We start from the raw sequence: 130,125 nt of genomic DNA, 5'->3' as shown, positions 1-130,125 counted from the left end.
CTCTAAATGAATTCGCAACTCCAACGAACTATAGGGGGCACTGCAGTCACTGTCTAATGGCGGAATTGAAAACTAAAACAAACGCATGTGGTAACGAAGAAAATGCTAAAAGTGTTGTGATTTTTGTTCGTATGCATGATTTTTTCGCTTTATTCATTTGAAAAGATTTTTCAAAGTCTTTTGGTTATTCTGACCCATATAGAAAGAGATTAGAAACCAAAAAGTATTACGAAAGTAAACAATTAATGCAGAACACACAGTAAGTTGTTCTGAAGCAGCCATTTTCACGATGTTGAATTCGGAATTCATAAATTTTTGGTTCGCTTCGAACGGCATTTTCATTTTGTACCGTTTTTTCTATACATTAGTACATATTAAGTTCAGTTTCGTGACATTTCCAGCATTTGTTGACATTTTTGTCACATAGTGCACATACGTGGCAGACTGTCAAGAGTAACGTTTAACACTAGATAATTTATTTCTATGACTATATGATTGGATATCCAAAGAAATCATGCATTTAATTCATTCGTCATGGAAATGATTTACCTGATATGCGAAATCTTGTCAAGATACATTATTCTTTCACATAATTTTAAAACCATAAGCCTATAAACAGATTTTTGGCGAACTTTTATTTTTTATTGTTCAAATTCTTAACGTTCTTTCTGGATTTTTCAATCTGTTCTGCGATAAATATTTTCAAGAAAATTTATTTGCATACTGTCTATTTCAGTAGGATACTGTAGTAACAAAGGTTATTTAAATCATTTATGTGGAATTAGGTTAAGGAAAAGTGTCCAGTCAATGTTGTTAAGTTCGTTTTTTTTCCATCGAATTGAAAAACTGATTCAAATTCACTCAGAACAAAATAAATAAAATGTGTACTCACAGTTTATATATGGTGGTAGTTTTCTTTTCAGTTGATTGACCATTATTTCTTTTTGCTTATCGAATTCTGTAATCTTACTATCATTTTATTCCACTCATGATAAAAATTAAAAATGGTTTAACTAAAAATGCGAAAACTCGCCAAGGCTACTTTGCTTGCACAATACTAAAACTACTATAACCCTAAACAAATTTGGCGAAACCTTTCAGCTGAGAATAAAAGGAATAAAGTAAATTCTTTCTCGGTTAAACATTTTTCATTTTGTTCTACGATAATAAATTCAAGAAAATATTTTGCATACTGTCCATTCCAACTAAATGCTGCTGTAAAATATGATTAGTTAAATTAATTTAAGATTAAAAAAAACTCATATTCTTACAAATTCATACAAAACAATAAAAAATTTTACCTGGTATTACGTTATCCAATTTTGTTAATCCAGACTTTTCTTGTTTACGCTTCCACCATTTAATACTTTTTTGAAATAAATAAGAAAAACTAACATTATTTTGAGAAGCTCGAGAATACTAATAAGTGACGAATTAATTTCTGTAGCTGAAAGCAAACTAAGACACATCGATTGCGTTAATAAATACTCAGAACAAACTGCCTGTGTTCACGTCAACAGACACACGTGATGCGCAACGTGGCAATGTTTTAGGTGCAGACGCAGTTTCATAAATCACCGCAAGGTAGCGTATTCGAGCGCTGGAGTTCCGAATAGATTTAAACACATTTTCATAAGAAATGTCTATGAAGACTGCACGATTGACATTTTTAGGGAAAGGGGTGTTTTAAGGGGTATTTTTCTCCGTTTAGGGGGGGGGGGGAGATCCCGCGCTCCCGAGGAGGATGCCCCCCTGATTCCACTATAACCATTTAAAGTAATGGGTCGTTCCGTCTTGACGAACGTCGTAACATTCAGAAACTTTTTCACAACAAAATAGTAATTTGCATTCACTTGTAGTTTTGCTCAATTTGTGAAAGTTAACAGTTTATTTCTAAGGGAAGATTAATTTTTCTCTATTTTCCTACTTTTCCCAAAATAATTTCAAAATTTCATCCAGTAATTTCTTCGAGTCAATTTTCAAATTATTGTTAATAAAGTTTTACATTATGTTAACTGGACATGAAAATTTAAAAAAGAGAATTGAAATTTGAAAATGAAATATTATGGTCTCGCTTCATTACTTGATCCAGGGGCGGAATATAGGGGTGGGGGGGCGTTCGAACCCCCAAAAGTTTCGAGCAGAATCATAAAATCGGTAAATTCAATTTAAGTAAATCGCATTTCATTTCAAAAAATCTCACTTTTTCTCATTAATCGTTGATGAAACTCGACATATTTACAGAGAAGTACAAGTGTTTTCCGTTATTTGGATAGTGACTTAGAAACTCATCAAGTATTTTCCAGGCTTTTCACAGCAAAAAAATAAAAAAAGAAAAATAAGTTATCAATCATGGTTATTTTAACTAAAGATGTAACTTCTTCAAAAAGGTTAAATACTTCATACTTGTATGCTTAGTGTAACAATGGTACAGTCGCACCCCGATTTAACGAACCTCTATTCCGAATTTCGCGATTTAGCGGATTGTTCTTTTTCCCCCGACTAAAATGAAGGCAAAAATCCCCTATTTACCGCATAATAAACGCAAAATAACAAACTATTTTAACAGCCAACTTTTTTGTTGTGAATTTGAATCAGGAAATATTGGATCGTTTTAAAAATGTTACGTCCATATTGTCCGAAGTAGAAAAAAACTTCTTGAAATCAGCGATTTTTAGATAGGGAGCGTGGGCAATAGGGTGGTCACAAAAAATCGATTTTCGAATTTCTTCCGCGGCACGCCCCTAAAATGTGCCAATGGACTAGAAAACATGATTTGCAAAGTATCAGCTCGATCCGATAATATTAACACGTGCCGCAAAGAGGCTAAAGTTACAAAAAACAGTGATTTTAAGCAAAAAATTGTAGTTTTTCTTTTTTAAAACCAAAACTTTTCATCCTAGAAACTTCGTTCTGGTCTCGTTTTATAGGAAAATTTATTCTCGTGATGAGTTATCTTATTCATTTTTTAAACAAAATTTATAGAATGGTACTTGGCATTTTTCAGGTCAGGTCGTGGAAGATATCATCAATAAGGAATTTTCATGCAAATACCTAAAAGCATTACAATATTCAATTACATTTATTTGCTCTTTGTTGATTTTAATCTATCCATTAAAAAAGCTTCAGTTGGAAGTACTTTAAAAATTAAATGCAACAAATTGCTGATTTAAAATAAAAGAACTTAGTAGTTCAGAAGAGAAAACTGTTAAAATTACAAAAAAGAAAAGAAAAAATCGAATGCATTTTATTGCTTACAATGTTAAAATTATACATCATTATGTTATAACTTTTCATTGAGAAGTTAAAGTGGTAATGGCTTCGATATGATAGATTTTGATAAATGGAAAAATGTGCCTGCATTCGGACATAACTTGTAACAGAAACTGTCTTTAAGTATAAATTAGTTTTACACCTGTTTCAGCTGTGCCATTGACAACCCTTAAACTGTTTACTATCTTTTTTAGCTTCAATATAACATTGGTTTCACACTATTCATCAAGATCAGTATTTAAAATCTTTGTATCGATTTCAAATCTCTTTAAAAAATTGTATATCTTAAAAAGTTTGAGGAGAAATTAAAAAATCTACTTCTTTGTCCAATAAACTAAGCTATCAGATTGAGCTGTGCTTTTGCATCCCTATCATCACAACCATCTTCATTATCTCCTACTTCAGATTTTAATTTTGCAGCCTTCTTTGTTTTGATCTTTTTTTTTCTTCCTAAAGTATCATCAAAAAAGGGAAATGCAACCTTTTCTCAGTTCAGGGACCACAAATGGTTAATTATTTTAGACAGTTCTATGCCTACATCATCTTCATAAATACTCTTGCATTGAACAAAAGATTTTACTAACTGTAGATCTTGGTTGGGGGCCAAAGCTGGATCGCAGACTTTAAACTGTACTTTTCCGTAAATATTGTTGATAAACAACCAAATATCTTCAATACCTTTTATCTTTAAATCGATTAAAGAAAGCTCATCCCTGAGAAGATTTATTTTTAAACAGTAAATGAGGCAGTGAGAAGCAAAGGAATGTAATTGCCAAAACTAAAATTTTCGAGATAATCAGTACAAATAATAGCTCTGGTAGGGGCTGTTATATAGCATGATTTAGAAAAATAGCTCAATGAAAGTCTACCTAGGATCTGCACTTTAAACGCATTTTATAAGGAACTTTAAAAAGTCCACTTACATCCCTTTGCTTTTCACTACGTCATACGTCCTTTGCCATCCATCTTGTGTGATGAATAGCACCAGGTACTCGAAAAGTAAAATTGTTTGGAAAAAGAGTCTTAAAATAAGATAAGCAAAGTGGAATGAACTTCTTATAGGCATCCCTGAGCTGCTACTGTTTTTATTTCTCAAAAAGGAAGCTTGGAATTTCACCTTGATTGCTTATTTTGTTTTTAACCTTCTATACTTGCTTTGAATTGCTTCTTATCTATATCATTCATCCTGAAATTCTTCAAAAATATCTGGTTGAGGACTAGTGAACGTACTTACTTTGCAAATCAAAATTCCTTTCAAACCAACTTCTAAGATGTGGTAGTAACAAGCTAAATACAAAAAAATTTTCTGCAACTAACTATTCACAAAACGCAGGTTTGTACTGCAGAAAGGAGCCATAAACTGACTGTCATTTTTACGAAAGCCCTAACAAGTCCTCGTCTAAGAACACAGGCTACTATCCTGGGAATCCTAGTTTTTCCTTTCTCTGGGAGGGGGGGGGGTTGAAAACCCTTACAAAACTGGGATTTTTAAGCTAGTGTTTAGCGCTGATCACCGAGGAGGGAAGCAACGTTCCGTATTTATGGCCTCTACAGTTAATTCCATAAGTTTTACATGCAGTTGTTTGTTTTAGCTTTGCGTTTTAGAGATATAACTATAGTACAGTGAAATCCTGTTACAAAGAACTTCAAATTACCAGAAAATTTCTTCGTTGTAATGAGGTTTTAGTAGTAATGAAATTCAAGCAACGTAATGGAAATCAAATCGGAGCTGAAAATTTCTTTCGCTGAAAGAGATATTTCGTTGTATCGGTATTCGTTGTAACGGGATTTCACTGTATATATTTTTGATAATATTGCTATTTTGGCTCTGATAGCTTAACATTGTAAGGGAGTTACAACCATTAACTAAAAGAAGCAATACAATTTATATTATAATGATTCGTTCTTTTTAAGCGATTTTGAGGATATTAGCTACGACCTGACATGAAAAATCCTGAATGATGTTCAATAAATTTTTACAAGAATTTCGAGGAAATTAGACTTAAAGAGAATGAAATTCCCTGTAAAATGAGATCAGAACGAAGTTTCGAGAATGAATAGTTTCGGTTTTACAGCTGAAAAACTGCGATTTTTTGTTAAAAATTGCCATTTTTCGTAACTTTAGCCTCTTTGCAGCACGTGTTAATATCATCGAAATGACTTGAAACTTTGCTAATCACATTTTCTAGTCTATTGGCACATTTAAGGGCGGTGCCGCAAAAGATTAGTTGAAAAAAGTTTTTCCCCATGTACCTTGTGACCACCCTAGTGGGCAACCAACGAATAGTGATTCTGATGCTAAAAGCGATAGTGAAACTCCAATTAAAACTTACTTCTTCATGGCCTGGAAAATGTAAAAACATATCTCATGCGGCAGGCTGCAAAAGACACATTATTTTCTTCGCTCCATAAAGTCGAAAGAGAACTATGGTATCAAGGAAATTGTCCAAATATCTATTACTCAGTAATTTAAAATTTCAAATGAACAAGCATGTAATAAGTCGTGGAATGCTGAATAAAAATTGTAAACTTTCTAATTTTAACTATTTTGCTTATTATGGGTTTTAGATAAGGTAAGTGCATTTTTTGTAAAAAAAAATTTCACACCTAGATATTACGAATAATCTCGATTTAACGTATAAAAGTTTTATTCCCAGTGAATTCGTTCAATCGGGTCCGACTGTATAGCCAATATGAGAGAGGCCCGTGCAAGTGGTGAGGCTGCACGATTTTCACAAGAAATTCCTTCGTGACGTGTTTTACATCCATTGTTACGCTTATAATTTAAGTTTAAGTTTGTTTAATGAGAGTACATTGCTTTCTCTTTGCTATTTTTGAAAAAAGTATGGAACGTCATCTGTAATACTTTTTTTTTGGGGGGGGGGAGGGGCTCTTTATTAACTATGCAATCTCAGAGTGACACAAGATAACTCTTAACCATAAGTAACCATTTTAGCAAACACAACCTTCTTCTAAATATATTGTATGTACAATTCTAAATCATAATAAGGTAAGAACAAGGTTTCTTACCTATTAGGCGCGTTCGCTGGTGTTCTTCGCTAAAGAATTACTAAATTACGTGGGTGTTGAATGATATGGACGAACAGAAATATCCCTGTCACGGAAGACAGCACATGTATTTTAATGATCACACAAAACTACAGTGGCGTATATTACAGTTTGACATTGAAAATGCAACACCATGAAGAAGTGTTGTGAAATTTATGCAAATTTTAGAGTAGACGTACATCACTGAGTTATGTAAATTATGTGAAATGCTCAGCTCTCCGACGCACGTGAAGTAAGATATAAGGGAAGGAACTTGCAAAATGGGCAATATTCGTGTCATTATTTCTTACTGGAGAATTATCGAAGAAATTTTGTTTTTGTCTTGGAGGATACATATAACACGAGAGAATGCCAGGCCGCCGTCCAACCAAGGCACTTCCAGCAGATAGACGATTTTACGAGAGGTAAGGTGATCGGACTGCGAAGGGGAGGTTGTTCCGTACGTCAAATCACAGCTGATACCCACATGGATGCGAGCACGGTGCATCGGCTGTGCCGAAGATGGTTGGAACAACGAAAGGTGGCAAGACTGAGGGGTGCAAGGGCAGCCAGAGTGATGTCAGAACGCGTGGATCGACGCATTCACCGACAAGCTGTAGCAGACCCACAAGTCAGAGTCACTTGTTCCTCGATTCTGCAGCAGGTGCAACATACCCTCTGAATGTTCCCGTGTCAACCAGAACCATTTCCCGTCGTTCGGTCGCACGTGTTCTGCAATCACGGCGTCCCGCTAAGGGGACTGCCATTGACCACACAACAAAGACAGCAACGTTTAGTATGGTGCCGGACTAGAGCGACGTGGATGACAGAATGGCGAAATGTCGTGTTCTCAGATGAATCCCGCTTCTGTTTATCCAGTGATAGTCGCCGCATGCGTGTAGGGCGTCGACGTGGAGACAAATCTAATCCGGCAGTAATTGTGGAAGGTCCCACCGCACGACAACGTGGCGTACTGGTTTGGGGCGCAATTGCGTACAATTCAATATAACCTCCAGTTCGTATTCAGGACACTATGACGTCCCAACGATATTTGGATAATGTGCTGCGGCCGGTGGCAATCCCTTACCTTCAAGGGCTACCTAATGCAATTTTTCAGCAGGATAACGCCCGACCACACAGTGCTTGCATTTTCCAACATGCTCTCCAAGGCACATAGATGCTTCCCTGGCCACCATACTCTCCTGACCTATTACCAATCGAACATGTGTGGGATGTGATTGGACGCCGTTTGCAGACCCTGTCCCTGCCTCGTTCAGAAGACGACCTGTGGTAAATGGTGGAAAGGGAATGGAAAGCCATCCCTCTGGACATCATCCGCACCATTATTGACTCTATGCCCAGCCGTGTTTCTTCGTGTATCGCTGTCCGCGGAGGTCCTACATCCTACTGAGCCGACGCCGATCTTGCTCTGTATTCTGCCTATCATTTTGAAATTAAGATCCTTTATTATTCCTTGCTGTCTCCGTCTTTTTTCCAAATTTCATCACTTTCTGACCACTCCATCTTTGTGTTGCATTTTCAATTTCGAGCAGTAAATATGTTTCTATTTTGGAGGGGGGCCATTTAACCAAGATTAGCTCCCCCTCCCACCGCACTTTTTTTTGAGGGAGGGGGGAGGGAGCAACTGTGCACCGAACTTCTCATTTTTTTCCGAGGTGGGGCAAGGACTTAATACTGTCCCCCCCCCCCCCCCAGTAGAGCAATGTCGCTTCTGGGAGTGGAGGTGGTAGGGTCCGGGGGTACTCCCTCGGATATTTTTTGAAATTGTAGTCCTAAGAACACAGTTTTAGATTGTCTCTGGTGATGCTACGAAGAAGAAAAATTCGGGTGGCCTTCTGCAAAAATTTTTAGGAATTAAAATCTTAAAAAAAACCAAGGCTATTTTTTTTGACGTTAGGGTAATGAAAAGAATGGGATTTTTTGAAGTCGCCCGAGATTGATTCTTTTTAAAAATAAAGGTAAATTGATCACCCCTCCGTCCAATTCCTCGAAATTGAAGTTCTAAAAACGCAATTTCACACTAATTTCGATAATGTTAAGGGCATGGCGGCTCTGGGGCTCTCACCAAAAACTATTTCGAAATTGAAGAAAAAACGAAGTTTTAAAGAGATATTCAGTGATACAAGGTCGAGAGATTCAAACGCTCTTCACTTAAATTGTAGGTTTTTCATTTTCAGATTTCATACGGGAGCAACCGTATCCCTCGTCCGAAATTTTTTCGTAATTGGAATCTTAAAAGAAGCGTGACGGGTGGACCATTTTTGGCAACGCTAGGGGTTCGGCCATTTTTACTTTCTTCTATATCTAATATATAGAAGAAAGTATTGGATTCGCGCAAATTTTCGAATTTCGAATTTTGACGGATTCAAACGTTTTGAGGTGTGCTGAGTCCATTTCGACTATTTTTGGAAAGTGTCTGTCTGTCTGTGTGTGTGTATGTGTGTATGCAGTGGCAGATCCAGCCGATTGTCTTGGGAGGGGCCATCCGAAATTTTTGAACAAACTACCCAGGGCTGAATTTAGCTCCATGCCGCCCCTAGGCAAATTTGAAATCTGACGCCCCCCCCCCTAAAAGAAGCAAAATATCCTTGACGCAAAAAAATAAACGTAAAAAAGTGTTCCCCAGATTCAAACTGTCAAACTTATGAAGAAATGATGGCGTTTCACATTCTGAGGCGCCCCGATGAAATGATCACCGTGATCTCCCACAAAATTTTTTATTCGGCAAATTTTGCTGACGATTCTGCAAATACCATGATTTAAAAACATTTGGCTTTCATAAGATGTGTGAAAGTAATCATTATTAAATTACAAAAAAAAAAAAATTGTCTGTGTGGAAAATAAAAGAATGCTATTATTTTGCGTTCAAGAACAACAATTTAATTCAAAAAATGTGTATTATAATAGCAAATTTGCCGCACCTGAAAAGTTTACCGCCCTAGGCAGCTGCCTACTCTGCCCATTGGGAAATTGGGTCCTATAACTCCCCAGAAATTTTATTAAAATGAAGTTTTAAAAACTCAATTTTCGGAGTAACGAGACATTAGGTGAGGGGATGGGTTTAGGAATCTCCCTCAAAAATGTTTCAAAATTTAAATTTCCGAGTCATTTTTGAAAATTATGAAACTAAAAACGCATTTTGTCTATTTTTGATGAAGTTCGAAGAAAGGTCAGGTTTCGGGCTCCGGCCCCAAAAATGTTTTGAAAATAAAGCTTAGAAACCAAAATATTCTGTCATTTTACATTGAGAAGTTAGAAGAGGAAGGCTGCTCTTCTAACTCTTCAGCTGTCCAGCCTAAAAATGCACCTTTAGTTAATGTTTGCTTACATTAAAGGAAGTGTGAAGGTGCTTAGAATCCTTCCTTCCTGGAAATATTTTGCCTTTGAGGCTCTAAAAATTCGATTTTTAACTATATTTATACATATTTTAAAAAGGAATGGAAGATTCGTAAGCTCCTCCAAAAAACCTCCTTTTAAAGCTATTATCACGATATAAACTAGGGAGGGAGAGGGTCCTATCAAAACTCGTTTGTAATTGAAGTCCCAAAAAAAAAAAAAAAAAAAAAAAAAACATTTAAGTTGCTTTTAAGCAAGTTAAATGATAAGGGCTGGATAAGCTAGTTTCCGTTGACATTTTTTTCGAATAAAAGACTTAAAAGGAGGTTCTCCTCCTAGTTTGGAAATTAAAGCCATAAAAACGAAAATTTAGGCTCTCTTTGGTCTTGTGAACAATAGGTATGCTCTGAGAACCGCAGCATTTAGAGATCGTCCAAGTGTCTGTAGTTGGAATTAAGAAATGATGTAAAAGATGGAGAAAAATTTTGGAAAAAAAAGTTTTGTTTTGAGGATAGGGATATAATTTATTGCCCAATTAAGGCCTATACTTCTTTTTCAGTAAAATACATGTGTTAAATTTTGTTATCTTCTCATAATATTTTTTTCTTTTTTTTCCTTAAGACAATTCCTACAATCACAAGGCTTTGGGAGGGGTCATGGCCCCCATGGCCCCCCTCTAGATCCGCCCCTGTGTGTATGTACGTGTGTGTGTGTGTGTGTGTGTGTGTGTGTGTGTGTGTGTGTCACGTCTGTGTGTGACCAGTTTTTTGTGGTCGCTCTACAGCAAAAACTACCGCATGAAATCGAACGAAATTTGGTACACATATGTGCCCCTATGTGAACTTGTGCCCATTGGCTTTTGGCGCGAATTTCTCCAAGGGGGGTGGAGCAATGGGATGTTTTTTGAGTTACGCGTGCTTGCTATTCCTCAGAAGTAACTGGCGGAATCAAACAAAATTTGGTCCATATGCTGCCATTAACAGGAACGGGTGCTGATTCAATTTTGGTGTCAATAACTCAAACGGGGGTTGAGCTATAGAACGTTTTTTTGTTGTCAATTGTGACTGCTGTATCTCAAGAAATAAAGAACAGAATCAAAGAAAAATTTATCGACAAGTAGCCCTTAGAGGGTATAAGTGCTGACTCTATTTTGCAGTATCTGACAGTATGCATGATGGACATTATGCATTTACAGTTTAGCAACAAATAACAAACTGGAAGAAGTTAAGCCCTCTATTGACTAAAACAAAAGAGAATTGCCTCATAGGGGTATTTTCGTTTGTTTCGGATTAATTGCGTTACTTAAAGAAATTCCTTTCTCTGTTGAAGGAAGAAGCGAGATTTTCATTTTGTACTAAATGTCATATGTTTTTAAAATTTAATTATTTTATTTTCGGGGGAACGGGGACTTTGAGGAACAACTGTTGTTATTATCTTAGGAATTTTATTTATCATACGGATTACCTCTTGGATCTCGAGTTAAAGACTGTGTATGCGTTTTAATGAGAGAAAACAATTTTATTACTTCAAGCAAAGAGATATTTTAATTAATTGAAAAGATTTATTTTTAAATTTTTAGTACAGTTATCGCCGTGTGGGTTAGTTTGTAACTTAAGTTGCTTAAGTGTTTGACATACATAAATCCGATTTTATTTTTAAAAAAACCATATATTTTGATTTAAAAAAAATTTTTTTTTTTTTACTTTTAAAATTTTTAGTTGCAAATAACAATAAAAGCCGATCTTTAAGCGGTTCAGCTAATAATAAGGGCTATAGCTACTATAGCCAGTAACACATGAGTGGAAAACCACACGCCAACAGTTAATTACGGAAGAAAATTTTTCAGTGAAGTTTACACGCGTGCAGGAACGCATCCAGTGCGGAAAAACATGCAGTTCGGTGCGGAAAAACATGCAGTGCGGAGAAACACGCAGATCGGTGTAAAAAAACACGCAGTGCGGAGAAACACGCAGTTCGTTGCGGGAAAAACACGCAGTTTGGTGCGGAAAAACACGCTGTGTTTTAAACCGTTGTAGGGTTCTATAGCAGGGGTTCTTAACCTTTTCGGCTCTGCGCCCCATTTGCACATTGATGTGAGGGCAAGCCCCCCTCCCCCACATCCAATACTACCATATGAAGTCAACAGAAGTACTATACTCGGAAAACTGGAATTTGAAACTAAGGCTGACTAGGATAGTTGAAGCAGGTTACTAAATAAAAATATACGCATTCTCATCATTCAGAATATTCATAGCTTACATAATAGATAAAAAATAAATAAAATTAAAGTACTTTTCAAGGAGTTTCAGACTTATTTCATTATTATCCAGTGTTCTATCACGGTTGAAATTATTTAAAGCACTTAATTTGCCATTCCAGTTTCTGGTATTTTAAAACTTGATTGTATAGTTTCACAGAGTTGTTCTGACTTTGTAAGAAAGAAACTCTTTCAAATTCAAAAAAATATATATACACTATTAAATTTCTCATTGCAACAATTTTCTTTCAGCTACAAGTAGTACAGAAAACGAAAAAAACAGCCACTGCTACATTTTTTTTCTCGTGCTAAGCAAGTGGACATTATCCAGTAGAAGTCAGATAAAGCAAGCAGAAACAGAACAGCTTTCAAAATACTGAATTCGTTAACAAATAAATAGCAAGATATGGAATATGTGAGTCACAAATATTTATTTCACGCAGTATGTTACAGAAACGTCAGAACCATGATTTTAACATGTTGATGTCGGAAGAAGTTGGATTCGGTGCATTTGACCCCCCCCCCCCATTCGTTAAAATATTGAAAATTTAAACAAAACTATATTTTTCCAAATTTTCAAGCATTTTAAAATGAAATTAATTTTTTTAAGTACTATATTTTAGGAAACTTATCATGCAATGTTTAGCTTGTTTAACTTTTCGGAAAATCCAACACTGATGTTAATGTAGCAGGAATTAAAAATAAAGTGGTGTTCGGGAAAACTTGTTCGAGATAAACGTGAGAGAAAAACGTTGAATTTGTGCTATAAATAAATGCAGGGAACTTAAAAAATTTTGACGCAGAGTGGTCTTTGAGATAGGTAAGTTCAAGATAACAAGTTCGACTTGATTTTTAACTAAAGTTGCTGAAGTCTTTTGAAAATGTAGAACAGTATTCGATTTCAATTAAAAAAAAAATAATAATAAAAAATATTTTGATTTTTTTTTAACTAAAAATGCTTATTATTAAGTATCAATTAAAAGAGAAATATATGTGCCGATCTAATGCCATTCAGCTAATAAAAAGAGCAATTTATAGCCACTAAATTTAATGGAATGAAAATAATTGAGAAATGAGGACGTTAAAATAAAGCAGAAAAAAAAAGCATGTGTTTATCGCCCGCAGCAAATGCCCGTTGGTGTGTCAGCTATCGAAATTTCGTAGCCTCTACAGTGCTTTTTCTTCTCCGCGCTGCATGTGTTCCCGCACGCGCGGAGAAGGGAAACTCTGCGGGCCCAAAGTGTCCGCACAGCGCCCGCACTGATTTGCGGGTCGTGTGTTACCCCTGGCAATTTTACAGCCTTCGCTGTACTTCCCCTTCTCCGCATGCGGGAAGACACGCAGCGGGCACCCGCTCGTGTGTTACTACCCTAATAGTAAGAATGAATAGATAGTTAGAGTTTGATTTGGCTTTCAATTTGTCGAAAGACTTCACATTGAAAAAAAGTGCTCATTTATATTCTATACGGATATTCAAATGTCGAATCATATATACGTACGTATTAATATGTTGCTCTGGATTAAAATTTTGAACGTTTATGAAACGATTTTATTTTACCATGATTGCAATATAATTGAGTATTTATTGTTCGTGTAAATGATTTATAAATAGTAACTATGCTTTTCATTTTTGGTACGATCGTGCTGCAGTAAATGTCAATAATATATTAAAATTACTGAGCAATCCAAGTGGATGTACGAAAATTAGTGCACGAACATACAAATTAAAGTCATGAACAAAACACTTCTAATGTTCGAAAGTTGAAATGCCTTAAAGTACAAGTTTTAATCATTTTCAGAACTATTCTATGTGGAAAATGCACACAACACCGGGGGGGGGGGGGGGGGGGGTCAGCAACAGGAAACAGAAAGGGTGCCAATGTTCTGCCATATATAGGGTTCCATTTTTCACCGCGGTGCATGCTGGATTAAGGGTGCCAGTTTTTCACCCGTGTTAAGGGTGCAATTTCAGCACCGTATAAAGTGCCGCTGGTTGAACAAGCTTTTCACCCTTGAAAGGTGCCAAATGCAACCTGTAGTTTTAACAGTGTAACACCTACGGACCTACACTTGATGACACTGAGGTTTCTCAAATTGAGAGAAGATTCAGGAGTTCTCAAATTTTTGACAACAAGACTTTAAAAACGCCGATACAAATTTTCTTTCGGTGAGTTATTATGGGAAGGAGAATGAAATTTAGGAGTTTTCCGTTCTTAAAACACATTCTTATGTTCACTTTGGCATCGTTAAACAAGGAAAAGAGGTTCCCCAGGGAAAATTGTTTGCAATCAAAGTCCAAAAAATATGATTTTCTATTTTATTTGGTACGACAGCATAAAGAGCGGATAAGTGGCTGCTGTCCTCCCGTAAAGATTCGAAATCAAAGTTCTGAAAGTGCTTCTTTTGTGATATTAGGGAGGATAGCAGGGATCGGAGACTCTGACCCGAAAAGTTTTCAAAATCAAGGCCCTAAAACCGCAATTTTGAACTCTTTATGGTTTTGTCAAAGGAGTTAAAACCCTCTTTTGGATCACCAGTAAGTGTTTTTATTGCAACACTTAAACTCTCAGTCAGAAGTTGCTGCCGCGGCATAATCCAACTCTCAGAGTCATTCTGAAGTCGAAAAACTAATGGGAAGTACATGAAATTGAAGACCTCTTTCTTACTGCAATTGTTATGTCCCTAATTATGTTAATAAAATAAATTCAGGGGTTCGCCAACGAAATTTTTTAAATTGTAGCTCTAAAAACGCAGTTTTGGAAGATTTTTGGTGATGTTAGGGAGAGGCGAGATTTAAGGGCCCAACCTCAGAAAATTTCTTGACTTGTACTTTTAAAAATGCATTTTAGACAATTTTTAGTAATGTAGAGGGGAAGGGGGGGAGGTTCAAGGGCGCTCCCCTGATCCTTATTTGAACTTAAATCTTTTAAAATGAAATTGTCTATTATGACCTATTATGCTGTGTGGAAAAGGGGAATTTGGGGGCTCTTCCCCGAAATTTTTTGAAATTACAGTTGCGAAAAAAACGTAGTTTTCGACTGTCTTTGGGTAATGTTTGAGGGAAAAGAGATTGGGATTAATTCCTGGGATTTTTTTGAAATTGAAGTCTTCGAAACACGATTGTGATACCATCTTTGGTAACGTTATGGGGTCTGGCAGTCTTTACGGAATACTTTTATCTCTTAATCTAAAAACGTAATTTTGGTTGACGTTCAATGATGTTAGGGGAAAGAGTTTTTGCAAACTCCTCTCCAGAAAATTTTCAAAATTTAAGAACTGAAAACTAAATTTAAAACAATCGTTAATGATGTTGAGGAGAGAGGGGGGCGGCGGAAAGACATTCCGTCGACAAATTTTGAAGTTAGCTTTTAAAAAGGCAGATTTTAGAAGATCTTCTGTAATGTTTGTGGAAGGAGAGATTTGAGGGTCATTTTTCGGTAATTTTCGGCGGCACTTCCCCGGAATTTTTTTTAGAATTTAAGCCTTAAAAACGAAAGTTTGAACGATCTGTGGCAATATTGAGAGGGGGGGGGGGTCGGAGACAACTCGAATTTTCCGAGTTGAAGTCCGAAAACGAAATTTTTGACCTTTTTTTATGCCTGTGATGAGCATGAAAAATTGGGGGGGGGGAGGGGTTGTCTGACCCATGCCCCCCTCCCCGCTGGGTACGGCCTTAACGTGGAGCTAAGGTCCAACTCTTCGCAGTTGGACTTAAGCAGCTTGAACTTTTTTTTATTGGTGGTCTTATTCTTTCTTAGTCGTCCAAATCAATTTTTTCAGGGTCTCATAAAAAAAGCCATTTTACATTCATTCCCTTTCTTTTTTTTACGATAAGGAAAAGGATTTTCTCTCTCAATTTGTTCTTACTGTGTTCCACTTTTTCTTACTAAGAATCATTTAGTTTGTCGAAGCATTTTTGCATCCATTTTCTTGTAGTTATCATTTCAGTTTGTATCAGCGCTTGTACAAGGATGTTTTCGATTTACAGTTCCAGTAAACTCTTTAAGGCCAGTAAAATTTTTCAGAAATTCGATTTTTTAACTGAGGATCAAAAAATCATTTGAGTGATAATTACTAACTTTAAATACAAGTAAAAAAAGACAAAAAAATCATTTGTAAATATTTCATTATCAGAAAATATTACTGATCAATATTTTAGCCTAATTAAAATCTTTAAGGTCAATAGAAAAGAACACGGGAAGAAAAAAAATACAAACTTTACTAAAACTTGTGAAGGGGCCATTTCTTTGAATTATGTATTTCAAATATACTTGTTTTCATGGAAGAAATAGTTTCGACAAAGTTTGAGATCTGTTTTATACCATTGCTCTCAGAAAGTAGATTTTAGCTCATTTGATGAAGTAAAATGTCTCGCATTTGCATAAACTCTTCTTGCTAAATCACCCCATAAGTTATCGATTGGGTTGCGATATGGAGACTTTTCTGGACATTTCAAAGTTTCAACATTGTTGACTTAGCAACCATCATTTTGTACTGTTATTCGAAAAGATAGGTGCATTGTCTTGCTGACATTTCCAGTTTTCTCCCGAAATAAACTCACAAAGTGGTAAAAGATGACTTGTGAGGGTATTTTGATATGCTTTTGAATTCATTTTACCTCAAACGAACATAACTAAGCTAACACCATTGTGCGCAATTGGTGCTTGCTAAACATCTACACATATTTTTAGAAAAAAGAAAGAAATCATACATACAATAAAACAGAGATCTCCAACCTTTTACTAAAGGATCACATTGAACATTTTTGCAGACGTTATCTGACAGTAATCCAACAATATTTCAGTTCAGAAGCTCCCTTTCCTAATGCACCTATGACTTTGTTTTTAATTAAAAGCTCAGTGATAGTTTTTGAGATTTTCTGACCTCACTTCTGTTAAAAAAATACTTACAAGGATGTACGAGTATATACTATCAAATCCCGTTACGATGAAATTCAAGGGATCGCAACTTTTTTTCGAACGGGAATTTTCTTGCAATGGAGTTTGGAATTCATGCAAAGTGGCAATTAAATCAGGACTGAACATTTATTTGTTGAAAAGAATATTTCTTCGCATTGGTGTGGTATTTTCTGTAATAAGATTTTGCTGAATTATCCAATTGAAAAACCTTTTTATTTATTTATTTATTTAATTATTTTTTTATTTTTTAGTTTGCAAGCTTTTTGCGGGTCGGACAAAATCTGTTCGCGTTCCATAGGTTGGCGGCGATCCCTGCTCTAGATGTATCGCTACTTTTGTATCTTTCCAGGGGCATGCACAGGGGGGAAGGACGAAGGAACACCTGTTGTCACGGGCCCGAGCCTGAAGGAGGCCCGAGATTTTTAAAATGAAGGGTGAAATATATGCAAGGACGTTGGGGTTAACAATGTGGAGGAGGCCCGTAAAAGTCATTTGTGATGGGCCCCACAATTTCTGTGCTCACCCCTGATCTTTACTCTGTAATTTTGACAAAGCAACCTCTGATTGTAATAATGAAATTGTGCTTTTTGTATGGATGTGAAACTTCAAAAAATTTCAAAGCGGTGAGGAAAATTAAAAAATCCCCATTTTTTTGAAAAATTGAAAAAAATAGATCTTTCTATTAATTAAAATGTATTGAATAGCTGTATTTTATTAGAAAATTTTAAAAAAAGGTAAATATTTTAAGGTGTAATTATTTATTCCATGTTATTTTTCCTTTTAGAAATCCACATTGTTTTTCCTTTTTAACAAAAATATGTACAGTGGCTCCCAAAAGTGTTCGTACACCTTCGACTTTCAATGAAATAGGCCATTATCCATTGGTTAGAATTAATATTTCGGAATAGGTATTTTATTGTAAGATCTATGATCTATTCTTAACAAAACTACATGAAAATTTTTAATAAAACATTAAAACATAATTTTTAAAAAATCAAAAACCAAAAATTGCCGGAAATTTTATCTCACAAAAGTCTTCGTACACTTTGGAAAAATGTCAAAAAAAAAAAGTAAATAATCTAACTTTTTACAAAGTTATTATTTAGTAGAATATCATACAGTATCAACAACAGCTTTTAAACGTATGTGAATAGATTTCATTGTTTTTTTCTTTCTTTTTTTGTGTAATTTCTGAGTAAGTGTTCAGACGTACTTCGAGTCTTACTGTTTCTAGTTCGCTTTTCGTTTCAATGGTGTATTTTCGTAATCCAGCTACCAGATCTCTCCAAATATGTTCCATTAAGTTCAAATTTGGCGATCGAGGAGATATTTCGAAGTTTAAGGACAATTTTTGAGGCACCAAACGCAAACGCGTGCTTCTTGTCGTTATCTTGATAAAAAACAAAGTTGTTTCCGATTACCAAATTTTGGGCTAATAGTTTAAAATTGTTTTTAAAATATTTAAATAAGCAGAATGATTCATTATTTCATCAAAAAATTCCAAATTTCCAAGTCCGAATGCTGTAATGCACCCTTACACTAGAACACCTTCACCGTCCTGATTAACTGATCCAACTAAGTTCCTAAGTTTAAATTCCTCATTTTTTCTTCTATTTACAATTATACAACAATTTAACCCAAAGTGTTGAATTTATTTTCATCTATAAGTAAGACGTTGTTCCAAAACGTTTTGAGCTTATTTATCATTGATATTACGACGAAAAGCGTAAGCTTACTGTTTTTCGCACGAACAAGAAAATTTCTGTGCGATGAGGTCCCATTTAATCCAGCTAATCAGAGAACTTGGCGAACAATTTTAGGTGAAAATTAAACGTAAAATGTTTCATTCAATTCTGCAGAAACTTTTTCAGCACTCAAATGTGTATTTTTCTTAATTTTTTTAACTGTAAACCTCCGATCACGCATTGTTAACTTTGCCAGTTGACCTTTTCTTACCTTGTTTTCGATCCGATTCCTTTCTTTAAAGCATTTTATCAAGCACTTTACTATAGAATGGAATAAATTAACTAATTTAGAGACATTTCAAACCAATTTACCGCTATTGTGGCGAAAAAATTCAACTTTCGAATGGTGTTTGTGGTTCTTTTCGAATACCAGCCATTTTAAAGTAATAAGCAAAATATTAAGGAATAAATACACAAAAAATTAAAGCCAAATGACCTTTAAGAGTCAACATAATGCAAAAATAATAAAAAAACGACATGTGATAACTTTAATCATGAATTTATTCGGAAATATTTCAGTGTACGACGACTTTTGTGGTGTATTTTTTCTCTGTCTCATCGTTTTTTGACAAATTTCAAAAATAAAATCTGTCAATATTAAAAAAAAAAACTACTGGGATTTATTCAGAATGGCATAGGAATGGTGTGGAAAAAAAATTGGACTTCATATTCGAATTCAGTTTTGCGTTATTTTGGTTTTACTACAAAATTTCAAGGTGTACGAACACTTTTGGGAGCCACTGTATAAAACCTTTACCATCTAAAAAGTTGCCCCGTAGGTTTCTCTGTTCAATGCACTATAAGTTATTTAAATGCTAAATAAGTCAGATCATCAATCAACCATTAGTTTTGAGTCAGATGTGATAATTTTCAAATTGTAAATAAAATTTTTTGTCAGTTCTTTTCTTTCTTTTTTTTAACTGTTAAGTTTGTTACATGCATTGATATAGGGGTCGGGTGGGGTGGAATCGGTATAAAAACAGGTATTTTTGAAATGATTATTAAACTATTCAAATTTGATATATAACAATTAAAAAACCTTCACCGAGTTTTTACATTTCAACAATACACTTTACGTATCCATAGTTATTATTACTGAAACAATTTAATTATTTAGTGAAAAAGCTATTATTTCAAAATCTGTTTTTATACCCATTCCACCCCACGGGGTGGGGTGAAATGGGTACTACTGTTTTAAATTAAATTTCAGAGTGAAAACATAAATTCATTTGTTATTTTTTTAACAAAAATAAATTAAATAATAAATCTATTAGTCTGTAATTTCACTGCAATTAAAGGTATGATGTTCACGATTATTGATGATTGGCTGACTTAGGTTTTGATGATCTGTTCTTCTTCAATCTGCATTTTCACTTTATTGGGGAAGGTGAAAGAAATTTCCATCAAAGACTTCTTAAGATTTTTTACAACATAAGCACAAGTATATAAAGGTCCTAGAACTAGAGCAATAAAATACTTTTTAAATTTCTTAACACTGTATTTAACTAGCACCCAATCTACTATAGATATTGTACTTCAACATAAGCTTAGTGGAATGGAAGTTCGATCAGACTGGTTTTCAATTCATTTAGTCAGCTCTGGCGTTGTCTAGTGGTTGCATGGTATGACTCTTATTAGGCAGTAGGCAAATAATAATTTCATCATCGATAGCATGCTTTACAGTTTTATAGGTCAGCTGGCTTGCATGTCTTTTCAGATGCTTTGTGAAAAGTTTGAACTATTCTTTAAAGATTGTGTCTTCCATCCAACCATAAGCAACTCCATAACATAAGGATTTCAGAATATAAAACTTCAGATAAAATGAACAACTTACTTCAGAGAATAACTTTTAATGAGAAAAAATGTTAATTCCACAGCCTATGTCATTAAGCCTAATATTATGCCCATTCCACCCCACTCAAAAAAATTTAACATATTTCTTAAAATCTATGAAATTTCTCTTTTCTGATTTTTTCAGTTGACGAAGGAGACTTCCTTTAATGAAAATAACAGCAATAGAATGTTATCTAAATAGAAACAAAATCCTGAAAACAAAGTTTTAACGATATCAGTTAGTTTTGATTTTTACAATATAACTTACAAGAAGGCTGCCACTAAAATGAGTGTTTCCATTCAGTTTTTTTCTTGAACCAAAATAAAGTCAAACTATTGTAAATAACATGAGTGCTTTCATTTTTGAAAAAAAATTACTTTTCTTTTCTGTAACTCGAAAGATTAATAAACTACCCATTCCACCCCAACTGACCCTATAGGTGTGTACACATATACACGCACGTTAAATGAAACTACATTAAAATTTTACTTAAACACTTCCACTAATCGATATTGTTGACATACTAATTTTGATCTGTGTATACATTCAGTGTTAATGAGAAAAGTAGCAAATACTACTTTGGTGTGCAGAAAAGTTAATTTATCTTTCAGCTTGCATTACTGAATATTTAAAATAATAATAATAATGATAATAAATAGCATTGGAATGTTAGTGTTATAAACTTCTGTACATAATTTTATATTAGAAATGTCAAAATTTTCAAATTTTCCAGAACTAAAATTAACATCCTTTTTTTTCTCCAAAAATTTCTCTTTTTTTCGACCATTCTTATCTCCAGTTATATGCAATGCAAAAGGAATAAATGATCATTTTGTTCCAAATTGTACTTCATTCAGAAACAAAGAAAGAATCTGAAAATTGATGGTGAAATAAAATCTTTAACATTTCTGTGCTACGTTTAAGTTGCAAAAGTGTAGCACGGATGACGGGAGAACAGTTTCAAATGAACCCTGTTAATTACTTTCACATGCTCTTCGTTTAATCCATTACGTTACGCAAATTGATGAATTCCTTCCTCTTAGGACTCCTCCACTTCAGTCATACTGCGCAGGCCCAGTCTTTGCGCATGCGTGTTTCAGCTGACTAGCTATCGACAGAAGCGAGACGAGCGCCTGTCATGGCGGCTGGTCCATGGCTTCGAACATTTTTCCCGCCTCTGCTTAGCACGGAAAAACTAGTTGAATGAGGGTGAGTAGAAGTACAGTTATTCTTTACTATTTTACAATGGCACACCGACAATTTGGACTTTCTTTCTAAATAGTATAACTAATATGGAAAGGGTTGACATTTTGAAATTCATCTGAACTATGGAGTTTTAATAATAGGGAAGAATTTTTCTTTTAATTTAAGTAAGTGTAATGGAACCATTATATCTAAATGTCACGAAAAATAATTAAAAATCAAAACTGATCGCAGTTTTTTTTTTATTTAAGAAAAATTTTTTGCCGCAAATTTATAGTTATCATTTTTTTTTCAAACTATATTTTTTCTAACTTTTCTCGAACTGAAAAAACCCCTGAGAAATGCAGTTTTGGTACCAGTTTTATGCACATAAAGTTGTTACTTAATTTTTGCTTGTCATTTGTTCAAAACAACTTATATGTACGAATGCGGTAAAAAAATGCTGACTTATAGAAATCTATTGCTAGTTAAAAAAGAGAAAGAAATCATGTATGACAAATATGAAACAAATACCATATCAAACAAAATTTTCTCATACATGATTACACAAATTAAATGACACATATTTTTAAGTCCAGAAAATTATTAAACCGACATTTCATGATGATTAATTATTTTAATGAAAGTTACATGTTATATAAGCATTGACATGAAAGTATGTAAAAGTACATCGGATGAACAATAAACATCAATTATAGACAAAAAAGAGTAATTTATGCAGGATTTAATTAATTAACGTCGCGTCATTATAATTTTATTCAAAGTTCTTTTCCGATCGCATTTTCATTTATCATTGTAATTATTTATATTGTAATTATTTATTTTGGTATTTAAAATATTTTGCTTTTTAAAAATGTATGCAAACATTTTCGGGCGCATATTTGCTTGATTTCTTATAATAGTAACCATTTACTAATTAAAAAACCTAAGCATGTATCGTATGCGACAACACATACACACAAAAAGTATATTTACATATAGAGATAAGTTTTTTTTCTTAAAGTGTGAAAATACTGCTTGAAATTTTGGAGGAGCTAAATATTTCAAAAGCAGTGAATATCATAATTGTGGGTAACTCAATATAGAAATTAACAGAAAAACAACAACAACTTTCTTAGAGTTGAATGTAAGATGTCAAGGAAAGATGAAATGTATATTTTTCTTTCACATTTAGAATGTTTGATGCTTTGTGTTAAAAATAAAATAAACAAAATACTCAAATGTAATACTTTAACAATTCAAGTTGTATCTCCCCCCCCCCCTTTAAATGTTCAGTCAACTCTCGGTAACGCGAAGCCCTAAGGGAACGGCTAAAAGGTTCGAGTTATTGTTAGTTCGGGTTATGGGAAGTTTCCACAACAGTCTAAGAGTTTGGAACCCAATGACAACTTTGAGAAAAAGGAATGTTTGAGTTATAAGCGTCGAGTTATCGAGATTCGACTATATATTGTATGTCCGTTTGCGAAAAATGATAACTTACGAAAAGTAGAAACGTTCGGAATATTCCTCCTAAAGTTTACCTAGATGTTGGCTTTTTTACATTAGCTATGCATTTGCAGAAAGGACACTTTTACGGGTTTGGAGGAACCGGATTTTTCTCCACGTACTGAAGTTAGCATCTACTGTTACAGAAGGTTCAGATCACTGGCTCCCAACTTACGGTCCGCGGACCATATGTGGCCGCGCAGGAAGCTAATCCGTGTGGCGCACTGTTATGTTCAACGCTACGCACCGAAAAAAATAATTTAGAGCCTTACAAAACAATCGATCATTTTAATTGGGTATTACGAAAGATTGTTGCTACATTGAAATCAAATAAACATTAATTGTTTTTTATACAAACAGACCTAAGATTCATATCATTAAAATAAGCATCAAATAATGACAATAACAGAATTTTTTTAAAAATACTAAGCACTTTTCATTATGCACTCAAAAGGACAAAATACCTTTTCTGGGTCAGAAAGGACAATATTTAAGTATTTCTGTTGTTTTCAATTGCTCCAAGAAAATGACTCCACAAACGAGGAAAAGTGCGGCTAAAGTCATTTCAAACCACACTATCCCAGAAAAATATGCATGTTTCAACACTCAAATTTATGACAGAAAGTTAGATGATGATAAGAAATTCTCTACCTGACTTGAGCCGCACTTTTCTTCGTTTGTGGAGTCATTTTCTTGGAACAGTTGAAAACTTCAGGAATACTTAAATATTTTCCTTTCTGGCCCAGAAAAATTATTTTGTCCTTTTGAGTGCATCATTAAAAGTGCTTAGTATTTTTGAAAAAAATCTGTTATTTTATTATTTTTAGTGTAAATGTATTTCAGAAATAGAATTATGTTACCATCAAGAAATTTCACCCCTTTTTTCACATAAATGCTTCACACTAAAAGGAAAAAAAAAACTATATACGAGTCTAAAACTTAAAGCATTTGGCACTAAAAATTTGCATTATGATCACTATTAACATTACTGTTTAAGGCAACGAAATTTGTAACAATGGGTTTTATATTTAAACATTTAATGGGGAAATTACATGAAATTTGTTGTTTTCCATCCTAACCGAAATAATAAATTTATTTTAGAATTGAATTTTTTAGTGTTACATTGTACCTTAAGATTAAGCAAATCATTTAGTGAAATCCCGAGTGGTCTAATTGCTGAGATATAAGCAAAAGCAGGCCTCATATTTTTCCGTGACAATCAGGTAAAGTATACTAAAATTGCTTAAAAACAATTCTTGGTTTGTAATTTGTTTTCCTTTCCACTTTTTCCCACGTTACCTATAAGTTTTTAAATGTATTTTAATTATACATTTGCTTCAGCCCGCGAGATTTATTTTAGTATGAAGTACGGACCTCGGGTAGAAAAAGATAGGGCACCACGCTTTAGACTGCTTAGAACTTTATAATTTAAACATTAAATATTGATTTTAAAAATGGATTCGTTCATTTTTTTCGTAAAAAATAATTGTTGATAAAACAAAGCAACATGCCAAAACTGAAATCCAAAAAAGGAAAATATATTAACTAAAGTTTACCGAATTTAATCGAAATTTACATTTAGTAGTTTCAAATCTTCAAGGAGCCTCCTGTATATAATCGTATTTGTAAAAATTAAAACAATTAATATATTACAGAATATTACAATTTTTCACATATTTTCATTTAATGTATTTGATTTTAGTCACCTGACTCACAACCCTCGTATGCACACTTCCAATCTATAAGATTGCTCTGAAAAGTTGGATTTGTAGAAATTGAACATAATTTCCATTATAATGATTCATAAAAACCTAAAAACAGCCTAGGTCGTAGAAAGAAAAATAAAAAAAGAAAATAGAACCCAGAACAGTAACTGCAAGTCTCGCAATAAAACTTTAAATTAAAAAAAAAAGTTTAAATCTTTTTTTTTTCTTCTATTTGAAGATTTTAGTACTGGAGCTTTCTTAAAAATTTTAAACATTTATTTTAATTTCTTTCTTTCTTTCTTTTTTTTCTTCTTTCTGATTTCTCTTCTTTTTTGTTTTTTGTTTTTCTGGTTAAATATTAGATTTGTTCTTTATTTTCATCTTCCGACGTTTTGTTTTTATTCATTCTTTCTATCAGTTATCTCCATTTACTACGGTGTTCGTTAATATTTTGTTTCAAACTGAGCTGTTGCTTCCTTTGACTAATGCTTTTTTTTTCATGTTATTTTTCGTGTTATTTTTGAGGCAGCAACTTATTTTTATTTATAATCGCTGGTCAATTCCTCCGAAAAATGGCCATTTTGTCCCGAACGTGACAATTCATATATTTCATAAAAAATAATAACTTAATATGGTGGTGAACAAAATTTTGTTGCTTAAAAAATCACAAACGTAATGTGCGATTTATTCAGCAAAATATTTTTTCATTACCTTTCAAAATTAGCAGGGGAATGTAGTCAAAATGAAAAAGTGTTTTTCTGATAAAACTTGCATTGAAACTTTATTTTTACTTTTGGCAGTGAATTGTACCTTTAAAAAAGAAGAGGGGGGAGGCAAAATTTGACTTTTTTTTCCCCTTATGGGTTAAAGCTTTTTTATTATTATTATTTCCAGTAGCAGGCAACAATGAGGTCGTTTCCAATATTTTAAAAGTATTTTTTTCTGAAAGAACATGCTTAAAAACATAGGGTCTAACCATTTTTTAAATAATTTGTTTTAGTTTAATATTTTTAAAAAATTACTTAAATCGGTGATCTTTCATTGTTTACATTTCTTGCCGATGACATCACAAAAAAAAAAAAATGAAATGCCATTCTGTGTTGCCATTCACAGAGCAAAATATTTAATTTGAATCTTTACTCACGTGTATTGGTAACGATATGGTTGATAGCAAGCGTAGAGAGCAATTTTAATTCGCTTCTTGATTATCATAACGTGGAAACGCGGTACAAAGATGCGCCAAAGAGCATCATTTGTGACGTCATCTAGACCACGCCTTGTTTGAAAAATCGGACAGTTAAAAAAAATTAATTAAAAAATAACTGTTGGGAAAATGAAAGAATTTTCTGGGTCCATGTTTTTTTTTTTTTTTTGCTTATTCTATCAATTTCAGTGTTTAAAAGTACTACTTTTGACTGAAGAAAACAACCCCATTAAGACAAAATAAGATAGAATGGAAATAAGAACGAAAAACAAAGAAGGTCACAAAGTAATTTCTTTAGCTCATAAGGGCCCTGGCCTCCCAGTAACTGCTGTGCAGAGTCGAGGAGACAAGTGGTGGGCAGACTAGAAGATGGGTTGAATCCATGTCCTTATTCAGATTGCAAAGCATGCATTTTGGGCTATTGCGTATATTTATTCTGTGAAGGTGTACCCATGGCTAAAATTGTAAATCCGCCGAGAAAGCGTTGTAACATGGGTCAAAGTAAAAATTTCAATATTTTTCTAATAAAAAACTTTCTATTTGATTTAAAAAAATATTTTTCATCAAATGAATGAGAAAATAAAAGAACGAGTGAATAAATAGTAACACATGAGTTAATAAAATAGTAAATGAATAAAGTAGTAAATGAATGAATGAATCAATAAATGAGTGGATTATTAAATGAAGGCGTGTGATATGAATTAATTAGCAAATGAATAATTAAATGATTTAGTAAATGATTGAATAAGTAAATGAAATGAATTATTTCACTTTACCAAAGGTGTACTTGGCTATTTATGCAAAACATTTAAAATAAAAACAAACTCAATGTTAAATCAGTAAATACTTCACCGAATGTCAGAAGGTTTCAAGTAGTATTTAAAATGCTAATGGCAAGAACTTTATCATTTTGTAATAACAAAAATAGTTTGTGATTTGCTGCAAAATATTTAATATGAGTGTCAATTTTTGAAAATTGCGTGTATATTATCATATACTTTGATCTCCAGAGATGACTTTTTACTAACTGGAATAGATTACATGTGTTACTACATAGTTAAAATATTAACCGATAGGTAGCGCTGTGGAATAGCCCTTCAGCTCTGTATTTATCTTAGAACGCGTTTCCATTGCCAATACTATCATAGTTTTCATTTTATTCTGGAAAAAAATCATTGGATACTGTATTTTCTGAGGTCATCTTAGATTTTTCTCAATTTGAATTTTTTTTTCTTATACAAAACAGTGTTTAGAGTTTATAGTACTACAGTCCACGTTAGTTATAACGACCCCCTTTCGTCTAAAAAAAAGAACAAATCGGTTGCTTTAAGCTAAATGTGCAATGTGTTACGCATTGTTGACCCACAATTAAAAATACTGGAATAGTTTTAACTTGTAAATTTTCATTTCAAAAGATTTTCAAGAAAATAACAAGCTAATAGATAGTTGCAAGTTTATTACTATTATTTTTTTATGTGGAAACATAAAATGGTTAAGCATTAGTTTTTGAACGGATAGCCTTGATAATTACAAAAAAAAAAAAAAAAGCTTAATTTTATACGTTATATTGGAACGAACGGTTCAATATTGACGTTCTAACAGACGTTTAAGTAATATTGTGGCTATGAAATAGCATACGAGACTACATGTTTCGGTCACTATGTTAGAAAAGTGGCTGTATTAGTAGGACGTTATAAAGAGCGTTAACTGTATTAAATTCAATTGCAGTTTGAATTTTTCGTGTTTTAAAATTTTCCGTAACATACCTCAAAAATAAAAAAGAAAAAGAGAGAGAGAGAGAGAGACGACAAAACACATGCACAAAGATCATTAATTAATCATGATTGCTAGGTAAATGAGAAAGATTTTATTTAAAACTAATCATTTATTGCATCAAGATGCTTTAACTTATGTTTTTAACTTAAAAACAGAGGCAAGGAACAATTTCAGCGATATCATATCAAAGATCATTAATTAATCATGACTGCTGGATAAATCTTTATCAATATAATAAAGCTGAAAGTCTGTGTCTGGATCTCTGGATGTCTGTTACGCGCACTTGACCGTTCGACCGATTTTCATGAAATTTGGCACAAAATTAGTTCGTAGCATAGGGGTGAGCACCTCAAAGCGATTTTGCGAAAATTCGATTTTGTTCTTTTTCTATTCCAATTTTAAGTCACCATTGGTGGAATTAATTCATCTGTAGCAATACCGAGCGAGTTACCTTAACATGGACGAGTAAATTACCATGGACGAGCAATTAACATAGCATATTGGCGAGAAATTCATCATCCATTATTTTTAAATATACAGGCGAACCAAATGACTTTTTAATTTTCAACTACGGGCAAAGACGTGCGGGTACCGCTAGTGAGAAATATTTTAGTTGAAACCAATCATTTATTGCATCAAGATGCTTTAAGGTATTTTTTATTTTAACAACAGAAGCTTGGAACAATTTCAGCGATATTATAGAGATTCAAACTAACTTCAAGCTTCTGACCATAAAAACTAAGGAATTACATAATTCGATTGTCCCTTATTTGAGAGCCCATAACCGTACTCGAAATAATGTCCAATAAGCATTCTGGAAAGTATGCGGTTCTTTTCGAAAATAAGTACGCTCGCTATAAATCCTACTTTATGCGATAAAATGGGGATGGCACACAGCGAAGCTTTGGGAAATTAATGGCATCAAATCTAAATTGCCATGACAACAGCAGTGTTCCACTCCAATGGGAATGTGTTTCGAGTATTCGCTGGTACCTACCCAGTGACTTAGAAGTTATAAAAAGTAAAGAGGTATGAATAATACAACCCTCTTCGGTAAATTGCTCCACGCAAACAGATAATTAAAGATTTTAGGTTTTGACCATATCCTGATTTTCGATAGGGGACTTTCCATAAATGTGTCACACTTTCTTTACCTTCATTTTTTTACTCCTCCTTTTCCCCCTATTTTGTGAAGTGTCACATTTAAAATACCCCTCCCTCTCCTTTTTGTCACAAAATGTCATGCTTTACCATACCCTTTCCTCCTCATTCTGTCACAAAGTGTCATGCTTTACCATACCCCTCCTTCCCTTTGTCACACGTCACGCTATTTTTCATAAACATTCGTGTTATAAAAAAAGCGCGATGTCGCACTTCTTATTACTTCCTCCATTCCCCCTTGTCAAAAATTGTCACACTTTCACGACCCCCCTCAAAGCGTGCCATTAGTTGGGAAAAGCCGCTAGAATAGAAAGCCCGTCTTGAGAATATATGGTAATGTTACAAGAATGAATTGATAATTTGTATTAATTTCTTATGGTTTTTTTAGTTGAGAAAAAAAATGGAAAAAATCAGTTTGGAATAAAGAAAAAAAATTACTGTGTATAAATTTCAGGAAAAATTGACTGCAAACAATCTAGATTTCGAACTACTTTTTACGACATTCAGGTACGATAATACTGTTATTTTTATTGAAAAAAAAAGCCTTACCTTTTGTTAAAATTCTGAAAATAAATAAATGAATGAAGTATATATTAGGTATAATTTATCGAAATAAGTTCAAAAGTCAAAGTTGAAAGAGGAACCTTTAAAAGAAATAAAGAAAAAAGAAAAGAAAAGAAAGGGGAAAAATTAAACTACTACTAATAGTAGTAGTAGTAGAAGTAGCAGTAGTAGTTTTAGTAGTACTAGTATTGTAATTCTAATTATAGCAATAATAATAATAATAAGAAGAAAAGCAATAATAATGAAGAAAGCAATAGTAATACAAATAGTTAAAATAATAACAAATACTAATTTCTCCTCTTAGGGGATAAGATACTAAATCATGTTTAAAAATTCCCTCGCTTCTTTTTCCTCACCGTCATTAAATAAATATATACATTCTATAAATTACTTCTCCTCCCCTTTAAAAAGCCCTTCCCACGAAAACGATGGATACTGATCACGCTATGTTGCGTGTCGTCGTAATATTCGATGACATCCCCTTACCTATAGACGCAAGCGATAAGCAGTTGCTTGTTGGATAGTTATAGAACCATATTGTAGAGCGTTGAAAGGAATAAATAAACTTGGCGGGCCTGCGTCCAGGAGACCCCATTGCACCTACAGCCTTGAAATTTTGTACAAAATTACTTCGAGCCCTGGTGGTTTGCACTTGGGGTTTTGTTTTTTAAAATTCGAATTAGTTTTTTTTTGGTAATTAATTTTTTAAGCTCAAATTTCGCGTAAATTGCCTATTATTGCCTATTAAAAGGGTGAAAAATTACTTGCACATATTAATATTTTATATCTTTGGAAAGGTTAGTATTTTCTGCGTTCTACGCAATTTGTTTCAATGCTCTAACTTAAATACGGCGGGAGTTATTTGCGTTTTTAGTTTGAACATTTTTAGGCTTAGCTGAAATTTATGTATTACTTTCTTCATTAAATCTATCAGTAAAAAGTGAAGGAATTGTTCCATAGTTTTCTTTTCGACACCACTGGAAAAAGCGGCTTTTTTTTAAACTCCAAATCTAACTCGACCTGTGGTCGAAAAAGTAAGCTTCTATCTTCAAAAGGAAAAAAAAGTTACAAGCCGTTGAAAATCAAGTTCGAATAATCTCATCTACATTAAAATTACTCATGTTTTATATGGCGTTGCCATCGTTACGTCTGTCGATTCGCTTGTTTCTTCTTTTCTTATTCACAAACTTTAAGGGTTTCGATTTTAACGGAAAATCTTAGGCTCAACTCAATTCAATCCCCGAGCTAAAGAGCAAAATATATTACTAGAAACCACGAATATGAAAACAACTTTTCAAACGTACAAAACTGCAGTTTTGCATTGCTGAGGAGCCCCTTAGCCCTTACGGCTCTGCAAGTTAGTACAAGTTATATTGAAACCCATGCTTTTTGTTCCAAAGGGATCTCGAAACTCATATTGCGTTTTTAATCTGTCTCTTTTAATTGACGATTTAAATGTTTGCGAATCAAATAAGATTGCGAAGCAGTCTTCGGGAGTTGGTGAACATTAACGAGCAGGAGGCAGGCTCCACTAGTTGAGAAAAAAAACACTTAACGTGGTAGAATGAAACTAACTTCAATTTCAAAATCGGCTGCTTTTTTTACTCTAAAACAGCTCAGAAATCTAATTCAAAAGAAACTGTGTTACAAATTGTTCTCCTGTATTGTTTATTTTTTCATCAAATGATTTTTCCGTAGCAAAAGATTAGTACATCCAGAAAGTGATTTTAACCAGTGGAAGTAAAAGACATTAGTACTACAGCAGTGGTTCCCAACCAGTTTCACGTAGCGATTCTTTTTTGTTTTGCCAATTAAACAACCCGTGAAAGGGGATTTGTACGTATTACCCCATACGTATCACCCTATGTAGATAGTATACAATATATAGACATCGTGCGTGTTTTGCACGAGAGCTAAAACTGCTTGGGACAGTTTACTTATGCGTAATAATGAATGTAAAAATATACTTTTATTAACAAAACAAATGGTAATTAACATCCCTACAAAGAAAAACGAACTCAGCACACCTCAAAACACGCAAATCCGTCAAAATTCGAAAATTTTTACTTTTTACCAATACTTTTTTTCTACATACTGTTAGATATATAAGAAAGAAATAAAAATTATGCTGCACTTATTTTCTGAAAAATTACACTTTACTTAAACTTTACTTCGTTTACAAAATTGTACATTATATGTATTCCAAAAGTAGGAATAATCTCGCGACCCCATAAGAAATACTCTACGACACTATTTGGGGTCGCGACCTACTGGTTAGGAACCCCTTTGCTGGAGGCAGGGGCGTGCACAGGGGTGCCCACAGAGGGGGGGGGGGCGATTATGGCGCAAGTTGCGCCATCAAACCCATGGGGGGATTTTTAAATTTTTTTAATTTATTTAAACTTGTTTTTTATTCAATTAATTATATTTTTCTGCTTATATTTTATTTCATTTATTTATTTAGTTTGTGTGTGTACGTGTGTCACTGGCGTAGCACAGGACTTTTGTAATAAAATAATAATAATGATAACAGTAATTAAAAATAAATAAAAAAAAATTATTAAAAAAAATAAATGAAATGCATTAAAAAATAAATAAAATAAAAAAGAGAGCTAGAAAATAGAAAATAAACAAGGTTGGAAAAAGGTTTTTTTTGGGGGGGGGGATTTGCGCCGTTGAACTTGGGGGGATGGGCACCCCTGGGCGTGCGGGGGGGGAGAAGGGATACCTGTTGGCCCGGGCCCGAGCCCCGAGCCTGAAAGGGGCCCAATATTTTTAAAACTATGGGTGTAAAATATAGGGTAAAACAATGTGGAGGGGTGCCCGGAAAAGTCATTTGTGACAGACTCTAAAATTTCTGGGCACAGCCTCGGGTTGGAGACTCCCTCGCTGTATAAATTTAATCCAAACGAGCTTCTGCTAGACTAAATACATAAAAAAATGAAAGAGACTGCGTTCAGACGATCGAAAAAGGAAGTGGTCTAATTGGTTTTGGCTGCTGCCATGATTAACAAGTGCTTCGAAACTGTCAGGGAAATGGAATCATTTGTCTTTTCCACACTAGGGTGTCATTTTGATACATTTAAAGCAGACGCGCAACAAACAGGAGTTAGTTCGCATTCTGTCATGGGAAGTCTTGACATTCGAAAGGAATTTCACGTAAGTGTTAATTCATCTACTATGTGTAAGTATGGGACCTCTCTTTCCATTTTCCCTCTTCGTTATGCTATTGCGACCAGCAAAACTTAGTAGTTGTGGTTATCTTTCCTTTCCTGTGATTTCTCTTGTTACCTAAAAAAATGAAATAACTTTAAATTTTATATGAGGCTGTGAGAAGTAAAGATGTGAGTGGACTTTTTAAAGTTTCGAGTAAATCGCGTTAAAAGTTCAGATCCTAGGTAGGCTTTCATTAATTTTTTTTCCTACATCAGGCTGTACAGCAGCATCTACTAGGGCTATATACTAGTGCTATTTCTTGCCTCAAAGCAGAGGAGAGGTTCTCCTATCATTTTTACTGGTTATCTCCAAATTTTTAATTTTGTCCCATACATCCCTGCCTTATCTACAGGGTGTGCCAAAAGGTCGTTTACAAACTTAACATGCTGGTCTGCCATATCATGATGAACAAGATTTACATAGTAACATACGTTCGCAAGCCCAATGCTGGCGCACTACGCACACCAAGTCAGGCACTAACGGATGCAGAACATGTCGCATATTTATTACACAAAGACGATTTTACACAACATTTTAGTTTTCAAGGAAGGCTTATAGCTGTTGTTGAAATTTTCTGCCTTTAACTGTCAGACACCGTCGCAACGAACGAAGTAACGACCGTCGTAATAACGATCCATTCTGACAAGATTTCTCTGATCGCTGCGTTGTCGTTGCAACGTGATTATGAGAGCTGCCAGGACTAAAATTTTGGCAACTGCTTTAAGCTTTCCTAAAAGACTAAAATGTTGTATAAAACCGTCTTTGTATAATAGACATGTGACATGTTGTGCATCCGTTAGTGTCTGACTGTGTGCATGGAGTGCGCCAGCATTGCGTTTGCGAACACATGTTCCTATGTAAATCTTGTTCATCATGATATGATAGACCAGCATGTTAAGTTTGTAAACGACCTTTTGAGACACCCTGTATGTTCCGACAAGCGAGATTCATTATAATATGAGGTCAGCCCTTAGGTTAGCGTGTTTTTTTTTTTTAAGTTAGTTTTTTTTTTAATTATTTTATATTAGTTTTTGTTATCCACTCTTCATTGTAAATTCCCCCGTTTTCAATCAATGTTTAGTACGTAATGTCTCTTCTTTGTTTCGAAGTCTTACATCAACATTTACAGCAAGAACAGGAATTTCCAGCACTTCAATCTACCTTTTCCAGTTCCGATGTGAATATTTTTACTAAAACACACCGCTTCATTAGGAGACGCCTTAACCTTTAAATTTGTTTTTTTCACCCTCGTTCAAGATATTTCTAGGAAACTTCCCCCAAACAATCTGAACATTTATTTTTTATTTTTACATCTGCGCAACGGATGATCCTATCAGAACATGAGAATCAATCTCCGGAAAACGTTAACTTCCGGGCTTGATCACGTGCCACGGATCGAACATAATGGGTAGTTGAGGGAGAAAAGTAGTGTGTATCCAGAAAGCGGTTACTCGTTCGAGCAGCCGAGCCGGTCTTGATACTAATTAGATTGCCGGATCCCTTCTTTTCTCAGTGGTTCGACAGTCCAGGGTGGGCCCTGGCCTTCTCAAGAAGCCTTTCCCAACCCAGTCAGTTAGACTGGCGGCTTACTGACAGGAAAATTTCTGCTTATTTTGCATATTCGGTGTTTTGACCCAACGTTATTAACTAGTAGAAAATCGTCCGTCAAGCTATGACGGAGGAAAATTGCTTTTACATTTGTACGATGCAACTGCCTGTTTGGTGATATTTTGATAGTTGACATTTTAACCCTCGCTCCAGTAGATTAACTCTAAACTCTAGCAGATAGCGTTCATTGTTGACCACTTTTTCGTTTCTTCATTTTCCCAAAATTAGTCTTACCAGAAAAACAGTTAAGTTACCGGATCCAGTTCAGGCCTTAGCATTTCATGTCTAACATTACCAGAAAATATCAAATTATCATGCTGTGGCACAGAATTTCATTGTTGGTGACGTCAGGAGAGTTACTCTATCAGTCAATTTGTCATTATTATCTATATATTTATAAATGGATGTATGTTTGTGGGTATGTGTGTATGTTCCTTATACAAACCCACAGTTTTCGTCGGATTTCTTCCAAATTTGGCACAGAGATAAATTGTTGCTCAGGAATTCATATAGGCGGGCTTTTGGAATTTTAAAAAGACCCAAAGAGGTCTAATTTCATATTTTGAGTCATAAAATTGCTCTTTTCTGCACGAACGAATTTTTGTATAGTTATAAATTTAGTCTAAATGAAAAGCCCGTAAAAAACTGACCTAGATGAAGTTTCTTCAAAGATTAACTTTAATCGTTAAATTTGTGTACCTTGGATCAAAGCAAATGAAAACGGTTATCAACATATAACCACCAGGAGCTATTTTAAATGCAATCAACACAAAACGTATCCTGAACGACGGCCGTCAATGCTGTTTAGCGATGAGCGTTAAAGCATGTTTGGCGAGAAAGAAGTAGATATAAGAAATGATGCTGTCCATCGTTTCTTGAACTGCGATCTACGAAGCCAAGGGATCCATTGATGCTACTCATGGTTCTACTTAATTTGAATGCTACCGTTAAATTATAATTTTTAAACATTGTTTAATCATAAAAGCCACAACAGTAAGGTTGCGTGTAATTTTTGATCGTAAACATGAGTAAGGTAATAATATTGCATTCAATATTGACGTACAATCTTTGACTGTTTCAGCATTAGACTACTTTTATTAAAACCACATCTATTTCATCCTTGCAACAGAAATTTAATTTAATGTTCTATGATCCTTATGAAACCAATTTGCAATATATAAATTTTCTTTATACTATTCTTTGATTTACGTCGAATCTTTAAGTAATTTGGTTCAACTATAACCGATAACTTAATTCGGTTTAATAGAAGTCGCTCCAGGCTGTCCAAAAGCAGCGGTAAAGGTACTAATAAAGCAAATAAATTGAAAAATAATCACAGTAATGCATGATAGCGCATTCGGAATTTATCTTTCAAAGGGGAGGGATGTGGTCAAGGCTTTCCTTACATGTATCTATCTATATATATATAAATGGATGTATGTTTGTGGGTGTGTGTGTTTGTGTGTGTGTATGTTCCTTATACAAATCTACAGTTTTAGTCGGATTTCTTTCAAATTTGGCACAGAGTTAAATTGTTGCTCAGGAATTCATATAGACAGGGTTTTGAAATTTAAGGAAGATCCAAAGTGGTTCAAGTTCATATTTTTAATCATAAAATTGCTCTTTTCGACACGAACGATTTATCGTATAGTTATGAATTTGGTCTGAATGAAAAGCCTTTAAAAAATGAACGAAATGAAGTTCCTTTAAAGTTTAAATATAATCGTTAAATTTGTGAACCTTGGTTCAAAGCAAATGAAAATGGTTAGCAACATATAACCACCAGGAGATATTTTAAATGCAATCAACACAAAAAGTATCCTCAACAATGGGCGGCAATGTCGATTAGCGACAACCGTAGAGCATGTTTGGCAAGAAAGCCGAACGAAAAAGAAATGCTGTCTTTCAGCAGTTCTTAAACGCAATCACCGTCGGTTCTTCTTCAACTTGCTTGCGCATTTCGCTAATAAGTTTTCAAGTAATAATACCGTAACAATAAACGAAATTTTGATCCGTATTTTCTACATAAATAGCACAGAAAATACCAAAATGAGATAGGTATTAAAAATGAATTCATTATCGAAGTACAATCTTCAACAGTTTTAGCATTAGAATACTAAACTTATATTAAAATGACATCCTTGCAACGGAAATTTAATTTAATTTTGTATTATCTGTAAACAAATCAATATGTATATGTTATTTATACTATTCCACGATTTACCTAATTCGGTTCACCTAAATTCAACAGAAATCGCTCCAAATTATCAAAGATCAGGGGTAAAAATACTAATATGGCTAATGAATTGCAAAATCATCATTTTTGTGCATAGTAGAGTAGATTGAATTTATCTTTCAAGGGGGGGGGGGTGGATAATCATGGTGTTCATTACATGTGCATAAACTACCATACTAGGATTGCTAATGTGTGGTAAAGTAAAAGGTTGTGCACCTTTAAACCCGAAACCACACGGAAATTTAATATGGCGGAATTCATAGTTTTGGAAGGGTAAAAGTTTAAAGTTTGAAAAAATGCAAATAAATATCCATTTAAATTTAAATTTTTAAAATACATAAAATGTTTCCATTTTTATCTTAACAAATTTCTTAATCTTTTTAAATTTTACATTACTTTAACGCTCGAAGCAATAGTACACCTGATGGAGCATCTTCGCTGACTAGCAATAATTTTTAATCAGTTAGCGGGTATGAGGCAACTTTTGACATGAAGAGATTGCTTCTGAAATGGGCATGATGAAATATAACGCCACATTATAAAGTTTTTTCTTTTTAGTCTTCATCGTGAAATTAGTTGAGCAAAGCTCCATTTCCAGTTACAAGACTCTTAGTTCGATAAATTTTATTGTAAACAATCGAAAAATATTGAAAGTTTGTTACTACCACTAAGTAATTCAACCGTCATTGAAAAAATGCTGCAAGATAAAAATGGATACGTATCAAATACATTTCCTTCCTTTTGAAGCTGCGAATATGGGGAAAAGAATGCGCTAAAAGCTTTGTAAAACATAAACAAAAGAATTGTCTATTATACTGTTGTAAGTAGAAACAAGACAGTTTTTTTCTTTCTTTTAATTTCATGGTTTACAAATAAAATTAAAAAAAAAAGAAATGACGCGGATAGTGACCAAAATGTGTACGCCTATTTCTTTTTCTATAAGGCAGTTCGACTGACGGTTTTTATATAGTTTGTTCCATAAGTTCGCGTCCACGTACTCCATTTTTAATGCTTTATGTAACTTAAGATAATAACTGTAACTATATCTATGGCAACAGCTATTCAGTGGAACCATTCCTACTCCTCATGACGACTGTGCCTCTTTAAATTAAAATTTCGATATTCTCAAAGGAAGACTTTAGGACAGCAAACTTAAATAAGTGCTCTTACTACCTGCATCAGTTTCAGTTACCATGTACAATATTTACGGCAAGTGTGAGGTTTTAAAAATTTGAAATAAAATTTTAATCTAGACAAATTTTGAATCGTTGCAAGACACCAATATTAATATCTAACTGTCATTTTCACCTACGAAAATAGAAATTTGACATAAATATAGGAAATAAAATGTAGTTGACGTACGTCTTTTTATGCAATTTACACTTATCTAATATTACTCCATGGCATGCTACTAAATCGCCACGGAAAGTGCAAACAGACACATTTTGTGAAGTTATTTATACTAAGTGAACGTTTTTTACGGAATGTGCTTGCATACCTGAACACTTACAAGAACTTATAAAATGAGTCTACCTAACACGTGAAACCTTGAACGTAAAAACACCGCCAGAAAATCCGTAAAACTGAATGTTAACGGCTATTAATAACAATGACCGAATTCCTTATTTTCTGTACAGTGGATTATCTGTTTAGTTTTTGGGCCATTGAAGATGATTTTCATATCTGAAAATATTGTAACGGTGTCCTATTTTGCATATATTTGTAATAAAATGTATGTGAAGAGTACTATAGCATGCTTTAATGTCTTGAGGTATACAAGACCTTCAAAAGTTCGACGGTTTTCGTATTCTAAGCACCACGTAAAAGGTTTTGTCTCATAAGATATGCAAGACAATCATTTGTCTCTGCATTAAGACATTGGATGTACCTCACATCTGATTCAACCGCAGACAACGTGCCATGGACACGACAGAACCAAGGAATATCGTTGAAAAACCCGGATAACATGCCTCATGCTTTTTCGTTTTTACTTTATGCTATTTTTTCTGCAAATGTTGAACTTTCTGTGCTATTTAGTCTTTTAAAAATTTGAGTCTAGAGTGGTGTGAATGTAGTTCTTTACTGTCATTTAGATAGAGTTCGTCCATTTAATTATCTAAAAGACATGTTGCATTGAGAAGCACCCGGGCAACGCCGGGTAGTAAGCTAGTATATATATATATATATATATATATATATATATATATATATATATATATATATATATATATATATATGAGGATTGTCTACTTAAAACCATTACAAAGAGAAAATTTAACTACGACAGAGAAAGTAGTGCATTAAATGTTTTTAAAAAAGAATTCCTTGTAACTCCTGAACCTTGAGCTTCTGGGTGTGTAAATGGTGTTTATTCAGTCAGTGGATAAAAAAAAGACACGCATATTCTGGCTCTGCATTTATTCATGTCTTTTTCTTTCTCATCCATTCACACACATGGTATTATATGCAAGAAAACGGAGTTCATAAGTCGTGTGAAAAAACAAGGGTACAACTAAGCTGAAGAAAATGACAAGTTAAAGCAAAAATTTCAAAATTATTTACGTAAGCTGTAAAAAAGAAAAAAATATTTAAATGCAAATGGAAGTAGAGCAAAACAAAAGTGCACTGCGTGTATGACACATAGACAAACAAATGGTGGGGGGGGGGGGGAGAGAAAACGAGTGGCGTGATATTCCTCCCCCACCCACCACCACCACCGTTAGCAGCAGCACTGATTTCAGATGAAATATATTCACTAATTTCCAGTTATGAAAATTTACAATTGTTTGTAGCTAAGTGAAGTTAAAAGCACGTGATTTAATATTTAGTGTCTCTAACGAAATGTACTTTCTGTTTGTGGTAGGCGTGGCCATGACTGAGTATGCCCAATAGCGTCCCTGCATCTACGCCGACGACACCCCCATCGCCCTTACCCCACTCGCGGCTGGCCCGCTCTCACAACAGAAGGTTCCACGTTCGATTCCCGGGAGTCGACTCCGAGGAACATCTCCTTAACTGTAAGTACCTACTTGTTATTATCACAATAACCTGACGTTTCTAAATTTCCTGGTTTCAATAGTTTACGAAATACAGTGAAATTCCCTTACAACGAACTTCAAGGGACCAAAAGTTTCATTCGTTATAACGGGAATTTCACTGTGATGGAAAAAAGCGATGTGTTGGAAAGAAACCTGGACTAAGCATTTACTTCGCTATAACGGATGTTTCGTTGTATTAGTATTTGTTATAACGGGATTTTACCGTATAATAACACAGGTATGAATCTATTTTTTTAATCACTGACGAGAAAACAGGTGTGGTTACAAGTAAGGGGCTATGAGGGTAATTATCCCTTCTGAGTGAAGCGTTATAGGTCGCCAGCAAGAAAAGATGCCGAAAAGAACTGCTATATAGTTTCAAGCTACGTAGACCCTACCCTACAAGCTTGTAAATAATTTCAGTAACAAAAACTATAGTAATATAATACATTATTCACAAGCATTTGAAACAGTAACTTAAGAAAACAATTTGAAAAATGTTTCGGAAGTATTTGGTGTAGGTATACAGTAGAGTGCGGATAACTCTGACACCTGGACGAATCCCGAAAACTCGGCCACATTCCGACAGGACGAAAAACCAGATGTCTTGCAAAGATGCTCCGAAGAAACGAGGATAATGGCGTGTTTCACAACCAGTGATGTTCGCATCTGTTTCTCTGAGGGTATACTCCCAGTAATTCATTACGCAAAATATGTGTATGCGATCATTTACGTAATATGTCATTTTATGAAAATTTTTGAAGCTTGAGGGTATACGTTATATGTCTACAAAATGTTTGAGGGTATACGGCATATATGGAGTAAACCCTATGGGAACACCACTGTCCACAAATGCTGGTAATTCCTGCATTGTTACTTGCTGATTTATGAAACCCCAGAGAGTATTGAATAGTGTCGTCACTCGGGGCTTCTCGAAGGCCAGGCAAAAGCAGCTGGTGAATATCACTACAAAACAGCTGCAAATAAATGGTGTCAAAGTTAACTGCGTTACGACATGGATGGTGTTCGCACCGATGTTTATGACTCTTAACACTTCAAGATAACCGTGTATAACAAGTATTTAACGAGAGCTAATATAACGTTGAAAATAAACGCGGAGTATACCCACTTCCATATCAGTTTTTGTTAACCATGAAGATATATTTAGCTTTAATACAGAACGCATTTGGTAGCAAAACAGTAAACTTTATCTTAATTGAGTTATTAATAATAATATTAATTTAGAACCAACATTACGTTGTTTAAAAAGAAACTTAAGTTTGACAAAACTTTCCGATTCGATCGCTTGTGAATTTAACAGTATTTCAAAAAGCTAAAATCATTTACAACGTTCCAAAAATTAACAGGTGGGCGAGGGAGGGGGAAATAAAATCAGGAATAGTATAAATACACGGATAACCAGGCGCAGAAGGGAACTTGCAGCTCTCCGATTTTTTTTTTTTTTTTTTTTTTTTTTTTTTTTTTTTTTTGAGCAATCACGATTGTTAAGAGCCAGTTTTTATAAGAAGCGGACAAAAATGGGGTGTTCGGAAATACACCATTTTTTATTTTGCTCAATTTTTTATGGTGAATTCTTTTAAAGATTTTAGAAGGTACGTATTTTTTCTTTTCCTTCTAAAACATTTTTGGGGACCTGTAAAATTTCGTGAAGTGGAGCCCGACGTAAAGGTTTTTCCAAATCAGCGTTTTTTAAAATGCGATTATTTCTGTGTATTAAGCATCAACTAAAAAAAATTCGTGTAATGACAATATGACATCTAGTACCTAAATTGAAATACACTGCTCCACATTGAAAATGCAACACCAAGAAAGAGTGTTCAGAAATTTATGCAAATTTTAGACTAGACGTACATCACTGAGTTATGTAAATGATGTAAAATGCGCAGCTATCCGACGCACGTGAAGTAAGATATAAGGGAAGGAACTTGCAGAATGGGCAATATTCGTGTCGTTATTTCTGACTGGAGAATTATCGAAGAAATTTTGTTTTTGTCTTGGCGAATACGTGTAACACGAGAGAATGCCAGGCCGCCGTCAACGAAGTCACTTCCAGCAGATAGACGATTTTACGAGGGGTAAGGTGATCGGACTGAGAAGGGGAGGTTGGTCCGTACGTATATTCGCAGCTGATACCCACATGGATGCGAGCACGGTGCTTCGGCTGTGCCGAAGATGGTTGGAACAACGAAATGTGGGAAGATTGAGGGGTGCAGGGGCAGCCAGAGTGGCGTCAGAACGCGTGGATCGACGCATCCACCGACAAGCTGTAGCAGACCCACAAGTCACTTGTTCCTCGATTCTGCAGCAGGTGCAACATACCCTGAATGTTTCCGTGTCAACCAGAACCATTTCCCGTCGTTTGGTCGCACGTGGTCTGCAATCACGGCGTCCGCTAAGAAGAAATGCCATTAACCCCACAACACAGACAGCAACGTTTAGTATGGTGCCGGACTAGAGCGACGTGGATGACAGAATGGCGAAATGTCGTGTTCTCAGATGAATCCCGCTTCTGTTTATCCAGTGATAGTCGCCGCATACGTGTAGGGTGTCGACGTGGAGACAAATCTAATCCGGCAGTAATTGTGGAAGGTCCCACCCCACGACAACGTGGCGTACTGGTTTGGGGCGCAATTGCGTACAATTCAATGTAACCTCCAGTTCGTATTCAGGACACTATGACGTCCCAACGATATTTGGATAATGTGCTGCGGCCGGTGGCAATCCCTTACCTTCAAGGGCTACCTAATGCAATTTTTCAGCAGGATAACGCCCGACCACACAGTGCTCGCATCTGCCAACATGCTCTCTAAGGCACACAGATGCTTCCCTGGCCACCATACTCTCCTGACCTGTCACCAATCGAACATGTGTGGGATGTGATTGGACGCCGTTTGCAGATTCTGTCCCTGCCTCGTTCAGAAAACGAACTACGGCAAATGGTTGAAAGAGAATGGAGAGTCATCCCCCTGGACACCATCCGCACCCTTATTGACTCTATGCCTAGACGTGTTTCTTCGTGTATCGCTGTCCGCGGTGGTCCTACATCCTACTGAGTCGACGCCGTTCTCGCTTTGTATTCTGCCTATCATTTTTTAAGATCATTTATTATTCTTTGCTGTCTCTGTCTTTTTTCCAAATTTTATCATTTTCTGACCATTTCTTCTTGGTGCTTCGACATTGAAAATGCAACATTTTCAATGTCGAGCCTTGTATATCGTAAATTCGTGGCTGACCTTCAGTTCAGCCTTTCAGCGGTCGCCAAACTTTGTCGAGAAAATGAAAAAGTGCCATGTTTGAAGCCCTCTGGTTCCCTGTATTCAGACCCAACCATGGTTTTTGCATGTAGTTTGTGTAATAATACATATAAATTATTCAATACCCCCATTAGTTGCATGGCTCACCCTCTGCGCTGCCAAAAAAAAATGGCATTTTTTGTATCGAAAAATGCTGAAAAGTGCAGTTTTCATAAGCCTTTATCTCAGTGCATTGAGGGTCAGTGTAGAACTGGATACCTGCATTTCAAACTGGAGTACGTATTTTCACAAACAAGTAACAGAACTATACGCAAATTCTTTTCAAGAACACAAAACGTACTTCAAAACAGTAAAATGAACTATACGTTTTCAATTTAGTCAACATATCCGGGTTAAACTTTTCTCCAGGGACTTCCAGATACTATTTAAAACACTAGTACAGTACCCGCCACTAATAAAATCACTGGATTATAAAATCAGCCGCTTTTTAAAATCAAATCTGGAAGAACAGAATCATTGCAATACCAAAACATGCTAAAACCATCTTTTAATAAAATTACTATCGCCGTTTTATAAAATCAAACTTTTGGACATCATACGTAAAAAATTGTTAAAGCGTCACCAAGAAGAGAAGGAATCGGCTTCAGAAGATGAGAATAGCTCAGAGTCAAATTTGCCTCTTCGTTTTCAATAGATGTCAGAAAAGCGCTTGATAATGTACGATGCACTTTAGAACAAAGAGTTAAATATGTTGAACGTTACGAAACACTTTGTAAACTCTCAAACGATATTGAATCTTAGCTCTCCCAATTATGTTAAGCAAACAACAAAACACCTACATTTTAAGATCCTTGTGCAAGTAATTATAAAAAAAAAATGTACCTCATGTTTAGTTAAAATGATAACTGTATTTTGAAATACTTAAAACAGAAATAAATGAAGTAATTCAATTTATTTTCAAAGTATTTAAACTTCAAAACCTTTCATTATTTTGTACGTCGGTTAATAAAATCAGCCGCTTTATAAAATTAAATGTCCACCGAACGAATGTGATTTTAATAAGCGGCGGGCACTGTATGATCAAAAACTTACCATAAAAGAGTTATAAATTTGCAAATAGACTGATTATGCTTGCTCGCATACTTTGTAATATGATAACTAGAAGAAAAGTGAAAAAAAAGATCAAAATATGATTTTTAAAAATGTGATTTTTAGAGACCTTTACCTCAATGCACTGTGGGTCAGTATAGAACTTGATGACTACATTTCAAACTAAGGGTGTATGTCTTTTCACAAACAAGTGACATAACTATGGGCAATGGTTTTGCAGGCTCATAAAATGCACTTCAACATTAGGAAATTGCATACGAGTTAACGACGCATCCAGTTAGTTGTACTCAAGCTATATACTTTGTCTTGCATGTTTTTATTGTCTCACTAGTGAGTTAGGAAACCATACCCTTGTTTCATAATGTCATAATATTGCTTTTATCATAAGTAATAAAATATGACTTAGTAATTGTTTGTTATCATGGTAGCTTAGTGCAGAGAAAGTAATTTTTGTCACTATATTGTACAGCCAAAATTAATGGCAACGAACTATAATGTACAGTACAAACTAAAAAAAGCTATCTTAATTAAAATATTTAAAAGTCACCTCAAAAACCTTCAAAAAAGTGCTATAAATAACATACGTTTTTACAGCAATGTATCATAACCTTTTTTTTTTTTTGCTTTGCTTCCAGTTATCATATATGCGTGTAAGCATAATCAGTCTATTTGAAAGTCTAATTCTTTTATGGTAAGTTTTTGATCATACTAGATTTTTAAAAAGTATCTGGAAGTCCCTGGAGGAAAGTTTAAACCCGGATATGTTGATTGAATTGAAAATTAAATAGTTCATTTTACTGTTTTGAAATACGTATTGTGTTTTTGAAAAGAATTTACCCATAGTTCTGTCAATTGGTTGTAAAAATACCATACAGTGAAACCTGTGTAAGTTGACCACTTGCGGTGCAGTACTTTGGTGGTCAACTTATAAAGGCGGTAATGATTTTTTTTTCTGTAATTCTTGCACCATGACACCTTTTGTAATTCTTGCAATTGACACCTACTCTTTCTGTTTAACTCACTTTCATTGTTTAGCATTACTTTGAAACAATAATTTAAGATGTTATTCAAATATTTTTAGAGATTATTTTCCCAGAATGACGTATAATGTGTCGTGCAAATTTAAAATTTCAGAAAATTGATTTAAAAAAAAAGCTTTATTGTTTATGAAAAGTTACTCATTTTATATTAGTAGTTCCTAAAATTTTATAGCTAATCAAACATTACAAATTTTTCGCTTAACAACAGAAGAAAAACAAGGGTTCTTAGTAGTTTTCCCATGTGGTTAAACTCAAAAGGAGGTTTAGTTATGCTGCTGTTTCATTTAGTTGGTAAAATGCTGGTCTGGCATCAAAAATATTCTTGGAAAGCTTTAAAAAAAAAAAAAAAATTGCTAAGTAAAATTTAAAATAATAAACCAAGTGGTCAACTTACAAAGGGTTTTTTACAATACTCCAAACCAAACTTGGTGTTCATTAGTGGTCAAGATAGACAGGTGGTCAAGATAGAGAGATGGTCAAGTTACAGAGGTTTTCCTTCATTATATAAGATAGGACTAATTCCGTTCCTGAAAAAAAGCGGTCAACATAGATAGGTGGTCAACTTACAAAGGTGGTCAACTTTACAGGTTTTACTGTACTTTTATTTGAAATGCAGGCAGTAAGTTCGATACTGACCCTCAGTGCATTGACATACAGGCACCTAAAAAGTACACTTTTATCATATTTTCACGACAAACTTGTTATTTTTTTTTGCAACAGTGAGCATTAAACATGCATTTACTGGGCCTATTTAATAATTTATATATATCACTACACAAATTTCTCGCAAAAACTATGGTTGAACCTCAGTGCAGGGAGCCAGGAAGCCTCAAATATGACACATTTTCACATTCTTCTGCGCAGTCTCACCACCTCTGCCAGGGTCCACTGAAGGTCAGTAATGAAAATAACGATATATTTCATTTGAGGCACTAAATATCATGTTGTCATCACAAAGATTACTTTTGCTAATGCTCAATGCGCAGAGATAATTGAATATTAAAAAATTTCGATTTGAGAAAAACCTTAAGTTGGGACCAACTTTCGGAATTTTTGTGGGTCACAAAAATTTTTTTTGGAAGGAAAGAAAAAATATGTGTCTTCTAAAATCATTCGAAGAGACCACTGAAATTTTTAGCGAAATCAAAAATGGCATGCATCTGACCTGCGAGACTTTTGTAAAAACTGGCTCTTAATTGTTTTTACTTGACCGTCCTTGACGTTCCAGTTCCTTTTATACGACTGCGCGTGCGCGACGCAAAGGAGGGTAATGTGTTTATAAGTCTATGTATGTCCGTTTCTATGTAGCGTTCTGCAGGCTGAACGCCTTGGCCAATTTTGGTAATTCTTACGTCCATCGATTTGTCTTATGTAACATTCAAACAGCGGCCGCACATCACGTTCGCCACGTAAAGCGGACAGAGTAACGTTTTCCGAAAAGGGAGAAGCATTCATACTTTGCGGAACGCGAAAAAGGCACATGTCAGTCTCTCATCCAATAGAGAGAGCGGGTTCATCTCGTAGAGACCAATGAAATGCGACGCCCAACTCTACGGACGTCAGAGCCGTCAGAAATCTGACTTCTCGTCCCGTCGACAGGTTCCGTACAATACGGCTTGCTGTCATGGCAACGCCGGTCGAAAACTGGTTTTAGGGAGAAAAGCATACTTCGGTGACGGATGTGCGGACGTAGTGTGAATGTTGCATTAACCTTGGGAGTGTCACTAAACACGTGACAGTAATCAAAATTCAACATATCAACAACCAGTTTCCATATTTTGTCAGTTTGGGATCGACGCACGTTGGTTGTTGCACACTGTGTCGCACGTTACCTGCGTGCGACAAATGCAGGTAGTTTTCGCTGCCTGAAATTTTTTGTTTACTAAGTCTACTAATTCGGGTCTCATTGGACGAGTGGTCTAAGCGATTGCTTTTCCCACTTGAGGCGGTGGGTCAAGACACCCTCGCCCCGGAAGTACTTTCCCCTCTTTCTGATGTAAATTTTTTCATGTGTTCATTATATGTATTCTGTTATGTAATAAAAAATATATTATGCGTAACGAAGGTAAGACACTCAGATTGTAGTCCTCATCGAAATAAACCTATGCAATAAGCACCAAAAGAAAGAGAGTCTACTAATTTGATTTTCATCTCTAACATGTTGCATTTGCTTTTGCCTTGATTCAAGGGACTGAGTTTCGCGACGTGTACTTTCTTGAGAGGCTTTTTTAGTTTTGCGAGAAAGATTTGACTGACGGGGGGGGGGGGACGTAAGTTCGCGCATTTTTGCCGAAGGTCAAGCACATGTAGTTTTAAGCCGGGTTAGGTCCCTACAGGGACTAAGTATCTGTAGTTTAGACCACCTCAGTTTACTTAATAAACCTCACGATGGAAACAAACTATTCCAATGAAATGACAAGGTTGCGAAATGCACCATCTTATAATCATAATAACTAAGTCAATGAAAATTAACTAAAAAGTGTAAAATAAAAAAATATTAAATAAAAACAAAAACCCCGACTACGTAAAAACCAAAAAAACTAAAAAGAAAAATGTATAAGCCCAGTAGTTTAGAATGTTATTACTGATTAACTACACCATTGAAATAGTTTTATATAATTAGTATAAAACTATTTCAACGGTGAATTTTAATAATAGTTTATTTGTTCAAAAGCAGAATAGAACAACAGTCGAGGCCCATTCCTTTCTGATTCAAAGAACCCCGTTAAAATTTGAATGGGCTCCGACTGTTGATCCTTCTATTCTGCTTTTGAATTTATGATTTGTCTTATCTATGTACGGTTATATAACAATTTCAACGGTGTAGTTCTTTTTAGCTTTTTTTTTTTGTTTTTTTGTTTTTACGTCGTCGGGTTTTTTGTTTTTATTTAATAATTTTTCAGATTGGGTCGGATAGAGACCCTAAATACGGAGAGATTGGACAACTTCGGAACGGCGGCCACACTGCAAAAAAAATTGTTGTTTTCATAGTAATATACTGTTTTTTCCTACAGTTTAATACTGCTCTGCTAAATAACAGAGAATAACTGTAAAAATGTTTTAGATTGCGCAAAACGATGCGCAAAAGGTGTTTCCTTTCATACGGGAAGATAAACTAATGATTTCAAGGTATCGACAGCCATTTTTGTTGATATTTCGGCTGTGCTGAGGCAGGACTGCTCATTTCTAATCCAAGATAAAGGTAAGTGCTAGTTATATTATTCATTCCCTTTTCCTCAAAATGTAGTTTTCTTTATCATCGAGAATGTATGTAAAATAACAGTGTTTATTTAGAAATCGTAATTCGTATCCCAATATTCGTTGATGTTGACTTTGCAATTTATTTTAGTTGTTAAGTTGTAGCGATTGCTTTATAGCAAAAATCTGAGTAGTTGTTATGATTCTAAATATTTTACTGCACGTATGATAGTTTTTAAACATTTTCTGAAACTCAAATTTGATTTAAAACGAAATCAATTCCCTCCTTGAATGTATTTAAAGTTATTAGAACATTAGACTTTGTTTACGATTATATTTTGTGTTATATAGGATGTGAGTACTTAAAATTTAAATTCTTATGTTTTCTAGTAAATTTTTATCGTATCGCGAGTGACTTCTTTCTTCTGTTTTTTTTCTGGCTTATATTCTGTTTTAAATTCTTTAACAGTTTGCATTTAACCATTTTATTGATAAACTTTACGTTATAGCGTCAGTAACTTTTATAACCTGTATATAATTCGATGAATAAAATGTAAATAAATAAAATAACAACGTGATCGAGAGACATGCAAACAGTATCCAGTTTACTGATCTTTTTTTTTTTTTTAAGAATTTGCCACTTTGGAAATACAATACTCTGATGTCTGAATGACTCAAAATTCTCTGAAATCTGGAGCCAGCTATCATACTTATCGATCAAAACTAAAATAATAATAATTAAAAAAAATCATCAATGAAGCACTCCAAAAAAAAAAAAAAACTAATAGAAATGAAGCATCTTTAGATACAAACACGAAACCCTTGTGTTTTAAAAGTTTTATATTTGCGTCGGCAGGAAATTAAAATTTTATTTCAGGAAAAATGCACTAGTACCATTGAAACTTGGGAACATAAAAATAATTTTAGAAACTATATCCAAAAACACTCGATGGGAGGTCACGGGAAGTCTCTATGACCTCCCGTACAGGGAATACAGTTTTATTTCACTACTGAATAAATCTGAAGTAGAAGAAGAATATCCTGAAAATCATGAAATAGCATGGTGAGAATTAAATTCGTTGAAGAAATACAAAAGCAAAGTAGAGAATGCAGGAATATGTATTATTCATTGGACATGATGGTTCTAAATTCCGAATCGCGAAGCCGAGGTTTATTGTTCTGAAAATAACATTGAATCAGGGTTGGTAAAAAAAACCGTTTTTTAAAAAAAAAAAACCCAAAAAACCTGGGTTTTTTGGTTTAAACCAGGTTTTTTTGGTTTAAACCGGGTTTTTTTGGTTTAAATACTATTTGCGAGAAAAACAATTAATTTTCGGAAGGTAATTAAGGTTCCATGTAATTAAGTTATTCAATAGTCACATTATATCTAATTTCTTGATTAATTAAAGAGATAAGAACAAAATCTTGTAAATAAATTAAATAATTAAAATAGCTTTCTGCGGGGAAATATTGATTGAAATGTTTGACTTGATTAACATATTAGTATGCATGTATATATATAGACCCTTTAAGATACGAAGTACTTCAAGAAGTGGTTGTGATGCGGGTTAAGATAAAATATAATGAAAATCCAAGAAAAAAACTTTATAAAACAAACATAATATGAATAATTATCGAATAAAGGTAAAAGTTATATTTTTAAGCATAATCTTTTCAAAAGAACAATTTTCATATTTTTTCTTTCTGATCTTACATAACGCTGATTTTTATATACAAAATGTCGCAAATATTGAAGTAAAGTAAAATGTACAACAGTACATGATTGAACAGTCAAAAAATCGATTGCTGTTGTACTGACAAAGTTTTAAAAAAAGTGCTGCTCTATATTCGACTCCGTTCTTATTTTGGAAAGACTTGGAAAAGATATCGACTATCGCTAAAATAAAGAACCAAATCAAAAATACAAAAATTGGTGTAACATGGCTTAAATTACAGCTTATTTACTGGCATACATGTTGCATCCAGCATTGAAGTTTAAAAAATATTAGATGCAAACTCTTTAGAACAAATAAATGTGTAGCATATTCTATTTCAAGATTTTTTTTTTTGCCAAAAACGTTTATCTTCTGCAACAGTGACTGAGTGGTGGAAAAGCCAGGAAAAAGAACTTGAAAAATGCAATGCAACCGTCTTTAAAAGTCTTCAACATTACTAAAACCAGCTTCAGAAAAGTGCAGTGCATATATTTTCGTCATTTAGATATCATTCATAACTCAAAAATTGATTAGGCTCTGGAAAAGCTTCAAAACTTGCTCTTTGTTCTAAGTACTAAATAACATAAAAATAACATTAACTTATAACATAAAAGTTGCTATGTATTTATGCATATGTTATTGTGGTGTAAAGTTGATTTTATGTAATTGTAAAAAAAGATTTATACACATATTTCTGAAATGAGTTGAATACATTACATATACAGGGTGTCCAAAAAGTCCTCGACACATAACAATGGTATTTTAGGTTAAATGTGTCAAGGACTTTCTGGACACCCTGTATATTTATGTATAAATGTAATTTTACAGTTTTTGTTTGTAACAGATTAAAAATATTTTGCTTTAAACCAAAAAAAACCGTTGTTTTCTCCAACAGTCTTTAGAAAAAATTCATTTAGTTGAAAGCCTTGAACAAAAAGACTAGCTTTGAGCTTTTTCCAATCCTAATTTGTTTCTTATTCAATATGTGTGGGGAAATCAATGTAAACCTGTAATATGGATTTTTTTAAAAAACCAATTGGTTTAAACCATGGTTCAAACCAACGTGGTTTAAACCAAACAACCCTGCATTGAATGTGACCCAAAATAGTTCGATTTCACTTGCGATGATAATTCACGAAAAGTATCAGATTCTGATGAAGATAGGGGGGGGGGGGATAGTTCAAGTAAGCTAGAAGCTAGCATTTCCGAAGATGTATTTCCTTCGAATTTGAAATAAAGTTTGGGAACGCCAGAAAGTGAAGATTGGCAAAACACAGCAGAACAGATAAGCAGAACGAATAATATGCGCTTCAAGGCCAGACTGGTTATTTTAGGTAACCACCAGGTACGGGGGGGGGATACTTTTCGCAAGTGTTCTCTCCAGCAATTTCCTTTTTTTTTAATTGATGCTTTCTTTTCACTTTTTGTGTATAAGCTTCATTGAGTCCATTTCCAAACTAATGTTTGCAATGCGTATCTATATGCGGGTATAAAAAGGGAGATTTGTGAGACAAGCTGAAGGGTTTGTCGATCCCTGAAATCTAAATTTTGTCTGTAAATTGAATAAATTATTGTCATTCTGATACAGATTACGCCTCGAATCACGACGACCGGATTTCAATGGCGGAGGGAGGGAAAGGGGGGTCTAGTGTTTTTGTATAGGTTCAAATAATATGGTGTACATTCAAACAAAAATGCGTAGCACTGTCAACGATGGAAGCGGAGTATATTTCAATTAGTGAACAATCTAAGGAAGTTATATGAATCAAAAGAGTTTTAAATGAATTGGCCACGAAAAGAGTTCAGAATTCTAGATTGATTAATAGTACTCTGTACTGTGACATTCTAGTTGCGATTGATTTTTCTAGATTTGCAGTAGAAAATTGCAGAACTAAGCAGAATGATGTGGAGTACCATTTCCTAAGGAATTCGATTGATGAAAATGAATTTGGAATAAAATCTGTTGAAACTAAAAATAATTTAGCTGATTGTTACACAAAACCTTTTTTTAGGGAAAATTTACGTAAAGCTTGAATTGCAGTGACATATTTTTTAGAGTTTTTTTTTTTAATGTTTCAATTATTCCATTATATTTGCGCACACAAACGGATGGCCTGTAATATATTTTTTATTCATGTATTACAGTATTTCTTTTTTTTTCGTGTGCTAACGTGCCAAGAAGGGGGGAATTTGCTAGCGAATATTTTGTTCCTTTCCCTCCAGCGCACGGGGAAAATAAAATTGTAGTTGATTTCATTTTGAATTTGTGCTTGGAGCCCTACTAGAGCACTTTTACCCAGTTTCTCCTTCATCAAACACTACTCTTCCACTCCAAGGTCATTCTATAACAGAAGATTCCGCGCACCACCTCATTCCTTTCACGGAAAGCGAAATCAACTTAGCGGTCAAGCTAATACCAAAAAGGAAAGCCCCTGGGAGGGACGGCTTGGACGCTATCATATGGACAACCTTCCATGCCTGCTTCCCACAATTTCTTTTCAAACTCTTTAATATATGTCTTGAACTATGCCATTTCCCCACTCTCTTCAAAGAAGGTTTCCTAATCCTTTTCCTCAAAGAGAGGAAAGATCCTACTAACTTTGCTTCCTACCGCCCCATAATTCTTTTGCCAACTATTTCAAAAATACTCGAGAAACTTATGCTATTTAGGCTGCAAAGCCATTTGGCCCTTAACAGCCTTCATCATCCGGACCAATATGGGTTCGTCCCACGACGCTCAACGGAACATGCTCTAGCAAATTTCCACTCCAATATCCAACACGGCATTCGCACTGGTTCACTAATGGTTGCGATCTCGGTCGATATAGTTTCGGCCTTCGACAACCTGCCCTGGGAAAAAATCCTACATTACTTGGACAGGACAAATGTTGTTCCAAATATCGTCAAACTCTATTCCAGCTTTCTTTCCAACAGATCCATCTTTATTTCCACATCCAATTCATCTCTTAAGACTTTGCAGTCTAAAGGTTGCCCACAAGGCTCTTGTAGCGGTCCAGAGCTGTGGAATTTGGTAGCAGCCTCACTGCTATCAACTCCGTAGCCAGAACACACAAGAGCTCAAGCATTCGCGGACGACTTCATGCTCCTGGTTTACGCCAGAACTACTGAGACTCTCCAAGCAAACGCTCGTGAATCTCTGGCTATCTTTCATTCTTGGCTCATTCAGCATTAACTGGAGGCATCAGAAACAAAGACCTTGGCGCTAGTCTTTCGTGTACCCAGAAACCTTGTTAGGCAAGCCTCATTTCTCTTCGGTTCCACTTTTATCCGGAAGACAAAAACCCTAAAATATTTAGGCGTAGTTTTCTCGGAATTTCTTACCTGGAATGCACATATTGATTATGTAAAAAACAAAATGCTGTACAAACATAGCTGCCTACAGAGAGTAGCTGGGGCAAACTGGGGCTTCCGAGTCGCACACAGGCGTCTCATATACAGACAAGTTATAGAAACCGCGGTGCTATACGCTGTGGGCTTCTGGGGAAAGTGCCTCAATCAACGTCTTGAGAAGAAGCTCCTTTCCATTCAAAGCAGAGCATTACTTACTATAACAGGAGCATACAACACGTGCTCCCATGCAGCTCTGCACATTCTCACAGGGGTCCCCCCTATTGACTTGACCATCAGAGAGAAGGTATGGCTTTGGTCAGTCGGTATAGAAGGCAAACAAATTCTCCTTGATGGTACGCCCTTCTTGCCATCTGACCTGGAAAAGATCTCCCCCAAATGGTATCTGCCCTCCAATCAGCAGATTTCCCAACATCATATAAGCATGGACAAAGAAACCCCCTTTCCTCTCTATCATCGAATATACACAGATGGCTCTCGCACCCCACAGGGTACATCGGCAGCCTATGTGTATTACAAAGGTAACAGAATATGCCATACATGAAGCACAAGACTTCACAAGGATAACAGCATATTCCAGGCAGGATTATTCGCCCTTGAAAAAGCTGTTGAATACTCCCAGACAATCTGAGCGGAGTCCTTCCAGATCCTTTCAGACAGCCGGTCCGCTTTACAGACTCTGCGGAACCCTTTTCAACGGAATATCATTGCATCCAGTATTCAAAAGCTCCTCCTTGCCAACAAGTTCGTCCACTTACACTGGGTGAAGGGACACTCGAACAACGTCGGCAATGATCAGGCTGATCGTTTAGCCAGGGAGGCAGCGGACGATATCAACTTCTCAAACACAACATCCCTTCCTCTTCCCAAATCAACGCTACTTTCCTACTTACGTAGACAGCTTCTAGAGGACTGGCAGTACCGCTGGACAAACGGAGATACAGGCGTTTTTATTTATCTTTCTTTTCTTTATTCTTATTTTACTTATTTAATTTTTCTTTTCCAAGCTTTTATTTATTCATTTATTTATTTTTTCGTATATTTATTATTTCATATATTATTCAGTTCTTCACGTTAATATTATTTATTAACGTATATAATTAACGTTTTATTTATCACGCATATAATTTTTCATACAAATCTACTTCTCTAAGGAATTGTCATCTTATTGTTCTGTTGTTTACCAGCTGTACTGATATACTAGTGTAACCATGAATAATTGTTCTGTATCTGTATTCTATAATTTGTTATTTGAATGTAGTGAAATTGTGCAATTTTTCATCTGCATGGATACAAGAAACTTGCATCTATTTGTAATTTGAATTATGCACCTCCTCCATGTAACATGTTGCATTATTAACGTAAAACATCCCTCTGGCTCAAAAGCAAGTAAATATTGTACCAGAAGTTTGTAATCACACCTGGCATAAACACAGCTATGTTCTCGGTTTCAGACTCTCGGCAAAAGCGCGTCTTTTCCTATGAGGTCGAGTCGGGGTTTAACTGTCCCCTTGGCCCCATTTGTCCGAGTCATTTTGGGCATCTAAAACTGGTAAACTGCAAACGCGGTAGGCACGGGGGTCTTCGGGGTGCAATGTAATGCAATGATATGGTTGCGGTTAGGTATTTCAAAAATAAATAAATAAATAAATAAATAAACTACAAATTTCATTCTGAATTTTTATTTCAATTTATTCATTAATGCAATATTATTTTTTTGAGTTTAGTGGTATGCAAATGTAAAGAACTTCCTTAACTTGTGACCAGAACTGAATGGAATAATGGTTTGTATCATTTTGTCAAGATGGCTGTTTGCGGTTGTGTTCCGCTTGGAATTTCAAGGAAGACCCTAGTCTGAACGATGTTGCGATGATTCAACTTAGTGACATGAATGCCGGCAACAGAAATTTATAAGTATCTCTTTTCATTTATATTTTTGTTGTTACGGATATAATTTGTAATCACAAATGCTTTTGAGTTTTAGAGCGTTCTTAGCCACTGAAGCCTATCCTACGGTCTGCGTGCCATATTGGGTCCCTGAAGCTGATTTTTGTGAACCTTTTGTCAGGTTCTATGTTACAATCAAGAACTATGGATTGGAACAAGATAAACTGAATTTTATTTTGTTTTGATTGAAATGTGATCGGGCATACTATTTATTTAAGTCTGAGTGTTTTAAATTTGTAGTTCAATATTAGTTTTTACGGGTAGTTGAATATTATCACTTCAAGAATCACCTGAATATAGAAATTTCTGTTGCTAGAGCGAAATAATACGTACATTTCTTTATTTTTTTTTTTAAATTTTTCAGTAAATTTTGGAACACTGATTCTTTGTTTTTACATGTAATTAAAATGGAAGGAACCAAAACAGAATGTTAAGTATTTTATTATTTATTGTACGTATTTTTGTGAAAATTACAGGAACAAAATTTAAAGCCAACTTCATAATAAGAGCAACAATAAAGATTAAAGTTTAAAGTACGATATATTACAGCGTATGAAACTTTCTTCGCATATTCAGACTTGTGTGACACTTATCAAACAAAATTATTGACTATTTTTACTGCAATATGAATAAAAAGCAGTTATTTTGCAAATAGAGTATGTTTAAATCTACAGTTAAAAAGTGGTGCGGTCTTCTGGCAAAGTATTTTCAAGAAAGGTAGCATTGTTTACAACAAGGACGGCGGGCCAAATGTGGACTTACAATTTCTTAATGATTGAAACTGGCACTACCAGATTTACTCAATTTTTGATATGTTTGACATTTTATTCTTTTGTTAAAAACTTTCAACTTTTCTGACCTATTTTCATTTTTTACTGAATTGACTTGAACTAAGCCATCTTGATTTTGGGAATACAGAATTGTTTCTTCTAGATTCCAAGAAAATTCTGAAAAACTTTAAGATAAATTGTGTAAATCCTCTCAAAAGAAGTGCCACTTAAAAAAAAAAAAAATAGTCGCTGATGGTTTAAACGGGAATATCGATAGCTGTTCAAATGGGGGGGGGGGGAGAGGGCATCTTCATTTTGAAAGACACAGAATATAAATGAAACATCTTATATTTGCTTAAATATTAAGACATAAGATAGAATGTTCTTACGGTACTATTTTATTTCAACTCAAATGACTCTTTTATGTAATTCCTTAGTACTTAAAAAAAAGCTCCAAAAAATTAAATTTTAACAATATAATAACACATTTGTGGAATAAAATATATGAAAAAAAATATTTTGAAAAATTATAAGTATGTAAAATATTTTATATTAAGTACAGAGTTTTCAGTAATTACTTTACGTCACACTTTGTTTTATATTCAGATTTCTAAGGATGGGAATCTGTCAAAGAAAAAGATGAAGCTGGTAACAAGTGTTGGAAAGGAATATGGATTATTAAAAAAAAAAGAAAGAAAAACCATCTATATACGACCTTCAGTGCTACTATAGCAACTCGGGGGAGGGGGAATACTAAAAGAGGCTAGATAGAATATTCATTGTTTTAAATGAATACCCCAACATTTCCCAATTGGTTGTCCTAAACATCGACCTTGCTCCATTTCCTAAAAAAAAAAAAACCTCTACCTCATCCTTATTATTGTTTTGAAGTAAACATATTGTAATCCGATAATCTGAAGCCTATTATACGAAGAAACTAGATACAAGTTTTATCATTTTTAAAACATTTTTATTTTTTTTCTTTAGACCAAGATGTTAGCTTTCCCATTTTGGACAACTTGGAATTCTTGACTTATAGAAGGAGTTATTCTCCCGATCACTTCAGTTATCCGATCGAAAAAAATAAACATTATTCTTAATCAACAGTCTCATATGTATTACGAAATCCTTCAAAAATACCAAAAATTACAAGGATTTTTTTTTTTTAAATTGTACTTTAGAAACCAGTATAAGTGCAATTCTTTACATGGTAGATAAAATGTAAGATATTATTTTCTTTCTTTTTTTTTCTTTTTTGAGTTCTTATGTAAAGTATCCAGATTAGGTCTACTTTAACTAGACATTAATAACCACCGTTACAAATGCGTAATTTGCAAATTGCTGCCAAACAGTTTTTTTTTTCTCTTTAAAGCAACATATTTAGCACTTAACTGGTTCCTGAAATAAACGGTTCAATTGCAATTTAGGTATATGTTAAGCAGTTTCAAAATAAAAACAACTCTTAAGGCAACCTTAATTTCAGATCATTCAGAGTCATAATTTTAATCATTTTAGGGCGTATTTTTGGTGTCCACAAGTTTTATGAGATTCTAACAATTTTTATTTTGACAGATGCTTTCATAATATAAGGCAAAATGATGGCTCCAAAGTCGGCAAAGATGTCACAAAGAAGAATCAAGTTTGTGGTGTAAAAATTTTGACCTTGAAAGCATTTGCATTCGATTTTAAATGAATTTCTGCAATTTCAGTGTAATAATCTGTATTTATAGGTAATGTATACGAAATAAAATAATTTGGCATTTTTAATGGTGTGAATGTTTCGTTTTTTCTCATGAAAACAGTATAACAGAATATAAAGTTAAACTTTAGATAAACCTGACAGATTACTATACCGAGTGAAAAATTGTTTCTGTTTAGTAGCTCTGGAATTCTGAACTGTCACATATTTATTGTTTTCATCTATGTAAACTTTAAATGGTTAATAATATCAAGTATTATCTAATCTATAATACTATTCAGTTTACAATAAAAACCATTCTGTGCAGTCTGCACATATGGTGTGAAATAACGTTAGTTTTTTAGTAGTATTTCTCAAATAAAGTAGGTACAAGTGGAACTTATAACATTAAAAAAAGAAGAAAACCATGAAAATAATCTGTTTTTCCAGAAAAGGAAAATAAATGCAAGGAATTGTATGTATAAATTTAAAAATAAACTTAAAGGTATAATGGATTGCATACTGTAAAACATTTCCCACGTTATGCTGCTCATTTTAGCATTACAATAATGCTGAAAGTGAAAAAAGTACTTTCAGTGAAGATACGATGTAGCGTATTCAGTTATATAAGTAAAAAATCTTCTCATTTTTACTACATTCATGGATCAAAAAGTTTTGTTTTATGAAAAGGCCATAATTGTTCTTAAAATAAAGCTTCAGACCATACCTTGCGATTTCCTTCTATTTGTAAATTTTTAAGTTGGCAATAAAAACTAAAAATTTTTGTAGAAATGAAAAAGCACCATTTTTCCTCCTTTAACAGGTGTTTATAAAATATAAAGACGGGCATTGATTTATTTTGTGTACAATGAAATTAATAGCAATAAAACATATTTAGCAGCAGTTAATTATTTTTATGTAAAATGCTTTTATATTTCTTCACTTGTTGCTTTTCATAGCCTAAAACATTATTTTTGTTGTTGAAAAACTTTAGAAAAGGAACAGATTTCGTATGTAGGCTGATTTCTACAACGTACATACAGAATCAATTGCTTTGCTTTTCTATATTGTTCTTCAGCTGTAAAAGCAGTGATTTCGGCTATGAAAAGAGAACAATAGGGGAGAAAACTCTTTTTCATAAAAATTTAAAACTATTTAATTAATGGTTTAATGCTGTTAATTTTACTGTACAAATCATTTATAAAACCGTATACTACTGCTTTTACGGAGCAGTGCAGCTGATTTCGCAGCATATTACTGCTACCTTTACAGTTTGTTACTGTTAATTTTGCAGGGCAATTTCATTAAAAAGCAGTATATTACTGTTAATTTTACATATTATCTCTGTTTAATTTACAGACCAAGTCATTCCTAAAACAGTATTTACTGCTAATTTTACAGTTTGATACTGTAAATTTTACAGGGCAGTTTCATTAAAAAACAGTATATTACTGCTAATTTTACAGTAAGTCATTGTTAATTTCACAGGGCATTTCCATTAAAAGACAGTATATTACTGCTAATTTTACAGTTTATCGCTGTAAATTTCACAGTAAAAGTCTGTTATGAGACAGTATATTACTGCAAATTTTACAGTTTAGAACTGTAAATTTTACAGTTTTTCTTTGGAATGTGAGCTGCCAGTATTATACTGTAAAAACAACAGTTTATTTTTTGCAGTGCATCTTATGTCCAAAGATGCTCGTCCGTAGACCGTAATGCATCTTCTGCCCCAAATGTCACTGTACCTTGTATCGAAAAAATTAAAGCTATTTATGATATAATGAGATGAAATGTGTAGATCACAAATATCTGTTTGTTTTCTTTCTTTATGAACAAATTTTTGAAAAAAAAAAATTTCTTTGTAAGCTTTTACTGTTAACTTTATGAAATATTTTTCAGTTAAAACACGTTTTGAGCCTAATCATTCCGGAAATTGTATTCATTTTAGATTATTCTTGTGCTCTTGTTGCTGACATCTTACTTCAAGGCCACCTCTATATTACAGAAAATTACTTTGCTTTTTACTCGAATATATTTGGAAGAAAAACACAGGTAAGATAATTTTTCTAAATTTGTGGTAAACACAGTAATTCCTCGTTATATCGCACATTTAGATTTTTCGTACTTTTTCATTGTCTCTCCAAAATTAAAAGTAAAAGAAAAAAAATTAATTTGAATTCTGAAATTTTGAATTCAAATTATGTTTTTCGCAATCACGAACTGAGACAGGACCCTACTCATTGGAGTTATTGTTTCTAGAAACAGCTCCTGTCCCCCCCCCCCCAAGCCAGCCTCTCCTCCTGTGCGGTTACGTGTGCATAGTTGTGTGTGTAAGTGCTTGTGTGTGTGCGTAGACCTGTGTGTATGCACGTAGGCGTGTGTGTGTGTATGTGTGTGAGTGTGTGAGCGTGCGTGGGTGTAGGACATGGACGCTTCCGACCAGCAGAAGCGGATAGCTCAGGACCGGAGCAGCCGCGCCGCGCTGCCTGCAGAGGAGGGTGGGCGGTGCTGCTGCAGAGGATTCTGGTCCAAGCTGAAAAAGGCACGGACCTCAAAAACGGTCAAATGAGAACAATAAGCAATCGTGATTGCTCAAAAAACACGCTTCATTAAATTTAGTGCTACTGAAACAAAAATATTGTGGTCTCAGAAACAGACTTTTCTCTTTAAGAGTGAAAAAAACTGGCACATTTCATCTGAACTTCGACACTTTAAACTGAATTTTAAGATTCTTATTTCTTCAAAAATCAGGAGATATATTTTTAAATAATTTTAGATTAATGGTTAGGTAAATTTGTTCCTTTCCACCCCCCCCCCCCTTTTTTTTTTTGCTTTTATCTAAAACGTTGCCTTAATATGATATATTTAACAAAAACTTTTGTCGGTGCACATAAATTTAATGTTTTTAAAACAAATCGTTATTTTCTATGACCTTGGTTATATCTCGTTCTCGGATACATCGCGTGTTTTTGTTGCCTGAAAACAAGTGCGACATATCGAGGGGTTATTTTAATTTGGAAGCTTACATTTGCTTAGAAATACCTTCATGTTTTTTTTTTTCCTTTTTTTTTTTACTAGAAAATATTGTTGAGTTATTTTCTTTGGTTGCCATTTTCACAGAGTGGTATTGGCTCTTCCGTACTTAAAATTGAGTTTACCGAAGCTTTGGCTGCTTAAAATTGGGTCTCAATGCAGTGCTGATTAGTACTTAATTGTAGTCATGCGTCTCAGGGTTTCAAGGAATCTCTTTTTCAATGCAGAAAGTGTTCCTTGAAACCTCGAAACACAAGCACGCAATCAATTGATAATTTGTGCCTTATAAACATTATATTTCATACTGTTACTTTGTTGCACAAAGTAACAGTATGAGTGTGAAAGTACAGTTTGTTCGTATTATACTTATATCTTACATTTGACGTTTTTCTCTTTATATTAGAAAAAGTAAGGTCAAAGAAATTGTGAAAGGATGTCTGTGGCGTGCCTGCGTCCATGAGACCTCATAGCACCTACAGCTATGAAATATTGTACAAAATTACTTCTAGCCTCGGGACTTTGTAACCGTTTTTTTTTTTAATTTTTTTAATTTTTTTTTTAACATTTGGATTAGTTTTTTTTGTAATTAAACTTTTAAGCTGAAATTTCATGAAACTGCCTATCAAAGGGATGAGAGATTTCTCAAATCCTTTAACGTTCGATGTCGTTCGAAGATTTTTTTTTTCTGCATTATATAAAGTTTGTTCCAATTTTCTCAGTCAATTCACAACTCCAATAAAATATAGGGGGCACTGCAGGCACTTTCTAATGGCGGATGAAAAAGGTAAAACAAAAAAATGCCGTAACTTATAACTTGCTTTGACGCCTAGTGAATGAGAGTAATTTTTCATCGTGTTTGTGGGAAGCTTTCCTTTCCATTCTTCTGAAATTACATTACACCACAAACTGTCTGAAGCCTGTAATTTACCCCCAAAAAAGCACGTGGAATGTAATGTTTTACCTTTTTCTTTAGTATTGTTAATCACCGCAAAGAGCATATTCGAGCTCTGGAGCTGCGAATTAGAACAGCAGACATAAGGTTTTCTATTTTAGCGAGCAGTCCCAGGCTCAAATCTATTTAAGCTCGGAGCTGAAGAGCAAAATGTAAGAGACCACGAATTTGGAAGCGTTTTTTCAAGCGCACCAAATTGTCATTTTGAAATGCTCAGGAGCCCGTTAGCACCTATTTCTGTGCAAATTGGTACAAGATAGTTTAGAACCCGGGCTCTTTAAAGTTTCTTTTTTTTTAATGCCTCGGTTTAGCATATTTATATCAAGTTCTCTTTCTTTTCAGGTGGGAGCGGAATTGTGTTCTAATTAGGAGCTCTTTACTTAAATTCCATTTTCTATGGATGGAAGAGGAGGATTTTTATTTTGTTCGAAACGGAACTTGAAATGCGTTTTTTAATCTGATTCTTTCAAAAAGATGATTTAAATCTTTGTGATTCAAATGAAATTGCGAAGGAATCTTCAGGGGTTTGTGAGTTCAGCATGCAGTAGCAGGGGCGGCAAATAGGGGGGGGTCAAGAGGGGGCGGTCGCACCCCCAAATTTTTTGAGAGAAGTGATAAAAATGAGCAACTTCAATTTATGTAAATCGCAAAACAATGTTCATAAAAATAGAATCTTACTGGTTCTCCATAATTATTGATGAAATTTGACCCATTTCCAAACATGAGAAAGTGTTTTCCGTTTTTTGAATGATTTATTTAGATATGATTTATTATCAATCCTTTACCGGTCTTTTCAGAACAGAAAAAACTGATGAAGAATCACGGTTAATTTTAACTAAAGACGTAATTTCCTCATATAGGCTAAATATTTCATTCTTGTGTGCTCTGTGCAATTATGATTATGAGGCCCGTGCAGTGGTGCGGCTGCATGATTTTCGCTAGAAAATGCCTTGGTACCTTACATTCATTGTTACGCTCATATTGTAAGTGTGTCTATTTAATGAGTGTTCATCTCCATTTTCTTTTTCCAGAAACACATTTCAGCTACTCAATGCATAGTATGATTTCATATTATACTTCTTAAAAATACATACTAATGTTGAAAAAAATATCTCATATCAACAAATATCTTTCCTGCGGGCTCTTTGAATATGCAATCTCGAAGTGACACAAGAGGGTCTTCAAGAGACAACACAACACCGTGAAAAAATTCCGAAACGTTACTGGTTATTTCCGTGGAACGTCTCGGGATTTCACACGTTTTCACCTATTTCCTCGTAAAAACAAGTATCTTCTCAAAAAAGTTTCCTGAATCGCTACAAGTTGCACGCGTGCAGACTTTTCACTACTGTGGAAAATATATTAAGCAACCAGTTTTAAGATTGAATGAGCGTGTTAATTAAGTGTATCGGCCTGAGGTTGCTTACGACCTGTCCAGGATGACTAAGCTCCAAATGAGAGCGAAAAAGTCAATGGATAGCTACAGCTTTGCAAGACAAGAATTGCAGGCAAGAGATATGCTTGGTTACTTCTTGCATAACTTTGGCTGTGGTTGTTCAGATTTTTATGTAGCCTTCTTGGTAAATCAGGAAGGTTCTAATCAATTACACTAAACCTACTTAATTTTTCTAGAAGGTTCTGGAGATGTAACTGACTTTAACAGGGGAGATTCCGCACTTGTTCAGAAAGTTTCAAGGTTAATTTCAGAGCGGTTACTGACTTTTAGCGGAAAACGTTCCTGATTTTTTCCAAGATATGATACTGGAAGATATTGGGCACATCAGCTGCCTATTATTTTTCTAGGAACGTTTCTGAATCGTTTTTACAGTGAAGATGGTCTTTTAAACTATAAAGACCCTCCTCGATAATTTCAAAGCAGTGATTTTGGAAAACGACTTTTTCGATAATGAAAAAGTTACTATCCTTTAACACGTCTTCGTTTGAATGCTTATTCGCTTTTGAACAATGCCTTACTCTATCAAAACATCTTCGATCAGCTAAAATTAATTTTTGGAATGTTGAAGCTACACTGTAAAAACGATTCAGAAACGTTCCTGGAAAATAATGGGCAGCTGACGGGCCCAATTTCTTCCAGTGACATATCTTGGAAAAATCAGGAACGCTTTCCGCTAAAAGTCAGTAACCTTTCTGAAATTAACATTGAAACTTTATGAAGATGTGCGAAATCTCCCCTGTTAAAGCCAGTCATGTCTCTCGAATCTTCTAGAAAAATTAAGTAGGTTTAGTGTAGTTGATTAGAACCTTCCTAATTTACCAAGAAGGCTCCATAAAAATTAGAACGACCACGGCTATGCAAGAAGGAACCAAGCATATCACTTGCCTGCAATTCCTGCCTTGCAAAGCTGTAGCTATCCATTGACATTTTCGCTCTCATTGGGAGCTTAGTCAATCTGGGCAAGCCGTAAGCAACCTTAGGCCGATACACTTAATAAACACGCTCATTCAATCTTTAAACTGGTTGCTAAATATATTTTCCACAACAGTGAAAAGTCTACACGCGTGAAACTAGTAGCGATTCAGGAAACTTTTTTGTGATGATACTTGTTTTTACAGGGAAATAGGTGAAAACGTGTGAAATCCCGAGACGTTCCACGGAAATAACCAGCAACGTTTCGGAATTTTTTTACAGTGTACAATTGAAACTATTAATAAATTTCACGCAGGTGTACATTTCATCCAAGTGTGTGGATCATTTCAACAAAATTCTTACTCCAAGATAATTTTTTAAAAACGCAAAAAATATTCAAATGACTTGAGAAGAGGTGACCAAAATGCACATTTATTTAAAATATTGTATAAAATAACAGAATCGGTTTCTAATAAAATTAGCACAAGATTTTATGATAAATATTTTCCTGTATTGTTAGCTCCCTGTTATCTGGGTTGGATTATTGAAAACAAAAAATAAAATGTTTCAATTATGAGTAAAATTTATAGCATTAGGCAAGAAGAATTGTTTAGAGACTAGACTAGACTAGATTGTTCAATGATGAAAAATGAAGACCATAACAATTTTTAAAGTTACCAGGGTGATTTTGACGAGCAAGATGTGAAACGTATGTTTTCATACGTAACTTCGTTTTAATTATTTTTTAACTATTTCAATCAGTTCAGCTGGTAGAAAATTAGTAACCAGATTTCCTGTTCTTCCGTATTTTAAAGATCAGGCATCAAAACTTTATTAAAAGATGAAAACTGTAGTATCAAGATACTTTGTATGATAACACATTACAAAATAAATTACAAAATTTGTCACAAAAATTTAAATTGTTTTTGAACACTAATTTTTATTAATTCTAAGCCCATATCATGATTACTTGCTGTTAGCCAATATGTGTTTTGTTCCATACTGAGGTAATTAATACTTAGGAAACTCGACCCCCCAAATGAAATGCTGGAATGCCGCCCCTGTGCAGTAGATAATAGTACTAAACTTGATATTTGATGCTGCTAAAATTTTACAAATATGTATCGAAATTTCAAGCAGTCTTCTGACTGAATGCTAAAATTACAATCGATTTATGTTTTTAGAGAGCATTCTTGCCCCAAAACATTATTCGAAAATGGTAGCAGTCGCAATACAGTCATTCAAGGTAGCTTTGAGCCATGCCGGTTTACTGAGAGCTGTTTCATCTTTTTAGAACATATTTGACTTTGAAAAAAGAACTAGAAGGTTCAGTGCTGCAATCTCCCTTCAAAGTTTTGAAATTCGTTTTCTATCCTATACTTTATATGCAAACTAAATTTTAACTATTTCATGCATGGTTATTAAATTTAATATTGGATTTCGAAATCAACCCTCAATCATCGTGTTGCCATTTGTCAACATGCTCAATTTAGTATGGTAAAGTACTTCTAAGAAGTAATTGAAATTTTTACTGTTTAAACATTAAGTCATTTTTAAACTTTTTATTAATCTTTTGGGATATTTGATGATCAATTATTTTTCATTTTTTTCGGTTAAAGCCCGATGTTGCCAAGTGTTGTTTAACCAAAAACCATACCTAAATTAAACGATGATTTTTTAAAGTATTTTTCTGATGAACTGAACAGCAGTTAAAAGTCGCAGGACATATTCTGAAGTTTTTTTTTTTTTAAATCATGCATTTTAGGGTCAATAGGCTGTTTAAAAGCTGGTCTCAAACGCAACTGACCCCCTCACTCCCAAGAACAAGACCCCTCCAATGGGGTTGTTTCCTTCAGTTAAAAGTAGTACTTTTAGTCTTTAAAATTAATAGAATAAGCAAAAAAAAAACATGGATCCAGAAAATTCTTTCATTTTCCCAACAGTTATTTTTTAATTAATTCTTTAAACTGTCCGATTTTTCAAACAAGGCGTGGTTTTGATGACGTCACAAATGATGCTCTTTGGCGCATCTTTGTACCGCGTTTCCACGTTATGATAATCAAGAAGCGAATTAAAACTGCGCTCTATGCTTGCTATCAACGATATCGTTGCCAATACACGGGAGTAAAGATGCGAATTAAATATTTTGCTCTGTGAATGGCAACACAGAATGGCATTTCATCATTTGTGTTGTCATCGCCAAGAAATGTACAGAATGAAAGCTCACCGATTTAAGTTTTTTTTTTATATTAAACTTAAGCAAATTATTTAAAAAATGGTCAGATGCTATGTTTCTAAACATGCTCTTTCAGAAAAAAATACTTTTAAAATTTTGAAAACGACTTCATTGAAGTCGAACGCTTTTCAAAATGAACCTCACTTACCCTCCCTAAAAATTTCAATGGCGCAAACTAAGCCATGAACCTCCCTCGTGGGCACCCCTGTATTTGGGAATATATTAATTCATTTAACGATCGCCATAATGATTTGTAAATGTCTTCAATAAGTATCAGAGAACTATGTGTGTTATTGATTTGTATTTTACAGATATTGCTTCCAGTGAGTGACGTCATCAAAGTAACAAAAGAGAGAACTGCCAAAATTATTCCCAACGCCGTTGGTCTCTACACAGTAGAAGGAAAAGTAAGTGTACAGCTGTTGTTCGAAGCAAACATTGATTGCATTTTTGTGGATATACAAATCAAAATTTAGATTGAGGATGTTTTTGAGTAATCACGATTGCTTATTGCTTTCATTTCACCGTCCTTGGCGTTTGGTTCCTTTTTTAAGCATGAACCAGAGACACAAGCACCACCGCCCACCGGCCTCTACAGGCGCGGCTCCGAGCACTGCCTCCTGAAATCCGTTTCTCCTGGTCGATGGCGTCCATGTCCTACACACACGCGCGCTCATACAAACACACACACACACACGCGCTCATACACACAAGCATTTATACACATACACACACGCCTACGTGCATACACACAGGTCTACGCACACACACAAGCTTTCACATGCACGCACTCGCGCCTACACATACACACACGCCTGCACACAGACACAACTATACACACGTAACCGCCCAGGAGGAGAGGTAGACTTGGGGGGACAGGAGCTGTTTCTAGAAACGATAGCCCCCAATGAGTAGGGAGGGCCTTGTCGCAACTCGTGATTGCGAAAAACATAATTTGAATTCACAATTTCAGAATTCATTTTTTTTTCATTTGTGAAAGAAAAAGAAAGAATATGGGGCAAACCAATTTTCAATTTTCAGCAAGTATAACATTCAGAATTGAGTTGTTTCCCAATTTTCAAAACAATTTGTTTCTGAAACAGTATGGTCGAAAACATGGGGCGAGTAACTTTTTTTTTGTTAATTCTAACTTATTTTCGCTCTTAAAAAATTAATTAAAATCCGTTCAGGTGCTGTTTTTATTTTCGCTGTTGACGTCACAAGTGAACAAGACGCTGTACAAAATTTCAGAACTTTTCTCCAAACTTCACCAAATGAATATTTTATTAACAATTCTCGCTCCGGTAGAATTACGGTAAGCGGGTCACGGCGATAAGTATTTCATTCTGGTAACCCACTACTTTACCTTGGGGTCTGTCCACGGTGACTGACGTTACAATTTGACTCGATTTTGAACTTACTAATTCAGCGCTGTCTTAAAATTAAATTTTGTTTCTTCTGAAATTGATCTAAAATATCATGATATAGTACACGTGTTTTCAGACTTGAGGAAATTTTTTTGTGTGAAATTGAAGGGAATAAAAAAACGTGACTGATGTTACGCGGAAGAGACATTGAGAAAATTGACTTATATACAATTTAAAATTCTCTTCAAACTAATAACGTAAAGTCTAAACAGAGTTTTCCCCCTTAAAGTAGAGATTTTAGACTTGATGAAAACACTTTGTTTTATTGGAAAAACTTTAAAACGGAGAGTATATAAATTATTTAACACCCGTGACTGATGATAAAAAGATTTCGTGACTGATGTTACATTTACAATAAATTGCTGCAAAATTATTTCTAATTAAAAATGAAATTAGCTCATGTTTTGTTTAAAATTGTATTTAAATTACAAGAAAAGTACATTTATAAAGTTTTAAAAGATATTTTTTGATGTATTTCATAAAATAAAAAGGTCTCTAGCATTTATTACATCTAGTGCGCTAAATATTTTATTCCTTTCTCATTTGAATAATAAATTTCATTCACATTGACAGGCTATTTCCAATGTCTTTCTGCTTGAATCTTTACAGTCACTAAATACTCTTAGTTTTTAATTTCAATTCTTCTCGTGATACAATTGTTAGTGATATTCTTCAAGAACCCGTTCTCCAGTTGCAATCAACAATTTTGGAACATATTCTGCTGGAAGTGAATCCCTCCTTTACTGCAAAAAAAAAAAAAAAAAGTGTCGTTGCTAAACACCTAATACAGATTTCGAATTTTAAAAAAAAGTATCACTCGAATATAACTCTTTATAACATGATTGCAAGTCGGATGGTGATAGCTCTGAAATTTGCATGAAGCTGTGACATTTAGAAATATTTCTGTATCGATGATATAGCACTTTTTTCAAACGTACTGCATGGAGAACTAGGAGTATCTGTTTATCAAATTTCATGCCAGAAAATTTTTTACAGCAGCTGTTTTCTTTTGTGAAGATATACCAAAGAGCGCTTTGAATGACATATTTTACCAAGGTTTCATTATTTTAAAGTGAGGCAATGCAGCTGCTAATTTAAACCTGGGACTTCAATGCTTTAAATTTGTTCTATACTTGTTCTATTTCTTCACCTAATTTATCTTTTTAATTTTATTCTAAACCAACTTTGGTAATTATGCTAGATTTTTAAAAATTATTTTATTTATTTTTCATCATCCACTCTTTTCAGTTTCTACTTTGTTTTACTTTTTGTGATTTTCATGTTTTCCTTTATTTCTTAGTTTATATCGCCTCTTTTTTTGCCTTTCTGCAGCAGTCAATGCTATTTGTGCAATTTGTTTGAGGTTTATTAGCGAAAACAGAAATGTGACTGATGTTACTGTGACTGATGTTACATACTTTAAATAAGTTTTAAATAATTAAATTCAACTATTTCTAAATATTTAAAGGATTAATACTAAAGATATCATCATAAATGAAGAGAATATGCCATTTTATAAACTTGGGTTAGTTTTTGTTTAAGCAATGCAAACTTTTATACATATATTTTATTTGTGACTGATGTTACATTAGAGTATGAGCCCTAGTTTAAAACCATTTGCTACAAGACAATTATAAAAGTTTAAAGTTTCTTTGTTGGTCTAATCTCTTCCTAGATAAACCACATTTCAAGAAAAAATAAGATTGTAGACATAGCAATTAATTTCCTAAGTGAAAAAAAAAGTAACTTTTAGAATCGTTAATGCAACGACGCATGGGCACTGAAAAGTGTTGTCAAAATTTGCCTATAAAACTTATAAAAAATGTGCTGATAACTTTTTTCGCATAGTTTTATGAAAATAGTCTTTTTTACCTCATATGGAAGAAAAAAATTACTGATACAAGGAAGTTTTTTTTTACTGTGATGTCCCTAGTTTCATGGAACTGCCCCTTGGCGACGGCGCAATTTTGGTAACCCTACACCAAAGCTGATTTGCTATTCGTTTGGCCAATCAACCCTTTCAGAATTCACCTTTCGAAAATTGTAATTTATTTGTCCAATAAATCTTTTTTTTTTAATTCCGTAGAATAATATTTTTAATTTTCTCAAAGGTGATTTTTTTTCTGAAAATTGGCAACATATTGCGTTTTTTCAATTTTTAGATCTTCGAAACATTTTATGAAATTTTACATCGCGAAATGTTTGTCACTTTTAACTTTGTTAAGTTATAGATTAAAAAAATAGTTATTCATACCTTTTGGATGCTTTTTCGGAATGTGTTCGCAGTAAGTTATTTCCTTCGTGTTTCATTGTTCTATCTTAAATTTAAAATTCATTAATTATAGTGATAACTTGTTCAGTAAGTTAGAATTATAGGTTTAGTTATGATAACGTTCTCTGAATGGATCTTTTGACGTGATTTAACATATTTAGTAGTTCGTTCTAAGTGTTAATTAAGCAGTAAGTATTTTTAATGGCTTTTTCTCAGATTATTTCAGACTAATGTCGTGTTCTACCCAACTTTTACTGTTGTTAAATTTCGGTAGAAATTTATGTTTCATTTTAATGTTCCTTAGGAAGCTAAACATGTTGATAAAAAGTGTAACACCATGTACAGTGACTCCCAAAAATGTTCGTACACTTTGAAATTTTTTAGTAAAACCAAAATAACGCAAAACTGAATTTGAATATGAAGTCCAATATTTTTTCACATCATTACTATGTCATTCTAAATAAAACCTTGCAGCTTTTTCAAAATATTGACGGATCATCTTTTTGAAATGGGTCAAAACCCGAAGAGAGATAAATAATACGCCACAAAAGTCATCGTACACTCAAATATTTTCGAATAAATTCGTGATTAAAATTATCATATGTCGTTTTTTTTTTTCATTATTATTTTTGCACTGTGATGAACCTTAAAAGTCATTTGGCTTTAATTTTTGTTTATTTATTCCTTAATATTGTACTTATTACTTTAAAATGGCTGGTACACGTACAAAACCACAAGCCAAGCCTCATTCGAAATTTGAATTTTTCCCTCACAGTAGCGGTAAATTGGTTTGAAATGTATCTAAATTAGTTAATTTATTCCATTTTATAGTAAAGTGCTTGATAAAATGCTTCAAAAAAAAAAAAAAAAGAAACGGACCGAAAACAGGGTAAGAAAAGGTCAACCCATATACTAATATATGCAAGCAATTGAACATAGCCAATTGGCGAGAAATTCATAATCCATTATATGTAAACATACAGGGGAACCAAATGACCTTTTAATTTTCTACTACGGGCAAAGTCGTTTGGCTACCGCTCTAGTATTGAATAAGCACGTTTAAAAAAAAGAATCAGCATTAATTCAGTTCTTAATGTTAAAACGTTGGCATATATACTTACGGAATAGTTTAAAGCAGCTTGAGGGGTGTTTACTAGTGTCTAAAACAATTGTTTGGGTTTATCAAAAAGTCGTACACATATCTTTTTTCACAACGCTAAATTTTGACTAACGCGTAGGCTAATGGAACGCATGCATCACGAAAGTCGTGACTGCGGATAATGATGGAGCGAGTGCTAGTTGTTTTCCTTACATTGATAATGCGCTAACAAAGAAACACCTTTTACGGAATTGGTTTAGCAATACTGATAACTAAGCTTGCCAGATTTCTGAAGTTCAACTGGGACACCGAAATGCCCCCCCCCCCCCCCCCGCAGCACTCCTTTATTCAAAAAGTTACACAACTGTGGCTGATTTTTGGTATTTTATAGGGCAGGTTATTCTCAATGCTATGAACAAATGGTTACTAATTATGAAACTAAATAAGGGGTAATAAAAAATAACATAAGCAGATAAAATTTGAACATTTCATTTCTTAGCCGTAAATAATTGCAATTTATTTTAGTGAGAAAAAAACTTTTAATGAGGAATAAAAAATTGAACAATATTTAGATACACTTTTCATTTTATAGGACATTTTTAGATAGTCTCTTTTGGTTTTAACCTTATTGTAAAAATCCTCTCAAGCTAATCCGGTATTAATTTTAAAAGTCAATGCTACAAATGATGAAGTAGTTATCCTAAATAATCCTTCACAGTTAATTACTTTTAGACTGTTGCAAATTATGCCAATTTCTTCTGATGGCGCTGCTGCGCAGCCTATATAAGAAAGCTTGATTCGTCTGTTTTTTGGTTTTTTTTGTTCTGTTGTCCAGACAAGTGTTGTGGACCAAATAAAGTATGGTTAAGCAAAAAAGAGTCTAGTTTCTTGCGAGTAAGAATTGATTCGGAAAATGATTAATAGATTTTGGTGCATCGAGCCGAAAAGAATTGCTATCTGCTATCGCATTGGTGGGGTGAGTATTTAAAAATTGGTTTGAAAAATAGTAGGTTGTAATTTTAGTTGGGTTTAAAATGGCAGAAGGGGGAAAAGATGATACAAATATTGTTGCTGAAACAGATAATGTTGAAAGGTTGAAAAGCAGGAGAATTAGTCAGCGAAGGCAAGTTACTAGGCTAGTGGGAAATATAGAGTCTTGTTTGGATAATCCGAATATCTGTTTAGATGTGTGTCAAGCATTATTAGAACAACTGTTGATAAAAGATGAAATTTTAACTGGTTTAGACGTTGAATTAGAAAATAGTTTAGAATTAGACGAAATTGATTCTGAAATACAACGTATTGATGAATATAAAGAAAAAATAATTATCGTTAAAATCAAGTTGCAAAATAAAATTAAATCTCTTACAAATACGAACGATACAGTTAATTTGAGGAATAGTACTTCAGAGCCACGAATTTTGCCTAAATTACCAAAATTAACAATTGCAAAGTATTATGGTGATCCGGCAAATTATTTAGATTTTTGGAATCAGTACGAAAGTTCAATTCACAACAATCCGTCTCTCTCAGATGTTGATAAATTCTCGTATTTGAAATCTTTGTTAGGCGGAAGAGCACTTGCTTGTATCAAAGGATTCGCATTTTCGAGTGAAAATTACAAAGAAGTGATTAAATTGATTAATAGTACTTTCGGACAAAAAGATGTCTTAATCAGTGCGCATACTTCTAATTTATTAAATTTAAGTCCAGTAAAAAACTCGAACAATTTAGCAGGATTGCGTGATTTGTATTTCGAATGCCAAACGCCAATCCGATCCCTTGAGTCTTTAGGAATCAAATCGGACAGTTATAGTACGCTTTTATCAACTATTGTAATAAAACTTTTTCCTTCGGATTTAGCATTAGAATTCAGTAAAAATCACCCAGATAGTAGTCATTCTTTGGATGAGTTAATGTTATTTTTGTATACTGCAATAAATGCTAGGGAGAAAACTTCGCACATTAGCCCTTCAGAAACTAGTGCTTATAGTAAGGGAAGCAAACGAAATTTTTCATCGAAACAATACGGTGTAGATAAATTTCAAAGAAACAGCTCTTCAGCTACGGAATTGGTTGTTTCGACAGAATCTGAGACTTGTGTCTTTTGTAACGTTTCAAATCATAAATCGGAGCAATGCAGCTCACTAACATTGGATGAAAAAAGAAATAGGTTGATTAGCTCAAATCGATGTTTCTTATGTTTACAAAAAGGTTGTCGAATTAGATTTTGTAAAAGCGGAAAAGTTTGTACGTTGTGTAGGAAACGTCATAATCAAGCTATTTGTTTCAAACAAGAAAATAAGAGGGTAGGTCAAAATGAAAATAAAATTCGTAGTGCTAACAAATCCGAAGTACTTGTAAATAGTAGCGAGACTATTTCTAATTATATAGCGGATAAACAGAAGCAAGGTGTACTATTGCAATGTATTAAAACAGAAATAATCGGGAAAGATTCTTCTGAAGTAATTTTTGGTATTTTCGATAATGGTTCTGAAAAATCTTTCATTTGCAAAAATATTTCAAAGAAATTAGGTTTAAAAGTGTTAGGTACAGAAAACTTAAGCATATTTTCATTCGGATGTAGTATTCCAAAGCAACAAGTTTGCAAAAGGGTCGAAGTGAATTTAAAGAATTTAGTAGATGGGTCTAGATGTTGTATTGAAGCATTAAAAATCGATGAAATCTCGAAGGGAATGATAAGTTTACCTAATGAAAATATATTGAAAGATTTAAACTCGATGGGTTACACTTTAACATACAGTGTGGATGAGCTAACGTGTAATAAGAAAATATCGCTGCTTATAGGAGTAGATAATTATTGGAATTTAGTTCATAAAACTGAGCGATTAAATTCGTCTTTGGTGGCGATAGAAACAGCCTTAGGTTGGTCTGTACAGGGAAATTTAGACAGTAATACGTTAACTTCAGTGAATTTAGTCCTTCATTCAGATGATTCTATTTCGTCTGAATTGAAACGATTTTGGGAATTGGAAAGTTTAGGTATACGGGAAATGAAAGCGAATGTTCTCGGTGTTAGGGAAAGGGAAATCTTGAATGATTTCAGTAATTCTATTCAATTTTCAAATGGGAGATATTGTGTGGAGTTGCCGTGGAAACCAGAAATGAAGGAAAAATTAGCCGATAATAAGGAAAATGCAGTTAGGCGTTTTCAGGGGTTGATTAAAAGTTTTGGAAATAGTCCTTCATTTTTTGAAACTTATAAGGGAGTGATTGATAGCTATCTTGGAGAAGGTATAGTCGCAGTTCCGTCATTAGATAGGCTGTCATCTAATCAGGGATTTTACTTGCCTCACCATGCGATAATTCGTGAAGACAAATCGACACGTTTGCGAATTGTGTTCGATGGCTCTGCTCATGAGGATGGACAGTTTTCACTAAATGAATGTCTTTTTAAAGGACTGAATTTATATCCAAGTCTTTTTGAGCTGTTGCTAAAATTTAGGCAAAGTAAAATCGCATTTACTGCTGATATAAAACAAGCATTTCTACAAATTGAGATATCCGATTCGGACAGAGATTTTACTCGATTTGTTTGGAAGAATGATTTAAAATCAGAAGAAATGACTGTGCTTCATTTTAATCGCGCTTCATTTGGACTAAAACCCAGTGCGTATCTCCTATCTGCAACCCTGAAATATCATTTTGAGAGACTTCGTGAACAATATCCTAGCACTTGCGAACTATTGTTAAGCTCCATGTACGTTGATGACCTGATTGGGGGTCGAGAAGAAGTAAATGAAGCCTTTCAGACTTGTATTGAAAGCATAAAAATTCTGAAAGAAGCTGGCATGGTGCTTTGCAAATGGAAGACTAATTCGCGCGAATTAATTTCTCTGATGAAAGAAAACAATATTGACTGTTAACAATCCGACATTAGACTCCAGCAGTATGATTCTTCTTCGAAGGTGCTGGGTCTTATTTGGGATCCAGGAGAAGATGTTTTCAGGTTCTGTATGAAAGAGCTATCTCGAATTCTAACCTACCGTATCAGCACAAAGCGGTTCGTTCTGCAAGTGGTGGGTCGTATTTACGATCCTATAGGATTTCTCGCGCCTTATATCATCATCGTGAAGTGTATTCTTCAAGAAATTTGGAGTTCCGGTGTTGATTGGGACGAAGAGCTGCCGAAACCATTGGACGACAGGTGGCAGATGTGGTGCGATGAAGTTGAGAACTTGAACAGTGTAAAGATACCCAGATGTTATCTGTATGAGTTAAAAACTGATCATTTTTAAAATTTTGAAATTCATTCTTTTTTAGATGCATCTGTTTCTGCTTATGGTACTGTATTATATTTACGTGCCGTTGCACAAGATGGTAGAATTGTTACTAGTTTTATTTGTTCTAAAAGTAGAGTAGCACCCCTTAAATCCCTTACATTACCAAGATTAGAATTAATGGGTGGAATATTGTCAGCAAGATTAGTAAAGCAAGTAAGTGATTGCTTAAAATTTAATACAAAATGTTTTTATTGGACAGACTCTACTATAACACTTTGTTGGGTCAAAAGTAATTCTTGTAAATATAAGCAATTTGTAAAAAATAGGGTTGAAGAAATTCAAAGGTTAAGTGATCCTAATATGTGGTTCCATTGCCCTGGTAAACAAAATCCCGGCGATATAGTTAGCAGAGGCATGTATTCAGCAGACCTGGCAAAAAATAGTTTGTGGTGGAACGGACCACCATGGTTACGACGACCATCTGAGTGTTGGCCAAACATGAGTACAGAGGTCGAACATGATGTCGGAGATCTTGAGTTTCGTAAAGAGTTTGCAAGTACTGTACAAAATAGTTGTGTTGTAAATCCTCCTGAATATTTATTAGATTTAAATAAGTATAGTAGTTTGACAAAAGTGTTAAGAATAACTGTGTTTGTTAAACGATTTATTGCTAAATTGAAAAAACATGTATCGAATACAGGAATTATTTCTGCAGTTGAAATGAAAGACGCAGAAGATTCCTGGATTAAGTTTGAACAAAATGTTGTCTATTTTTCGGAATTACAATGCATTAAAAATGATAAGCAAATTTCTAAAGCTTCTAGTCTTTTTAAATTAGCTCCCTTTTTAGATGAAAATAATATTCTACGCTTAAAGGGTAGACTGGAAGAAAGCCAGTATTCAATAGATGAAATTCATCCTATAATTTTACCAAAACAATCTAAATTAATTGAATTGTTAATTATTAGGGAGCACAACAAGATATTTCATGGTGGGGTGTCTGCTACCCTTGCCAGAATTAGACGTAAATTTTGGATTCCGAAGGGTAGACAAATTGTGAAAAAGGTTATAGGGAGATGTTTGATTTGTAAAAGGTACTCCTTAAAACCGGCAAAACAAATAACGGCGCAACTGCCGCAAAATCGCATAATTGATACTCCTCCCTTCAGTGTGACAGGAGTGGATTTCACTGGTCCAGCTTTTGTTAAATCTGAAAAAAGTAGCCCACAGAAATCTTACATAGCTTTATTTACTTGTAGTGTAACAAGGGCAATTCACCTTGAATTAATCACGAATATGACTACGAAAAGTTTTATTTTAGCATTAATAAGATTTATAGCTAGAATTGGTAGTTGTAAATTTCTAATTTCTGATAACGCAAAGACTTTTAAAAATACAAATGACATTTTAAAAGGGTTTTCTAAAATTGTAATAGCTAATGAAGTTAAAGATTTTATTGCTTTAGAAGGCATAACATGGCAATTCATAGCCCCTCATGCTCCATGGTGGGGTGGATTTTATGAAAGGTTAATGAAAAGTGTCAAAGATCCATTGCGAAAAACCCTTGGCAGAGCGCTACTTAATTTTGAGGAAATGTCAACTATTCTTTCGGAAATTGAATTTGTTTTAAATAACAGACCTCTTACTTACGTTACTAACGATATAAATGAACCAAAGCCCTTAACTCCAGCCCATTTTTTGTATCCAGGACAAGAAAACCCTAGTTATCCGATCTATTTTGCAGAAGTGTTTAGTGAAAATTCAAGTAGAGAAAATTTAACTAGAAGGAAATTATTCATGACTAGAATTCTGCGTGAAGTTTGGCGCAAATTTAAACAACAATATCTTCTTCAATTACGCAATGCTCATAATTTCTTAAATCCTCTGCCAGAAACTAATTTGAAGCAAAATGATATAGTATTAGTTGAAGGGTTAGAAAAATCAAAACTACTTTGGTCACTAGGTGTGATTGAAAATATATTTATTGGTTGTGACGGAAAGGTACGTTCCTGTATGGTGCGTACTACAAAGGGACTCTACAGAAGACCAATTCAACTGCTGTATCCCTTTGAAGTTTAAGTTTGTTCAATTATATTAATTTATCATGTTTGTAAATTTATTCTATTATCTTGAAGTATTAACAAAATTTGTTAAATTGGTTACTATTTGTTGATTTAATATGAACATTTTAATTCTACGAGTTTGTAAAATTTAAGTTTGCAACACATTCAATTAGAATTAAGATTTCAGTTATTATTTGAACTTTTATGTGTATAGTGTACAGGTGGGGTGTGTTGCAAATTATGCTAATTTCTTCTGATGGCGCTGCTGCGCAGCCTATATAAGAAAGCTTGATTCGTCTGTTTTTTGGTTTTTTTTGTTCTGTTGTCCAGACAAGTGTTGTGGACCAAATAAAGTATGGTTAAGCAAAAAAGAGTCTAGTTTCTTGCGAGTAAGAATTGATTCGGAAAATGATTATTATAGACCTTTTTGGTCATTTGTAATGATACTTATCTTTTTTCGGGACGTGAAGTAAACCGGCCAGGACACCGGGATTTTGTAAAACCCTCACTGTCCCGGTCAAACCGGGACGTCCGGAAAGCCTACAACCAGGGCTGCGGAGTCGAAAGGAAAATGACCGACTCCGGCTCCGAATTGAGCTATGGGAATTTCAAACGTTTGAGTCCAACTCCAACTCCTTCACTCCAAAACTAGTCTGACTCTGATTCCACAAGCACTGGTCGAGTCTCGAAGGTAAAAATGACTGACTCCGACTCTTGACATTTTAAACCTTATAGAGTCCCAATTTCAACTCCGACTCTTGGAATTATAAACCTTTGGCTCTCGTTTCCAACTCAGACTTTTTTCCCTCTAAAATTATTCCGACTCCAATTTAATTTTCTTTTTCTTGGTAGCCACTGAAATATAATTGTGAGGTACACAAAAGTAGAAAAGATAGCATCAAATTTCTTCATTTTAGAAATTTTACCAGTATTTCTCTACTTTGTGAGTTACGTATTCGTCTTTGTGTGCGTGTGTGTGTGTTTACATAGAAAATAAGAAATAATAAGGTATAAAGTCAAGAATGGTGTTATAAACTGAGTTACTTATTACGGTGTTACTGCCAAGCGGGTATTTAAATGCTATTTGTTTCTTAATCTTTATTTTTTTCCGTTTCAGTACGTTTTTGGTTCCTTGCTCCAAAGAAATACTACCTACCGGTTGATGCACCATGTCTGGCTTAAATCTGCAGATCCAGTAAGTTTGCCAGTTAAGATTTTTTAAACTTTTTGTTCACAGTTTTGGCATTTGTAGAAACCAACTTCGAGGATAATTTTGTGACTTTTCTCGAGTCAAAAAATAACTTAAGAAAAGTCATTTTGAATGCTTGTAGGGCTTATAGATATTGATAATAATAATTATTGTTGTTAAGTGATGTCCCCGACATTTTAGAAACATTTAATTTAAAGATTTTTTTACGTAGTCTTTTTTTATAAAAAAAAGAAAAGAAAAGAAAAAAATAAAGAACATTTTAAAGGAAACACTTTCGGCAAGAAGTAACCAATAAAACCTACCTGCCGCGCAAAAATCATTGTTTATTGCAATCTGTAGAATGACATCCCTAATTCAATAACGTTTGCGTGAGGGGGAAAAACACAACTTACAGATTAAATGAATGAATCAATTAACGAACGTTTTTTATGCACAAAAATTGCAAATTACTGCAGACACGCGTTTCGGTGTTACAAGGAACATCTTTTTCAATGCAAATAAGTGTGAGCTTTTGGATGAAAGGTCATCATGCAGATATAACACGATCACGACAATACATTTACGGTCACACTCCTTATATCTTCCTTATTTTATTTCTCAATGCATTGAATGTTCAAAGTACAGTTAATAGAGTCCAGCTTTGACAAAGAAAATTTATTTTTAAGAAAACTACTTTTTTTCTTTTTTTAGTGGGGGTGCGTCAGGCTATTTAGCCTTAAGCAGACCTACTGCGACCCCCCCCCCCCGATACGGCATCCATATGCCACCATTAAGGCGAGGATGTCAATGGCAAGGATTATTTTGAAGCCCAGTTCCCACCAGATGGAAGCACATGGGCTCTCTTTAATGCGAACCTGCATTTGGGATTCAATTTTGCCGAGGGAATTCAAAGCCAAACGAATAACCAAGGGATCTTTTAAATTTCGCATAATCATGCGACATGGACGCTAACTGTTTTCTGCATCTCAAAAATCCACCGAATGGCCTCCTCGGGTCAGAACCTGGGACCACGGCGCAGAAGGCAAACACCTTACTAAAACATAATTAATTACTTTCTTACTTTGATGCTTAGTTCAAAAAGTTTTTTTTTTTCTTTTCGTAGTTCAAAGAAGAATTAGACTATTTTCAAATTCGCACCAGGTACTTGCGAAACCAGAATTTATCTTCTAGGTTGAGGGTTTATGCATAACAATCTTTATATGGAAAAAAAAACAGACATATTAGGATTGGAAAATATGTACTAAAACAAGTCTCGGTGTAGGGGGGAAGGAGGTAAACCTCAAAACTACCCTCGAGGAGCCCCTGAGAGCTTTTTCTTACATAGACGCCATTTCTGAATTTCGTTAATAGCGCCGCCTAGATGCTTTTGGCTAATATTGTAAGAATAGAAATTTAAAAAAAAAAAAAATTGACTTGATTTGGACGAAAAGAAAAAAAAAGTTATACATAAGTTTTATATTATAAATTTTCTCTATGGCTTTATTTTCTAAAGGAGGTGTAGCTGAAATTGAAATACTACCTTGGAAGTGTTTTCTTAGGTTTCAGAAATAACGCGACAAACTAACTTAGTTGAGGCTAGAACCGCTATATAGATAGGAAGACGCATCGGCTAAAGTTTAGCCATTTCGGATCGGATTTTTCACTGTTGCGCTGCTAGGGATACCACAGCAGTTTCAGATTTCACCAAATTCGCCGAAAATAATATTTTATGTAATAACCCAATTCACGTGCCGCTCTGATAATTGCTCGCAGTGAACAATCACCAGACGCGATAACTCGCCAGAAAAGACAATCACTGAAACACGCGCTCCGATCCAAAATTGCTAATCTTAAGCTGATGTGTCGGCTCGTATATATAGGGGCCTTAGCTGAGGCAAATCTAACCTGGCAGCATGGTGAAGGCTACGCAGATCCTAAACTCAGCACTACGACGCTGCCAGATTAGGTTTGTCTTGACTATATAGATGCTCCTTGTATCATATTAAAAGCTGTCGTAACTTAATAGGGGTTTATCTGGTTCTGTTTCAGGATTCTACAGAGGATGAACCAACACCCAGTGAAGTATCTGAGCCAGGTACATCGGACGAGGGGGCGGCGGCGGTGCGCCCCGCCGCCTTGCTCGTCGAAGATCTTCCGCCGCCACCGCCGCCCGTGCACCGCCTGTCACGCCGCAAGTCAGACCTCTTCCCCCGCATATCGGCCAAAGCTGCGGCACGCAGACAATGCCCTACCGCAGCCAGCCCCGACGACATTGTGGAGCAGATAACACTCAGCAAGTGTCATTGGGACTGCAGCAAAGGCAGAGGTAAGGACTTTTCGACCTTTCTTTTCGATCGAAACCGTTTGGGAGCAATTGACTTTTTAAAAGTCATTTCATAAATCTATATACATAAATGGCTACATCTGTACGCAAATGTGTCCGGGGTAAGCAAAACTACTGGACGGATTTTAACCATTTTTTCACCATAGATAGCTACATTATCAGGAAGCTACATAAGCTGTAATTTATTCCTAAAATCCTAGTTTGAAAAAGTTATGATGGAAAACAGTAAATCTTATTTCATTTCTCCATTAAATGATTAAATATAAAACCCATTGTTACAAAAATTCGTTGCCTTACAACAGCAATATTAATAATAATCATAATGAAAATTTTGAATCAAGACTTCTAGAGCAAGCATAAAATGTGTTCACTAGGGCTGGGCGATATACCGATATATCGTAATATATCAGAGTATATTTAGTACTGCGGTAACGATATTCAGATTTTAATCTGTCTGATATATTGAAGAATCGGACTTAATTAAGAACTAATTTAAATAAGGACTTAAAAATACATATTCATTCATATTTCTTAGTGCTTAATGAGTGGATCATGCCTGCCTATTCCTCCTGGTTTAATAGAAGTTTTACGGATTTTCAAGCCTTTTTTCGTTGACCTGATCACGAGAAAAATTTGAGTATTTTCGTACTTTGCAGAACAAAAAAAATTGTATCTCGCCAATTTTGGTGCTACGAGCGTTTTGTGGATCTGGAAAGCAGCGCCGCGCCGTATTTTAAGTAACCAAATGATGATTTTATTAATGCAAATCCACAGTTTACGTCAGATTTTTTCCAAATATGGCAGAGAGGTCCTTTGACGCTCAAGAATTCACATTGGGCAGTTTTCGTTCGCAATCGGAACTCCTCTCCCCCTCCCTACGGTGGTTTCCTTTTATGAATCCAGTTTTCGTTGGATCTTTGTCAAATTTGGCACAGCGGTTCTTTGATGCTTAGGAATTTTCATACGGAGTTCTTCGCTTGCCGATGAGAGGGGGGGGGGGGCGAAAATACCCCACGGAGTTTTTCCTTATGCAAATCCAGTTTACGTCGGATTATTTTCAAAAATTCTGCAGACAGGTCCTTTGCTGCTCAAGAATTCATTTAGGGTAGTTTTCGTTCGCAATGGGGCCACACCCCCTTCCACAGGGGATTTCTTTATACAGATCCACAGTTTTCGTCGGATCTTTGCCAAATTTAGCACAGTGGTTCTTTGATGGTTAAGAATTGTCATAGGGGTTTTTACCTACCTATGAGGAAAGGGGGGAGGGTGCGAATACATCCCACAAGGGGTTTTCCTTATGCAAATACAGTTTTCTTCGGATTTTTTTCCAAACATGGCGCAGCTGTCCTTTGATGCTCAGGAATTCACAATTTTTTTCCCATAAAAATGGGGTGTATGGAAACCACTTGGGGGGGGTCGGCAGAAAATCCAGAATGCTTAAGAAAAAATCCAATGATGTCTAAATTTAAATTTTAAGTCATAAAATTGTGCTTTCTACGCATTGACGGGAAATGTATGTGCTATTTTTTTTTCTTCTTTTTAAAACCGGATTGTTAAACATGTGTCACTAGCAGGGTTGGCTTTTTGCCGGCAGAAACTGGTTTTTGCCCTGCCAGTGGCAGAAACTGGTTATAACCGGTAAAAACCGGCAGAAACTGGTAGAAACTGGCAAAAACTAGAAAATGTTTTTAATAGCTCTAGTAATTACTTAATGACAGGCAATTAAGTAAAATAAAAAATATAACCCCATTTCGTCATTTCAAAAACTTAATATAATAGTTATTTAAAAATTAGTGTAAAAATATGTTAAAAAACAAGACTGACATTTCCAAAGCAAAGTAAAATGTATCATAGTTGAAATTGCTATGTGTTAAAAATTTTAGCCTTGTAATGTTGTAAGTAACAAATTTTTCAGTTTGTTTATAATTATTTGTTTGCATTCAATATAAATAAATACAGATTTTTTTTTTTCATTAAACTCTAAAATTCAGGAGCTTGTCATTTTACACTTAATATAACTGAATAAAGCTATTCTCAAAGAACTCCTGCTGCTGAAACTTACTGTACTGATTTAGCGGAAAATGCAATAATAGAGCTTGAAACGAAATATGACTGCAAAGTATTATCTTTAGTAACTGACAATGAACACAAGATGGAGTTAATGAGGAAAATTATTGAAGAAGAAATGCCATCTGTTACAACTTATGGGTGTTCAGCTCATTACTTATATCTTCTTGGACTGGATATCACACCAGATTCTCTTATTAAAAATGTGGTTTCAGTCCAGAAATATTTCAGAAACCATCACAGGCAAGGAGCTTGGCTAAAGGAGTACCCAAAAGCTGTGAAAACAAACATACACCTTGTAATACATGGTGGAATAGCCAGGTGGACTGCTTAGAGTCCTTTATGAAGAATCGTCCATATTATTTACAAATACTAGAAGAATATGAACATGATATTCATGACAAAGGCATTATTCAGATTATAAATAATCAGATGATTCACAAAGAAGTTAAACACTTGCTGCTGCAGATAAAACTCTGGATTCAGTTCAAAAAGAGAACTGCTCAATTGCAGATGCTTGCGATGCTTGGGTTCATTTAACAACGCTCTTACGTGTGCTTTTGAGAAGGAAGTGATGCACAGATTTAATCAAGCAGTTACTGATAACCATTTACTAGCCTATATGCTCCATCCAAAGTATTTGGGAGTAAATTTATCATGTAATCAAGAAGAAAGTGCCCGAATTTTACTCACAAATATTAACCCTGATTATGTACCTTATACCATAGCTTTACAAAGCAAATTGGCCCCTTTTCCCGAAACCCATTTTTCCAATCAAGTTATAACAACTACGCCAACTACCGCATGGTGGTTCAATTTGAAAAAATGTGCTATAGATGAAAGTTTTGTGAATCTTGCTTGCTTTTTGATGATAATGCCAGCTAGTTCTGCTGGGATTGAAAGAATCTTCTCAAATTTCTCCTTTGTGCACAACAAATTGTTTAGGTTTAGAAACAGCGTCAAAACTTGTATTTTGTTACAGGCTGCTGCAGTGTGAAAACAATGTAAAATTTGATTTTGAATGGTGATAGTGTTGTAAATAATATGTATTTGGGTTAATATTTAATTATTTTTCTTATACATTTTCTATTGTATGTCAGGAATTGCATTTATGTCATTTTTTGAGTTTCTGCCATAAATGTGGCAGAAAGGGGTTTTTGCCATGCCGGTTTTAACCGGTTTCTACCAGTGGTTTTTACCACCTCGGCAGAAACCTGCCAACCCTGGTCACTAGACGAAATTTTGTTTTCGAGGTAGACCGTGCAATGTCGGGTAATGCAGCTAGTGACATATAAATTAAAGTTATATTTCATAGTTCTCTGTGCTTAAGGGGGAATGGTGTGATAGTTTCCAAAATTTACAGCTGCATTCTTTAAAGAGATTTATTATTAGTATTTTACTTAATGTTACTCAACTAAGAAGTAAAGTCTTAAAGCAAGAGCTATTAATTGACTAAAAATAAACTAGTTAAGAGGTCAATATGAAATATAGTTCAAAGTACATTCAAATTATTGAGACTACTCAAATTGAAAGATTTAAACAAAATATTGAATTGAATATTTAAAACTTTTTCGTTGCGAAACACTTTTGTCATACATTGAGCTGTACCATTTGTACGCCCCCCCCCCTCCCACCTCCAGGAAAGTTTTGAGTTAGAGAAATAATTGTATTTATTATATTTGGAAATGTTTTTTTCCCTCGATATAATATGCTCTGAACTGTAACCTTTGCACCCCCCCCCCCCCCCCAAGAATATATTGATATATCGATGTTTGGAGAGCGATATATCGCAGTATTAAAATTCTGATATCGCCCAGTTCTAGTGTTCACTACAAGCCAATTACCTGGCGCTGACGTTGCACTTAATTCAACAAAAATAGTGATTTTTTTTTCCTTTGCAAACGCTACTTTTTGTACAAAACGGGGAAGATAGGAAAGTTTTTTTTTTTTTTCTTTATTTTTGTTATGGAATGGTCGGTTAGGTTAAAATAGAGATGGGTTAGGAAATTTTGAGATAGGTCGTATAAGTAGATAGAAGCCGCAGTTGGGGGCATTCTTGGCGAAAAAGGTGAATGGCACAAAACAGAACTGGATATAGTTATAGAAAAAAATTTATTCATATTGATAAATATAGGTATAGATTGATTAATACCGCAGCGAACTTTACTAAAACAGCCGCTGAAGACGGCAAGCTTAGCGTAAAAAGGTGAATGACAAGTAAGCCAAACAGCCGCCATAGACGGCTGCTTGCATAGAAAGGGTAATGGCGTAAAAAGGCGAACCAGCTGGTCGCCGCAGATGGCTAGTAAATAAAAAGATTTAGAAATAAAATGTTCTGTAGGTAGCATAAAAGCAAAACGTTTTGCATTTCTTCTTCTTCTAAATTTATGCCACTTTTTAAAAATACCTCGCGCATTCTTTTAGTTCACTTAGAACTGGTAGTTTTCCTCTAAGTAAATGCTTACGATCGCAAACAAATCAAAATAATATTTTGAACTGACAGGCATTTAAATAAATTGCCATTTTTCGTAAATTTTCGGGAGATTTTCTCAATTTTGAAAACATTAAGTTTTTAATTTGGGTAAATGTATACTGTGACAAAATATGCATTTGCACTTTATAACTCAGTGAGAAATTCTTTAAAAGATGAAGTTTCATTTTCTGTTCAGGATACGAAATGATTGTATAGATTCACCCTAAGATTTAGTTTTTTTTAGATTTTAAAACATAAAATCTGAACCATAAATTAAAAATGTGCAAGCCAAAAATTTCAATAAATAATCGTAAAAATGGACGCACATTGTTGCAGTTTGGTTAAGAGCATCGATAGAGAACGTTTCATTTAAAAACATTACATTTTTCAGTTTTGGTAAAAAGAAACACTGCGAAAAAACTTGCATTTGTACTTTATATACTACACCCAAAACCTGTTTTTATGCGGTGGATAGGGACCGAAAAAAAAATCGCATAAAAAAAATTGTTCGAAACTTCACGAGTAGCTTTAAAAAGTTGTTTTCGCAACGCAGTTAAATAATATTTTTTTATGCGGTGGATAGGAACTGCATAGAAAAAGTCTCATAGAAAACAACCCAAAAGCTTACAAAATTGTAATATTTAAACGAAATTAAAACAAACCAAGTGATAATTTTTGCCGAGTAGTCAGACAAAATTTCTCGAATAAGGAAATTTTTGGGAGGTCACAGTGACTTCCCATCGGGATGCCTATGTCGTCACTTGAAAGATACTACTTCGCATTCGTTTAAAAAATAATTTCGCCAATTGAATCGTAATCTGATTGAAATTTTAATATACCGCGCAAAAAAAAATTCTACAAAAAAAAATCACCCAAACCAAAAAAAAAAAAAAAATCGCACCAAAAAAAAAAAATCGCTTAAAAAAAGACCTTATAAAAACAGATTTGGATGCATAGAGAAATTCTTTGAATGGTTAAGTTTCAATTCTTGTTCAGGATACAAAAGAAATTGTCCACTTGTGCCCTAAGACTTCTGGTCATTTTTAGATTCTAAAACATCAAGACCAAAGCATACATTAAAAATATACACGTCAAATATTTCAATTGAAAAATCGCAAAACAGACGCATGCTGTTGCAGTATGAACAAGAGCATCGATAGAGAACGTTTCCTTTTTTTCCCTAGAATAAAGTTGCAACTCATCATTTTAGCAATTTACTTTTTTTTTTCAAGCAATTATTTACTTTCTGAAAATGGCGGTTTTACTGCGAAACCATTTTGGCACAAAATTGGTGAAAACATGTTTTAGAGCATCTTGGTAGTCGGTGATGATCCTGATTGCTTACGGGAAGGACGCGTTTTCAGAAGCGGAAAAGCCAGTTTGTTACGATCGAGTCTACAATTTAAATGATAAAACAAAAATGTTAAGTAAAAATTAAAAATTGAAACTAAAACCATATTTCTGCAATTTTCTATATAGTCTGTTTTTTTTTCCCCCACTACACTGTGCCACGTGGGTCTAACGGGTCTGTAGATGTTGCATACTACGTATAATGAATATATTATGACTGTATCACTGCTTGGCGGTTGAGCGCTGATTTGTCTGTCGATTTGACCCGACCAGTAAGCGTTCAGCTTTTTAGTACTCTTTTTCCAAGGAGAGTTTCGTTCTCTAATTTTTCCTTATACACTATGCATGTTTTTTTTTTTTTTTTTTTTTTTTCATTAGGGGCACATCATCCTCGTTTATCAGAATATTATTTTTAACCGACTTCAAAAGAGGAGATTATGATTTCGTCTTGCGACTTTTTATGTGTGTTTTCGTATTACTTGAAGAATACTGGACCGATTTGAAAAATTCTTTTTTTGTTCTAAGGGTATACTTTCCAGATGATCCCATGTTAATTTTGTCTGGATCTGATGAGGGGTCCCGAAAAAATCTAAGAAACTTTAAATTTCCTACGTTGTGGCTACGTAGAACAGCTTTCGTCACTGCGCTATACGTCCCTCCAGGTCACGTGGTTTGGCGTGGACGGTGAATTTCGACGGAGGAATCTTGTCTTGAACAATTTTTAATTCTCACGCATCAGGATGTTTGATTTTCATGGAGCCGTCTGTTAATTTTAAGTAGTCTTACTAATGTATTTATTACTTATGTAGCAAATGAGTAAATTAAAAGTATTTTGCTACGAAAATAGTTGAATTAATTAATTTAATATAAAAAATTTTTGCTAATAAATAACTTCATTTATCAGTAAAGTTTTTTTTTTTTTTTTTTCAAATATTTCAGTTTTGAAATATATTGAGTGTTCAATTCAAGGAGAATTGAAGACAAAAATTCCCTCCACCCGCTGATTAAAACTTATATTCCTTATTTATTACAGTGAAACCTGTGTAAGTTGACTACTTGCGGTGTACTACTTTAGTGGTCAACTTAAACAGGTGGTCAACTTACAGAGGTTGATCTACATGATAAGAGCTAATTCCGTGCCTGAAAAAAGCGGTCAACTTAGAAAGGTGGTCAACTTCACAGGTTTTAATATCGTAACTGATGTCCAATTTCTGAAGTTTGACTATTCTAAATTTAATATTTCATGACGCCGTCACTTTAATTTACAATTATGGCAGTACTAATTAACAGACTTCGTTGGAACTTTTTTATGTACTCTCCGATTACTAGAAGACGTCTCGACCGATTAGAAAAATTATTTTTCTGTTTGAAACGGTATACTTCTCCCGGTCGTCTAATAGTCTTCAAGTCCGGGTATAAGGGATACTGGAGAAATCGTGGAAACTCTTCAAATTTCATACTCGCGCTTTGTTGTTTGTAAATTCAAAGCGCCTCACTTAGTGAACCGTTTTTTATGTGTGTGTTTTTTTTTTAATGGATAGGAGTGATCTAACTTAGGTCCCAAACCTTTGCTTCACCATATTTCTTCTTTAGAAAAAAGTTATGGGCAAAAAACAATAAACTTCATTTAGTTTCAATATTAAACGACTAAATATAAAATCCATTGTTAAAGAAAGTGCCATAAAACAAAGGTACTTTCTTTACTCAATGTTAAAGAAAGTACCATAAAACATTAATATTAATCAGGGGAGCCCGTTAAGGGTGAGAGGGAGTGTTTTGAGGGGTATTTTTCCTTTTTAGAAGGGTTCTTGCTTTGGGGGAATACCCTCCCCCTAAATATTACCCAGTATACTCCGAGACGTTGTGCTCTATTTCTTTCTCTATTTTGCTCATCTTAGCTGTTTTCAGACTCCTGTGTTAGACACTTTCTGACTCGAGATGTACTTAAGGAGTGTACCATATACTCTTCCCTACGTACTTATTTTATATTTACAGCACTAAAAAGCAAAAAATAAATTATTTTCAAATAAAAAAAGAACCGACTTCAAAAAACAAAGAGGAACTAAAAAGTAAAAAAATAATTGTTCATACTTGCATACGATTTCCTGCCCAAACGTATAAATTCAATTTATTTTACAATTCCTGTACAAAAATCAACTAAACTAAACACCCAATTATAAAATAAATACCGATTCAAATTACTATACGAAGAATTATTTTAATACCTAACTAATTATATACAATCTCTTAATTTTTAATAATCATTTGAAGTCGGGGCCTCCTATAAACTACTACCTAATATATATGACAACTCACCTATCCTTAGTTAAACACTAATTTAACAGAACGCGAGTCTTTAAAGCTAAACCTACTCAGTTACGTTAGGTAGTAGTTTATAGGAGGCCCCGACTTCAAATGGTTATTAAAAATTAAGAGATCGTATATAATTAGTTAGGTATTAAAATAATTCATCGTATAGTAATTAGAATCGGTGTTTATTTTATAATTGGGTGTTTAGTTTAGTTGATTTTTGTACAGGAATTGTAAAATAAATTTGATTTATACGTTTGGGTAGGAAATCGTATGCAAGTATGAACAATTATTTTTTTTACTTTTTAGTTCCTCTTTGTTTTTTGAAGTCGGTTCTTTTTTTATTTGAAAATAATATATATGAACTATTTTAAGTTTGAATTTATTTATCACATGTCAAATGTGTTACTTTGACTGAAATTTTGACTTCATTGGTCTAATCTTTCTTTTTGAGGTAATTTTTATTTTGACCAGACAAAGGAGCTTGTACTCCAGTCCTAGAAAAAATATCTGAAAAATAACCAAATATATTATGTTGATTTAACTAAGACTAACGATGTCATTTGACAAAATTGTGGTTTGCACCCTTTTCGCAGTTTTTACATTTCATTTTATTTTTCCCTCCACAGAATGCTTCGCACGAATAGAAGAAAACGTCCAAACAGCCACGAACAGCAGGTGAGTTTACTTAACAAAATGAAACCTTTTTAAAATTTTCTTTAAAGCGATTCCCAATTTTGTACCTAAGTATTCGCCCATACATAATATTTTATACAAAATGTAAAATATAAGTACAGTTGAAAGTCGCAAAATTCAGATGTTTTCCTACCTCTAGTGTTCTGGTTTCGAAATATATTTTTTCCTTCTTTTTTAAATCATGAAATTATATTTTTTGATCAAAAATTTATAAAATAAGCAACACCTGTGTAGAATCTAAAACCCTGCCGAAATTCTCAGAGTATCAATCATTTTAACAATTTAAACGCCACATCACTGAAACTTCATTCATCTCAAACGGCATGCACAGTTGAGTGGTGCTGCACCTGAGATTCCTTTAAAAGTCAATAAATTACTGCTTGTTTAGAAGAGGGGTGAAAAAACGAATTTGCACTTATAGTTCACTGCTTTTGAGTCGTACGGGGAAAGATAATTTATCGGTCTTAAAAAAATGTCTGCTTGAAAAAAGCTTACTTTCTCTCTCGTGTTTTATATTCTTTTAATGCTGTTAGAACAGTAGAGCCCCAGAAACTCGGTATTCGATTAACTGGCTGTTTTCAGAAAACTGCCTCACTCAGGTAAGGCGAAAAAAATCCATGCATAAAACCCTGTTGTACATTCCTGATAACCCGACATTTTTTCAAACTCGGCCATTTTTCGGTCAGCATTAGGACGAGTGTGTTGTATATATTCTTATTTTCTTTTTACTCTCTCTTCATTTTACACGTATACATTAGTTTTTTCAGTGAGGTCGGGAGTAAATTCGATCTACGACTCATATCTACAACTTATCGATCTTCAACTCCCGATAGTCTTCTTTTACCTCACAGAAATTGAAAAAAGAATCTTTACAAATAATTAAGCTGAAAGTCTGTATATCTGTTATACGCATAGCGCCAAGAACGTTCCGCCGATTATCATGAAATTTGGCACCAAATTAGTTATTAGTATAGGGGGGAGCACCTTGAAGCGATTTTTCGAAAGTTCGATTTTGTTCTTTTTCTATTCCAATTTTAAGAACATTTTACGGAGCAAATTATCATAACGTAGATAAGTAAATTACTAAATTATCATAACGTGGAATCGTAACATAGGCGAGCAAATAGGCATACCAAATTGGCAAGAAATTCATCACCCATTATTTGAAAATATACAGGCGAACCAAATGACCTTTTAATTTTCTACTACGGGCAAAGCCGTGAGGGTACCACTAGTGTAATATATAATAGTAATTTTCCGAAAGGAACACTTTTTTCAAAATTGTTTTGATGTCCGAGCATACTTGTAATATTTAGATCAGATTAGCGGTAAATGTTAGCTTTCATCCTTTATTTGCAAGTAGAGGTACCCGCACGGCTTTGCCCGTAGTAGAAAATTAAAAGGTCATTTGGTTCGTTTGTAGATTTGCAAATAATGGGTGATGAATTTCCCGCCAATTTGCTAGGTTAATTTGATCAACTATGTTATGGTAATTTGCTCGTCCATGTTATGGTAATTTACTCGTTTATGTTATGATAATTTGCTCGGTAAAATGTTCTTAAAATTGGAATAGAAAAAGAACAAAATCGAATTTTCGAAAAATCACTTCGAGGTGCACACCTCCATAGTACAAACTAATATTGTGCCAAATTTCATGAAAATTGACCGAACGGTCTAGGCGCTATGCGCGTCACAGAGATCCAGAGATCCAGACTTTCAGCTTTATTATTATTAAAGATACATTTATATTAGAATGAATGTAAACACCCTTTTTTCTTCCTTTTTTTAAATTATGTATGTATCCGTAGAAACTGGGACAGGTGAATATGTTATAAATTTTAAGATTCACCTTCCCTCAAATAAATTTGAAAACGAAAAAAGTTTAAAATAAAACACAGGAAAAAAGTTTAATTGAAGAACTACTATTAAATTCTGGGTTCGCACTGAAAAGTATGAAAATAAACAATTATATGGCTTTTTGAATTACAAGACTCAAAATTTGCAGTTGTTTTAAATATTTATATATTAATTCTCAAGCAGCCAATAAAATTTCAATTAAAATTTGAGACACGAAGAAATACAGTGGCTCCCAAAAGTGTTCGTAGACTTACGATTTTCAATTAAATACGCCATTATCCATTCGTTAAAATTGATATTTTGGAATGGGTATTTAACTATAAGATCTGTGATCTATTTTCAACAAAACTACATGAAAATTTTTAATAACACAATAAAACTTCCTTTTTAAGAAATCAGTAAACAAAAAGTGCTAGAAACTTAATCTCACAAAAGTCTTCGTACACTTTGAAAAAATGTCAAAAAATTAGTAAATAATCTAATTTTTTTACTAAGTTATTATTTAGTAGAATATCATGCAGTACAGTAAAACCTGTAAAGTTGACCACCCTTGTAAGTTGACCACCTGTCTAAGTTGACCGTTATTTTCAGGAACAGAATTAGATCTAATTCATATAATTCAAGTTCTATAACAGTGTTTCCAGATGGTCAAAACCAGATTTCCCCAATTCCCTTTCAACTTTTCCCCAAAAAACGATATTTTCTATCAAAATTCCCCAAATTCAAAAAATATTTTTCCATTAATATTTTCATAAAATGAATCGACTCCCTCTAATATTTTTGTCTGTTGAAAAAAATTTTTTTCCCCCAAATAGCCAAATTTTCTTATAAAATTCCCCAAATTTTTTTTTCTTCCCATTCCCCCCCCCCCTTTTTGTTTTCTTTATCTTTATCTTTCTTTATCTTTTCTAATAATAAAGCTGAAAGTCTCTCTGTCTGGATATTGTCAGTATCTCTGACGCGCATAGCTTAAGGCCGATTTTCATGAAATTTGGCAAAGACTAAGTTTGTAGCATGGGGGTGTGCACTTTTAAGCAATTTTTCGAAAATTCGATTTTGTTCTTTTTCTATTCCAATCTTAAGAACATTTTCCCCAGCAAAATTATCATAAGATGGACGAGTAAATTACCAGGTTTTCATAACAAGGAACCGTAACGTGGGCAAGCCAATTGGCGAGAAATTCATCATGCATTATTTGTAAATATACAGGGGAACCAATAGACCTATTAATTTTCTACTACGGGCAAAGTCGTGCGGGTGCCACACGTCATAAATACAAGCGCCTGACCGAAAGATAAGAAATAACCAAATATTTTTTTTTCTACTCGCATTTACTATTCTGCTTCTGTATGTACATTTAAACTTTGATTTTTGTATATATTTATCCGAGAACATTCTTCACCACACTTATTTTTACCTTCTTCACCTATCAACTAGTTACTCACGCAGAACAATAATGCAAATTCCGTAGCATAATATTCCACATAATGCAAATTCCATAAAGTTGAGCAAAGCTAAACCAACGTTGTTTGATACTACTACTTCTTGACGCAAATTTAAATACGAAGAAAAACTCTTTTTTCCCGAGGTTTTTTTCCCCAGCATTTCCCCAAGAAAAAAAAAATTCCCCATAAAATTCCCCTCAAAACCCATTTCCCCAAAATTTCCCCAGAGAGCACCAGATCTCCCAAAAATGGGGAAATTTCCCCAGAGTGCACCAGATTTCCCAAAAATGGGGAAATTTCCCCCAATCTGTCAACACTGCAAGTTGACCACCAGTAGTGCACTAAAGTAGTGCAAGTGGTCAACTTACACAGGTTTCACTGTATCAACAACAGCTTTTAAACGTCTGGGAATAGATTTCATTGTTTTCCTTTCTTTTTTGTGCAATTTCTGAGTAAGTGTTCATCAGCCGCCCTTTGAGTCTTACTGTTTCTAGTTCGATTTTCGTTTTAATGGTGTATTTTCGTAATCTAGCCACCAGATATCTCCAAATATGTTCCAAATTGTTTAAATCTGGCTATTGAGGACATATTTCTACCCTTAAGGACAATCTTGATAAAAAACAAAGTTGTTTTCGATTACCAAAGTTTGAGCTAATAGTTTAAAATTGTTTTTTAAAATTTTAAAATGAACCGCATGAGTTATTATTTCACCAAAAAATTCCAAATTTCCAAATCCTAATGCTGATATGCGCCCTCACACAAAAACACCTTCACCGTCCTGATTAGCTGATCCAACTAGTTCTTAAGATTAAATTCCTCATTTTTCCTTCTATTTACAGTTACAGTGAAACCTGTGCAAGTTGACCATTTGCGGTGCACTACTTTAGTAGTCAACTCAAACAGATGGTCAACTTATAGAGGTTGAATTATATGAATTAGATCTAATTCTGCTCCTGAGAATAGCGGTCGACTTAGGTGGTCAACTTACGAGGGGGTCAACTTTACAGGTTTTACTGTATACAACAATTGAACCCAAAATGTTGAATTTATTTTTATCTATAAGTAAGACGTTGTTCCAAAACGTTTTAGTCAGGGGGCTACGGGGGGAGAAACTGCATTTTGTGATAAAATTTTGAAACTTGGCATGTTTGTAGGCATTGTTTATACAAATATTTTAGGAAGGGGAGGCATTCCAAAATCCCCCCCCCCCCCCCAAAAATCCCCTGGCGGTCATTTTTGGTCCAAAACCAAATGTGGTGATTTTTTTTATTTTAATTATTATAATTTTTCAAATTATTGCTTGTATCACTCCATAGATGATGATTATATTTTTTACCGTTTAAAGCTCCATTAAACGTCTAATTTCCGAAATAACTTCACAAAAAGTGGTTATTTAAAAAAATCAATATTTTTAATTTGTAAATTCTCTGACGTGAATTTTCCCCCCTCATTACATAATTACTGGTTTCTAAATTTATTTAGGGTTATATCAAAGTAGGGTTCAAGTTATCCGAACTCTAATTGCCCGAACTGTCCAATTATCCGGCCATGATGCACCTCGTTTTTTATGACTGAGCAGGCATAATCGAAACTATTTCCAAAGGGTATAAGAGAAGAAGGATTTGAAGGAAAATAGGTGAAATTAATGTCAAGACAACATAATTTTAATAGAAAGAAATTTAAAGTTTGAATTAAAAATGTCTTCGTATTTCCATCATTACTATTGTTGCTGTTGTTAATTCTTCGTTACCCGATTGATCACTAGTAAGCTTTTGCTCATTTTATGGAAAAAAACATTCCTGAAATGTATTATAAAATGTCTCTAATTACTTCTTACAAACAGATTCACATCGATGCAATGAAGACACTTTTGACAGAGAAGTTTTTATAACTTAAAAATCCGAGAAAGAAAGCACCATCCCAATGTTCAAATTTTGAAGCACCGTATTAAAGCTGAGGCTTTTAATGTTATTGTTTATTAGATCACAGCTTCCAAGCAACTTTAATATCTTTTCTGAACCTTTGAAGGAGTTGATTCTGTGTTTTCCCGCAGTTTATTGCTATACTAAACGATGTACAAAAATTGTTTAGTAAGTATGTTCGATGGTTACCAGTTTTCATGAAAGATCTTCTTCTTTTACCCACAAATCTTCCAGACGTACACAAAGCCTTCGAAGAAGGAAGGTTTGTTGTAAAAAAGACAATAAACGTGTTTTCTGTAATTGGATTAGACCATGCTTACATGCAAAAGCAAAACTATGCGGTTGTGAAAGGAGACGGGGGTATAATTGGTCTATCACAGATCTAACTGCGTTAAGAAGATGGATGTTGGTTGGTCTTGAAGTTATCGATTTTTTACACAATTTGAAAAAGTTACCTCGGCTCTGAACGCTGTATGTACGCAATGAAGAAATGTTGTTTCCAAAGCCTGTTATCAAGAAAAGTCTTGAAGAGTCAGGCCTTGAAGAGCAATAGTTGAACATGGAAATCCATTTTTTGAAACATCGAAAGAATTGTTCTCATTAGAGAGGAATATAGCAGTAGACGAAGAATATGTGGAGCAACTCATGAATATTGGGCAAGTTGGGAAAAAAAGTTACAACAAATTCAGAGAGAAAGAAATGGTGACTTCATATTCACGGGTAGAAAAAAAAACTTTTTAGTCTTTCATTTTTATAGAAAAACCAGGAAGTCTGTTTAATGAAAAGATTAAAATTCGATGGAAATTCATTTTCAAAGCTTTTCATTATTTGCGATATCGTACATTTAAACCTGGATGAATTTCTCCTCTATGAAAATCAACCTCACCCTCCATCGATTTCAATAAATGGAGCTCTTTGAACGGGAAATAAGTCTAGTTATTAACATTCCTTCTCAATGAATTAAGTAATAGTATTCCTACTGATGAAGACTATTCGAGAGAAGACGAAAACGTTTTGAGAAAGGATGCTGAAGATGAAAATTATGAATGCTAATTTTAGAATAAGTGCAGAGATACATTGTGATACTATTGTCTATGTGATGGTTCTTTCATCGTTCACATAAAACGACCTAGGACCGAATTTTTTTTGTTTTCGTATCTTAAGTCTATTTACTATACAGATGCAAGACATATAAGAGGAATAGGAGAAAGATATCATTTTGGAGAAAATGGTTTGCTTCCAGAAAACTGGATCAGTGTCCTCCGGAATGCAGATAAGAAGACAGAATTGTTTTTCATGATTGCACTGGCTATACCATCTTGATTTGTTCTTAAAGATTCGACGGGGATTTTCATTGAATACGATACCTCTAGCTCCATCAAATCACGAGGAAGCTGATTGTAAATCTCCGGACATGTTTTGGATGCTGCAGAAAGAGGATACAGAAGCATATGAGTAAGAACTGTTGGCGCCCGCTGTCATTTTAGGATATCATACTTCTATGAGTTGTACAAAAAGGGGAGAAAGAAGATGGGGCTTACATTTGTAGCTGGAAAACACTTTCGACTAATACTAATCCAAGATTTTGCTCACGAATTCGGTCAGCAAAAAGCAGTTGCTTAAAGAGGGTTCGACTCATTCTCAGGATGTGACACGACCTCTTTGTTGCAAGTCGGGGGAAATTGACGATGTGGAAAAGATGGAAAGACTATCCTGATTGGTGCATTTTTATACCTATCCTAACCTCAAAAAAAAAAAAGTATACTTAATTAAAAATTTCAAATATCTTATCGAATCTTTGCTACTCGTCTTCATGTAACTTCCGTCTGTAAATGAAGCTAGAAAATGTTTTTCCACCAGCAAACAAAGATCAATGATTAACTTATCACCCAACGCTGAAGCCCTTTGGCAACTTATTTAGTGCTTATCAAGGTAGATATCAATGGAACAGTATGCCTAAAAATTTAGCCTGAACTTAAATTCATGATTTTGGGGTTTACAGTAATTAATGAGAAGCACGTTCTTGTTTGTTTGAGTTTGCCCGCAATTTCAAGTGCTTAAAGCGAATTTATGTCATGTAAGTGTAAAAAACAACTGCTCTCAAATAACTTGTGGGTGCTTCAAAAATGAACTTATCTGCACATCGAAGTGTAAATACAGCAAATGAAAATGCTATGTATCTGTGTAAATTACTTGTAAATTCAAACGTTTTAAAATTATCTTCTGTATAATCATTGTACATATCACTTACTCAGATTTGTTGTAGTTTTAGTCGTAGTTTTTGCAATAGTGAGTTATATTTCAATAAATAACAATTTTATTAATAATAACAATATTTTTATCTTCATTAATATAGCACTAAACTTCTTATTGCAGTAATTAATAATTTATTCCTCTTACATCGTTTAAAACATAGAAAAAACGCTTCAAATCGTCTGAGAAAAAACTTAAAATTTGTTTTAAAGCGCTTAATAATAAATTTTGGTGTTCTATGGACAAAATGTCCGTGCCCCCCCCCCCCCCCCCCGCCCTCATTTCGCTAGTGCAAATATAACTTATAAAAATGCAGAATGTGAGTCAAACTTATAAAAAATTGCGAAAAAAAGTTTGAAGTTTTCTTTTTTGTTTTGCCAAAAATGAAAATTGATTTAGTTTTAACTAATCAAGGTTTTGTATATATTCTTAAGTAACAATTGAAATGTTTGTTTCAAATTTTGAAAAAATTACTAGCTTTGTTTATGATTTTTTATTTCTAGTTTTATTCTTAGTTTTGTAATCAATTTTTATCGGTAAATTTTAAAACATATATTTGGATTTTCTAATGTTTCGAATTTTTAAGGTTCGGATTATTGGGTTCTACTATAAATGAATTGATTTTCTTTAACATAGTGCTTTAAAATACATAAAAAAAAATTTTCAAACAACTCCTCCAGAAATGTTCAAGACTTCAGTTAGTTAAAGTTTTGTTTAAAAAAAAATCAAATTTTTTGAAATTATTATGAAAATTAGGAGGTTAAGGGATACTTTGATGGCTTTTTACGCTTTTGTAAGCATAATAGAAATCACAAAAGAAGAAACAGTGGGTGTTTTTCAAAAAAAAAAAAATAATAATAATAATAAATAAATAAAATAAAAGTAGTTTTGGATTTTTGACCAAAAATGGTCGCCAGGGGGGTTTTGGGGGGGAGGATTTTGAAATGCCTCCCCTTCTAAAAATGTTTATAAGGACATTTTCTACATGCATGCCAAGTTTCATGATTTTATCACAAAATGCAGTTTCCGGCTCTATTTTCTACCATAGCCTCTCTACTATTTTGAGCTTATTTATCATTGATTTTATTACGGAAAGCCTAAGCTTTCTGTTTTTCGCACGAACAATATAATTACTGCGGGAAGAGGTCCATTTAATCCAGCTAAGCAGAGAACTTGGAGAACAATTTTAGGTGAAAATCAAATGTAAAATGTTTCATTCTATTCTGCAGAATCTTTTTCAGCATTCAAATGTGTATTTTGCATAATTTTTTAAACTGTAAATCTCTGATCACACTTTGTTAACTTTGCCAGTTGACCTTTTTCTTACCTTGGTTTCGATCCGATTCTTGTCTTTAAAGCATTTTATCAAGCACTTCACTATAGAATGCATAAATTAACTAATTTAGAGACATTTCAAACCAATTTACGGCTAATGTGACGGGGGAAAAACTCAAATTTCGAATCGTGTTTGTTGTTTTTTACGCATACCTGCCATTTAAAATAATAAGCAGAATATTAGGGAATAAATGAACAAAAAATTAAAGCCATATGACTTTACAGTGTCATCAGAATGCAAAAATAAGATAAAAAAACGACGCATAATAATTTTAATCAGGAATTTATTCGAAAATATTTCGGTGTACGATGACTTTTGTGGCGTATTTTTTCTCTGTCTCTTCGTTTTTTGACAAATTTCAAAAATAAAATCTGGAAATAGTTTGAAAAAAAAAAAACTACTGGGTTTTATTCACAATGGCATAGGAATGGTGTGAAAAAAAAATGGACTTCATATTCGAATTCAGTTTCGCGTTATTTTGGTTTTACTACACAATTTCAAGGTGTACGGACACTGTTGGGAGCCACTGTATATAAGCGATGTAAAAGCTATTCATACAAAGCTGTATTCCACCTTTTTCTTTTCTCATTTTTTTTAATAATTATTTATTATGAATTTTACTGGCTGCTCAAGAATTAACGTAAATATTAGGCTATTAAGAGCAAATTACAATTTTTGAGTGTTGCAATCAAAAAGTCATGTTTTATTTCATACTCTTTAGTGCAAATAAAATTTAAAGTACATTTTAGTGAGAACCAAGTACGGTTTTTACCACTTAAATATAATTTTCCTTCTCTTTCTAGTATACCACGAAGCACCCTCGTTTTATTAGCAGCTACATTAATGTGAGTATTTTCTGCATGAAAATCAACTCATTTTCTTAAGCTTCTTTCCAACTTCCCTTCCTTCCCTCGCCTAGTTCGTTCGTTTCTTTTAATCTTTTTTTGGGAAAAGACAATGAAGTTCGCTGGATTAAAGGTTAAAAGTTCATTTTCACAATCGAATGTTCGAAGGATCTAAATAAAAAGAAATTGAAACTCTGACAAGAGTTAAAGTTTTCACAGTCAAAGGTTGTAGCCAGATTTTGAAACAATGTTTTTTATTTACCTTGTTCTTTATTTATCTATATTTATTTCATTTTATTTTATTTATTTATTTGTTTAATCATTTATGTATTTTTTAAAACTAAATGAAGGTTGAATTTTTTTTTCTTTCTTTTTTTTCAAATTTTTATACTCTTAGTACACCTGTGTTCCAAAAAGTTGTATTTTTGCATAAACTTCAGTTGATCGTACTAGAACTTTTACTCATGCCAAAGATCCATTATAAGTCGTAACATTTAACAAGATATACCCTACAATAATATGTGAAGCGATCATCAAAAATAAATTTTATATATGGAGTAAAAAATATGTGCAGTTGTAACATTAAATTTAAAAAGGAAAACTAAAAATCTATTTATTTTAAAGCAGACGAATTGGAAACGAAAATTATATTCTAAATGAGTTCATTTAGGCATAAGTTATTCAAAACTGTTAGGCATAATAAATTTTAAAGTTCAATATAAGTTTTAAAATAAGCGCTTACAATTACCGTATCTCAGTGTTTAAAGTACCACACTAGTAGTTCCAAAAACATACAGAAATAATAGCAAGTAGAAAAAAATATCCCGTTCAAAAGAAATTTCCAAAAAAAAAGCTAATAAAAGTAACTACTATTTTGACATGCAAAAAAAAAAAAAAAGAAAGAAAAAAGAAAAAAGCAGACTTTAAAGATATTATTAATCACCAGAAGACGTGATTTTTTCCCTCAGCCATTTATCCCAGTGGTGCCCTACCTATTGTCCGTGGGTCACATGCGGCGATCCGCAAAACTGATCCGTGTGAACGTTGTTTTGTTCGGTGTTACAAATCGAAAACCATGATTAATCACAATGTCGCTAATTTGGAGCCAAACGTTCAGAAATTGGAGCCTAAAAAAACAGACCAAAACATCGCATCCTCACATAAATAATAGCCGATGATCGAGTAACCCGCGTGTTTCAACAATGAAAATCGCGCCACAGCATGATAATTTGATAATATGTTTCGGTAATGTTTAACATGCAGGGAAAGGCTTTATTGTGACCAGGCTGATCCGGTAACTTAACTAACTGTTTTACTGGTAAAGCTGTGTCATTTCAGTTGAATGAAGAAACCAAAACAATGAACGCTATCTACTGGTGTTTAAAATTCATCCACTGGAGTTAGGGTTAAAATTTCAACTATCAAAATGTCACCAAACAGGTATGGCTTCGTTACAATGTACAAGAAGAGAAGCAATTTTCACCCGTCATACCTTGACGGGCGATTTTCTAGTTAATGGAACAAGCACCAATTAATGATAATAATAATTATTGGTTAGAAGTTTTCTTCCTTTCTCCATGTTTTCTCATGTCCCTTTGGAAAAAAAAATATAGTTAAAAAATGTTTGTGTGTTCTGGCTAACGCGCAAGGGCCCTCAGGTAAAAAAAGTTCGAACAGCACAGATTTAACTTTTCCCGTTGAATTTTCGTACAGTTTGTTTTTTCCTTCAATTTAATCTTTTTTTTTTTTTTTTTTTTTTTTGCTATGCTGATCAGCAAGTTATGTGGCTTATTTTCTCCAGAGGAAAGGCGTTTAAGTTAATGCTGCCTTTTGCTACTTTTTTTTCGAGTCTTTACGACTCTGTCTCAAATTTAAACCAAATTTATCTTTTATGAATTTCATTCGTAAAAGATAGTGATAGGTAGATAGTGAGACTCACTATCTACCATATCCAATGGGAATAAAATAAACGAACACAGCCACGGTATAGCAAAAACAATATGGGGGTAATCTTAATTTCTCAAAAGGGGAGGGGAAGGGGCTTTTTGTTTCCCCTAACAAAATGTAGTTAAGGGTTTATTTATTTTTTTCTTCTTTACTACAGCGTGGGGTTTATAAAATGCAAATGGAAGATTGAATCTAAGGTTTCTTACATTTCAGCCTGATTCTCCTGTTCCTTTTGGCGACTGTTTTGGTGTATAGAGTGTCAATAGTGAGCGCAAAGAATGCCATGGAGGATAGTTGGCCGACGAGATCCGGTCACAGGTAATTCTTATCTTTTCGTAAAAGACAATACCTGAAATCCGTATTACAAAGTAAATTTTGTATTTTTTGACTCATTTTTTATTTTTACTTCAAACTTTCAATATCTCAACTCTGCATCTGATTTTGAACATTTTTGCAATAGGAAGTATGCATCTAGGGCCAACGGTTGCGAAAATAGAGGTTTTGCAGGTTAAAACGTAACACCCAGTAACCCTGTATAATCAATGTATGGTTGGGTGGTACGGTAGGTTGATTATATAAAGAATAGTTTTCTGTTGACTAATAACCGAGGTCTTTACTGTCTATTTTCCTAAGCTGAAACCACAGATGTAGTTGTAGTATTATCCAGATACACAACGAGGAACAGGTTCCGTAGGCAACCGAGGCCTTATAGATAAACGGGCAAGCATCCGAAAAGCGCATACGCTCATAAAACTTAACTGATAGGATGCAATCAGCGTTGCATCTACAGGGCTAAGCTTTTGCCCGTTTGATTCAAGATTCGTACGTTCAATGGTGGTCAGTGGTAGCAGCTACGAGGTTGTGCATCCAGTTATACTACATCTATGGCATGACTAAAACCTCCCCCTCCCATGATTTTTCGCGTGAATCAGGTTTTCTCTGATTTTGTCACAATAGGGGTGGAAACGCTGAAGTAAAAGGAAGCAAACTGGAAATGTACAAGATAACGTTTTCAAGGCCGTGGTAGCCTGATCGGTAAGGCATTGGACTCGGGACCGGAGGGTCTCGGGTTCGATCCTCACTGGTCGAAGACCCACCGTCGTTATTAATGGTGACTGGGCGACGCTAAATATTCTCGTGGTCACAATGTCCTCCAAGTGATACGATACATCTGGGGGTGCCAGACTAGGAAGTTATTCGGCTCCCGGCCTGGTTCTAAATTGTCTCTCGAACTGTCCATAGATGGCACCACCATCTATTGTGTTGTCTTTGTGCTGTCGTGGAAAAACAAAATCCTGGAAACATTGTGGATTAATAGAGGTATAAGCTTCCCTAGTGGAATAGCAGAAACCTCAATCTGTGTGTGTGAAAGAAAGAACGTGTTCAGCAGTTCATCCAAAGTGGCGTCGAAAAAGACAGAGATATCGTGCAAGCGGAAAGTGTCCATCCTCAACTTATAGCCCTTTCCAAAATGGAATCGATTCCATGCTAAGTACAAAAGTCGTATTTACTTTTTATCAAAATTGAGTTACGATCACGAGGTGGTTCTTTGTCAAATATTTCACCTAAATACAGTGTTTTATGGTTATCTGTCAATGAGAAATATTTTTAAAAAATTCAGAAAAAGTTGCATCTGAATCAAATACATGGAGGTGTAAAACTTTAAACGGCATTTTCTCGTTTTGAATTCAGCTGCATATGCAGATACGACTTTTACACATAGCATGGCAGAATACTAGTCTTGCCTTTCGAAAATGATAAGACTAGCATTGTTAAACATAGTTTAAATTGATGATTCATTGTATTGAGTGTTGTTATTGATTGATAATGTTATACAATTTGTCTTGCAATGTTTTTCACGGTTCTGTTTGTTTCCAATGGATCTGTATAAGAGACCCACCTCAAGAGGCGTCTGGGCCATAACCAGACCTAGTGCGCTCCCCAACAATGCATCCGTCTTTCGTGTGTCACCATTAAGGCGCTGATGCATGACACAGTAGTAGTTTTTTTTTTTTTTTTTTTTTTGACGCCCAGTTTAAACCATATGGAGGCATCTGAGCTCTCTTTTGATGCGAAATTGCACTAGGAATTTAATTTGAGCCGAGGGATATTCTAAGCCAAACGAATACCCAAGGGATCTTTTACATGCCGCATAATAATACGACATGGGAGCTGATGATTTAAATTTTCTTTTCATATTCTTTCAAAAAATGACTATGAATTTTATTTTAAGTATAAACTAGTTAGCTCGCTCCACAGTCAGAAATGTTTCTAAAATTATTCTGCTTTTTTTGTTAAAGATTTTACTGGTGTCTAAAAATTCTCAAAAACAGAAGCCAGGAACAGAATCTAAGTATAATAAGTTGAATAATATTAAAAATTATTATTATTATTATCATTATTATTATCTTTGTGTGTGTGTGTGTGTGTATTTCTGTTATATCGCTGTTGAAACAGCTTTCTTAGAATTGAGACAAAATTGCTTATTTTTGAGAACATCACTCAAAATAGCTCCGAGACAATTTGGCTTCGAATTGAAAGGTAAGAGTTCTTACTTTTGAAATGTACCCTGTTTTCAAAAACGATTCACCACGTTCTCATTTTTGAAATACCGCTCTACTAAGAAATAAGCACAGACTGTAGCATTTCTGAGTACAGGGCTGTCTCAAAAATGAGGACATGTAGAATTGGTTTCAGTAAATGATGTTGAGTAAATGAAGGAGCGATTTTGTCTCAATTCCCTAAGAAACCTGTTTTAACAGCGGGTCGATCATTTGACATCGCTCTAGGACCCATTGTTCATTTCCAAAATTCGACCTGCAGATACTATGCTGACGTCCTAATTGAAACGAAATATGTAATATATATACACCATTTTCTTATAGGTTAGCGAATTATTTGGAACTATTGAAACAACAGCAGGAAGCTGTGGAAGAAGAAATTTTAAGAATAACAGCTACGCTCAAGAACAGATTAAACGATTTGGGTCAGGTAAATGTATACAGGGTGTCAAAACGACCGCATAAACTCTGTCCCGCTAGGTTCCTCGTTGGGAGTACATAAAAACTGCAAAAAGAAGCGTTTCTGAACAATTCATAGTTTACGGGAAAAGATACGAAAAACAAAGTGTGACGTCACTGCCGGTGCAAGAAAAAACTTTATTGAACACATCAGCAGCAGTATACGTACATTACGCATAAAAACAAATACGTGTAGTAATGACGTTTTAAACATTATCATCTGGAAATATTAAGATATGCAAATACTGTTGTTGGTTTGTCCAATAAAGTGTTTTTTCCTTGCACTGGCAGTGACGTCATACTTTGTTTTTCGTATTTTTCTCGGTAAACTATGGATCGTACAGGAACGCTTCTTCGGACAGTTTTTATGTACTCCCAATGAAGAAGCTAGCTGTGCAGAGTTTATGCGGTCGTTTTGATACACCCTATATTATTTTCATACTTTTAGCTCGAATTAATTCTATCATAATCAACTTAAAAGTAGCAAATGAAAATTCTACATAATATCAAAAACCGTGCCTCTTACATTTTGTAACTACAGTAAACTCTCGATTATCCGCGGCCTTTCAAACGTTCAGATGAAAAAATTCTTTACGGACGATATTTAACTGAATGAAGATGAATGCGCCCATTTTAACCTAACAAGTGAAAAACTTATTTTTCTTTCCCCCTCCTTTCCAGTGACATCAAACCTTAAAAATAATTTTGGGAAAAAATAGAACCGACTTCAAAACTGCAGCTAGAAATTGCTCTAAAAGCTTGAAAAAAAAGTAAAAAGCAATTTCATTCATTCAGCACTTTTTAACATATTTTTTGAACTCTGCGCAAAAATGACAGGAAAAACGATCATTTCTCAATAACTCGAAGTCCCAAGGGACCGGCTATAACGTTCGAGTTATTGGTAATAGTTTGAGTTATGGGAAGTTTCCACAAAAGTCTCAGGGACCCAATGAAAACTTCGAGATAAAGGTTGAAAAACTCGAGTTATAAACACACGGTATGAACTGATAACCGCCTCTTTTTTTTTAAGTCGGTTAAAGAATCACCGAAACCTGACTAGTTGAAACGTTTTTACTTCCTTTTACAAAAAAGGAAGTATTGTATTCGCGAAAAAATTTTCACTCAAAAATCGCCCTTAATTTCCATTTTGCTCACCCCCAAATGAATGTTGAGTTTTTTTTTCGATTCGACCACATGCGGAAAAGTGCCTAAGAATGTATAGACACGCGAAATATCCATTTTGACCATCACCGAGGTAATTACAACGACTTTTCTCGTGACGTCTGTATGTATGTGCGTATGTGCGTATGTATCTCGCATAACTCAAAAATGGTATGTCCTAGAAAGTTGAAATTTGGTCGTAGTGGGGTCTAGTTGTGCACCTCCCCTTTTGGTTGCTTTCGGATGTTCCTAAGGGGGTCTTTTGCACCTTTTTGGGGGGAAATCATTGTTAATTTCGATGTAAACTCAAGTGGCGTTATAATTTGTCGGACACTTGGCGATATATCGCCAGTCTTTTGGTCGCCAAGTTTTGTCGCCAACTTGGCGACAAATTTGGCGGAGTTTTTTTTTTTTTTTTTTTGGTTTCAATTTGGCCATTGTTGGTGATATTTAGAGAATAAATATTGAATCACATTAAAATAGCGAATAATGGGGAAATGACATTAAATTGGAGTAAAAGGAAGTCATGTGATGCACCACACATCAGCTCGTTTTAGATCTACGGTACTTACTGCTTTAGATCAGCACTACTTATTGATTTCCCTTTGCAATAATGAGCGCATTTATACATTTTTAACACATTGTTGTCGTTTTAGCTATACATAGTTTAGGTTAGAACCCCTTGAATAGGACAGCAGACTTATCCGACATTTTCGTACCAAGACAGCCTTGAATCCAACCTTGTTTCTAGTATTTATTAACACGCTATAATATTAGTTGGTTGCAGTGTTGGGCATTAATCAACTAAATCCTCTATCGACTAAAGTAATCTGACTCCCATTTAGTTCAGACTAATATTTTAAAAATTTAATTCAATTGCAGACGAAGATTAACGTTAGTTTAAACTAACTCGTTAGTTGACTAAAAAAACTAATTTAGTTCAGATTGATTTAGTTCAGATCAGGGCCGGACTGGGTGGTCAACAGGGCGCGGGAAGGCTGAGTTGAAGGGCGCCAATTTAGCCTCCATAATATCAAAGAAATTAAAATTTAGTGCGGACTTTTTAAGGGGAAAAAAAAGCATTGAGAAGTGAATAAAGCCCTTTTTTTTGTTACAGAAAATGTCGAAACGAGAAGTCATATTTTTTGCGAGTTCAAAAATAGTTGGAGAGACCTCCCCCTCCCAAGAGTGTTGGCACATCCTCTTTTACTGATTACCCCCTAGAAAGAGATCCTCCCTAAAAAAAAGATAAAGATCAAGAACCACCAAAATACCCCCTGAAAATTTGAAGAACGCCGGGAAGCGGTTGTGGTGAAATATTTTCTAGTTTCGAAGAATGAGAAGTTTTGCTAAATTTTTCCCAATAGGCACTTTTTCCGAAAATTGATTGCTTGTTTGTCTTTCCTCAGAAATGCATCATTCACTAGTTCAATAGCATTAAGAGACAACACCTCTGGCCGTGATACTTTTTTTTTGTGTGTGTGTCAGTGTGTCTCGATTGAATTTTTTTCACTGGTATCTGCAGTTGTTTTAAAACATAATGCTGTCATTTTGCAACATAAATTTGTCGATTCTCTAAGCTGACAAGGTTTTCTCCGTGCGATCAAAATCCATGCCCAGGTTTGTTTGTTTTTTTCGTTTTTTCCTGCATATGCTAGTTTGTAATTTTCGACAAAATGCTTCTGCAATCCAAAATTAAAAAGAGTTGTACATCGCGTTTGACACTGTTGTCCGTTTTCAAATATTGTTGTAAAATATTTTTTGTTTCACTTTATTTATCATGCTAAAGCTCAAAAAGAATAAATTTAAAAAATAATTTCATTATAAGGGTTTTTTTTTTTTTTTTTTTCAATGTTAAAAATCTTTGCATCTCTGCATGGTGTTTTTTTAAAGCATTTTAGCTATGCAATTACTTTGAGAGTAGAAGCGAGTGGTAATGCATATCAGGCCATTACTAGTTTCTATAAATGTACCTACATCAAAAAAAAAAGTATGTTTCTGAATGAATAGCAATGCAAAAAAGGCATTCAGTCATGAAGGGAAAACATGATTTTACAAATTGGGTAAGTCAAGAAATATTATAATTTATCAAAAATGAAAATTACCAAAGAGTAATTAGCATGAAGAATTTAGTGTGGATATAACATGAGACATTACACTAGTGATTAATTATAATTTCAGTCCTCAAAATCAAAAGATTATTCGAATTATGTTTACTCATTTGTTCTGCACTTATAGTAGGGTCGAGTCCTGACTTACGCGAGCGATGCGTTCCAAACTCCTTGCGTAGGTCGAAATTTTGTTTTGTAGAAAAATGTAAACATATATATATATTTTTTAACATGTCAAATTTTTCTAGACACTGCTGAACACCCCTTAAACTGATTTGAAGTATTCCTCTACTATACTTACAGTTTCTTAATAAGGAACTGAACTTTTACTGTTTTTAAAAAATAAAAAAAGCCGTTTTATCCTTACTAATAATAAAGCTGAAAGTCTCTCTGTCCGGATCTCTGTCTGTCAGGATCTCTGTGACGCGTGTTATACTTTAAATGTACATATAGCAAACGAGCATTTTGAACGTTTCTATTAAATTTTATGATTTTGTTGCCTTAAAATTTCGAAAGCTTTTTCAGTGTAAAATTTTGTTTTTGAAAACTGACGCGACCTAGAAAGAGCCGTCTAAAAATGAACCAATCATATTAAAAAGAGAGGGAGAATGAAATAAATAGTTTAGCAGGCTTGATCTTAATCCTTTTTACTGTTTAAAATAATAATTTTCAATTGAGAACACAACACACTTAAATTTTATCTTTCAACTTAATGTTTTTTTAACTATATAATGTGAAAATTTTTGCAATATCATCTATTTGTCATTTCCCAACTCATAGATCAAATTACAGTTAATTATGAATCATAGATCGTAATTCTATAATTAAAGATTACACATGAAGAAAAATATTAATATTTGTAATACCAGTGGCGTACCTAGCATGGGTGACACTCGGAAATTTTTACTGGGGGATAATATACAAAAGACAAATAAAAGCTATAAATGCTTTTTATGTAACTTTCCCTAAAGGCATGTGTGCGTCCAGAGATCAACAAAGGAAGAGTGCCTGTGAAGTTGTTGGCTCTGTAATTACTTTAAACGTAAATCTCACACAGGGAAAGATAATGGGCTTTCAGTGTTTTCCCCCCTGGTATAAGAGGTTACTACTAGGTCTAAGTATTGACAATATGGACTTAATTTTGAGTATAGTAGTATGTATTAATTCCATAATGTGGTGTGTGACATATTGGGGTCCGGGCGGTTCCACCCCCTTTACAATTTTCAAATTAGAATTCTTAAAAATGCATTTCAGCTTCATATTTTTCAAAAACTTGCAATTTCATTTTGGGTGTCACCCCTCAGACAGGTCAAACCCGGAGCGGACAACCCCTCCCCCCTTTGGCCCCCTTAGCAACGTCACTAGTAATACCTTTGCGTTTTACTTATTAATGACATCGCTTTTTCAAAGTCAAACTTTGTTTTGCTTATAATGAATTGTATTGTTTCATTCATGAAAAATTTATTAATAATAACCTTCACAAGTCAGCAGGATAGCGAGGGGGGGGGGGGCGATTATCGAGCTTCATCTGAAGGAAAACGCAGATTCCTTCAGATGTTCCCAAAATGGTATAAAGGCAGCATAAAATGTAATAATGTAATGATTTTATGCAGAAATTCAAATATAAATATTTTTAAGGTTTATTGTAGCTTACACAAGGGCGACAACCCCTCACCGCCAGGGCAATGGCGAACTCCCTCGTCCAAACGCTATGCAGCGTCCCCCCTCCCGAGAACGTGACCTCCAAAATGAGATTTAAAAAATCTCTTAAGTTACCCTCCCCCCCCCCAAAAAAAATCAATGCCGAAGGTTATGCCATGACCCCCTTCCTTTGTGCACAGCTCTGGCTAAAAAGGAAGTGAAGGAATTAAATCCAGTTACAAAAACTGGAATATGTTTTGAACACAAAGCTTTCGAACGAAGGATCTTGAACTTCTGTTATGATTTTAATTGACAATACTTAGTTTAAAATCGAAAAATGTTTTATCTTTAAAACTGCTCTGTACCTTTATTGTTTAGTCCAGCAATTCCACAAATGTGTCCCAGGGAGACTAGCTTTCCTCCTGGACCACTTCGAAAATTTACTATTTTTTCTCAACTAATTTAAACTTTTGTAGTAAATTACTGTAGTAAGTTTTGTAGTAAGTTGTGATTCCTATTCCGGGCTGATGAGTGCTAAAAAGCACGAAACTGCAGTCCTCGGATGGAATAACTGAGCTGGTGGTATATTTTAAGTAATTTAAACTTATTATTTATGAAACTTTTTTCCTTTTTTTTCTTTCAGAGCCTCTGCAGTATAAATAAGGGCTATTCAATGCAGATACACGACTATAGTATTTATTTTTGACTGTCAGCTACAAGTCATACTTTTATTGTGGGACGGGCGCTATGCGAAAATCTTAGTTCCAAAAAGGGCGCGTTGACTCAAAATGTCTAGGAATCAACGTACAGTCTTGTTCTCGTTTTTTTGTGAAACTATAAAAATTGCGGCATCTGACTTGACCATAGATATGTGTGCTGTCACTTTCACCCTCACACCCTTTTTTTATTGGGGAAGCACCCTGGGTCCGCTTTTGTCCTCAGAACTGAACCTTGAAGCAAAAGATAAGCCACAAATGTTGCCCTGGGAGCAGACTGTTTACGAAACGAGAGGGGACTAATTGCTTTTATTGGGGGCAATAAAAAGGAACGTTTATACAAATAAGAAGAACATTGCTTTTGCATGTGAAAATATTCACATCCAAAATCACTTCTTGGTTCCACATAATTTATTTCCACATTGCTAAAACATTGTTTTGGAAAATAAGAAAAGAACAGAAGGGCGCCTTTCGAGAGGGCGCACCGGGAAAAGTCCCGGTGAAGTCTATGGCCAGTCCGGGCCTGGTTCAGATTAAAGTAATCAGATTGAATTTAGTCAAACTAATTTAATCAGATTGATTTAGTCAACTAAAGTAATGAGATTAAATTTCGTCAGATTAAAATTTATACTAAATCTAATCAGATTGAAATAAATCTACACTGTTAAAACTACAGATTGCGTTTGGATTCTTTAAGGGGTTCCTTTCTCTTCTCCCCCCCCCCCCCAATGAATATTAAGAAGCTCCTAATGTGTTACGGGGGGGACATTGGGGGTTGGGGGACTGCCCCCCTTACCGATTTAAGATCTTAAAAAATCAATAATTTTTAAAAACACCCCCTTTGGACTGACGCAGTTTGCGACATGACCCACACTACCCCCCCCCCCCCCCATTTGGTACACAATATTGCTTTTGGTCTTCCTTATCTTTATCTTCTTTATCTTTGCTAATAATAAAGCTGAAAGTCTCTCTGTCGGGAGGATGTCTGTAGGATGTCTGGATCTCTGTGACGCGCATAGCGCCTAGACCGTTCGGCCGATTTTCATGAAATTTGGCACAAAGTTAGTTTTTAGCATGGGGGTGTGCACCTCGAAGCGATTTTTCGAAAATTCGATTTTTTTCTTTTTCTATTCCAATTTTAAGCCCATTTTTCACAGAAATTTAATAAAATGGGAAATAATTTGTTCTGAAAATTATCTTTCTTTATCTTTCTTTTCTTTACTTCTTTATCTTTCTCATTTTCTTTTTAAACAACAAACCTGAAAGTCTCTCTGTATGGATGTTTGGATCTCTGTGACGCGCATAGCGCCTAGACCGTTCAGCCGATTTTCATGAAATTTGACACACAATTAGTTTGAAGCATGGGGGTGTACACCTCGAAGCAATTTTTCGAAAATTCGATTTTATTAATTTTTTATTAAAATTTTAAGCCCTTTTTCACATAATCTTTACTAATAATAAAGCTGAAAGTCTCTTTGTCTGGAGGATGTCTGGATGTCTGAATCTCTGTGACGCGCATAGCGCTTAGACTGTTCGGCCGATTTTCATGAAATTTGACAAAGTTAGTTTGTATCATGGGGGTGTGCACCTCGAAGCGATTTTTCGAAAATTCGATGTGGATCTTTTTCTATTCTGATTTTAGGAACAAAATTATCATAAGATGGACGAGATTACCATAACGTGGAACCATAACATGGGCATAAGCCAATTGGCGATAAAATTCACCATAAATTATTTGTAAATATACAGGCGGACCAAAAGACCTTTTAATTTTCTATTACGGGCAAAGCCGTGCGGGTACCACTAGTACTGGAATAAAGGCTTGATTTTTTTCATATCCAGATAGCCGATGCCTATTCCCTATTGCATTTACTTATATGAGGGGATGCCCCCCTCTCAAAAAGAAATTCACTCCACTCAAATTATGGGGGGTGGTTAAAAACGCGAAAAGTTGCCAAAAAACAAACCTAAAAATTTTGAAGTCTGCGCCATCCGCCCCACTAACCCCCCCCCCCCCCCTGTAGGCCACACCGCTTCTGATCTTATTCGAATAAAATGCTTGAATTTTTTTATCCAGATGGCCGATGCTTGTTCTGTTTCAAAGTAACTTATTTAAGGGGATACCCCCCTTAGATTGAACCCCCCTCAACTTACGGGGGAAGGGGGCTCCCCCAAAAACATAAGTACAATTTTTTTTCAAAAACAAGCGCTAAAAATTTTAAGTTTGAACGAACCTTTCCACTGACCACGCCCCCCCCCCCCCCCCCATAGACCACACTGCTTCTGATCTTATTGGAATAAAGTGCTTGAATTTTTTTTATCCAGACGGCTGATGCATGTTTTCTTTCAGAGTAACTTGCGTAAGGGGATACACCCTTTTAAATAGAAACCCCCTCAAATTACGGGGGGTTCCCACCCACCCCCAAAAAACTCATTAAAACACGAAAATTTTTAAAAAAAAAACCTTAAAAATTCGAAGTTTGCGTCAGAGTAACTTAAGTAAGGAGATACCTCCCTTAAATAGAAACTGCCCTCAAGTTATGGGGGGTGGGGGATTCTCCCCCCCCCAAAACACTTTATTGCAAACGCTAAAATTTTTGAAAAACAAGCCCTAAAAATTTTGCGCCACCCGCTATACTGACCACGCCCCCCCCCCCCCCCCCCGTAGACCACACTGCTTCTGGTTTTATTGGAATAAAATGCTTGAATTTTTTAAATCCAGATGGCTGATGCATGGTCTGTTTCTGAGTAACTTACGTAAGGGGATACCCCTCCTTAAATAAGAAAGTCCCTCATATTCTGGGGGGCTCCCCCACCTTCAAAAACCTATTAAAAACACGAAAATTTTTCAATAACAAACCTTTCAAATTTGAAGTCGGCGCCACGGACCCCGTTAGTCTGGATCACCGGATAATCCGGCTCGATCGATTTGACCGATTTCCCTTTACATTTAAAGAGCGATCGCCAAAATTCCATAATAATTATTTATTTAACCCTCTCACGGGCAAGACCGTGTTATGTCGTTGATTGAGTTCCCTTTTCTTCGCAATGCAACTTTTGAATCAATTTGTTTTACTCAATAGGGAAAAAATTGAACTGTCACAGGAGAAGATTACAGACTTTGTAGACATGTTTACTGTTTATTTGTAATTCTATGTGTTTCCTTTTAAGGTGATTTTTAGTGAGTATGTTTCATTTTGTTTCGTTTTTTTCATTCTCCGGATTTTCGATATTCCGGAATGGGTCGGATTCCAATTAATTCGAATTATCGAGGTTCTACTGTAATCCGCCCCCCCCCCAAAAAAAAAAAATTCAAAAAGATTATTACATTTTCTCATGGTTTCGATAATTTTTTTGTATTTTTCAAGCAAACGTTCAAAATTTTCCCCGCGGTGTGGGGGGGGGAGCGGGTCCTGACCTTCATGACCCCTCTTTGTATCTGCAATTGACATACACTTGGACATAAAAATATACATCTGTACACCAATATACTCGGGATAACAAGTTATACTTATATACTCGTATATAAACGTATTTACTTGTGTTTGCACGTTCTTTGATGTACATACACGTATATACTCCGATTAACACGTTTACGCACATACTCGTATATACACGCATTAACTCGTGTATGCATCATAAATATGTATTTTAACTTACAAATACAAATGTACGTCTGTACACGAGTATACTCGGGTTAAACAAGTATCTACACGCATATTCTCGTCTGTACACGTACATACTCGAAAATACAAGTATTTTTTCTTATATGCACGCATGAATATATATACACGTTTAAAAGGTAATTTACCTCTGTACACGAGTACACTTGGGGTAACACGTATCTATACGCATATTCTCGTGTGTACTAGTACACACTCGTATATACACGTATTTACTCATGCAAAAATGCATAAATATGCATATACGCGTAGAAATAAAAATGTACCATTGTACACGAATATACTCAGATTAAACACGTATCTATACGTCTTTTCTCGTGTGGAATCGCACTTACTCGTTTGTACACGTATTTTCTCGTATATGCATGCATAAATATGTATATAAACGTTTAAATACAAATTTACCTTTGTACACCAGTTTAGTCGGTTAACACGTATCCATACACAAATTCTAGTATGTACACGAACATACTCGTATATACAAGTATTTACTCGTGTTTGCACACATAAATAAGTATACAGGATGTATTAGTACATCGTTTACATACTTTCAATGCAGATACAGTGCACCTAGACGCGATAGTGACGACACAAAGCGTAAGACAGGGCACGATTAAGAGGAGAAAACATGTTTATTATTTTTAATACAGCAAAAATACTGGTAAGATTTGTCTGGTGCATACGCTACGTAAACCGAAGCATCAGATGACGGTGCATGCGCACACGTGGTTTTTGTTCCACCATTAAGTCCGGGATCCGCCCGGTATTTTTGCTAAATTTCGATATTACGGGCGGTGTCGTAATTTCGAACACCTTCTTTGATGATGATCGTTGGCCCCTTAATTTTCTTTTTCCTTAGTTTTTTGCTGTACTAAAGATTCTGAACATGTTCTCTTCTCTTATTCGTGTTTTGTCTTTTTGGTGATTGGTGTTGTCACTACCGCGCCAGGAAAGTGTTTCCGACCATGCATTGCTATGTGTTTCCCCTCGTCTAGGTGTACTCTATCTGCCCTGAAAGTCTGTAAACGCTGTACTGATAAACATTGTGTACACTTAGAAGTTTGAATATAAATCCGTGCACTAATAGACTCGGGAAATACGTATTTATACGTAAAATTTCGTGTTTACACTTACGAACTCGTATATACACGTATTTACTTCTGTTTGCACGTAGAGATACAAAATTCCTGTAGACACGAATATACTCAGGTTAACACGTACAGCTCCGTTTATACACGTACACACTCGTATATACACGTATTTACTCGTATATACACGTACTTACTCGTATATACACGTACTAACTCGTGTATGCACGCATAAATATGTATTTTAACCAAAAATACAAATGTACCTCTCTACTCGAGTATACTCGTGTTAAACACGTATCTATACGCATATTTTTGTGTGTGCACGTACATACTCGTATATACTTGTATTTTCTCATGTATGCACGCATAAAAATGTATATGCAATCTTGAATACAAATGTACCTCTACACACGAGTATACTCGGTGTAACATTTATCTATACGCATATTCTCGTGTAAATACAACGACCTCTACACACGAGTATACTCGGTGTAACATTTATCTATACGCATATACTCGTGTGAATACGTACATACTCGTATTCTCCTATATGCACGCATAAATATGTATATACAAAGCAAATTTCTCTGTACACGAGTATATTCGGAGTAACAAGTATCTATACACATATTCTCTCGTGTGTTCACGTACATACTCGTTTATACACGCATTTATTTATGTATAAACGCACAAATATGCATATACACATAGAAATACAAATGTACCATTGTACACGAGTATACTCGGGCTAAAAAAAACTAGACATCTATTCTTGCTTGTACACGAACTTACTCGAATATACACGTATTTTCTCGTATATGCATGCATAAATATGTATATATACGTTTAAATACAAATTTACCTCTGTTCACGAGTATACTCGGATTAACACGTATCCATACGTATATTCCTTTGTGTACACGTATATACTCGTGTATACATGTATTTACTCGTGTATGCACAAATAAATTTGTACATACACTTAGAAATTAAACATATCTCCGTGCACGAATATACTCGGGATAACATGTATTTATACTTATAAACTCGTGTTTACAAATATGTATCGTATATACACATATTTACTTGTGTTCACACGTACTTGTAGGTATATACACGTAGAAATACAAAATTCCTGTATACACGAATATCGTCGAGTCAACACGTATATACACGTATATGCAGAAAAATACGCGTATATACACCTACTTACTCGTATATACACGTATAACTCGTGTATGCACGCATAAATATGTATTTTAACGTACAAGTACAAATTTACCTCTGTACACGAGTATACTCGGGTCAAACACGTATCTATACGCATATTCTCGTGCGTACATGAACTTACTCGTATATACTTGTCTTTTCTCGTATATGCACGCATGAAAGTGCATGTACTAGATTAAATACGAATTCACCTCTGTGCACGAGTATACTCGGGTTAAAACGTATCTATATGCATATTCTCGTGTGTACTCGAACATACTTGTATATACACGTACTTTCTCGTATATGCACGCTTAAATATGTATATAAACGTAGAAATACAAATGTACCTCTTTACACGAGTATACTCGGGGTAACACATATCTATACGCATATTCTCATGTGTACACGTATATACGCGTATCTTCGCTTGTGTGCACGCATAAATATGTATATACACAATTAAAAGTAAATTTACCTCTGTACACGAGTATACTCGGAGTAACACGTATCTATACGCATAATCGTGTGTACACGTACATACTCGTATATACACGTATTTACTCGTTTATAAACGCATAAATATGCACATACACGTAGAAATACAAATGTGCCATGTTACACGAGTGTACTCGGGTTAAACACGTATCTATAAGCCTATTATCATGTGTGCACGTACTTGCTCGTATATACACGTATTTTCTCGTATATGCCTGCATAAATATGTATATACACTTTTAAATAGAAATTTACCTCTGTACACGAGTATACTCGGAGTAACACGTATGTATAAGTATATTCTCGTGTGTACATGAACATACTTGTATATACACGTACCTTCTCGTATATGCACGCTTAAATATGTATATAAACGTAGAAATACAAATGTACCTCTTTACACGAGTATACTCTGAGTAACACGTATCTATACGCATATTCTCATGTGTACACGTATATACACGTATCTTAGCTTGTGTGTACGCATAAATATGTATATACACAATTAAAAGCAAATTTACCTCTGTACACTAGTATACTCGGGGGTAACACGTATCTATACGCATAATCGTGTGTACACGTACATACTCGTATATACACGTATTTACTCGCTTATAAACGCATAAATATGCACATATACGTAGAAATACAAATGTGCCATCTTACACGAGTATACTCGGGTTAAACACGTATCTATAAGCCTATTGTCGTGTGTGCACGTACTTACTCGTATATACACGTATTTTCTCGTATATGCCTGCATAAATATGTATATACACGTTTAAATAGAAATGTACCTCTTTACACGAGTATATTCGGGGTAACGCATATCTATAAGCATATTCTCGTGTGTGCACGATCATACTTGTATATACACGTACTTTCTCGTATACGCACGCTGGAATATGACGTAGAAATACAAATGTACCATTTTACACGAGTGTACTCGGGGTAACACGTATCTAGACGCATATTCTTATGTGTACACGTACATACTCTTATATACACGTACATACTCGTATATACACGTATTTACTGGTGTATGCACACATAAATATGTATATTTACTTAAAGTTTCAAATATACCTCCGTACACGAACATACGCGGGATAACACGTTTATATACGTATATACCCGCACGTAGTCGTATGTACACGCATTAACTCGTGTATGCTTGCATAAATATATATATACACGTAGAAATACAAATGTGCCTCTGTTCATGTGATATTTATATTTTACGAATGTAATCTGAATTTAAAAAGTAATCAAATCAATTTTATTACTTTTAATCCGATTACTTTTAGTCTGACTAAATTCAATCTGATTAATTTAATCTGAACTAAATCAATCTGAACTAAATTAGTTTTTTTGATCAACTAACGTTAATTTTCGTCTGCAATTAAATTAAATTTTTAAAATATTAGTCTGAACTAAATGGGAGTCGGATTACTTTAGTCAACTAATCAATCAATTACAAATTTAGTTGATTTTTTTAGTTGATGCCCAACACTGGTTGGTTGCTATGTCGTAAAACAATTGATGATAAGTTGAGTAAATTATTCAGGTAAATCTAGAAAGATAACTTAGTTCACAAATTCAACAAAAATGTATCTAGAAATGTTTACTACACTCCTGTTTGTGAAAATTGCAACACCATGAAGGAAGCATCATAGTTGAATGAAATTTAATACTTAGTTGAGTGGTAATGGTACAAATAAATGGTTATATTTTCAAACCAAATAAACAATAAAAAGAGATAGAAATTAGTATTTTGTGTGACTACCACGCGCCGCAGTAAGAGCTGCTACACGACTCGGCATGGGGTGAAACAAAGTTTTGAATATCTGCCTGCGGAAGAGTATTCCATATTGTTTGTATTCGCAACCAAAGTTCGTCTGTCGAAGCAACAGGACGAGGATCACGAACGAAACGCCGCCCAACGAAATCCCACACATGTTCAATCGGTGACATACCCGGGGAATATGCAGGCCAAGGAAGAAGATGTACCTGCTGCGAATCAAGGTAGGATTTGACAGTCCTGGCGACATGTGGACGGGCATTATCCTGCTGGAATACAGCCCCTGGCAAAACCCTTGCAGGAAAGGAATAGTTTGGGGCTGTAAAACTTCGTTTATGTATCGGGTAATGTTCAAATTGCCCACAATTCGTAGCAATTGTGATCGTCCATGATATGCTATGGCACCCCAGACCATAACTCCGGGAGTTCGTCCACTGTGGGGTTCGATAATGCACTCAGGAATGTGCCATTCAACGGCATAGCGCCTGACACGAATTCGGCCATCATGGTGCCACAAATTGAAGCGAGATTCGTCAGAAAAGACGACCTGCTGCCAATCATCACACCAGCTCCTATGCACATTGGCCCATTGTAGCCGCAGGCGGCGATGGTTTTGCGTGAGAGGAATCCTGTATAAAGGAATCCTTGCGCGCAGCCCACGCTGCAGCAGACGTCTCCGAATTGATGAAGCACACAACGAAACACCTGTAGCCACACCCGTTGACCACTGTGCTGCTAATTGTCTAGAGGAAGCTGTGCAGTCCGTCAGCGCCATACGCACCAGGTGTCTGTCATCGCGAGCTGACGTCGCATTTCGAGGTCCACTCCCGGATTTCCGAGCTGTCCGAACCTCGTCCGTCCACTGCTTCCAAACACATATGATTGTGCTGCTGTTACGCTGCACACGAGCGGCTACTGCACGATAAGACAATGCAGCTTCACGAAGGCCGACGATTCTGTCCCGTTCAAACTCCGAAACTTGATCAAATTTCGCTTTCTTTCGTCGAAGAGGCATAGTAAAGATTCAGTTAACGTGAACTCTAGCATATAACCACCGATAATCATACACACCGCGCTACAGCCGTCTATTTATATTCGGTTCGATCCGCCGTTCAGAGGGCGCTGCTCAGCATACGCATGCGCTACCGGTCTGCAATTCTAATCATTTTCATATCATGCCCAACTTTAGATTTCCTGCAATTTTCAGCTCACTCGCGTAAGTCCTTCGTGGTGTTGCAATTTTCACAAACAGGAGTGTATAGTGAATCTCATTTTCACACCTTATTTGTTTTTAATTTGTATTCATAAAATCTTTTTCATTTACAGAATAAAATAATCAAGCATCAATCAGGCAACACATCATATAAAGCTTAGGCACCAGTTTTCTGCAACAAGGCTTTTGTACAAATACTAATTTTGTTCCCCAACAATTTTGGAACCAAAATGTCGGATAAGTCGGCTCTCCTTTTATATAGTGGCCGTAGTTTAAGTGCATGCGAATGTTATTGATCGTTTTCAGCTATTACATACAGTAGCATCGTTTCTACTGATTTTGCTTATACGCGGTTATCGTGCCACCCTGCGGATAACCGGGAGCATATTTTATAGATTATGTTTATATTTACAAAACCCACAGACGAGACGTCCTTGAATGACTTATCGTCGCAAATTCTTAGGGGACTACTTCATATGCCTTACAAGCAATCAGACTCGTCATTTAGGAGGTCAGGAGGGAGCAATTGCCTCACCTGGCTTTGAGAAATCAATGTATATTGACATTTATGTGGGCGTGGTTTTGTTGTTTTTCGAAACAATATGCGTTGATTACAGAGGCGCAGCAAGAGAGGGGGTGGAAACACCCCCCAGAGCCATTAGTTTCAACATAAAAGCAAATTCTAATGCAATAGTTTATACAGATGAAAGGGCTGTTTTGATCAAAAAAAGAAAAAAAAAACCTTCATTAGGTATTTTTCATCAAAACCGTCCTTTCAGAAGGTATTTATGGTCAAAAAACCTCTGTAGAAGGTTTTTTTCATCAAAAAATCCCTCCAGAAGGTATTTTTGATCAAAATCCCCTCCAGAAGGTATTTTTTATCACCCCCCCCCCCCTCCAGAAGGTATTTCTGGCTGTGCTAATGGTTGATTATGTGCTTTTTAAAATGCCCCTCTCCCAAAAATATGATCTTGTCAGGCCTGCAAGCAATCCTCCACAAATAAACATCTATAGATTCTTCAGGATCATAAAGAGTGGTGTACCTGTGGGGTCTAGCACCTTTGACTAACTTTAGGGATGGCACCCAGCCCCTACATCATTTCATAGAGATTCAATAAAACTAACAACGCTTGCAATTCTTTATGAAACACTAATGATGTTCGCTCTTGAATCAAAGACAGGACACATTTTCCATTCCATTCACAACACCCCCGCCCCTCCCTCCCAAAAAAGGGCCTTAATTTTGCATTTGATGTTTAAAAACAGTAGAATTATATACACAATGTTCGTATTTAAGAAATTTCTTTAAAAAATAATAACTTTAATATAGAAAATGTAAATTAAAAATAAAGAGAATACAAAAATTCTATATTATGATTAAAAAATCAAAACACGTATAAAAACTAAAACCTTGCTTGGGGTGTACTTCAGACAGGATCGACGCGAGGTCAAAGAAATTGTCGGGTGTATGAAATTAGTGTCCTTATTTTTTTCAAATGCATTGTATTTTAAACAAAAATGTTTATTAAAGGATTGAAGTTAAGAAAAACTGCGAAACGTACAAAACTTTTGGTTAAAATAAGAAAATAGTCATAGGGGCTTAGCCAAGGAATTGGAGGCAGGGATTCTCCATACCCAATTCTTTGCTTTCATGTCATAAAAGGTAATGCAAAATTGCAGTTTTAAATCTTTAAGTTTGAAATTATTCTGTTGGAAACTTATTGACTCTTGATATCTAACATAATCAAAGTTCATCTAAACTTGTGCTTTTGTAACGTTAATTTTTAAAAATTGCCTGGGAAAAGTATTAGAATCTCATTTTTCCTCGTAACATCATCAAAAGTGGCCTAAAAATAAGTTTTTAGAACTTCAATTTCAAAGGGTTTTTTTTTTTTTTTTTGGAGAGAACCCCAAACATCCTCCTTGACCTTGACAGCATTAAAATCATCAAAATTTCGTTGTTGGATCTTCAATTTTGAAAATTTCTGTGGGAGAGTCCCTGAACCCCCTTTCACATCATTAAAGATAGCCTAAAACTTATTTTATAGGGTTTCAACTTTGAAAAATTTCAGATAGAGAACCCTCATACTAAAATTGAGTGTTTGGGATTTTTTTGGGGAACTATGTCATTGGTAACCTCGAAAAATTTGCAGGAGAGAGTCTCTGAATCTCCACCCTTTTCATAACGTTACTAAACATATGACCTCCAATTTTGTTTTTAAGGTTTCGTTTTCGAAAAAATTTCCGGGAGTGAGTGTTCTGACCTCCTCTACTGTTAACATTATCAAGGATAATCTAAAATTCAGTTTTTGGTTTTTCAATTTTGAAAAATTCCAGGGGAGGACTTTCAAATCCTCACACCTTCCTTTTACGTCATCAAAGATATCCTACAATTACGTATTGGGGATTCTATTCAGAAAATTTTCTTTGGGAGAGTGCCAAATCCCCTACCTCAAAAACTATTTACTTGAGAGCTAAATTACCAATTATGAAGTTAGAGAGCGTGAAATTATCTTATTCAATCCTATTTAATTCACTAAATGGTTTAGCAAATTAGGATTGCAAAAGGTGATCAACCAAAGAGTCTGGTTTTTGAAAAGCAAACAAACTTACCCAAAGGAAAGTGCATTTAGTTCGTTCAGAGGTGTGAAGCAAGTATTGTATTGTCAACATCTTACACGGCTATTGTCAAAATGTGTCCTTAGACTAATCTGAGCACTCCTAATTCAATATTGTGCATCCATACTCCAAAAATAAGACATTCTCATCATAACTTTAAAGGCTGTGCTCATTTCAATGTGTATACATCAGTGTGAATGTGGTGTGGTTTACGAATCCCGTCAATGTTTAATCTCAACTATTACTGAATTAAGAGGTGAAATCTTGAACTATTGCTCTATGATGCCAGTGGTGGCCACCCCACTAAGGGCAAGGGCGCACACCCTTCAATATTGTGGAGACCCCCCCCCACCCCCCAAAAATGAGAAAAATACCCCTCAAAACACCCCACCCCCTAAAAATTTCAATTGTGCAGTTTGCACCATGACTCCCCCCCCCCCCAGGTGGGCACCCGAGTGATAATACTTTATTTAAAACACACTGAGACATTTCCATTGCTTTGTTTAAAACTGAAATTAAAAAAGGATTTTTCTTATCAGGTTCGCCAGTCAATAGATCAAATGTCTAGTTACACCAGAAGTCCTTGCAGCCCTCACCACGAAAAGAAAGATGAATCAACTTTAGATGTCCATCAGGTGACCTAACCCATACTTTGGAAGCAAACAGAATCAAAGAAACCAAAACAAAAGACATTAGCAAAATCTTTGTTTGTCAAGGTTGTTGGTTTTGTAATATAAATATTTTTAATTTTTAAAACGTTTTAACAATTAAATGGCATCTAAGAAGAAAAATAATAGGGGGCAGATTTGGAACTTGCCACTTAAAACATACCAAGCTAATCGTTCAGACTACTTGGCCACAGAATATACTGCATTAAATTAATTATAACTTTCAGACCGTTTGACCTAATTAGTTACCAGACTCCGCATTTTTTTCTTCTTCTAATTTTGTGCAAAAACAAGTGTATTGGAGCAATTTACCTTTGAAGAAACAGAGCAGATTTTAACTAGAAGTACACGACGTAAGAATAAATAGAAAAAATCTTATTTAATGGCATGTAAATATTGATGTTAAAAATGATACAAAGTGAGCAAAATATCAAGTGTGGGGCAAAACAAATAGCATTTAATTTTAAATTAGGACTCGAAAAATTTGTGATGACTTTAATTAATTATTAACCGATTCTACTACTAATAGCTACGGAATTTTCAAAACACTAACAAACTGCTCGTTTAATACAGGGTGTCCACAAAAGAACTACAGGGTTTTGAAAAATTATACTGTGTAAACGGTATGAGTTAGGTCAGGTCAGTTATTTGTGATGAAATTGGTAACTCATCGAATTCTTTGCACACCAGTTTCAGTTTGGCTTTTCAACATTATGAAGAGAGGAAGAATCGGATATTCAATTATTTCCATACCTAATGAAAAATTTTAATTAAATATTTGTTATCCACATGCATAGCAAAGAGGTAAATAACAGAGTGAAAGAAAAGATAAAATCTTTGGTTTAGGCAGATAAGTGTTAGTAAATTGATAAACATAAAAGTTCAGTCATCAACTGATTTCCTTAATATAATAAAAGATTCTACACATTCAATTTTTTTATACAATCAAGTTGATAGTGACTTGAAGATAACCTGTGCAAAAATGTAAAATATACTCCAGGTATCAAAAGAATGAATGTTATGTCAGCTATGAAGGGCAAAATTATGCCATGCAGACAGGGGCGCAGCTAAAGGGGGGGTTTGGGGACAACCCCCCCTCCCCCGAAACGTTAGTCCCAACAAAAGAGAAAGAGAGAGAGAGAGAAAGAAAAAAATCAAACAGACTTTTTTCTGAGTAACAAAGGTCAAAAATTCATTTCGCTCCCCCCCCCCCCCATGCCATTGAAAATCTGCTCCATGTGTGACCCTCAAGCATAAAGACGCCTCCCTCTGCTGCGACAATTTTTTGATAATTAAGTGAAATTAGACACTTCGCTTTAGAAATGAGATTGATTTGTTAAAGCCACGTATATGCAGCCTTTCTTTGTCATAGATTTTGCAAATTGTTAAATATGTTGAATTTTTATGAGCCGCGCAGTGGGAATATTGCATACAGTCGAATTTGTATATTTTGAACTTCACATTAAAGAAAAAAATCGAGATAAAGAGGTTTTGAGATACGGGGGCTTTAAGAAATTTTTATAGAAATTTGAAATATGATGGTGAAAATTTAAAATCGATACTAAAGAGATTTTTGGGCTCTTGATTAAAATTCCTCTTTATTAGTTTTGTTAGGTATTTATTATATTATTACATTATTAAGTGCTTTATTGCGAGTTTAAGTAATCATTTTGACAGTAAAAGAAACTTTAAGTATCTCTTTTTGAAAAAAAAAGTCTTTTATTGCTTTTTGGTCCCTGTTTTTTTTTTGGATTCATTATTTATCCTCTTGAGGTTAGCAATTGCTGCAAATCTAACTTGGTCAGTATTCTACGGTTTTCCTTTTTTTCATCACTTGAAAAAAACTTATACTTTCTTTTCACTCCTATCATTTCGGTTTTCTAAGGAAACAATTTTACGAAAGAGAGCAAACAAAGAACAGTACTTATCCAGATAACAGAGCGAAATGGTTTTTAACTTAAATGACCTTTAACCATGAACTTGAAATGTTCATTTTACATGTCAAACCTGTGAATTTCACCCCTTTACTCTTCTTCCAAGAAAGTGCGTGAAACGACTGTCCTTTGGTTAATCTTCCTGGAAAGATTGTTCGTGGAACGCATTTCTCCCTTTTTTCCACTGCCTGCTCAGCTCTTGAAGACAATTCCTCTGTTTCTGAGTTGAAGAAAAATGTTTTTGTTTGCTGCTTAAAGATCATTGGGCTTTGAATCCGAAAATGATAGCAAAACCGGAATTCAAGACGATAGAGGTTTTTGTTAGTCTGGCCTTGTGTGTGTCATAGGTCATAGTCAAAACGACCTTTGCTAACCAGAGTATCCATTGCAATCACATTCATTTTTCAACTAGTAATTAGTGCATATTCTTTTGGAAACGTACAGTCTGTTTAAAATAGTACATTCTAAGTGAAAGTTGTAGCATATTATGCAACAACTCGCATATTATGCAACAACTCACTTCATTATGATAATGAAGCGAGCAAAACCGATAACAAGCTTTTTTAAACCCAAAGAAAAAAAATTAAAATGACGAAAAGGATTGCTCTAAAAAGAGAAAGTTAACATTGTCTGAAGAAAACGAAGTACAGTCTGCAAAGCAGCATTAGTCCTATCAGACCCTTCTGAAGGTAATTTTATTTTAATTCAAAAGAAAAACTACATAGCATTACATAAATAAAATGTTTAAAAACGAAATGAATCTAGATTATCTGTTAGCTTGATTCGCATTAAAAAGTAGAAAATAAAAAAGACTTCTGTTTATAATACTCAAAAATTGCTGTTGCTCTCTCAAATAAATATTTATGTAAATTCTAAAGCAGCAAATAAAATTAAAAACGGAACTACTTTGATATACCCAGACTTGAGAAGAAAACAGATAGTATGCACATTTGAGCGAATAACTTTCTACCGCCTATATTTCTTCCCTAACTTTTTTTATTCAAATTTTATGGTTACAGGCGGAAATGGAAGTATCTATTAGCTTTCAAGGATACCAGCATTTGTAGATGTGCATTAGCCTCTAAATTAAGCAGTCACACTAAATGAACGGAACATGCTCATCAGATATGTGATTTCCCGTGATTTGGATAGACTGGTTTTGAAAAGACGTTGCTAGAAATTTCACTTTAAACTAAATGGAAGGAAAAGGAAAAAAAGTTGAATTTTCCATAACATTAAAAAAAAAATCTTTGCTTTTGTTTGACACAAGTATCGGAATTGGGGCACCCCATTCCAAAGTATGTAAGATTCACCTCCCTCTTATTTTTTTTTAAACTAAAAAAATTTATATATACATACATATATATATATACATACATACATACATATATACATATATATATATATATATATATATAAGAAGTAACCCCCCCCCCCCGAAAGTCGGGTCTAGCTACGTCTCTGCATGCAGATGATCTGCACCACATTTGATAGTGATTTTTGATGATTGATCAAATAAAACAAAGGCTGTTACTGAGCTACAAATAGGTGACTGATGTTATGTGGATAGGAAAAATCCAAACCGCATAACTTACAACAAAGGTTACCATCCCTTCAAAGAAGATGGCCTACCCCCTGGAATCCTAGAGAGCAACTCTCTGCCCCCCAAATGGTATAAAACCCCCCTATAAAATGAATTCCTCTAAAATTTTCAATGGCGCAGTCTGGACCATAACTGTTCCACTCCTGGGCGCCCCTAGCCAAAAATTTTGGAAACTTTTAGTTTACGTGATTTGAAATTGACTTAAATAAATCATATTTTTGTACTAAAATGACTTTTGAATGAAAAAAATTTCACATGCGGCCGTGCTTGTAACACTCTTCAGGCACATTTGTACAGAGTGTATTCATTTTGAACTGGAAACATAAGAGCTTCAAAAAAATATGTTTACAAATAATATTAACCCATGTAACACATAATAGACATGTAAAAAAATGTGGTTCATTTTACTCTCAAAGCTTCACAGTTCATTCCATTTCTTTCATTTTCTGAGTCACAAACATAATGCTTTAAGATTTAAAGAGAAAATTTAGAACTATCCACAATAAAAAATATTGTCATTTAAATAACCCTCGATATTCTTCGTTATCCATACTAAAAGAAAATAAAAGATATTTTAAAAACTTCATTAAATTTTTTATTGTTGTTTGCAAAGAAACAGCGTCAGAAAGTCACACACGTCCCAGTGGAAAAGTCCGGTAAAATTGTCTTCCCAAACCATGATTTGCTTCAATCATTAAAGTAAATTGGTTTCTTTCAGTAAATTTCAAGTAGTTTAATGTTTTTGTGCAGTATTTGTGACTATTCAGTGGCAATATTCACAAAGGGTAACACACGTAACGCACCAATATCACCAAATTTAAAAAATATCTACTGCTTAAAATTTTTTTTAAAAATCCCTAAACACATCTTTGATAATGTATCTCTCTATAAAAAGCAAATCTTGATTTTACTCATTTATATTTCACAGAATGAAACGTATATGTACAAAGTTTCAAATATCTAACTTTATAAACTTTTTTTTACATATTTAAAACACATGAAGATTTAACAACTAGTTGAGAAAACTATGAAAAAAGGCCAGTAAGTTTGTTATAAAGGGCATTAAAGTTGAAAAATGTTGTGTAAAAGTAGCACACGTAACAAAAGAATCGCCCAGATAAATACATAAAATTAGCCAAATTTTATGATTGTGTTAAACATTTTTACACCAAAATCCCATAGTTCTTTTATGGACACTTTGTGCAATTACTGCAGTGAAACTTTCATTGCTTAAAAATCGAATGCACACTAAAGCTCAATCGAATATGTGATGAATAAGTTTTCTTAAGAGTGTTAAAACAAGCATAGTACATCATTATGTGTATTAACATATAAAAATTGAATCATTTTTAAAATCACAAAAAACTGCATTAGTAAAAAGTAATAAGTTTTTTAAAATCTTTCACCCAACAATGTGAATTGTGCATTATCTTGCTATTACATGAATGTTAAATTTCATTCTTAACAAATATTTTATTTTAAAATTCATCTCCCCAGACCCGATTTCCATGGGAGCTCTAATGCAAGGTTTGGCTCTATTAAACTACTGTATTTGTAATAAAACTTGCACACTCTATGAACGAGCCTGGAGCCATGTGAAGGGAGCCTTGTAACATGAAACACATGTATCTTACCATTGCAAATTATTGCCTTATTTCATTTTTTACCATAGTAAACATCAACAGTCACTTTCAGTTCTATATTATTTAAATAGCTCCTAAAGTTAGGGGCTAGTGAGCAAGTTTGGTTTCTGTTAAATTTATGCTCTTGATGCTACTTATGCAATATTCATTCAATAATTCAATATGCCTATTTCGACCTTCTAACGTTTAACAAAACAGCAATAGTTTCAAAAAAAAGAGAGAGAATTGAATTTTTGTGTGGCCAACTCTCAAGAGCTTGAGACTAGTGACAAAACTTAGTGAAAGAGCAAATAAACTACTATCTTTTTTTCCTTTTATTGGCGCCATCAATGATGTGCTAAGTCATACTGTATCATCGGTATGTTATAATGTGCATGTGCACTTTATTTCATAAATACATTTATATTAACTATTTGTGTGAGAACTAACAAATCTGTACCTATATAATATTTCCTATTTACAAAATATGAACTATATATAAATGTTTTCTGTTTTAAACATAGTAGAATTGAAAACAACCTTAACAATTAACATTTTAAATAACATGTTATGTGCCAAATAAATATTAATTTATTTCTATTTGACTGTTTGAAAAATGGTCGAAACTATCAGTACAAACTCAAAATCATCCAATTACGAGGTGTTTCAGAACTTCCAAGAGGAGTAGGGGACAAGACATAGGCACCCATATGAGGGGGGCAGGGTGGCTCAACCCCTTCTTAGAAATGAGAACCTCCTTGCTTTTAGTACTTTTTTCTTTGCAAAAATGTAAAACACGCCTTCACCAGCCATTATTCCAATATCTATTAAAAATATCAAATTCTAATACAGTACAATCTCGATATGTCAAATCTCTAGGGACAGAAAAAAAATCCGAGATATTGAGTTTTTGAGTTATCAAGGTTTAAAAAAAATTACACTAGTAACTCTCACAATTACACACACATACACTATATGCATTTATATATGTACTATGGGACCACTTTGAATTATGATTAATAAAGTATTCTTCAATATTTTACTGGATTTGAAATTTTATAATTGTCCAAAGTGCACAGGATGAGATTTTGAAATAAAAAACAATTTCAACTTGGTTTTTTCACCTAAAAATTTAAAAATTCTAATGTTATCTTCAACCAGTAACCTCACATTCAAAAAGTTCTCAGCAGCCATTTTGTAGGAGTTAAAAAAGCAGAATGATGAAAATGAGGAATGCATTTTGTGTTTTCGCTTGATAACTGACGGACCAAAAATCCACCCCCTTTCCTCAAAGTGGACAACATGTTCGAGAGAAATGCACAAAGATTTTAAATTCTGGCGAAAACACAGCACCTCCTCATACCACTCTCCTTTTATCTTGCCCCAATCCCCTATTCACAAAATTTCCAAGAAAAAGGATGAAAAACCTTAAGCAATTGTCCCTGAAATCGGCTTTACTAGAAAAATTGCCAAAGAAAAACGACAATTGAAACTTTCTTCTGTGCAAAATTTCAACATATCAAGCGTTTTGAAAAATAAATTTTGAGATAATTACGGAAAATACATAGGGGTTTTTATAGAAAATGCTGGGAATTTTTTTTTTCCCCCGAGACATCAAGGGTTTCAACATAAGGAGGTTTGAGATATCAAGGTTTGACTGTATATAACTCTAATCTGTACTGAATCGGTTTCCATGGGGAAAATATCCTACTAAACCATGGGGAAAATATCTGAGCCCGCCCCCTTAAAATTTTGCATATGAACGCCCACAGGACAAGATAACTGTTCAGAATCAAACAGCATTGCCGAGTCGGATATAGCTCCTTCATGTTTTTTGGCATTTTGTGAGAGTTTAAAAGCACCAAAGTTTTCCTTCAAGATATTAAAAGCACTGAAAAATTTTGATTTAATGCATTCCTCCATCTTTTTGAAAAATACTTCAAATATAATAAACTCCTTTGATGTAATTAAACAAGCATGTTTCTTTAGTAATTGCTGTCACAAGTTTGTAGTTTTTCCTCGTTGAAAAGAAAACTTTAGAGTCAAAAAATAAAAATCTGTAAGCAGCAATT

The 130,125-nt window shown here is 34.4% G+C and overlaps 1 protein-coding gene across 2 annotated transcripts; it reads left to right on the top strand.

Moving 5' to 3' along the window:
- Nucleotides 1–21,563: 21,563 nt before the first annotated feature.
- LOC129226053 (uncharacterized) lies at nt 21,564–124,831 on the top strand. 2 transcript variants are annotated; one of them, XM_054860633.1, is made up of 11 exons: nt 21,564–21,642; nt 39,456–39,609; nt 59,684–59,787; nt 66,636–66,731; nt 78,547–78,624; nt 80,668–80,944; nt 89,792–89,840; nt 99,475–99,516; nt 101,677–101,781; nt 104,349–104,454; nt 122,766–124,831. In XM_054860633.1, the coding sequence occupies exons 2-11, from the start codon at nt 39,474–39,476 to the stop codon at nt 122,868–122,870; spliced, it is 1,098 nt and encodes a 365-aa protein (XP_054716608.1). In that variant the 5' UTR covers nt 21,564–21,642; nt 39,456–39,473; the 3' UTR covers nt 122,871–124,831. The 2 variants fall into 2 exon arrangements, with proteins under 2 accessions (XP_054716608.1, XP_054716609.1); XM_054860634.1 differs by lacking the exon at nt 122,766–124,831 and adding an exon at nt 119,721–119,844.
- The last annotated feature ends 5,294 nt before the right edge of the window (nt 124,832–130,125 follow it).

The sequence above is a fragment of the Uloborus diversus genome, chromosome 7, assembly GCF_026930045.1.
Source record: "Uloborus diversus isolate 005 chromosome 7, Udiv.v.3.1, whole genome shotgun sequence".
In the NCBI taxonomy this organism is placed as follows: domain Eukaryota; kingdom Metazoa; phylum Arthropoda; class Arachnida; order Araneae; family Uloboridae; genus Uloborus; species Uloborus diversus.
The sequence above is the reverse complement of the archived record's forward strand: the minus strand, read 5'-3'. Positions and strand labels throughout refer to the sequence as shown.

What these genes read in the sequence shown, in the direction of transcription:
- LOC129226053 (XM_054860633.1), top strand. Translation starts at nt 39,474, where the DNA reads ATGCCCAATAGCGTCCCTGCATCTACGCCGACGACACCCCCATCGCCC. An exon ending in TCTACACAGTAGAAGGAAAA is followed by an intron (nt 66,732 to 78,546) that starts GTAAGTGTACAG and finishes TTTCCGTTTCAG; the next exon opens with TACGTTTTTGGTTCCTTGCT. An exon ending in GGCTTAAATCTGCAGATCCA is followed by an intron (nt 78,625 to 80,667) that starts GTAAGTTTGCCA and finishes GTTCTGTTTCAG; the next exon opens with GATTCTACAGAGGATGAACC.